Below are 144179 nucleotides of genomic sequence, written 5' to 3'. Positions count from 1 at the left end.
TGTGGAAAAAGCCAACGAGGCATAAGAAAGAACAAAAGGTGGGAAGAGAACAATGGACTGCTCCAGGCAAAAGTTAGGGACAGGCCTGAGAATGGGAGGTAAGGTCAGCAATTACAGCACTACGCATGGTAAGAGGTATGATGGAAGTGAACAGAGAACACTATGGAAAGACAGAAGAAGGACACTTAACCCAGCTGGGGAATGAGGGTGGGAGGAAGAGATGTTAGCAAAGGCTCTTAGAGAAGTTGAATTGTGGAGACTGGGTTAGAATTATGTTATGAGAGCAGGAAAAAAAATGGAAGGTCTTTTAGTAGAGGGAAAGATGTGTAAAGGCACAGAGGCCTAAGATCACTTGGAGATCCATGGACCTGCAATTTCTTCCATGTGGCTGAAGAAACAGAGAAAGGGGACAAAAATAAGTTGGAGGGGAGAGATGGACAATTGTTGATATTTAGCTGCCAGCATTCACTACCTTTCTTATGGCAATATGCATCTGATTTTATTTGGATTCTTGCCATTGAGAGCCATTGGGCAGGACTAATAGGATGCCCTGGTTTCTATTATCCTGCGAACAAAAAGAGTGACAAAAAGACTGAAAATTGCTGAGGTCCTTTTGTTTACAGAAGCATTCCCACATGGAACAATCAAGCAGCTTCTAACTTTGAGCCCTTTTGGAACGGCCTGGTTCTTCCCAGCACCTAACTGGTTCTGCCACCTTATATTTTAACCTGTCAGCGCCACATATCCTTCTAACAAATTTGATTTTTGGTTAAATAAATCATAGTCAGTGTCAGTTGATTGAAATCAAAGAGCCCTAGTTGACATTAGAAGAAAGCCTGATTATCAAAGGCCTTGAATGCCAGCTATGGAATTTCGACTTTATTTTGAAGGCAATGAAGAATTGTAATAAACATGAATGAAATGGCTAAATGACTTGCCAAAATGTCTGGCCACTCTAACTTACCAACTTCCTAAGGATCTGGAACTCTCCATGGAGGTAGTATGTTAACCACACAGCCGTCAGGAAGACAAAGAAAACATGATAGCTGTTATTATTCTTCCTATTACTATTAAAGTCATTGTAGCTTTCCAGTTGATTTAATTTTGCTCATGAAAGAATGAATATTGAGCTCATGGTAGTCTCTGTACTTTCCCTTTTTATATTTGGAACGTGAAATAGTAATTGTTACCTAGATTAAGACATTTATAAATACATAGGAGTAGTACTGTGTATGCTTTCTTCTTTGTGGTTATCATACACTTTTACATGTTCTGTGTGTAAATATTAAAAATAGATTGTCTAAGAATTAGTTAAGTTAGAATAAACTTGTTCATTCTGAAAGCATGTATTTAGTATGATTTATCTGTCCACCTTGACCAAAAATTATTTTTATATGTTTTAAAGAGGAAAGATAATTGTGATATATTTAACTCTTGAACTAGTTTATTCATTCATTTAGCAACTATTAATTAAGGCATTTTAATGCAAGGTGCTATGCTAAGCACATTTTATGATGACCACCCAAGTAGTTCTTAAACATCCAATGAGTGACAAAACAATTGTGTTCCGTGTATTGTTTTATAATCACTCTGACAATTCTAAGGTTAGTCATTTTGAATCAAACCTCTTCAAATCTTTGAAAATATAAATGTTCCAGGGATCTGGCATATCCAGGAAATTATGTGTGATTGTCTGGGGGTGTGTTCGTGTGTTCATCTTTGTGGTTTTTGTAAATATGGAGACCACAAGGTAAAAATGAAACCTTGATGCCCTTATGACTTTATTAGCTATTGTACTCTGAAGACAGCAAGCCTACATGTTCTGAAATTTACAGTTTCCTGGAGCTTTTCCACAAACAGTTTTGACGTAGTATAGAATACTTGATCAACTGTCACCCAAGGCAACTTGAAGGAAATGCAGGAAATGGAAGGGTCTATTTTGAACCTTGAAAATACAAGGCCTTCTCTTTCACCATGATGAGGAAAAATAAACATTTTCCTTCTAGAGAAGATCTATGGAATACTGAGGCTGAAATTCCAAGCTCTGCATTACTAAGATTTCTGGACATCATCACAAAACTGCTAAGGAGCATTTGCCGCTCTTTGCAAAGCTTGCCAGAAGACAAGTTTAGTGAGAACTGGAATTTTATGATCATAGATATTACACCTGACACCATCTCATGGTTAAAAATGAATTTGGAAAGATACAAGGACTCAATTAGCAAAGCAATGATGAACAAGCAGCATTCCAAAAATCCTTCTTCTCTGATACTTTGACATTTATAGCTGTCTGAATTTAAGGAGGATGCATAATCTTATTCAGTCTCAGTCATCTCATCTTTAAACAGAGCTAAGAATACCTACTTCTTAAGATTACTGGGACAATTTCATGAGATAATGTATATAAAGTGCCAAAATGAAATTCCTGGCATATACTAGGAGTTGAATAGATGCTGTGTCTTTTCTGCTCTTGTTAGTGCATTATATGATTTACTCCCAGGAGAAGGTAAGGCTCTTTGAAAAATAGTGTTTATTTTACCAATAGTAGTAATAAGAAAGTTATCTACCAATTATTGAAGACCTACTTTGTTCCAGAGTAATAAGGTCTTATGTCTCTATAGAACAATTACATGAAGTAAACCTTATTATCCTCATTTTGCAGATAAAGAAAATAAAACCCAGAGAAGCTAGATGACTCGAGGAGGAACATATAGCTAGTCAGTAAAGCTGCATGTGATTCTAGGCCTGATTCCAAAGCCCCTACTCTTTCCATTTGTCCACACATATCAGTCAAGAGACTATGATTAAGAAGCTAATCAATCATTTATACAAATGACTATAAGAATGGATACAACATCAAAAGTGTTTAAGGGGCTTCCCTGGTGGCGCAGTGGTTAAGAACCTGCCTGCCAGCACACGGGACACGGGTTCGAGCCCTGGTCCGGGAAGATCCCACATGCTGCAGAGCAGCTAATCCTGTGCACCACAACTACTGAGCCTGCGCTCTAGAGCCCGCGTGCCACAACGACTGAAGCCCGCGTGCCTAGAGCCCGTGCTCCGCAACAAGAGAAGCCACCACAATGAGAAGCCCGCACACTGCAATGCTGCAACTGGAGAAAAGCCCACACGCAGCTACCAAGACCCAGCACAGCCAAAAATAAATAAATAAATAAATTTATTTAAAAAAAAAAAAGTGTTTAAGCATTACAGACATCTTAATAATGTCTGGGCATTTTTCTTATACTTCTGACCTCTATTAATAGTAAGCATTTTATTTCTTAGTTTTCTTAAAATCCCTTGGTTAAAAAAATCAATTTAAGGTTTGATATTTACAAACACGCTCATTTGATAATTTTTAAGGATTAAATTTTCCCATGATGTCTCATTTGTTAATATGTACATTCTGCCCCTATATGCAGAGTACTGTGAGGCTTTCTGGTCTAATAGGAGCAGGCTGGAGGAGGGATTGAAGCTAGTATTTATACCTTAATTCCTTGGGTTGGAGTGTTAATGTATGAATATCACTTGGCCTCAGGGTGCAGTCACATGAGGCATTCTCAGTTAATTTCACTATTTGATAAAGACTCAAGAGTGTCTTATCAGAGGTCCTTCCACAGGGATTTGTCTTCCATTTCATACTGTCAGTAGCCTTTACAAGAAGCCCTGATAAATTCTCACCAATGATTATGGTCCACTGTACTTATATTTTATTGTCAATAATTGCATATGGGAATGTATATGTGGATTGCCCACCTGCACCAAAAGAGAAGGGCTACAGGTTTATTTTCCCACTTAATTTATCTGAATAACTATTTTTCCTCATTGTAGCCATTATGGAGAGCAGTAAGCTTTATTTTTCCCCTGCTGTTCTCTCCTATCCGCTTGGTGAGAATACCATGGTGTGAGTGGGTACCCTCTGTAATCTCAGTGCTAAGCACATTGGTATGTTGTTGTAACTTGCCATTTTCCCCTCTTAAAAGTCTTTCTGTACTATATTATAAATACCAAAAGAATGTTAGTAGAAAAAAATACATAAATGCATGTTATTTTGTTTTTAAAGAATTTATAGGAGAGATTGAATTTTTTGGGGGGAGGTTGGGACAAGGAGAAGTATTGTTTTCACTTTTAATTTCATGTTGACCAATATTTTTACTGTGAGTAAAATTAAAATATACTTTTTCCTGAGTCTTTACCAAGATATATATTTTTAAACATTAGGTATTCTAGGGTATATATCTAACTTCTTCCAAGAGTCAAGCCAATGGATAGATCACTTTTGCTCAAGATATAGTTCTTCCCTCTACCATCCATTAGCACTGGCTTATGATGACAAATTCAAGTTTAGGAATAAATGATTTCTCTTTGCCTTTTTTCCATCTAAGGAGAGAAAGTGAATTTTCTTCTTGAATATCTGAGGACTGTATATGGAAACCAATCATTGGGCCTAGTCTAGTAGGTGATAATGACATAAACCAACTAAAGGAAATGAAATGACTGATGAGACTCTTGAGTATATTGGAGAGACTGACTGAATATATTAATGAATGAAGTCTAATGAGAAATGTGACAGGGTTGGATTCCTACATCAAAGAAGCAAACAAGGTCCCCAACTCATGGCAAACAATTATTTTGTTTCTGATTAGTAATGATAATTATGCCAACCCTAAAATGGAAGTAACATGTGAACACAGTACTGCTAAAGAACTGAAGCCTCGGAATGGTTACTTCTTGAAAGCATGAAATCCCTTTCTTTGAAAAATTCATGAGAAGAAGTTGAACAACAATTTTTTTAGTTGGTTTAGGTACTCTTTAGACCAAAATGTGTTAGTTGATTTATTTTAAGAATATATGAACACACTACACTTATTAAATGATAACATTATAGAGAAGCTAGAGTCCACTTTAATCCCAGAGGTAACCACTATTCTGAGTTTGATGTGTATTCTTCTAATCCTTTTTTGCTTCCTAATCCCACTGATTTGTGCTGTGACTTCTTGACTAAAAGCTTAAGTGTGATTATGGCAATAGCATTGATTTTTTCAGGTATGGCTTGTAGAATTAGTCTCATTACTTTAAAGTTAGATTTTGTATAATTCATTTTTGTAATTCTGTTCAGTGTTTCCCCAGGCCTTCCAATACTTAAACAGAAACACACAACAGGGAAATAACTCCTGAGGCAGCACTCAGATGGCGGGAATTCTACAATCACTTTTTAAATTGGCCTCCTAAATCCTGAGCGGATCTAGTAAAATGGAATTTCAAAGGATGTTACAATGTATTAAATACCACTTTACTTAAAAGAAAACCAAAGTTCAGAAAATTAGAACTAGCAGGGCTCCAGTGGGAAACCTTCTTTTTCTTCCATCTCTCCTCATCTCCCCCTTCTCTTAGTATCTTGCAGAGAAAGGGAAGAAGAACCAAACATCAGACTAAAGAAATTTTCCAAACCTTTGCTCTTGCTTACTGGAATTCAGCCACTCTACTCTTCTATGGTGCTGCTTGGTTAGAGAGTTATTATTAGGATTTATAAGCAGTCCCATGATAGACTTAGATTTTTTAGGTGTTTATAACTGTCATAAAAATTTAGTATGGCATACAAGGTCTCAACCTGGCAGTAAATTTTGCAATAATACTTCTCTGTATTGTAAGAAAGTTGTTTGTCCATCTTCAAGGGGTTGGAAAAATGGTGGAACAGAATAAGAATTTCATCACACCAGGAAAATTTTGACCCTGGGAGGAAGAAGCTGTCTTGTTTTACACAAAGCGTTCTAAGTGCCATGAGGAACGGTGATATATGGCAGAGCACATTAGAACACAGAACAGCTTCTGCACTTACCAGCTAACTCACTTTGGACAAATTATTTAACCTCTCTGTCCCTGAAGTTCTGTATTTGCACAATGAAGATAATAATAGTAACCACCTTATAAGGTTTTGGGGAACATTGAATGAGTTAATATGTGGTAAATGTTTAGAATAGTGCCTGGCATATAAAATAACTATGTGATTGTTATTTAATATTATGTTAGAGAGCTGGCTAAATTCTCTAAATTCTTGTCCAGACAGCTTCACTGATAATTAAGGTGTGTTTTCAGGTACATAGAGATTAACACAAAACATAATTATGATAGTCATTATGCAACATATGTAGTCAGAGAGTGACAGTGAGTAGGATATCTCACTTTTATATTTTTGTTAGACACAGTCTAGGGCCAAGAAGCAGAGCTCTATGAAATGCTATCGTACTCACAGAAAGGGAGACGCAGACAAAGTTGAATCCAAAATGGGTAGAGGGTGCATGTTGGTCTACAAGGTAGCATATCTAGCAAAGGTCATGGTTTTGATCTTGGTTAACTTGAGTCTCAAGCAGGTGTTAGTCTTAGATCTTACTTCCCAAAGGGTCTTATCATTTAGGGTTAGGTGTAGTTGACTCTAAAGACAATCTGAAGTTTCTTCTAAACAACTTTTCCCAAAGATAATCAGTTTAGTGGGTAGACAGGGTACTTTCTCGGTAAACCCTTGGCAGGCTGATGTTTTGTAAGCTGCCCTTTGAGCTCTGTGACTGCTGAATGACAATCTCTTTTCTAAAGATCACTGTGAATCTTTAGCATGACATATAGGAAGAAATGGGGTCAAAGCATAATGCTTCTATTTTCCACATTTAAAAAGTGCCTGCTTCTTTATTTCCCCTCTAAGCCAGTGGGGTGTGTGTGTGTGTGTGTGTGTGTGTGTGTGTGTGTGTGTTTTATGAGTGTGTGAGTGTGTGTGAATTGTTTTTAGATGGCACATTTATCTTTACTATGTCTTAGGCCTATACTGGGGACATGATACATTATCTTTGATCCTCACAATAATCTTGAGAAGTAAATATTCTTATTCCCATTTAAAAGAAGGAAAGCTGAGGTTCAGATAAGATAAGCTTGCAGAGCTAGTGAGAAATGGAACCTGGGTTTGAGCATAGGTCTAACTCCAAGGCACGAGCTCTTGCTATCATAATGAACTCACTTGTGAGGCGTGCCTACCTTTAGGAGTTCCTAAGTTGCTAAATCATGGAAATAGCCATATAGAAGAGATAGGTAGAATTTTTTCTGGCTCTCCTTTCATCCATTTCCTTATCATCATCCTTCCCAGTCATTTACTCTCATATCCATTTTTCTCATTCTGTCCTAAACACAACAAATCCAAGTTTAATACTCTTTTGAAACCTAATTGCCTAAGTCTCAGTTATCAAGACCATGCTTGGTAATTAGAGCTAACCTGATAGACCACTTTATACTAAATCTATTCATTTCAACTTGCAGTGCTGCATTTCTGGCCCTTCCATCCAGCAAACTCTGCTGCTTCCAAACACCATCAGGACACTTTAAGGTGGAGCATACCAGCATGAATTGAAACTGACATAAAGCAGAGACAGAAAGTAGTTCTCATGTATTTTCCACAAACAATTTCCACAATAGGCAGTGTGCTACTATTTCCTCTTCATTTGTCCTGAGCCAATGACAAATTCTTATTTAAAACTTTTTCTTTTTTCTTTTTTCTTTTTGAATTTTATTTATTTTTTTTATACAGCAGGTTCTTATTAGTTACCCATTTTATACATATTAGTGTATATATGTCAATCCCAATCTCCCAATTCATCACACCACCGCCACCCCCAGCCACTTTCCCCCCTTGGTGTCTATACATTTGTTCTCTACATCTGTGTCTGGATTTTTGCCCTGCAAACCGGTTCTGAGGCCAAAGATTGATAACTTCCATGTTCAGCTCGCATTGAGCACTTTTTCCCTCCTCCATTTCCCTAACATACTGTGTGTTATTTGTGCACCTACCTCAATCCTAATAGATAATAGATATCTACTATCTTTTTGCCTATCTAGGGTTTGGTGATTTTATTAACTTTTGAGTCCTCTTCTTCAGCGTTAGTGCCTTCTATAAGTTGCAGTGAAGAAGAGGTTAGAGCCAGGTTAGGGGCATTGCAAGTCCAAATTCTTGCTCTGAATTCAAATTCTTTCTCTGTTATTCATTAACAGTGTGATTATAGGCAGATTGTTAAGCATCAATGAGTCTCAGTTTCCTTATCTGTAAAATGAAAAGAATAATAGAACCTAATGCATAGAGTTGTTGTGAAGATTCAACAAGACAATTCATATAAAACACTTTGTACATTTTGTCAATTATATCTCAATAAAACTGAGGAAGAAAATACTTCATACAGGATCTGGCACATTGTAATTTATCATTGTTACATCTGGCAAAAATTTTTAAATTTTGAAAGCCAGCAGCAGCAGGCCTGTAGGCCTGTGATTTGTAAAGACTGAAGTACAACACTGAGCATCAGAGAGAATGTATATAGTGAAATTAACACTAGTTCTAGCTCGTTCCATTTATAATCTAGGTTTATTCCTTGAAGGAAACATAAAAATCATGTAGATTCTTGATCCAAGTTGATTTGTTATTATTATTTAGTTACATTCTCAAATAACTATTGAATATTTACTATTTACTAATACTAGTTATCAGAGAAAATATGCTGAAAAGGTAGAGGTTAGTAAACATTAACAAAAAAAGGCATTTAAAGGTAAAGTGCTTCATTTATATAAATCTTTCTATCTTTTATTAAAGAAATTTGATGCTATATAAATTGCATTCAGTGAATATAACCTTTTCTTGATCTGATTACAAGATATAAGTTTTCTTGTTAGAAGGCAGAATTAATTTTCAGTCTATAATCAGCTTGGGGATTCCAAAATGATTTTTACTACTTGGGACAACTCTCTTTCATCAATGTGATATAAACTATAGTATATTGTTATATAGATTATAAAATATGCTAACACCCATTGTAACTTACAATGTATGCTGTGAGAACTGAGATTTTTGTATATTCTGTTCACTCCTGAATGCTCAGCACCTGGAACAGTTCCTGATACTTATTGCTAATGATTTGTTTTGCAGCTATATACTAGATTTTGTGCTAGATACTATTAATACTGATAAGAAATGGCTCCTCCTAAAAAGATACTCACCATAAACTAAGAGAGAATATTAGGAAATCAATTAAAATAAAGTAAAAGATATATGCTTGGGGTAGAATAATGGCCATTTGGCCTGCAGAATTTAGAGATGGAAAATTTAGGTTTTCAAGTTAGTAGGAGTTTTCCAGATGAACATAAATTGAAGTTGGAAGACATTCTAAGCCTAAAATGATGGATTTCTGGAAAACCATGTTACCTTTAGTATTTTCAAATAGTTTGGAATGACCAGATCTCATAGTGTGAAAGAAGGGTGTCAAAGAATAGGGCAGGAGAAAAGGACAGCACCCAGGTCATAGAAAGTCTTTGTGACCTTGAGAAGCAAACTCTTTTATTTTGTGGGCAAAGGGGAACCATTCATGCAGAGTTATGAAAATGGAGAGATGTAATGTTTGCCTCCAATAAAGATCAATCCAGCAATAGTATGAGAATTTGTTGGATGGTAACAAGACTGGAGGAAATCAACAGGCAACTCGATCATTTAGGAAGTGATAACAAAAATATTAAATAAGGCAAAGTCAGGGTGGCAACTTGGGGAAATGTTAAGAGGTAGAGTAAAAGGAACCTATGGACAAGAATGAGGCAAGCAAAGAAGGAGAGGCCAAGCTTTCCTACTCGGGTAGAAAGTGGATGGTAGGACCATTAATCAAAAATATAAATTCAGTTTTGAAAAAGTAGGAATTTCATGTGGGTATGTCCAAGAGGTAGTTATTACATACATGGGTTTGTAGCACAGAAGTGAAGTTTGGGCTGGTGGTATATCTGGCATCTTCAGTGTTTATAAAATCATCCAGAAAGATTATTGAAAATTAAAAAAGAAAAGGTATACCTCTAAAAAGAGTTGTCTGAGCAACTGTCGTAAAGCAGAGGTCTCCAGTGGACAAGCCCCATCTACATACACAGAGCTCTCCAAGCAGCTTTTTATATTATGCCCCCATCCTAAAAAGATGAAAGGAAACTTAACATTAAGATCACCAAAAATAATAATAATAATAATGATCCATTGTATAAGATGCTCCATTGAGGTACAAGAAGAAAATACCGCAGCTTCTAAGTATGTTTATTGTCCATATTGAGAATAAGGATGAAATTAACTTATACGAAAATGTAATAACAGATTAAAATGACCCTCACTCAGTCCATGTTTCAGAGGACCATGTGTCATCTAAGGTCATCTAAAGGTCCCTAGAAGAAAGGTAATAATTCTATAAGGTAAAATGCTTAATAGAGTCAACTTCAACTTGTTTATTTTACCCGCATTGTGGTATATTCTAGTTTATGTAGGGCCAGTGATATGAATTCACAGAATATGTTATCAGATTTCAACTCTCCTAAATGAACAAGTGACTCACAAATTTTCCAGCAAAGAAATAATGCTGATTAAAGATAGACCTGTAATGCAAGCACAGATGAATATAGGAAACATATAGAGCTGACATGTCCACTCACAGAATAAACTCTGAGCTAAAAACAATGAGGATTTACTTGGATCCTCCAATATTCTTTAAAATGACTAAAAAAAAAAAAAACATCAAGAAAGCTACTTGAAATATAGATTTATCATCCAGTATCCTAACAATAAGCCTCAAATGGAAAATACATGTTGAGATATTAGTTAATGACCTTTAAAAATAATGTTTGTCTCATTGTTATAAATTTATATTTTGTGAATATATTTTAAGGTATTCAGAGGCTATGACATAATATAACTGATAAATAAAGTACATATATAGAAGGTTGGTTTCTGGTATTTAAAAGTTTTAAAGGTAGGAATGAACAATCAACAAGATTTGGAGAGCAGTGAATGAAGGAGTCAATATGTCTTTTGAGTAGAGTTAAGGAGAGTCAAAAGGGATTGTCATTGCTTACATTCCTTCATCATACCAGGCAAGAAAGGGGTTCCCTTTATTTCTCTGTGTAATACATCCCTGAAAAGAAAGCCACAATCTTCTCATCACACTATTGATCTCATTATTGAAATTAAACCTCTGAGCCATAACAGGGCATAGAAGCAAGAGAAGAAATTTTAGCAATGTGATGACTTTATTAAATGTTTGAAAGCCTTAGTGCCAGAAATTACAAGTGCAATCATTGGTCCTATTTTCACAGACCATTAAGCAAACAACCTGCTTCTGTTTGGACTATTTTATTTGATTCAGGTAACATAAAAGACTTTCATAACAAGAAATCCATGAAGAAAAGTTGACTTATCAATATGCTTCCATTTAATCATGTAAACTTTCATATAAATAATATAGTTATATATTGCAAGCTGTGGCATTTACACTGGGCCATCCTTAAGATTCGTGGATCTTCCCACAGCCCTCAGTTGGTTCTGGGTGATCAGAGAGTGCAATCTTCACTAGAAAACTTAGTTAAAGGTTTATAGGGATAAATCCAAAATGGAAACTGTAGTGTGAACTCCATTTACTTTCAATGCTTGAATTGCTTCGGTGAATTGCAATTCCCAGAAAGTAAAGGGCTAAAGGAAAATAGTAGCAGTACATTCAGTAAAACCAAAGATTAGACTATGAATGAAGATTAGACTTTCAATGATTGTTACTTATGCACACATATTAATGTCTAGGAATTAGATGACTACTGATAAATGAAATGACTAAAAAATTTAAAGAGAAAAATGCAGAATATGATAAATTTGGGTTTCTTTTAAGGAAATAAGTATTCTTCATAACTCTTTTGGGGGAAACAATTAAGAAAACTCTACAAAGCTGGAGATAAAAATAAATAACACCTGCTTGGTAGGTGGCATACTATGAGAACTTGTATTTGGCCTTTAAGTTTCTTAGTGGGTGAGCAAAGGACAGGTAGACCCCAATGTGGAGAAGAATATGGCAGTGATGGGGCTTGTTTGTTGTGGTAGGAGAGGTCAAGAAGCTGGATGATACTTATAAAAAGTACAGTTGTTAGAATGTTAAGAAGCCACCTTTACTGAACCATTCTAATCATCTACCATCAGTGACACATGCAAGTAGTCAGGGGAAAAATTTTATAATCATCACAGGGATTCAGAATTTTACCTAACCATAGTATTTCTTAACTTGCTTCCAAGTTGGCTCAAGAAGTAGAAGTAAACAATCTCTCTAAGTTCTCAAGTTCTCCTCTGAGCAGGTCCACCAGTGAGTAATAAGGATAAGGAGAAATGATCCTTCAGGAAGAACCTTAGCCACTGGACCAAATATGGGATCTATAATTATAAGCTCTTACTCTTTCCAAAGGGAAAAAAAATAGTTTGTTGGATTAAAAACACTTCCAAGAAATGAATGAGGTGATATGGGAGCAAAATAGTAAGAGTAAGAAAACCATGATCTTTCGATTAGGGGAGGGGTTGGGAGGTAAGAGAGAAGTGTTGCCTAAGTCTCATCCAAAGACTGCTCTTAGAGAGGCTCCAGGAACACATCTTTGGCCACTTGTGTTTATTTAAGCAGAAACTCATGTGCATCTTTGAGCAGTTTTGTGTCTACTGTAAAATTTGCATTATGTGCAAATCAATTGTGATCAAATAGTGACCAATTTCATCTTTAAGCTATTTTGAACAATTTCATAGTGATAACTGACTGAGATTTTCTCTGGGTTTAAAAATGAGCTATTTTCCTCCTTATCTTTGTTATTGTATTCTACTTCTGCCAACAGAGCCTACACTGAATGAAACATTAAAAACAAAGCCACCTGCACTTGGTCTTCTTTACTTCATGCTGAGTCACTGACTAGTTCTCCTTTTGCTGGCTTTTGATCCCAGGTGTAACCCCAGCCTCTGATCCCCCTTGGCTATTCTCTTAAAACTAAGCTTTTCATCTTCTTGACATTTATGCCTCCTTTTCTTCTGTCTTCTGTTCTCACCAACATAAAGGATCTTCTGGAAGGTTTTAATTTTCTTGGATTTCCTTCCTCTAATACTTCTCTTGATTCTGCATAGGATACTTCCATGTCCTGGGCCCATTTCATTTGGTCTCTCTTTTAGACAATATAGTTCTAGTTAAAAAAGTTTCCTTACACTAAGATGTCATCAGCCAATTCTTCTTGCACCTCAAATACCAATATCAAACTTTCCTCTAAGACATCACTGAAGCTTCACCTCCGAGCATACTCCAGAATTTATGTCTAAATAACTGCAGGGATTGGCAGACAGTTCTTTTAACTACACATTTCAGAACCTGCCTCCTGTTTGTTGAAAATGGAACATCTCATGCAAGTAGTTTTACAGATGCAGTTGTGGAGAACTCAATATCAGGAAGCAGATGGGTAGAGGAAGGGGAAAAGGGGTATGAAATGTTTGCCTCTCGTAGATGACAAAGAAAAAAAATGAAAAGAAAGACTGCCACCATTCTGAGAGTCATTGTACGGAAGTACAAAAATATCCAATTGGGAAACATTCACTTTCAAGCTCCTCCCAGCTCTGGATATTTTGTCTCTAAATTTGCCACCTCTGCTTGTGATCTTGAAATGGTAGCTAACCATTTCCAAGGTTAGTAGTCGTAAATCATCTAAGAAAGCAAACTACGTATATATTCTACATACCAACAGTGATGAGAGGGAGAAAAAGGAAGCAACAGAATTTTTGGTATAGAATAATAATAACAGCTAATAATAATAGGAGGCAGAGAGTGCCTCTTGAGTGTCAAAGGACTGCTCTTGATGATACGTAGAGCAGTTCCTGGACTTGATGGTAGAGAATACACATCTCTGGGAATCGAAGCAGAACCTAATTATGAATGAAGCCCAGTGGATTTCTCCCTCATGACCTGGTCCCATTATTATTGTTAATGAATGCCTCTTGCTATTCCTTAAGACTTTGGGGAGACAGCTGCATAATAAGAGTTTTGTGAGCTCCAAAAATCATAAGATATTTGGGATCTCTGCACTTACATCTTCTTGTAACAATGTATTTTATTGTTTGGAGAAAGAAGGAGTAAATCTACCCGAAGCAAAAATGATGAAAGCTTTTAGTAATGTTTATGGTTATATGTGAATACACATTTGGCAAATTCCATTGCTGAAAGATTTTTGTGTGTGTGGTAGTAATGGTCTTCCCCTGTTTCTCCTTCTAATACCCACTTTTCTCTTCTTGCTCCTATTAGCAACGTTCCTCTCTTTCCAACCTCTTCACTCCTCTGAAGAATAGAAGATAAACTGAGGTTGACCACTCTGGTCCTTGAGAGGAGAAACGTCTCTTTGGATACAGGTGATTAAACAACAAAAGGACATGCTACCCACTCATTTTCCATTATCTCTGCATATCAATGGCTTTGTTTCAAAGGCGATCTTATAAGAAGCCCCAAAGAGGCAATTTGCCAATGGCAAGCAACTATATCAAACCTGGCCAACCTCAAAAGGATTTTGGATTAGACTATTGAGAAAATATCAAAAACTGAGGCTTCCATTTACTCTCAGCCTTTTACTGCTTCTAGTCGGGGTGAGGTAGTCCACACAATAAAAACCCAGGGCAGCAAGGTTGTTGAAACAAAATCGACAGACCCCCCAAAGCTTCAAGTCCAAGTATGTGCTCTGGAATCAAGTAAAGCACCTGCTGCCTAAAGCTTTCTGGTCATAACAGGTTTAAATGAAGAAGTTATTATTAACCTATGAGTTTTCTGATGGTTGTGGATTGAAAGGCAGGTCCTTGGTGCTGTAATTCTAATAGCAGTGGTGATAATGGTGCAGGTGTTGCCTGTGTGTGTGCGTGTGTGAATATTTATTGCAAACTTATTCTTCACCTAGGAAGTTCTTGGAAGGAATTTAAAATGTAAGGGTTGTAAACTAACGCATGTGCTTTGAACAGTGCCAGGTTTACAGTCAAGAGAGGGCAGTACATGGCACTATTAAGGATAACAAGGAGAAGAATTCTCTGATGGGAACTCTAATAAATGTAGTAGCATGCTGTAATAAAGAGCACTAGAAAATGGATGAGGTATAACAAAATTATTCATAACGAGAAATGGTAAAGGATGTCATGCTGAGTGGTTACATGCAGTTATATAGACACTAACAAGGTTATCACGAGAAGCTGAGTGCTAGGACATTCACATATATTTTCTAACTAGCTCAAAGAGAGACTGTTTTTATCTTGAAGAACAGGAGACCCTGGAGTTAGAGGTGTGCTAAATCTTGCTACTGATTTTTAATAATTCAGAGCCAAATAACAATAATGGTTCATGTAGGTCAGTTTAATGAACAAAGCAACCTCACTTCAGGTTGTTTGATGGAAGGTTCTCTGCCGAGTTGCCAACTGGTATACTTTACGGCTATCTCCAGGGTTCTTTTTGATATGATATTATCCTCCTCACATACTGTGCTTTCTATACACCAAAATATAATGTGATGCCACAAGCTAGGATGAAAACACTAAAAGAATTTTCAAATGAGCCCATGAGCTCTTGCTCTGAAGCTGCAGTAATACTAGAAAAACAGAGGCAGGTGCCCTGCTCACATACCTCTCAAATAAAGTTTTCTGGGAACTACAATAATTCAAAGAGTTGTCTAGGAAGTCTTCTGACAATCCTTGGAACTAAGGAGAGTCTACTCACAATATTTTCATTATCTGATGCTAACCAGCATAATCGGCAACAGATTTAAGTGCTGTTAAACAGACTGATTGTAACCAATTCTGTTAATACATTGATAAGTAATCATTTTACTGGCATGCAGGATATGCAGTATCCTCTATTTCTGCAAATTTCCTTTCATGATAAATTTAAATAGTACAATTATACCAGTGTGTCTTAAATTTAACCCATGAAAAGAAGTTTAACTTATAAATTTGAGGCATTCAGACTTTTTTTAGACCAAGATCATATCAAGAAGGGGCTAGGAGTATTGGTGACAATGTCTCAAGCCAATAAAAATCATTTTTTTTTAACATCTTTATTGGAGTATAATTGCTTTACAGTGGTGTGTTAGTGTCTGATTTACAACAAAGTGAATCAGCTATACATATACATATACCCCCATACCTCCTCCCTCTTGCGTCTCCCTCCCACCCTCCCTATCCCACCCCTCTAGGTGGTCACAAAGCACCAAGCTGATCTCCCTGTGCTATGCAGCTGCTTCCCACTAGCTATCTACTTTACATTTGGTAATAAGTCCGTGCCACTCTCTCACTTCGTCCCAGCTTACCCTTCCTCCTCCCTGTGTCCTCAAGTCCATTCTCTACATCTGCGTCTCTATTCCTGTCCTCTCCCTAGGTTCTTCAGAACCTTTTTTTTTTTTTTTTTAGATTCCATATATATGTGTTAGCATACAGTATTTGTTTTTCTCTCTCTGACTTACTTCACTCTGTATGACAGATTCTAGGTCCATCCACCTCACTACAAGTAATTCAATTTTGTTTATTTTTATGGCTGAGTAATATTCCATTGTATATATGTGCCACATCTTCTTTATCCATTCATCCGATTATGGACACTTAGGTTGCTTCCATGTCCTGGCTATTGTAAATAGAGCTGCAATGAACATTTTGGTACATGACTCTTTTTGAATTATGGTTTTCTCAGGGTATATGCCAAGTAGTGGGGTTGCTGGGTCATATGGTAGTTCTATTTTTAGTTTTTTAAGGAACCTCCATACCATCCTCCATAGTGGCTGTATCAATTTACATTCCCACCAACAGTGCAAGAAGGTTCCCTTTTCTCCACACCCTCTCCAGAATTTACTGTTTATAGATTTTTGGATGATGGCCATTCTCACTGGTGTGAGGTGATACCTCATTGTAGTTTTGATTTGCATTTCTCTAATGATTAGTGATGTTGAGCATTCTTTCATGTGTCTGTTGACAATCTGTATATCTTCTTTGGAGAAATGTCTATTTAGGTCTTCTGCCCATTTTTGGATTGGGTTGTTTGTTTTTTTGATATTGAGGTGTATGAGCTACTTGTAAATTTTGGAGATTAATCCTTTGTCATTTGCTTCATTTGCAAATATTTTCTCCCATTCTGAGGGTTGTCTTTTCGTCTTGTTTATGGTTTCCTTTGCTGTGCAAAAGCTTTAAAGTTTCATTAGGTCCCATTTGTTTATTTTTGTTTTTATTTCCATTTCTCTAGGAGGTGTGTCAAAAAGGATCTTGCTGTGATTTATGTTATAGAGTGTTCTGCCTATGTTTTCCTCTAAGAGTTTTATAGTGTCTGGCCTTACATTTAGGTCTTTAATCCATTTTGAGTTTATTTTTGTGTATGGTGTTAGGGAGTGTTCTAATTTCTTTCTTTTACATGTAGGTGTCCAGTTTTCCCAGCACCACTTATTGAAGAGGCTGTCTTTTCTCCACTGTATATTCTTGCCTCCTTTATCAAAGATAAGGCCACCATAGGTGCGTGGGTTTATCTCTGGGCTTTCTATCCTGTTCCAGTCATCTATATTTCTGTTTTTGTGCCAGTACCATACTGTCTTGATTACTGTAACTTTGTAGTAGAGTCTGAAGTCAAGGAATATGATTCCTCCAGCTCTGTTTTTCTTTCTCATGATTGCTTTGGCTACTCGGGGTCTTTTGTGTTTCCATACAAATTGTGAAATTTTTTTGTTCTAGTTCTGTGAAAAATGCCATTGGTAGTTTGATAGGGATTGCACTGAATCTGTAGATTGCTTTGGGTAGTATAGTCATTTTCACAATATTGATCCTTCCAATTCAAGAACATGGTATAACTCTCCATCTGTTTGTATCATCTTTAATTTCTTTCATCAGTGTCTTATTGTTTTCTGCATACAGGTTTTTTGTCTCCTTAGGTAGGTTTATTCCTAGGTATTTTATTCTTTTTGTTGCAGTGTTAAATGAGAGTGTTTCCTTAATTTCTCTTTCAGATTTTTCATCATTAGTGTATAGGAATGCAAGAGATTTCTGTGCATTAATTTTGTATCCTGCTACTTTACCAAATTCATCAATTAGCTCTAGTAGTTTTCTGGTAGCATCTTTAGGATTCTCTACGTATAGCATCATGTCATCTGCAAACAGTGACAGCTTTACTTCTTCTTTTCCGATTTTGATTCCTTTTATTTCTTAATAAAAATCTTTGAAAGTACTTTCTTACTGAAACTGGCCCTTGGGGATGTTTCTTTGAGATTCCATTTTAATTGAAACTCTGAGTTAATTTTATATGAGGGGAGGCTAGAAAACCCACTAACATGGAATGCCTCACGGAATTCTGCAGCTTTGGCTACACAACCTTCTTGACTAACCTAAGTCTCACAGAATGGAGACTTATTTCAGTTCCTTTCCATTTTAGAAGCCTTGCATGACATTCGGTGTGCTATTTAGCAGTACTCACATAAAGAGTGGGCAATGTGTGTGTTTTTCAGCATATTGACTTTTGGAATATTTCTTCTACTGCTTTCTCTGCTCTCCTATGGCACTTCAAAATGTACACTTACACATTTTGGAAACACTTAGGAAGTAAAGGCACAGGCATGATGAGCGGGCCCCCTTGACAACTAGCTTCACCTAGATGTCACACCTCGCCACATGATATTCAGTTACACTCAGCCTCTCTTGCCAGAGGTTCCTAATGGCTTTGAGGTATGTTCCATCTCTCTCAAGTGCCACTTGTCCTGAATTTATTTAGGGGGGTTACAGGCCTGGAACAGAGGCTGGGTTCTTACTCCTGGGTTATAAATACTATCATTGTGTGTGCACTGGTTCTGCAAGGTAAGCCACCTGCCCTGGGAGGGTTGGGTTTCTCAGAGGGTTTTCACAGTGAAGGTTTGCTGTTGTTAAAGCATTAGTGAATGGAAAGATTGAGGGCAGGGGGCTGGGTGTGGGGTTCAAATTGAAAAACTGGGTACCTGTTTCTTAACTTGGAAAAACACACCATCCTCTGCTCTCCAGGAAGAGCCCTGCACAGTGGGTGGAGCAGGGGACAACCTTCATGCTGAGAGTGAGAGAGGGCTACATTTCTTTCCCAATCACATTAATTAAAACAATGTAGTACGGTTGTAAAACTTATAGTTGGCAAGCAAATTCACCTACTTCACCTAATTTGAGCTTCATAACACTGCAGGCTATGTAATGTCAACCCCATTTTATAGGTGAGAAAAGCAAGGCTTTTAAACTATCAGATTTGCCACCCAGGTGCTAATTGGGAGAGTTGGTATGGGAATTAAGGCCTTCTTTTTCTAAGAAGTCCATTGATTTTTACTTCCAAAAATATCTATAGGTCCTTTGTCAGATATTAGCAAATTTACTTAGTTCTTTTCATAGCTGCTGTGGGAAATAGGAAGCAGAGATCCCATGGATGAAGACATAGGCAGGTAAACTTGGAGCAGGCTGTGTAGATCTTTGCTGTGACATCATGCGTGGATCGATTTCCAGGCCCAGGGAAGCCAGGGCACCAGGGTCTCCGGGAAGGAGCAGATAGTAAAAGTTCCTAATAGAAGAGGAAAAAGGAGCTTGGATAAACTCTCAAGACCAACTTCTCCTTCTCAGGTTTGCCTTGGGGAACAGTACAATGAGAGCTGATTGGTGCATGCCTTAATACTTTGTGGCAAAAGTGAATAACACTTGTTGAGGGGAGACTCATGCAAGCGAAGCTTTCATTTCCAAGGATGAATTAGAATTCTGCTTATGTTTCCTGATTCCTTATCTCCCTGGGTCATATAGGCCAATAGCTAGTACAGTAGAACCCTGGTACAAGTTCTCCTAGAGAGATTGTGTTAAAGAAATGAGCACTACAGAAAAAAGGAAAAATGATAAATACCAGAAAATGTTTCAAAGACACTGTATCATTGTTACAGGGAGGAAATGTCACAGGTAACTTCAGACTAACTGTTTATATGGTAGAAAATCAATTTTGAAAAATGTAAGCAGTGGCTACTGAGGGGCCCTAGCTAGGGTTTGAAACAAACCTCCTTTAATTAGAACATAATTATTTTCTTTGGTTTCTAAAGTATTGGCTATCATAAGCCATAAAAACATTTATTTAATGCAACTGACCCTAACCTGTTTATCAGATATAACCGTAGCCCCGGGCAGGAAATCCTGGCCCTGGCTCACAGGCATGTGGGCGATGCCTGCTGCAGATGGAGGGCATATCTTGCTAAGACACACTGGAGAGGGGGTTATAGTGAGAAGCCTGTGGAAGGCATGTACCATCTCATTCTCCATGCTGAATGCTCACCAGCCTTGCCAGCCACACTGTATCTATGAAGCACGTTTATGGTTCTACAAAGCAGGGCACACTCATCAAATGAATTTATTTTAAATACTGAAGCCAAATTAGACATTTTCTTTGCATCTGTGACTTTTTACAATGAATCTGGATATAGTTTTGTACCCACTTCCAGTCTGGAAAAAGACCTATCTCACTAAGTATTTGGTCTACCCACCTTCCTCTGTGAACCAATGTTAAGGCATCAACTCCCTCACCCAAGGGGGTGTCTCCAAAATCTACAGCTCAGTATGTATGTTCAGAGCCTGAGAATTGGGGTTGCTAAGTCTGTTGTTCTTTACACCCCCTGGACTGTGAGGAATTGTCACATTCTAAAGAATTGTGTGCCCTTTAAACTTACTTTTATATAGTGAGACATAAACAGAGTAGGCACTCAATAAAGCTTTTGGCTATAAATGATTATCTAGGTTTTTCTACCTAGATTACGCTTTGACAACATAAAATGTAGAGATTTTTTTCAATGCATTTTGATAGTGGCAATTAAGAACTAGTTAGTGTAGCCAACAAGTAAGTAATTTAATGTGATTTGAAGCTTAAAAGAAGTTTGGAATTTTTTAAACGTTTCTTTATTATGAAGTATAAGGCATACACGAAAACCCCACAAATCAAAAATGTACAGCTCAGCGATTGTTCATAAAGCAACACCTCTGTGATCACCACCTAGGCCTGAAGATGTAATGCGGGTTAGAGTGTTCCTTATAACGTTCATTAATTAATTTAGCAAATATTTTTTGTGTCCCTACTATGCTAAGCACTGCCCTAGACATCCTTGTAGTCAGTGGGAAAGACAAACCATATGCAAATAAATATATAACACTCTAGGCAGGTATGTGATATAAAGAGAAATAGAGTGGGATAAGGGAGACACAGGGTGAAGGTGCAGGGCCGTTATTTTACATGTAGAGTTACCAGGAGAGCCTTTGAAGGACAGAGATCATGTTTAGTTTTAGTTTGTGTCCCTGGGTATCTCACCAAAAGTATCAATTAATAAATGTTTCTCAGGTAAGTTGGACAATGATGGAATCAAGTATTCATGAGAGAACAAAGCAACCACAAAAACAAACAAACAGAAGACAGCCAAAAAACAATAAAACAATTACAAATTGGTTGGCTTTGGAACAACAAGACTAGGCAAATGTCATTTTGCTTGGGGCAGAAGAAAAAAATGATCATCAAATTTCAGACAATGTGTAGCATTAGGGCAGGAAATGTGATTCATTTTCAGGCACTTCCTTCTGAACTATTGCACTAAGCTAAGATTTTACAATTTCAAGAGAGCTCTAAATGCAGGCACCAGACTATAAAATTTGGACCAAACAGTATTCATCTAAGCATGGCTGTCTTTCACTTTCTAAGATGTTTCCAAAAATCGGTGACTGTGTATTTTAAAACTCCAGTGGAAGATAAAGAAAACAGTAGGCACAAAGTAGTACAAAAGATTAAAAGCTCAAGTATTTAGTTAAATATTCTTCAATTTTAATATTGGCATTGCTAAACAACCCATCAAAGATCACTTTAGGTCTCTGAAGATAAGAGGAACTGACTAGAGAGGGAGAGACTCTTCCTTTAATTTTGAGGGCCCAGGTCAATCAGGAATGTTATTTGGCCAAAGCTGCAGAACCCACATTAGAACTGGCTCAGAGTTTCAATTAAAATGGAATCTAAATGGAAAATTTCAAGGGCCAATTTCAATAGAAAAAGAAATATTTCCAGGGCTGGTTTTTTTTTTTTTGGCTTAGGATATCTAAGGCTGTAGCCTTTAAGGACACTGTAAAAGAAAGAGAAAGAGAAAGGGGGGGCGGGGGAGGCAGGAGAAGGGAGAGAAGAGGAGAGAAGGAAGGAGGGAAGGAAAGAAGGGAGGAAGGGAGAGGAGGAAGGAGGGAGGGATCTTTGATATTGACAATTTGAAGAATGTTAGAAATTTGCAAAAAAACTGAATTGAAATGTCTGGAATTCTTACATGGCTCCTTTATTATGCCAGTTAGAAAATTATCTTCATGTTAAGCTACCTCTGTATTTTGTTTCTTTTTTATGTCCAGTGCAAAATGATGCAGTATTCTAAGCAGTGTGCCCCACATGTAGTAGTCCTTCAATAAATGCACCTGATGACATTGATTTTTACTAAATCTATTTCCCACTTCCTTTTTAATGACTCCTAATAATCCTCATAATTAAGTTAAATCAATAGTAACACAAGTGTGGAATGTGGCATTAAAAAAACTTCATTTAACCAATCATTCCCTCCATCAATAAATATTAATTGCACTTCAGTCAGTGTGCTGGGGTTTTAGCTATAAATAAGGCATATGTGGTCCTTGGTCTAGGGATTATAAAATCTAACCAGAATGATATTTAACAACAATCATTATTATTGCCTTGGTCATCATCGTCTTCTTCTTTTTCTTCATCATCATCATTGCTAACACATTTGAGAATTTCTTCAGTGGCAGGTAGTCTTTTATCATTTTACATGTATTACCTCATTTAACCTTCACAGAGACATATTGAGTAGACAATATTAGCCTCATTTTTCTGATGAAGAAACTCAGGCTCTAAGATATTAAGAAATATGAAGAGTGAATTTCAATGCACTGCTAAAGTTCTTATGAACCATAATGTGATGGTTAAAATGGTACTAAAAGCAGCTATCAACATTGAGAGAAAAAGAAGACCAAGATTCCTTTTCCTCCGTATATCCTCCCTCTGCTTAAAGAAAAACATATCTGAAAGTCTTTAAGTACTTTTATTTTAACGTTTATCTTTTACCTTCCTAAATTTTCAAGGAGAGAAACATTGGTGATAATGGTTAAAGTGTTTTATATACTCGATGCTTTGGAAGTTATGTGTTAAGATAGGGAAGGTAATACAGATTATGTGATGTGATCAAGAGCCTTCCAAAATGAGGGAAAGGGCACGCCAATTGAGATGTAAGCCAAAGCGCTCTCCTTGGGAATTTAGAGCCCTGTGTTTCATTTTCTGACCTCACTACATAGACTTCCACACCAGCCAGGCCTGCCATCGGACAACAACCGTGTCCAACAACCCCTGGGACCCAAATAATTTATCATTTACTCCACTAGAGAGATTCTTGGTTGCTTGCATCCTGTCTTGTGCTGTGAGGTCTAGCGAAGCCAAAGGGTTGCTAATTGCCATGTTAAATTCTTCTGGCCTCAGCTTTCTCTCCCTTGTGTCTCTCAATCTCCCAGTCCAATTGGGGACACTCATAGGAATTTATCTGCACGCCAGGAGCTGAAAAAGCATTTACTGCTAGTTTGTCTGTATCAGCAGAGGGGAAAGGTGGTTTTAGTCAGGGTGGCTATGCTCTGCATTTTATGATGCTATTTCATAATAGGAGTTTGCAATCTTCTGCCTACTATAAGATAAAAGGGAAAGGAATTTACAACAAGTTGTGTTTGGGGAAACATTTTCTTGAATTTAAGGTTATCTATCAAGATAACAGTTATTACTAATGCCCTTATCTGATGTTGTCTAAATAAAGTCCATTAACTGACTTTACATTCCCAGGTCCAGTTGCAATAACTTTATTATAGTTGTCAATACCCTGTTAAAAATAATAATTCTAACATTGTTTCTACTTCTGATTTGCTTAAAGACCCTTTGGCATCTCCACCGAATTTTAAAAAATCTGTGACATTGGGTAAAGGATTTTAAAAGTTATTGTGTGAACGATGTCCCTGGGTGATCTTCCTTATGCAATATTTTAGACAATTTAATTCTGTTCCGCAAAATATAGAATCTGTGACTCAGGGTGATTCTTTTTTCTCCCTCCACTTTTAAGTTTAAAAATATTTTAGACAGCATGAAATGCATTTGCATCATTTTCACAAACATCATATAAACATGGACATGCCTACTGCATCACGGTTAACCAGGCCACCATCCCTGATCTGACCCATACATTTTTAAGTTGACCTAAGAACACAAAAAATTCTTCCTGCAGCTGACTCAGTGTGAAGCACTAACATTTCTTTTAGTGAGACATATATTTGAATGGAAATAGGCTTTTTTTCAAAAATTGGAAAGAAGAACAGTGTTATATACATCACCAACCAAAAGCAAATGAACCACTCTTTCCTCTCTGGGCAAAAGTGGGAGAGGTGGTATGCAGGTGTCAGATATATTTGAATATCATATTACTGACACGTGGCGGAAGACGTGATTGATGCAGGTACCACAGTACAAACCATAGTGAAGGTCTCTTCCAAAGGAACATGAATCTGAAGGACGGTTTTGCTCTTGGCAAGTCCTTTTTGCCTCATTTCTGCTTTGTATGCTTCGTTTTCTTTCCAAACCAGATGGTGGAGACTAATGTCCACAGTCCCTGAGCAAGAAGATTGAAAGATTTGGACTTTATTCCTGGCCCAGCCATCCTTGTTCTCCTCCCTAGATATGCTTTTTTTTTTTTCTCTCTCTCTTTCAGTTAGGACTTAAACCCAGAGTCTTTTTAGAGGTCACCTAACATGGTGGAAAGAACATCAGCTTTAGAGTGAGTGAAACCTGAGTTGTGGTCCTGACTCTGCCACAAATAAGGTGTGAGACCTTAGGCAAATTATTTATTCTTTTGGAGATTCAGAGTCCTTATCTGAAAAATGGAAATAAGATTGCCCACCTTGCGGAACTGTTTGTGAGAATTTAATTAAACATCATAAATATAGTGACCAGCACAGTCTAAGTTACATCGTAGGGACCCAATTATAATAATAATGGAACACAAACAGATAAGTGAAAACATAGTGTATTGTGATCTGGTACCTTTTTTTTCTTTTTTTCAGTGGATGCAATGTCACTTCTGGAGAAATATTCTTTGTCTAGTAAAAGAGGAATTTGTTTTCAGATACTTTCCCCCTTTACTAAATTACAATGAAGTTTATATTATTTCTCTGCTTCTTTGATGCAAGCAATGAGTGGAATAGTGAGGAAATTAAACTGTTAGGTGAGTTCAATTGGAAAGCCTAAAAAATAATTGCTTTATAGCCTGTTTAGGAAATGTAGTGATTTGATTTTAATTTTCTTGTTTAAAGGATAGTTTGAACACCAATCCGCTGTTTGGGCAGTTTGGTCACATTTTCAGCTTCTGTAATATGTGGGGTTAAGTCAGGGTGAGGTCCAAGGTCCCTTCCGTCCCTGAAGGCATTTTGATTCTGTGATACACATATTGGGGGGGATATGATCCTGAGCTCCCTGAACTCAGGAAAGGCCCCTTCTTTTTATACGACTAAGTCATTTCCAGATCGCAGAAATCACCTGTGACGTGGAGGCTCACATACGCTGCCCCCGTCAGCCTCCAAGAAAAGGGCAACCCTCAATTTACCTCCAATAAATTTATTTTGAGGCTTGATGTGAGACAAGGCATGAATCCTAAATTTTCTGCTTAAAAAAAATTATAATATTATTTTACAATTTAACCACCAGTGTTCAATATTAAAACAGATGGCAATATGATGTGCTGAATTTACTCAGAAGTTTTAGTCTTAGGTTTTTTACTGGCTGTAATGTTTCGCAGTGTCTTAACTTCTCCATCCTCTGATCTTTCATCTATAAAAGAAGGGGTTTCAAGTAGGTGGATTTTTCTTCAATAGTAAGTTATCACAGTAAGTATAAAAAGGAAAGGAAGAGCAACTCCCTGGATTAATCAGTCTTATGATTACAGGTGAGACCTTGAAGTTTGCCTGAATTCAAAGAACTGGCTATGTGACCTTGGGCACTTTAATTTCCTCACCTGTGAAATGGGAACACGAATAACATGAACCTCAGAGAGCAGTTGTGAAAGTTAGCTGAATAATATACGTAAGATGTTTGCCACAGCTCAACCATAAATGTCAGCCACTGGCAGCAGTGACGATAGTGGTGGGGACCAGGAATTAGCTCCTTAATTTAATTTTCACATCCTGCAACTTTATAAGTATTAATATCCATATTTTATAGAAGAAGTAACTGAAGGTCAGGGAGGTTAAGTAATTTTTAAAATGTCATATGGCTAGGAAGAGACAGTCAGATTTTGAAACTAGGTCTGTTTAATTTTAACCAGTAGGAAGGATATTTTCTAGCTCTATAATTCTGTGAAAATTCTATTTTGATTAGAATTACAAAACGGCACTTTTGAGTTAGTTGTTCTATATTTTTGCTCCCAAAGCACTTATATATATATATATATATAACTAGCAAAGCATTCATCACGTCCTGTAACTTTGTTCCTTTACTCATCTGACCAACAGCAGACAGTGAGATTTGAGGACAAGAATCTTGGTTTATGAGGCCAAGAGACGTGGATCCTGGCACACAGTAGGCATATAAGAATTGTCTTTTGAATGAAATATATTTTAAGAAAATAAAGCGTCTAGGGTGAAACAAAACAGAAACAATTTCACTGGGTTAATTTGGCTTCATGGAAAAAACAGAAAAATAGAGACTACGGAAATAGGATTTTATCATGGCAGAAGGGTAACAGACGTTGAAGGTAAGATACTATTTAGCCTTGAGGCAGGAAACGGGATTCATTTTCAGGAATTTTTTCCTGAAACAATTGCTCTGAACTAAGATTTGACTGGTTCCTGCAATGAACACCATTAAAATTAATCAAATTTTTTATATCCAGAGTAGTTTTAAACTTAGAGACCCGACTATTAAATTTGGACCAAACAGAGGCACTTCAGTTTCAAAGACATTCTAGGAGAAATTCACTACGGTTGATGTTTCATATTAAAATTTATACCATCCATCATCCTAATAGATTATCCATATGATTTGTCCATCACATTATAAGAAAAAATGCTATCTTACTTCCTTGATACAGTGTCTTAAAAAAAGAAAAAAGAAAAAAAAGAAACATCACACTGTTCCTTTTCGAGTTTTTTTTTTTTTTTTCCTTTGAAGTTGTTCATAGCACACAAGGTCTGGCATGAGGAGTAATTACAGTAAACCATGCAGAAATCCCAAAGGAAGCAGGCAGGTAGGATAATGTTTGCTGCATTAAAAACTTAAGAGAAACTCGGTGTTTTAGAGGACGAGAAGGTGAACAAACCCTAGGACGATTAAATGAGTGAATCAGTCTTACCTGTCTAAATGAGTCTCCTCTTGCCATATTCTGAGATGTAATCATAATTATGGGAAAAGCTTAAGAGGAAATTTTTAATAATTAACAATGCTGTACTACACAATAGGCAGACAAAAGTTTTTGAAGATTATGACCAACAGTATCTGTACACTAGGATCACCTGAGAAGTCAGTTGCCACCCCAGGTCTAAGAAGGCTGAATCTACAATCCCTACAAGATGCATTCCAGCCTCTCCCCAAACAGGTCCCTCGGGAGATTGTAAGGGTCAATCGACAACATGAAGACCCCTGACAGATAGGATCCTTCTAGAGAAAGTCTTTATTTCCTCAAACAGTATTTTAATTTTTTCAGTTAATTTGGTTTGTGTCAAATGCATCCCATGCATAATGCTTCTATATCCCCTTTCCTTATGAAAGCAGAATGAGGCAAAGTATTTAAAAGCAAAAATAGTGTGAAAATAAGGTTTCTGGATTTAGCAAGTAAAAATATTGTAAACATTACATGGAACATACTTATCCTAAACAATTCTTCATTATTTACCAGAAATTCCAATGTAAGTGAATGTCCTATATTTTATCTGGTTACTCTATGCAAAAAGGCATACGTCACAGCCTGGAGACAGCACACTATTTGCAAATGACCTCGCTTGTGAACTGATGCAGAGAAAATTACATTTGTCACCTAAAATAATATAATTAATCTAAATCTTAAAATGTTTCCTTTACTCAGAAAACAAGAATTCAAAACGTAGCCTTAATAATGTAACAGTCTCTGTTACAGACTGGCTTTACTAGGTTCCTTAATTTACCTTAATTCATGCTTTATTGTTGTGGTGATTGTTTTTAAAGAACAAGGTTTTTAATCAGTGAAAATAGTCTGAAAGAAAGTTATCTTCCTCCAGACTCAAGTTGTACTTAATTTTCCACCTAGACAAGTGAAGTGGCTCTTTAAAAAAATTACCAATGCTAAAATGGACATAGCTACCAAGACCTTCAGGAAGTCTGCATAAAGTGGGTGATGATAAGCATCTCTCCTGCTTTGAGATCTGCTTCTGCGTCCTGAACAGGGCAACAGGTGTGGCCACAATTTGAACAGATGTTTCCACATGTGGGAGTTGGGGTTTGAGTCTCTATCTGCTGCCTCTGCCTTTTCCTTTGGGCCATTCATTGCGGCGATGTGTGTTTTCAAGCTGTCGAACTCCTTTGCCTCACTTTCTGCCTCTATTTGGTAGAGCTGTGGGCTGTGGTGTGCTATTTCTTTCTTGCATATTTTTATAGGATTGTTAAGAACTTTTTTTTTTTTTTTTTAATTTTAGTCTTGCTGTTTTGAGACTCCTGAATCAGACTTTCTGGTCACTGTTTTAGGGTATGATTTTAGAGCAGAGAGAGAGAAACAGTAGAGGCATTATTCTTAAGGGGGAAAAAAGCCTCAGCCAAAGGCAGAGATGACCTTGCCCTTGTTCTGCCTTGACACGGGGAAGTTGAACTGCCCCAGGAAGTCATTAACAGACCAATAGTGACTGTTTTGTCAGGTCTTATTGTTTAATTAGATCACAACTTAGATTCCAATTCTAAAATCCTTTTGGCACATGCCATAATTCTCAGTACTTACTATCAAATACTTCCTAGCAGCTGCTTATGTAAGGCAAAAAGCAAGTAAATTCAGTATTTGAGCTAATTTAATTAAAAAAATAACAGACTCTTAGAGTAAGAAGTTTCTAGTGGTCAATCACTCAAGCTTTTTATGGGAGTGATTGCTCCCTGTGGCTCCAAAATGCTCAATTTGGCTACAAGGCTTCCTTTGAATCACATTGTTTTGCACCATGTCTGGAGAATGACGAGTCTTCATCCACCCAAGCATATCCCGGTTTGAAGATGCTTCCTCTGTTTTCATGGACTGGGACCTGAATGTCTCCAGACACAAAGCTGAATCAAAGTTCTAGACCTGGAGAAAGAGATTTGTGGCAGACTTTAAGTATTTGACTCTGATAGCTCTGTCCCATCAGAGCTGGGCTTTCTGGGGGTGCATCACTGAAATAAATTCCATCCAAAAATTAGAAAGAGGAAAGATCTGTAAAAATCCCAGAAATCTCAGTTTATAAAACATTTTTCCTGCTCACCCAGTTTAAGTTTCAAGTGCTAGATATTTTCAGTATAAAATGCTTAAATGTCGGGACTTATTACCCTTTTCCAAGGAGAACAAGCCAGAGACTGATAAATCTGATTCTTGAGATATTTCCCCTAGAGAAGCAGCCTGCATTCCATTTGCTTTTCATTCTTCTGCCACTGGTGATGCTTCTATAAACATCTTCCCTTTTCTTTTTTTCTTTCTTTCTTTTTTAAAATGTGTTAAAGTCCATCAATTATTTCTGTTGCTGGTAACTTCCTCCATAATCTCCATTTTACCAAGCTCATCATGTTGGGTTATGTAAATATTTCCCTTTACACTTCTCTCTGCATTTACTGTGTCTGTAGAGCTGTGACTTTGCTTTTCCAATTTTTATTATTTGTTTTCAATATTCTTACAAAGTGTACTATGTTTTATACAAGTTGTATTAAGAGGATGGTATAGGAAAACTTAGGAGACGCATTCCCTCAAATTGCTGAGGTTCAACGAGGGGTCAGGAGGAAAGTTTCTTGGCTGAGAAAGCATCTCATGTGTAGGACTCAAGAGGAGTGTGAGCAGGGGGGATAAACTAATGAAACTGCAAGTGTGATTTCATATGAAAAGAAAATAAATTGTGAAAGTTGAGCAATAGGTGATATGGCTAAAAAGAAAAGCAAGAATCAAATTGTAAAAGACATTGCACACCCCAATAAGGTTTGGTTTTTATCCTGATGGAAAAGGGAGTAGTAAAGGGTCTTAAGGAGAATGATCAAATTTCTGTTTTTGAAAGATCACTCTGGAAACACGTGGGGAATGGATTAGAGTAGGGAAAAAAATGGAGTAAGAGAGAGTGGTAGGAGGCTATTTTAGTAAACTAAGCAACAAAATAGTGTCAAAAACTCAGGTAGTAATAATGCAAAAAGCTAAGCAGGTGGAATCCATGGTGACTAGCTAAATGATGAAAGTGTGAGTGAGTGACAAGGCAGTGAAGGATGACTCTCAGTTTCCAGGCTTGGAAAAATAAGGGAATTATGGAGATGATTCATTCATTTATTGAGAAAGTAAATACAAAGATGAAAGTTCTAGTCTGGACAGGGATCAATTCCATTTTGGACATGTTGAGTTTGTAGGGTCTACTGTACACTCAGGTGCAGATATCCAGTTGGCTGATTGAGTCATAAATAGAGGATACATCAGTCTGTCTGTAGAGGTAGTGAAGTCTTGAGAATAAATGAGATCACCCAGAGAGCACTTTTGGAGTAAAAGTAGAGTCCAGGACAAGAGGTCAGAATAAATCAAAGAGGGCATTATGTCACCAAAATGGGGAAGAAAGAATTTCAAGAAGTGCTCTGTATTATCAAATAGAGAAGTGGGTCCTGAAAGGTTCATTGCATTCAGTAGCAGGACAGTCACTGGTGACTTTGTCAGAAATGGTTTCATAGGAGTGATTGTTGTAGATCCAATTGCAATGAGATTTATTGATTTATTTTGGTAATTTGTGCCTTCAAACAATTTGAAAATTTAAATTTGTCCATTTAATCTAAGTTGTCATATTTATTGGTACAAAATGTTTCATAATATTTTCTAATTACCGTTTTAATCTCTGTAGGATTCATAACGATGTCCTCTCTTTCAGGATGTTGGTAGTTTGTCTCTTCTCCCCTTTTTTTCTTTTTTTTTTTTTTCTCGTTTTTTCTTGATTAGTCTAGCTAGAAGTTTATAAATTTTGTTGATTTTGTTTCAAATAAACAAGATGTGGTTCACCCAATTCTTTTTTCTACTTCATTAATTTCTTCTCTTCTTTATTATTGCTTTTCTTCTGCTTATTCTTGCTCTTCTTTTCTTAGTTTCTTAATGTGGGAGCTTAGATCATTGAATTTCAAATTTTATCTTTTCCAATGTAAGCAATTAAAGCTATAAAATTTGCTCCAAGTTTTAGCTACATCCATGATTTTGATGTCATGTTTTTAATTTTCTTTCATTTCAAAACCTTTTATAATTTCTCACATGATTTCTTCCATGGGTTATTTAGAAGCATGTTGTTTTATGTCCAAATATTTGAGGATTTTCCAGATAACTTTCCATTACTAGTTTCTAATTTAATTCCTTTAGGGTTAGATAATATATACTATATCATTTCAACTTTCATTTTAAAATTTATTAAAATTTCTTTTTGACAGTCTAGGTGAATGTTTGCATGCACTAGGAAGAACATGTATTCTGCTGATGTTGGTTGAAGTAGTCTATATATATATATGAATTATGTCAAGTTGTTTAGCATAGTTCAACTCTTCTATATTCTTACTGATTTTCTGTCAATTTACTCTATCAATTTTTGTCCTTTGTTCATTCAGATTTTGCTTCGTGTATTTTGAAGCCCTATTATCAAGGGCATGCATATTTAAGATTGTCTTGCTTCCTTGATGTATTGATCCCTTTAACATCATGAAATTCCAGGTAATACACCTTGTTCTAATATTAATTAAAGTCACTCCAGATGTTTTATGCTAAGAGTTTGCATGATGTAGATTTACCTCCTTTTTGTTTTTAACCACGATGCGTTATTACATTAAAATGGATTTCTTAGTAACAGCATAGAATTGGGTCTTTAATTATAAATTTGACAATTTCTTTTAATTAGAAGTTCAGGCCATTTACATTTAATATGATTATTGATATAGTAAAGTTTAAATTATCAACGTGTTATTTTTTTCTATTTGTGACATCTATTTTTTGTTCCTTCTTTACTCTTTTCCTACCTTCTCATGGATTGAGATTTTTAGTATTTTATTTTACCTCTGCATATTAGCTTATTAGCTATATATATATATATATATATATATATATATATATATATATATATATATATTTTTTTTTTTTTAGCAGTTGCTCTAGAGCTTATAAAATGCAGTTTACTTTTTAAAATTGCTTTTCCTTTTTGTATAACTAACCTTTTAACTTAAAGGAAGCACTTTGAGGTTTCTCTTTGGCACATTGGAATTGCCAACATCACTAATCTTGTTCTTTGGGGTTATTATTAAGTAAAATAAAGGTCACTTAAATACAAGCACTGCAATACCAGGAGAGTCGATCTGATAACTGAGAGGCTACTAAGTGACCAATGGGTGGGATACATTGGACAAAGGGATGGTATACTTCCCCAGGATGGATGGACAGCATGAGATTTCACCATGCTACTCAGGACAGGGAGCAATTTGAAACTTATTGTTTATTTCTGGAATTTTCCATTCAATATTTTCAAATTGCAGTTGAGCACAGATAACTAAAGCCAAACTGTGGAAAGTGAAACTGCAAATAAGGGGGGAAAATATTGTATCTTTTTTCCTCTATTTTTAAGATTTTGTCATCATTACTTCCCTCATTATGATTCCACCATGCTGTGTGTGTTTGTGTGTGTATCCTGCTTTGGGTTTACATTAAGCTTCTTAGAATCTAGCTTTATAATGTCCATCAAATTTGGAAAAGTTTTGGCCACTATTTCTTCAAACTTTTCTCTGCTCCCCCTCTAGGATACAATTACACATATTTTAAACCACGTTATAATATTCCATAGGTTACTGAGACTGTTTCTTTTATCAGTCTTTTTTTTCTCTTTTTGCTTTATTCGATTAGTATAACATAAATCATTGATCATTTCATTTCGTCTGCAGTGTCTAATTTGTTATTAACCTCATCAGGTAAAATTTTCACTTTTGGTTTGTATTTTTTTACTTCTAGAAGTTGTAATTGTTTCTCTCTTATATTTCCCACTTCTCTTTTTCTGTTTCCATAGCTAACATAGTATAATAGTTGCTTCAACATCCTTGTTTGCTAGAGGTATCATCTCTGTCATCTCTTAGTCTGTTTCCATTGACTGACTTTCTGGGCTTTGTTTAGCTTCCTTCTCTGTACCCAAGGTCCAGAAATTGACTCCAGGTTGAAATCCAGGGGAATTGCATGTTCATCTCTTTTGTGTCCCCCTTTTCATAATTCACAGTTCTGCACTGCCTGTTGTTAAATGTCTGAAAACTAGTTACTTCATGTATGTTGTCAAACCTTCTAATTATTATGATGGGAAGTTAAGTCTGGCTCATCATAGCAAGAAGCAGATGTCCAGCCACTAAAATTGGGGTTGTTTGTAACCGGAATTATCATGGCAATAATTGAATAATACAAATAAAATTTCTATATGCCATGTTTGTTACTAAGGATATAAAAATGGACAAGAGGTGGTACCTGCCCTCAGGGAGTCAGACATAGATGCTAAGACAATGTGTTCAATGCAAAGATAATAGCATATACAGGATTTTATAGGACCTCTTAACTTGACCTTCAGGAACCATTGTATACTTCTAGGTTGAAATTCAGAGCTGAGTCCTAGAGGTTTAATAAGGGTGATTTTGGATCAAGGGTGATATAGGGAAAGGATATTCTATGCAGAAGAGACAACATGGGCAAAGGCAAAAAAATAAATAGCCGGACATAGTTAGGAAACTCTAAGAAGTTTGGCATTCCTAGAACATAAAGTGGAAAGTAGCAAGTGAGAATCTAATAGGCTAGAGAAGAAGGCAAAGATCGGATCATGAAGGGACTTGTCAGCCACAAGACATAGGCATTATTCTAAGGTTATGGGAAGCCCCTGAAGCATTTTAGGAAAAGGACCAAGGTGTAGACAATAGATAGAGTGGATCAGGGAAGAAATTATAAGACTAAGGCCAGGACTATTTCAATGATCTAGGAAAGAGTCACTGAGTGGCTGAACTGGAAGTCTGATGCCTAGAATGAGGAGGAAAAGACAGATTTGACAAACAATAATAAAATCTCCCACTTTTGGGGTGTTTACTATATTCCAGGCTCAAAGTACTTTGCATAACACTAACACATTTATAACCCTCACAACAACCTTGTAAGGTAAATACTGTTTTTAATCCCAACTTAATGATTAGGAACTGAGCACAGAGGTATTAACTAACCTATGTTACGTAGCCAGTAAGTGGGGAAACTGATACTAATCCCAGGCAGCCTGGCTGCAGAGTCTATATTCTTAATTTTATTGTACTGCTTCAGTATGATTGCTTGGTATTATAATTATCAGCTTGTCTGATTTCTCGTTTTGACTGGAAATCCCAAAATGCAAAGACTATTTCTTGATCTTTGTAATATCCCCAGGAGATACAGCAACAAACTGGGCAAACAACCCACTGCCCTGGAGAGACCACAAATAGAGAAATAAATAAAATGACCATTTTAGAGAGTGCTATGAACAAATGAGATGAAGTAAAGTAGGGTAAGGAATTTCTTGAAACAGGATGTCAGAGAAGTCTTCTCTGAGGAGGCAACACTGAACTTCGGTAACCCGGGTATGAGAGGTTGTCTTGTTCTAGGAAGAGAAGGAAGGCTGTGCTGCAGAAAGAAGTGTGGAAGGGAAAGATGGTGTGAGACAGGATCAAAGAGAGGTATAAAGTTAGATCCATTCCTAGAACACGTCTAGTAAGAAATTTGCATTGTATTTCAAGTGCAAAGAAAAGTCAATGAAGGGTTTTAGTAGGGGTAGGGGGAGGATGATAAGGTCTGATTTGCATTTGAAAGGAGACTTTGGAAAGTAGAAAGGAGGGAGGTGAAAATTAGAGAAGGGAAGCTTAGCATTTGAGGTATGGAAATGGGCATTTCAGTAAAAATGCAATCTTAGGAATGGCTGTGTTTCAAGATCATTGGAGTTAACCAGCAGAAGAAATTCGAGCAGGGTACCATCTGTTTAAATGTTTAACTCTTTGAAAATGATAAATATTGATGATGAAGAGATGTGCAATGTCATCCAGAAAAGGGAAAGTGTATCTAGACTGAAAAACATGTAATAATGACAAAAAGTTTGCATACGCCTATGATGTATCTATATGTTAAAAAAAAAAAAAAAGAGGAGGCTGATGAGTGATGATGATGGGAAAATAGTTGGGCAAATCAGTCAGGTGCTGGTGTGCAGTGAGTAGCATGATGGGCTCTAATGGGTATCCAGAGGATAAAGTTTGGTTTCAGTTAAAGTCAGGAAATGGATTGAGGAAAATGGTGAATCTAGGAGAGCTGCTAATAAGAGAACAGGCATTCCACAGCCCACAATACGAGTATCACAGAGAGGGTGGACAACCCACATAAGAAAGGCTCTCTACCTGCTCCCACTCCTAGGCTGGCCAGGTTCTCGTGTATAACTTCCAGAGTCACCTTGATTTGGAGTAAGCCCATCTGGCAGCTTTGGACAGAGTAAATATTCCCATCCCATTTATAAAAATATAATAGAGGCTGGGATAAGTGGCCCAAAGTGGAGGGGAGGAGGAGAAGACAAAGCATATAAATTAGCTCAGAATAAATGACATTAATGTAGTGCACAGAGTGAGTGGTGGGGAGTGAGAGACAGAGATAAATGCACAAGGGAACAAAAAAGAATGAAATTAGAGAAGGATGATAAAACTTACAAAAAAGGAATAGACCAGGCAGAGAAGCAGGCATAGGATGATGGTTTTTTGCATGCTGAGATATCTAAATATAACTGGATTTCAATGAAAGAACTGAATATATTTCCTTGTCTATTAATTTGGTAATCTGATCAAAAAGCATTTGGGTTTGTGAAAAGATAATAGATAACGGAGCCAAAAGAATTAGGGCAATATTCTTTTTTTTTTTTTTTTAATATCATTTAACTTCTATACATATGAAAAGTAAATGTTTCCACTAGGGAATAAAACACTCAGCAAACCCTGTTTAGCATCTGTGAGTGGGTTTGTCATACGGTTACTAAAATGAGTTATATTCAATCTTCAGTTTGTATGTTCATTCTGTATATCCCTAGGCCTTGACCTTAGGGATGGCACACATCTGCTGGAAGTCACATATACTCTATGAGAATCAGAATTAAAAATTATAGCTGCTTCATCTAATAAGGCAATAGGGAATCTCAGCTATTACAGCCCTGCAGAAAAATTTTTCCCAATAATGTTTCAATCACATTCCGTGGGAAGATATCAGGTGCTATGGTTTAACAAGTGTGTTGGTTCATTGCTTCATAAATGGTGGGCATACTACAGTACCTTGAGGGTGGCATGTTCCCTTAAGCCCCTTGGAGGACTATTAACCCTGAACTCCCAGCCAGACATCCATCAACCAACCATCCTAGAGCTGTCATTATTCCCTAACAAGCCTCTTTGCTCCAACCAAGCCACCCTGCTTACTATTCTCCATCTATGACTTGCTAATTTTAGTACATATTGCTCTGAATCATAGCATGTCAGAGCTGAAAAGGCTCTTAGAGATTTAGATCAGCCCTCCTCAATTTACACCTGAGGAAACATATTTCAGTAGTCCTTCAAACCCTAGCTCAAAACTGAACTTCCCACAGATTGCTTTCCCTGTGAAATTGTAGCCAGCTCTGGGAAACACTCTTTTTCTTTGTACTTCTTTTACTATTATAATTTCTGTTTGTCCAAGAAGGAAGCCTTAGATAAGTCAGTGTACTTCCCCTGGACTTCATTTCTTTTGCTGTAATAGGAAAGGGCAGGATTTGATGACCTCTAAGGTCCTTTTTTTACTATAGCATAGTTTGATTCTACAAATCTATCTTTGGAGTCTTGGATTTTTTTTTTTTTTTTTGGATTCTTTATAATTGTTCTTGGTCATCCATGCAGGCAGTTGTTGCTTTGCATGATACCTTGTTAACTGAAATTGGTACCTACTAGTACCTCTTCCTCACTGCAACATTCCATGGTGTCAGAAGTCAAATGTCAGTTACCACAGAACTGTGCAAAGTGAAGAATCAGTGCCAGTGTGCATGGGTTTCAGCTAGTATTGCACAGTGCAAAGTAAGAACTGCCTGTGTTTTTCTATTCCTTAGTAGTGTTTTGCTTTTTGGAACTCAGATTTTCTTTGAAGAACTAACCTCTCCTTAGTAGGTAAACTGTAATTCAAGGACCTTGTCCTTCCCTTGCCAAGTGTGATAACATGACCAGAACTAGGCCAGTTAAATAGTCTCCCTATAATTTATATCTTGAATCATAGCAATCCAAGGTTTGAAAAGGGCTGGAGTGGAGTCACCTGATGGCATTATTCTGAAGGGACTGTTCACCAGTTCTTCTTTACTACTTCTTGCTAGAACTGATCTGGTTCCTGTACTTTCAAGGTCTAATTCTTTAGCTTTTCTTTTGATTCTGAGAATTACCCTATCTCATTGTACTAATCCTTATTTTGCTTAGGTTATGCAGAATCAATTTGTGTTGTAAACAACAGAAGCACCTCAGCTGATGCAGTGTTTCTGGTTTTACTTGACCCAGCATATTAACTTCTTCCTACAAACTTCACAAACCACCAGCATTCACTGATTGCCTCTCCAATTTCTGAGCACTTTGTTGTTTCTTACCTTTATTCACTGACTCTCACCTCATTTAAACTTCACCTTTGAAAGTTACTTCTTGCTAAATATAAAGCTTTTTTAATTTTTATTTTAATTTCTCAACCTTTTGGATATTTCCTTTGCAGCATCTGACAGTATGGAAATTCCCATCCACCTTTTTGGGTGCCAATTTGGCCCTCACTTCTCTAACTTTTCCATCACACTTTTAAGTCCTCCTTCTTCCTTTCATTTCATAAATATTGACATATATAGTACCCCCTAGCCCTCTGTGTTCTACTGGGGTCTATGTTGCTCAGCCTGGATCCTTCCTCCCCAATCCCAGAGCATATGGTAGTCTGCTGAGAGTAAAGGCAAAGGTTACATAGGGCACATCTCCTTAGATTATAAATTTTACTTGACACTGGGGAGCAGAAAACATGATTTTTATATTAATTCAATATTAGGATGGATTTTTAAGATAAGACAGTTCTTCTTCCAGTGTGTTCCTTGACAGATACCTATCCACTCCCTAACATCCAACCCTTTTCACTCAGGCACAAAGAGATAGACTAGCATTCTTCTTGGCCACAAGGTACATTCTGGAAACAACCTTTGAGAAGCAATGCGCAGGATGATTATATTTTCTCTCACAACAGTTTAACAAAGTGATTAAGAGTATGGACTCTGAAATGCAAAGGGCATGGCTCCACACTCCACCACTTACTAGATATGTGACCTTGAGCAAGTTATTTAAGCTTTCTGAGCCTAACTTCTCATCTATGAAATGGGAAAAGAATATCTACTTTATAGGGTTGGTGTAAGAATTAAATGAGTTAAGTCCTGTAAAATAAAACTTGTCCAGTGAAAGCTAATTGCTGCAGAGAATTGGTCTTCATCTGTATAAATAATAGTCAAATCTTTATCTCTAGCCTTAGGCATCCTCTCAAGCTCTAGTCCATAAATTACAATGATCATTTAGTTGTCTTGCTTGTTCCTTAAATTCCATTTGTCTAAACTGAGGTTATCTCTCTCTTAAAACAAAGTATTACCTTTGGACTTCACTATTTTTACCAATGGCACCACCATTCTGTCTAGCATTAAGGCATAAAGCTCTGACTCTTTCATCTAAATCACCACCACATGTCCAATCTCTTGGACGAGAATAAAACTCAGCATCTTGCTTCTGCAATGTCACACTTAAATCCCTTTCTCCTCCTCCCCCCCTTTTTTTTTGGTTACCATTGATGAACCTACACTGATACATCACTATCACCTAAAGTCTATAGTTTACATTAGGGTTCACTCTTGGGGTTGTATATTCTATGGATTTTGACAAATGTTTGATGACATGTATTCACCATAGTATCATACAACAGAGTTTTACCGCTCTACCTATTCAGACCTTCCTCCCTGCAAACACCTTGAGAGGTGTCTTTTGGGTCTCTTGTTCATTTTTTATTGGTTTGCTTGTTTTCATATTGTTGAATTTTAAGAGTTCTTTGTACATTTTGGCTAACAGTCTTTTATTGATTATGTCTTTGCAAATATTTTCTCCCTGTCTTTGGACTGTCTTCTCATTCTCTTGACTGTCTTTCACAGAGCAGAAATTTTAAATTTTAAGTCCAGCTTATCAATTATTTCTTTCATGGACCATGCCTTTGGTGTTCTATCTAAAAAGTCATTTCCATGCCCTCGGTCATCTAGAGTTTTCCCTATGTTATCTTACAGGAATTTTATAGTTTTGTGTTTTACATTTAGGTCTATGATGCATTTTGAATTAATTTTTGTGAAAGGTATAAGGTTTGGGTCTAGATTCATTTTTTTTTTTTTTTTGCATGTAGATGTCCAGTTGTTATGGCTCCATTTGTTGAAAAGGCAATCTTTTCTCTATTGTATTGCCTTTGCTCCTTTGTCAAAGACCAGTTGACTAGAATTAGAATCCTTTCTTCTTTAGTCCCACAGCCACTGCTTTAAGTTCTGTATTAACTCTTACGTGGACTATTAAAATAATTTCTTACCTGGTTTCTCCCCAAACCACTCTCTCCTCTTTTGCTTCTGTGATGACCTAGACCTGGATTAATCTTCCTAAATCATAGCTATCATTGAACTACCACTGACTGACTTCACGTTAATATTAAGCTTTAGAAGTTGTAAAACCTTAAAGTCATCACTTATGAAGTTGGAACAAACTGAAATATTAGTCTAACTTGCTTCCAATTCATAGTCACCAAGTTCAATATCTCAGAGAGGCAATCATGAAATCTTTACTTTTGGCATTCCCAGTGATAGGAATTTCTGTGTCTCAAGAGGAAGTCCGTGTCATTTTTGAAGAGTTCCAAGCATTAATGGTTATTCTAATATTGAACTAAAAATTTGTCATCATCTGCAAAGGCAAGATGATTGAAGTTCTTCCTGCCAGAACTTGTGGGATGAGATCAGTCTGTCTAGAGGAGACTTAGGACTACAGGCTCTAAAGCCAGATATCAAGTGTTCAAACACCAACTCCATAACTTAGGTACTGTGTAATTTTTAACAATTAACTGAACCACAGACAATAATGAAAATTGCCTCATAGAGTTGTAAAGATTAAATGAGTTAATATTTGTAAAGGAGCTTAAAACACCTCTTGGCATGTACAAGCTCTAAATATATGTTAGCTATCATGATTAGCTATTTTCTAAAGTGATGACTCTTTCAAGTATTTGGAGATAATTATAATCTCTCTCTTTACCTCTTTTCTATTTTTCTCCTTCAAGCTTACCATATCCAGTTTCTTCATTATACATGAACATGAATTCCTGCGTCAGAAAGATTTGGGTTTGAATATCAGGTTTGCTACTTCCTGGATATATAAATGTGGGCACATTACTTAACCCACTGAAGCTTTTTTGTCATATATGAAAAGAGAGAACTGTACTAGGCTGGATAGTTGTCCCCACTGAAAATGGGATCCTAATTCCTGAAACCTGTGAACATTATTTTATATTGCAAAAGACACATTTACATTGTCTTGGATGGAGAGATTGTTCTGGATTATTCAGGCAGATCCTAAACTGTAATCACATGTGTCCTTATAAGAGAGAGGCAAAAGGAGAGATTTGACTACAAAAGAGGAGAAGGCAACGTGACAATGAAGCAGAGGATAGACACAGGCACCCACAAACCAAGAACCTCTGATAGCCAAGAACAGTGTTTTCATAGCTGGAAGAGGTAAGGAATGGATTATTCCCTGTAGCCTCCAGAAGGAAACAGCCCCATCAACTGACACCTTGATTTTAGCCCCATAGACTCATTTCAGACTTTGGGCCTCTAGAGCTGAAAAAGAATAAATTTCTGTTTGTTGAGCAGGAAAATCCAGTCCCAGGTGAGGATTTCCACCTCATGGAAGGTGGCAAAGAGTGTAATGCTACCAACCATCAGAAGTAGGAGTTCACAGATACCAGCCCAAGGAGAACGCCACTCATGAGGTGCTTATAAGAACACTTTAATTACAAAAAGAAGAAAGGGTCCAGCAAGATTAGTGTCTGTAGTATGTTCCTGTCTCCCATGGCCAACAGGATAGCCTCCACAGGGTGATGGACTGCACAGACACCTCTTGTCCTGTGGGTGAAAACACTGTTCCCTTCCCTCAGAGGAGAAATACTAGTGGACTAGCCAGATGCTATGTGATACACCACTGAAGCAGTACAAGGAAGTTCACTATGTACTCAGAACAGGGAAAGATTTCCCCTAATAAGGAAGGAGAATCTGAGCTATTGCTCAGCACTGGCCGTAAGGTGACTTTCCAGGCTCAAGGTACCTATTGGGCAATCTCAGGGACTGGTGATAAGTTGCTATTGTGTTTTTGTTGTTGTTGTTGTTGTTTTTAATTTTTATTGGAGTATGGTTGATTTACAATGTTGTGTTACTTTCTGCTGTACAGCAAAGTGAATCAGTTATACATATACATATATCCACTCTTTTTTAGATTCTTTTCTCATATAGATCATTACAGAGTATTGAGTAGAGTTCCCTGTGCTATACAGTAAGTCCTTATTAGTTATCCATTTTATATATGGTTGTGAGTATATGTCAATCCCAATCTCCCAGTGTATCCCTCCCCCCCTTTCTCCCCTGGTAACCATAGGATTTTTTTCTACATCTATAACTCTATTTCTGTTTTGTAAATAAGTTCATTTGTACCATTTTTTAAGATTCCACATATAAGCTATATCATACAATGTTTGTCCTTCTTTGTCTGACTTACTTCACTCAGTATGACGATCTCTAGATCTACCCATGTTACTGCAGATGGCATTATTTCACTCTTTTTTATAGGTTGCTATTGTTTAAGTCACTAAATTCATCATGTTTTTACAGAAATGAGAAAATGAATACAATTATATTTATGAAATTGGGTTTTTAAGATGATCAAATAAAAAAAATATATATATATATATATAGAGAGAGAGAGAGAGACAGTACCTACCACAGTGCCTGGCATAGCGCCTTATACAAATTAAGTATACCACGTCCAGAACCTTTAAAAAATGACCCAGACCACAGAGAGGCAAATGGATTGTAAATAAGATGTGTAGGCAGCAATTACATGTTTATTGCACATTCTATATAAGAAATGAAGGTGACAGCAGGCTAGAAAGAAATAGAAAGATTTCAAGTATTTTTAGAGGGTAGAGAAAACTTGGCCATAGATTACATGGAGAGGAGGAGAGGTGAAGAAAACTTAAGAGTCAAGATTGACTTCCAGCTTCCTGGCCTGAACAATCTAACCATCTACTCTTTCCTTTTCTCTTTGGAGACCTAAGGTTCACATTTGCTAAAGGTGAAGTTGTTAGGTTGTGGCAATGGAACAAAATACTGGCCCACTTTTCCACTGGCCTAATATTAACTTGTCCCAGACAATATCACAACCTGCAAATAATCAGAGCCATGGTTCACATATGATTTTTTTTTTAATTCAGCCTTTATTTCCTTAACATAAACACTATGGCACTTGCAACCTTGTTCTCTAACCTCAGAATGGCCTAAAGTCTGGCACAATGACAGTAATCTCAGGACCTTCCAAAATACTGTGCTCCATAGAACTATTCCCTGGAAGAAAACAGTCAGAAATCAAGGACCTGATTCAGGAAACAAGGTACACCTTCCAGAAACATTTGGCAACAGTTTAGCTGTTCTACCTTGCTCCTGGATAATTTAATCAAGTGACAGATGTGTCCAATGGGTCTCCATTTAGTATGTGGGGTGGCCAGGAAAAAAAGAGATGAGAAGAAAAAAGCCATACAGCAATTTTGTTTGTCTTGGTCCACAGTTTATACGATGGTATTAGATACAGAATTCTTTCTCTTCTGATACAATCAATTACACTGACAAATTTTTTTCTAATCTCAGACCTGTACATACCTGCACATTGCAATGTTTCCAGAAGACTCATTATAATCATCACTGAATATTTATTGAGAACCTACTGGGCAGAGAGAACTGTACTAGGCATGTGATCAAGAGAGAGCCTATTTCCAGCCAAGTTCTTTTGTTTCCATCCTGTTCTGGGAGTAATAACATACCTAAGGAAAGTGGAATTCTACACATAATCAAACTTATTTTCTGATTTGATCATTATTTTGATTGCTACTTATGATTTATGATAGAGGTTGTTATTTTATTGCATACTTTCTGTATATAATTAAGTTACTTTAAATGAAGACTTTCATTCAGCTCTAGTTAGTAAGAATAATGTATTTCTGATTTTCTCATCATCAACTGAAGAAAAATTGAGCCACAAAAAGAAGGTATTATACTATTGAACAGTTATATTTTTCAAAAATTTAGAATTCATTGTATAAATAGGAAGATTGATGGCATTTAGTATGAGATAAATGTCATTGTTTAAAAAAATTATCAGAAGTATGTCAAGGAAACTAAGTTTCTAGTGTTCCATGTGGGGCTTGAATTCTCTGATCAAATTACAAGTTTCAAGTTTTAACAGCAAAAAAGATCACATTGTTACAGTTGCACATATATTTTGTAAAAGACAAAGGGCCAAACTGATAAAGGAAAAAAGAAAAATGAGTGCATTTCAAAACAGAATTTCATGGTTTTCATTGTTAGTGAGTTGGTTTATGTGTCAGGTGAACTTCGATCTTAAAATATCTTTCACAGGCATGGTTTCCTCCAGAGACCATTTTCTGTCTTGATATCCTCATAAGAGAAACAAGAATAAATATTTTGTTCCATAAAATATTCCTCCCATGACTATTCATATGTCTCAAACTTGTCTTTATGTGAAGGAAGTTGTAGCCAATTTTGGGGAGATATATTTAGCTTTTCAGAAAGCTTCTCTCTTTCTTAAATAGGAATCATTTTCTAATATCCTAAAAATTGGGATGGAGGGGGAAAATATTCCCATATCGCATCACCTTAATTTATTATCCAATGCCCAGAGCAAATTTCGTCTTGGTTTCTATCCCTTTATTTCTCTACTCTCTGCTCTAATCTTTCCCTTCCTCTCTCCCTGTGCCCTCCCTCTCCTTCTCTTAACAGGATGCCTGTGTCAGTGCAGAAAGTGAGAGAATGTTAGCAGTTGCACGTTGTTCCTTTCAGCTCTGATCTGGCAAATGAAGGCGCCTCACCCTTCTGTCCGAGCCATTCAGTACCAAAGCCGTTTAGGTACATTCTGTGCACCCCGTCAGACAACAAGTTTTCCTTACTGTGCCAAAATCTTCTTGGAAACCCAAGCCAGATGAATTAGTCAAAAGTACATTCTCTATGATCACAAAAAATAATCTGGACTGCGTTTGGGCTATATTTAAACTGAATTTAAAATGATAAGGTCTGCCTGTGTTTCCCTCTCCAGCAGAAGAGAGGTAATTGACTTTCCCAATGGCTCCTATTTTTGTTATCAGAATTTTTGAGTTAGTCATGTCCTAATTAATTCATTCATCAATGTAAATTTGGATATTTTTGCATTCAGAGCTCTTCCTTAACTCATTTGCAGTGTTTATGAAGATGTCATGACTAACAAAGGGAGATAATCAGCTTTGCTAGGAACCCCTTAACATATCCCCCCCAGGGAGTCCAGCTCATCTTCCCATTACTGAGAATTCCACTGCACACGTGGAGTCCTGGCTTCCATCTAGGACCATACTCTCTCATTTCATCAAAGAATTCATTTCTTATAGTCCGCCCAAAAGAAAGTCAATAAACTTTTGTTTACTAGTTTTGTAAAGGGTTTATTATAAAGAACAGGGCCACCACACAGGAAAAGCTTATGATTCCTTCTTAAAGGTTATGTATGCCAACCCTGATGGTGATGTCTACCCCTTTTATTGTAGTATTTAAAGGTAGTGTGACTTTTCTCATAGAAAGTTCCAAACCTGTGAACTTGGGACTTGGTAATAACCTGAGACTATGAATAAGCAGTGGCAGTGATAATAGCCAAAACTTTGCTCTCCCTGCACCTTCCTCCCACTACCACCCACCATCCACTCCATCCCTGCTGAGATAATGAACTGGGCTTTGCTTCAAATGTCTGAGTGCCAGACCCAAAGTATTACCTCTCTTATGCCAGCATAGGCAGATAAGTTATCACTGGTCTGGATTTATCTCACCCAACTTCAGAGTTCTCTCTCCACTTCCAAGAGATCCTCTGATCAGGGATTTCTACTCCTCTGATTGGAATAGAGATGTAGATTATTGCCCATTTTTCAAATTAAAAGTTAATTTATTAGAGAAATGCATATTTTATTTTTACCATGGTGACTGTCCAAAAGAAATAGTCTACAGGCAGTATCTGATTGGTCAGTAGTACTAATATGTGCTTACACCCTATTTCTAAGTCAAATGTTTAGACTTTACCATAGAAACAGCATGATTACTCATGGCTTGTTTCCCCCCACACACACATACACACACAAAAAGCTATTTTACTCTGGAATATATTTAGTCCGGAATACAGTACTAGTGGCATCAGTTCATTTACGTTCAAGTACCATATATCACATAGAGTCCATGAGAAAACACAGCTATGTTTACCTGGAACACATACCCCTCTTATTTTGTGTTAGAACATGACAAGAAAAGGTAGATACTCTGGGGGTACCAGCTAGACGTTTATTGGTTCCTCAAATGACTCTTGCAATCAATCAGCTCTTCACCTATTCAAAATGAAGAGTTGAGGACAGAAAGCTTATGAGGACAGAGGCACCAGACTCAATCAACCTTTGGATTGACCACATCAAGACAAAGGACAGAGAATAGGCTGTGCAGCCAGAAAAAGTAGACTTTAGCTCTTGGCTCCACTGCTTATTGGCTGTTACCCTTTTTAAATTTTGATTTTTATAGGCAAAATGAGAATAATAATAATATTACCACATTAGACTTCTTTGGGATTTTTTGAGATGGTATGTGAAAAGCACTTAGCACAATGCTTAACCAAGAGAATGCTAGTTGTGGTTACACAAGGCACTTTTTGCTAATTACCTCACAAGATTTCCCCTTCTCAAGGAATTGCCCCCCCCACCTCCAAGTTTCCACTAGTGAGCCTCAGAAGCAGTGCCAGTAACACGTGACTCTGTTCGCTTAACCATCGCTAGTTGGGAATGCACATGACTCAAGCTGGGCTAATTCTGGGTTGTGAATCAAGCACCTTAGACTGGGAGCTGGAAGCTATTTCACTTTAGTGGCAGCAATCATTTGACAAGGTTCAAAAACTCTTGCAGTTGAGGTTCCAAAACTTCAAGTCTCCTACTTCTTATATTTCTCAAGGCTGATTGTCAATCTCTTCCTTAGATTCCATGAGATATTCTAGATTCTTCCAGTAGATCCTCATCCCCCCCCCTCCATTTTCTAAGTTAAACTAGCTGCAATTGGTTTTTTTTTTTTTTAATTTTATTTATTTATTTTATTTATGGCTGTGTTGGGTCTTCGTTTCTGTGCGAGGGCTTTCTCTAGTTGTGGCAAGCGGGGGCCACTCTTCATCGCGGTGCGCGGGCCTCTCATTATCGCGGCCTTTCTTGTTGCGGAGCACGGGCTCCAGACGCGCAGGCTCAGTAGTTGTGGCTCACGGGCCCAGTTGCTCCGCGGCATGTGGGATCCTCCCAGACCAGGGCTCGAACCCGTGTCCCCTGCATTGGCAGGCAGACTCTCAACCACTGCACCACCAGGGAAGCCCTGCAATTGGTTTTTGAAGCTTACAAAATAAAAATTTTAAACTGTAATTAGTAGTAGTCATTGTAATAGTAAAAGTGGCACCATTACTAGGAGTAGCAGGGGTAGTGTAATCCAAACTCTTTGGTTTTTTTTGTTTTTTTTGTTTTTTTTAATCCAAACTCTTTGCCTTCTCATTCAATGTGTTACACCATTTGGCTCCAACCTTTATGTTTATTTCATCTTTATGTTTTATTTACATCCATGAAGATAGGGACTAGAGATTACTCTTGAATCTGTGGCTCCATGGAACCTATATGATATTGCACAGAGAAGTCACTCATTAAATATTTGTTGAATAAATGGAAGAACTTGTGAAGGAAATAAAGTTAGATTAGTTATGTAAGAATCTAGAGTATGTAGTGGAAAAAAATGAATTTTTTGGAAAGTACTTTAAAGCAAGGCATTTTAATGGGCAGGGGTAAAAATGTGTACATCTCATGGTGACACTGAGTTACAGAATAAACCTGGACTAATTAATAAATCATTTTCTTTCTGTAAGCTAAATACTAGTTAGTAGAAGTTGAAAGGATAAAAGTTTTTTAAAAGTTTTAAAAAGACCCTAAAATAGATCGGTCGTTAACAAACAGATCTCTCTCTACTTGCCAAAACACAACCACTCTCTTGAACCTCCATAACACCTTTTCTGTTATAAGGGTCATATATCACAGTGACTTTTGAAGGTAGTTTTTTGTTTGAGAATCTGAGGTAAATAGCTGTTGAGTGCAGCTTTTGAGTTGAGCTGGCTTTTGGAACTTGGACATTTACCTAGGAGGGATTGGTTACTTTGATGAGGAATCTGATTTTGGATATTAGTTACTTGAAAAGTCAAAATATTATAATGATGAGACATTGGAAAAACACCTGTGGAAACAACCTTTTTAAAAAATCTTTCTTGTCAAAAAATTGGAAGCTCCGTGAGGAGGTATGGATATAAATACCCAACAGACTACTGTCCTCGTGGACTTTCTACATGAACTATCTGGCAGAAACTTAACCTGGTCCTGCTCCTGTTCCATTGTTTTCAAAGGGCAGAAGTTCTTTTATAAGAAAGTGGGAGGAGAATGAAAATGTATTTTAATTTATTTTTATGATAAATATCATTAAATCAAAATTTAAAGCTATGTATTTTTATTTTCAGTTTGATGCCCATAATGCAAGAAGGAGTCATTTAATAAGAGATTGAAATGAGCATTTGCTAACAATGAAGTCATTATTTTAATGAAACCTGATCAACTTTCCTGAATAATTTGGGATTTTTTTTAAACAACATATTTCAAGGCAGAAAGAAAAGGAAAAGACCATACGTTTGGCAGAAACGAAAAATGGTTTCTATGGTAGCTTGATTTGGACATGGAAAACCTGTTTCAAGCTATTCATAAACCCAACTCTTGCAAACTATTTATTATGTACAATAAATTATATGAAACATGTAATGAAAAAATGAGAGTGACTTGTTTTAGAACTCGGAGAGTTAACGAAAACTATTTGAGAAGGAAGGACTGGGTAAGATGTGGATCCTGGTTTTCCCCGCTGAACTAGCTTAATGAATTTGTATCCATACCAAAAGGACCCCCCCCCCACTCTTCACCAGTTGACACAAATATCACATTCTTTAAGGAAGAAAAAAATGCGGAATGTCCCCCAACCACATGAAGCACACCATTTTCACAATTCCAGCACAATTAATTTAGCCTCTATTCTTCATGCCTGAGTGGACATCCCTCGTTACACACCCAAGGCAAAACTTGGAGACAGTGATGGGGAGAGATGCATTGCCAGCCCTCATAGGCTGAGCTGCTTGTTCTACATGAGGGCTTAAAAAATATATATATGATTATATTTTCTAAGTGGAGCATGTATGTTCTCGTGAGGCCTGAAAAGTTGGCAAATCTGTATCAAAAATATGTATTTCTGCATATGCATGACATAAGATGAAGAACTGATTTCTGATCTCAGAGTCATTATCAACACAAAATTTACATTCTCAAAATAAGTATCTTTAGAAGCAATACTCAATCAAGTGTTTCATAGTCGTATCTGGATAATAAATGCTTTGCAATAGGACAAACCAGTTTGGGTAGGAATAAGAACAGGTGTCATACTGCTGTATCTATTTCAAAATCTGAAGATTTGTGTTTTGTAGAATGGAATCAGCTCAGAAAAGAAGTGAAGAATAGAGAGGCAAAGAGGTTTTAAAACCGGAGTCTGGTGGGCAGGACAGTTTGTGCTAATGAAAGCAGTGCTTAGTATGTGTTAAAGTATTATCTTATAAAAAGGCAATAAAGATTCCAACCTGCATGCAAAAATCTATTCAAGAAATGTGGGCGGTAAGAAAATGAAAGTAAAATCCTATAGTACAGTCACTGAATCTGTGAAGTAGTCAAAATAAACTCTCTTTTTAAGCAAGATTAAACAGAGCTGTATCCCTGAAGCCAGACCACCTGGGTTGAAATCCAAGCTTTGCATTTATAAAACTGCATCACTCTCTGTGCCTCAATTTCTTCATATGTAAGATGGGTATGAATAATGCCATACCCAGGGAATAGAATTATCACAGGGACTAAATAAGTCAATATTTGTAAATATTTGTAGAATAGTACCTAGCACAGACTAAGCAATTTATCAGTAGTAATTAAGCTAAAATTTTGAATTTGAAAAATTATTTGCCTAGTTTCTTAACGCTCTAAAATATCTCTCATCAAGTAAATTTTATTTTATTTTATTTTTTTTAAATTTGTGTCATTGTTAGACTTTTTTTTTTTTTTAATTTATTTATATTTATTTTTGGCTGTGTTGGGTCTTCGTTTCTGTGCGAGGGCTTTCTCCAGCTGTGGCGAGCGGGGGCCACTCCTCATCGCGGCGCGCGGGCCTCTCACTGTCGCGGCCTCTCCCGTTGCGGAGCACAGGCTCCAGACGCGAAGGCTCAGTAGTTGTGGCTCACGGGCTTAGTTGCTCCGCGGCATGTGGGATCCTCCCAGACCAGGGCTCGAACCCGTGTCCCCTGCATTGGCAGGCAGATTCTTAACCACTGCACCACCAGGGAAGCCCCAAGTAAATTTTAGAATTAACATCCTTTTACATTTTTAATTTAATGTAATCTGTAATAGCTGTATCTAGCTATAACTGACATACAATAAACTGCACATATTTAAAGTATGAAATGTGACCAATTTTGACATATATATCACAGATATATGTATATATCTGTGAAACCACCTCCACAGTCAAGATAGTAAACATATCTAACACCCTCAAAGATTTCCTCCTGCCTCAATGCAATCTCTCGCAATCCACTTTGTTCCTCACCATTGTGTCCCCAGGCAACCATTTAAATGCTTTCCCCACTGTACATTAGTTTGTATTTTCTACAGTTTTATACAAATGGAAATATACAATATCTATTCATTTGTTGGTGGGGGGGGTGGCCTGGTTTCTTTAGTACAGCATAATTGTGTTGATATTAATCCATTTTTTTCATGCACAGTTCATTTTTGTTATTTTTTTTTTAATGTATTTTATTTTAGGCTGCATTGGGTCTTCATTGCTGCACACAGGCTTTCTCAAGCTGTGGTGAGAGGGGGTTACTCTTCGTTGTGGTGCACGGGCTTCTCATCGTGGTGGCCTCTCCTGTTGTGGAGCACGGACTCTAGGTGCGTGGGCTTCAGTCATTGTGGCGTGCAAGCTCAGTAGTTGTGGAGCACGGGCTTAGTTGCTCCGCGGCACGTGGGATCTTCCCGGAACAGGGCTCGAACCCGTGTCCCCTGCATTGGCAGGCAGATTCTTAACCACTGCACCACTAGGGAAGCCCCTGTTATTCATTTTTATTGCTAAGTATTCTTTAGCAATACAACTTGTTTGGAAATACCACAATTTGTATATTCATTCACCTGCTGATGGACATTTGGATTGTTTCCAGTTTTTAGCTATTACAAATAAAACTGCTATGAACATTTATGCATGAATTTTACAAGGCCACATGCTTTTATCTATCTTGGGTAAATATATAGAAGTAGAATGGCTGGGGCATGTATTAGTGTGTCCAATTTTTTAAGAAACAACTAAACTGCTCTTTAAAGTTGTAGTATTTTATCTTCCCACTAGTAGTGTTCTATTCTTTCACATGCTCACCAACACTAGGTAGATCAATATTTTAATTTTAGACATTCTAAAAGGTATTTAGAGGTATATCATTTTGATTCTAATCTTTATTACTCTAATGATTAATAATGTTAAGCATACTTCATATGCTTCTTTGCTATCCACATATTTTCTTGGGTGAAATAGCTATCTAAATCTTTTGCTTATATTTTACTGTATTGTTTCCTCATTATTGAGTTTCATTTCCTCCCAGTCTGTCTTATTTTTCATTCTCTTTCAAATAAAGTTTTAAATTTTGATTAAGTCCAACTTATCAATTTTTATTTTATGGATTTTGCATTTAATGTAGCTAAGAAATCTTTGTATAACCCAAAAGCATGAAGATTTTTCTACTATGTTTTCTCCTAGAACTTTTATAGTTTGGGATTGTATAGTAAATCTAAGGCTCATTTTCAGTTAATGTTTCCATAATGTGAGGTATAAATTGAAGTTTAGTTTTTTGACATAGAGATATCCAATTTCAGTTCTATTTGTTGAAAAGATTATCTTTTCTACACTGAATTACCTTGCACCTTTGTCAAAAATTGATTGACCATGTATATGTAGGTTTATTTCTGAATTCTATTTTGTTCCATTGATGTATTTGTCTATGTCTTGATCATTATGTCTTTATAAAAACCTTGAAACTGGGTAGTATAAATTGTCCAACTTTATTTTGCTTCAAAGTTGTTCTGGCTTTTCTAGGTTTACTGTGTTTCCATATGAATTTTAGAATCAGCTTGTTAATGTTAACATTAAAAATTTTTCCTGGAATTCTGATTAGGATTGTTTTAGATCTCTGGGTCAATTTGAGGGATAATGGATATCTTAACAATATTGAGTATTCTGATCTATGAATCCATATTTCTTCATTTATTTATATAATCTTCAACAATGTTTTCTAGTTTTCAATATGAATGTCCTTTACATATTTTTGTATATGTATGTATTCCTAAATATTTTGTACTTTTATGCTTTGTGAATTATATTGATTTTCAATTCAATTGCTTAATGCTAGCATATAAAAGTACACTGATTTTGTATGTTGATCTTGTATCCTGCAACTTTGATAAATTAACTCATTGTTCCATAAGATTTTATACATAAACAGTTGTGTCATATGTGAATAAGGAGCGTTTTACTATTTCCTATCTGATCTAGAAACCTTTTTTTTCTTGTCTTATTTTGCTATCTAGAGTGTCCAGTACAATTTTGAATCAAAGTTATAATAATATACATTCTTTCCTTGTTCCTGATCTTATAGGGGAATGCATTCAATCTTTCATGATTATGAATGATTTTGATGTTAAATGTATGTTATTCATAGGTGTCATTTAACAATTTGAGTAAGTTCCCATATATTCCTAGTGCGTAGATGTTTTTTATGAGAAATGAATGTTGGATATTTGTCCAATGTTTTCTTCTGTATACTGAGATGATTATAAGATTTTCATTTTTAGTCTGCTAATATGATGAATTGCATTGATTGATTTCAAATGTTAAACCAATCTTGTATCCCTGGCATAAATCTCACTTGGTCATGATGTATTTGCTTTTTATATATTGTTGGATTAAATTTTTGCATATATGTTTATGAGGGCTATTGGTCTGTAGTTGTTTTTTTGTTTGTTTGCTTGTTTTGTTTTATTTCCAGAGTTTGTATTGAATTGGTGTTATTCCTTCTTTAAATGCTCCAATGAAGCCATTTGGGCTTGTAGTTTTCTTTGTGGGAAGGTTTTTTTTTTAACTACATAACAATTTCTTTACTATATATAGGATCATTTATGTTATCTGTTTCTTTTTGAGTAAGCTTTCGTAGTTTGTGACTTGGAAGAAACTTATCTATTATATTTTCCTAAGTTGTCAGATTTATTGATACTAAGATGCCATAATATTCCCTTATGATCCTTTTAGTATCTGTGGAATCTGTAGAGATGTCTCCTCTCTCATTCATGATATTACCAGTTTGAATCTTCTCTCTTTTTTTTTTTCTGATCATCTTGTTAGGGTTCTTTCAATTTTAGTGATCTGCTCAAACCACCAGCTTTTGGATTCATTAATTTTATCTATATATATTTTTAAACTTTTTATTGATTTCTGCTCTGATCTTCATTATTTCCTTTATTCTGCTTTCTTTGGTTTAATATTTTTTTTCTAATTCCTTAAGCTGAGGTTGCTGATTTAGACCTTTATTTCTAATGTAGGTTTTTAGTGATATAAATTTAGTTCTACATTTCTACAAGCAATGCATCCCACAGATTTCGATATGTTGTGTTTTCATGTTCATTGATTTCAAAACACTTTCTAATTTCCATTTTGATTACTTACTTGACCCACTGGTTATTTAGACATATGTTAATTAGTTCCAAATATTTGGGGATTTCCCAGAGAGCTTCCTCTTATTGACTTCTACTTACATTGCACTGCAACTACATTGTAGTCAGAAAGTATGTATTTTTCAAGTTTATTGAGACTTGTTTTATTGCCTAAAACATGACATTTTTGTAAATGCCCTGTGTGTATTCTGCTGTTTTGGGATAGGGTGTTTTTAAAATATCAGCTAGGTCTAGATGGTCGATGTGTTGTCCAAATACATATCTTCACTGGTTTCTCCTTATCTGTTCTTCAATTATTGAGAGAGGAGTGTTAAAAATCTCTATTTTAAAATTAAATATGTGTTTATTTCTCCTTGCAGCTCTATGGATTTTGTGTTTTATATTTTGAAGTTCTGTTATTAAATGTATAAACATTTAGGGTCATTATGTCCTCTTGATGATTTCACACATATCTCATTATAAGATATACTTCTTTATCCACGGTAATATTCTTTGCTCTAAAACCTACTTTATATGATATTAATTTGGCTACTCCAAATTTCTGTTAATTGGTACTAGGATAGTATATATACCTTTTCTATCCTTTCCTTTTATTTGTCTGTGTCTTTATATTTAAAGTGTGTTTCTTGCAAGCAAGATCTTGCTCTTTTATCCAATTTGAAAATCCTTTTAAAATACCTTTTAGTTGGGGCATTTAAAATATTTACCTTTGAATGTAATTGTTGATGTTGTTGGGTTAAAATCTACCATGTTTCTACTAGTTTCTAATTACCCCATGTTCTTTATTTTCCATTTTTTAAATTTCTCTACTTTTATAGTAATTGGTTCTTTTGGCTTATTATCCATAACTATGTTTTGTGTTTTATTAGTTTATAGTATGCATCATTTACTTATTACAGTCTATTTTCAAGTGATTTTATGCTATTTCATGTATAAGAAACTTACAATGGTATATTTTAATTTATCCCAACCCAGCCTATGTGCTATTATTTTCATACATTTTACTTTTGCATATGTTATAGATCTCACAGTACACAGTACACTGTTTTTTATTTTTTAATTTTTCTTTAAATAGTCAACTATCTTTTAAAGTGATTTAAATAACAAGAAAATATACATATTTTAGATTTACCTATATAATTACTATTTTAGGAGTTCTTCATTCCTGAATGCAGTGTTTATTCTGGTATAATTTTCCTTTTGCTTGAAGAACTTCCTTTAACCATTCTTATAGTGCAGGCGAGCCAGTAATGACTTCTTTCTTCTTTTGTGTGGCTTAAAAGCCTTACTTTTCCTTCATTTTTGAAAGATATCTTACCTGGGTATAAAATTCTAGGTAGATTTTCTTTTTTCTTGCAATACTTTAAAGATGTTGTTTCTTTGTCTTCTGGCCTGCTTTCTTTTTACCCCAGAAAGAAGTCTGAATAAATCTTATCTTTGTTCCTATGCATATAATTTGCTGTTTTTTTTCCTCTGACTGTATTTAAGATTTTCTGTATATCACTGGTTCTAAGCAATTTATTACGAGTGTTGGTGGAGTTTTCTTCAAGTTTCTTATGCTTGGGGTTCACTGAGTTTCTTGGATTTGTAGTTCTGGAGATTTAAGTACATTTGAAAATATTTTAGCCATTTCTTCAAATATTTTTTTTCTTATCCCCCCTGCCTTTTCTCCTCCCCTTCCTTCTGAGACTCCTATTACATATGTCAGACTGTTTAAAGTAGTTCTGTAAGTCACTAATGCTTGATTATGTTTTTGTGCTTATTTTTATCCTCTTTTATTTCTGAGTTTTATGTAGTTTCTGTTTCTATATTTTCAAGTTCATTATCTTTTCTTCTGAAATGTCTAATATGCAATTAATCCAATCCAGTGTTGTTATTGTTGCTTTTCATCTCAGCATTGTACTTTCTACCTGAGAAGTTCTATTTGGGCCTTTCTCATATCTTCTTTTTCTCTACTTAACATGCTCAGCTTCCCCCTAAGCCTCTTGAACATATAGAGTACAGTTACAATAACTTTTTGTTAAATTAATTAATTATCTATTTATTTTTGGCTGCATTGGGTCTTTGTTGCTGTGCGTGGGCTTTTCTCTAGTTGCAGCGAGAGGGGGTTACTCTTCGTTGCGGTGCGCGGGCTTCTCATTGCGGTGGCTTCTCTTGTTGCAGAGCACAGGCTCTAGGCGCACGGGCTTCAGTTATTGCAGCAAGCAGGCTCAGTAGTTGTAGCTCGCGGGCTTAGTTGCTCCGCGGCATGTGGGATCTTCCTGGGCCAGGGCTTGAACCCATGTCTCCTGCATTGGCAGGTGCATTCTTAATCACTGTGCCACCAGGGAAGCCCTACAATAACTTTTAATGTCCTTGTTCTATTAGATGCATCATCTGTAATTTCTTGATTAATTTATTTTTCTCCTCATTAGGAATTGTGTTTTCCTGTTTCTTAGCGTGATTTGGTAATGTTTGATTGTGTGCCAGGCATTGCAAATTTTGCCTTGTTGAGTGCTGGATTTCCTTGTATCCCTATAAATATTCTTCAGCTATGATCTAGGGTGCAGTTAAGTTATTTGGAAAAAGTTGGTTCCTTTTGAGTCTTACTTTTAAGCTTTCTCAGATGGGACCAGAACAGTGTTCAGTCTAGATTTAATTTTGCCCTATTACTGAGGCAAAAATCCCTGTGAGTGCTGTATCTGATATCCCATTAGTTATGAGGTTTTTCTACTCTGCCTGGTGGGAACAGAAACTATTTTTTTCTGTGTGAGCTTTGGGCATTGTTCCTTCGAACTTCTTCTGGTGGTTCCAGCTGCAGATAGTTTCCTCATACATTTGTACCTGTCAGTACTCAGCTGAACATTGAGGGGGGCCCTCTAGAGATCTCTGGAACTTCCTCTCTATGCAGATCTCTCCCCTCTGTTACTCTCTTCTGGAAACTCCTACTTCCTTGGCTTCTCAAAACTCCAGTTTTGTTTTCTCAACTTATGGAGACCATTGGGCTTTATCTAGGTTTCCCCTCCCTGTGCTACAACCTGGCAACTCTCTCCAGAGAGTAAGCCAGGGCAAAGAATCTCTGTCAAGAATCCTCGGGCTTCTCTGGTGGCACAGTGGTTGAGAGTCTGCCTGCCAATGCACGGGACACGGCCTCGAGCCCTGGTCTGGGAGGATCCCACATGCCGCGGAGCAACTAGGCCCGTGAGCCACAACTACTGAGCCTGCGCGTCTGAAGCCTGTGCTCCGCAACAAGAGAGCCCATGATAGTGAGAGGCCCGCGCACCGCGATGAAGAGTGGCCCCCACTCGCTGCAACTAGAGAAAGCCCTCGCACAGAAACGAAGACCCAACACAGCCAAAAATAAAAATAAATTAATAATAAATAAATTTTAAAAAAAATGCTGGGAGTTATCACCATCATTAAAAAAAAAAAAAGAATCTTCATCTTTCATTATTAATGTTAAATATCTTGCAAGATTTTATTTCATGAATTCTATCCAGTTTTTCAGTTGTTTCACATAGAAATATAATTCTTGGCTGAAGTAACCACCTCTTTGAAAGTATATCTTTCTTTTTATTTTCTCAATTTACTTCTTTACTTACTTCATTTTTATCTCTTTTCTTCCTCTGATATTCCATGGGCAGTGGGCTATGGGCTCTTCTTTTAATATATCCAGAATACAACCACATCTTTCCATCTCTTTCACAAATAAACTCATGAAAGCCATCATCATGTCTTTCCTGAATTATTGCAGGATTTTTTCCAGGCCTTTCCTGGATTATTTTTAACTGTTCTCCTTAATTTGTCCTTTAATCACCTACAGGCTATTCGAAATCCAGTAATCAGAATAATCTAATTGCTATGAAAAATCAAACAAACAAACAAAAAGACACACTCTTCTGCTAAAAACCCTGCAGTGACCTCACATTGTAACCATAATAAAAGTTAATATCTTATAATGGCCTTAGGCACTGTATAATCTTGCTTCTGGCTATCACTTTAACATCATCACCAAGTACACTCCAAGCTGGTTACTCCTTTTTAGTTATCAGGTCTCCTTCCTGTTCTTTGAACTACCCAGACACATATGCCTTGGAGCCTTTCCACTCGCTATTCTTTTTGCCTGGAAGACTGTTACCTCCAGAACCTGTAAGGCTTGCTCCTTTGCCAACTTTCTCAAGTGTGTCATCTTACCTATTTAAAGTTGCACCTCAATACCACCCGCCACCTCATCCCAGACACTGCTAATACCTTTTTTGCACTTGACCTTTGTCCTTAGCCCTCATTACCATCTGACGGAATTTTTCTGTTCCAGTCTCTGGGACTCCTTTCTATTTCATGAAAACAACAGGTCCTTTCTGGTCTCCTTTTGTATTTACTATTCCCTCTTCTTGAAAGAGCCTTCCAACAAAATATATCAGTGGTTCTCTCCTTTAAGCTTTTCTTCATATGTCATCTTTTCCATGGCCTTTATTAACCATTGTATTTTAAATTGAATCTCTCTGCTGACTCCCTGGCTTCATATATCCCCTCTCCTAGTTTATTTTTCTCAAGGACATATAAAATGATGCACTACATATTTTATTATCTATGTGTTTTATTTTCTATCTCTCCCACTAAACTGGAAGCTATATGTGGACAGAGATTTTATCTTTTTTTTTTCTCTCTCTCTGAGATAAATCCAAAACTTAGAAATATAACTAGTATGTGGTAGGGCTTTGGTAAGTATAGTTGATCACATCTTAAAAATAATATTTTTCTAAAAATTACCAAGTTCATAACCTAGAAGAGAATAATTATACAGATTTAAAACATTTTCCATATTATGTATGGATTTCAAAATACCCAAGTTGCATTTTTTTCCTCCAGAACTCTATTTTATGGAGGCAGCATTCTTCTTACATAGTTAAGAGTTAAGAAGTAGCTAGTATATCTAAGCATCCAATATCAATGTCACAAAGTCTATATGGAATAAAACTAAGAGTACTGGTATCTTACCCCCCAAAAAACTCATTAATCTGAATTTGCATGTAAGTCTTTCAACTCTACCACCCAGCTTCCAGTTCCACAACAGAATAAAAATTGCAAAATGCATTTTTATTAGTAAGCACCCTGATAGGGAACAGGAATTAACATTGGTTTATTTTTCACTACACTTAAGACCCATTATTTAATGCTTATTACATCTCTATTAGGTGAGTTGCTGTGATCATTTTACAGATAAAGAAACTGGATTAAAAGTGTAATTGGCACCCAAATCAAGAGCTTGAATCTAAACATAGCTTTCTTTTCCTTCTAAGCCTACCTCTTTGTACCTACCTGTGCTGCTTTACTGTCAGCAGTGAGAATGGCAACTAGGGGTCTACCAGTAAAGGAAGAATATAACCTAGATGCAAATATTCATAAAGACTAATAGGACCACAGGCCATCCTGCATACCACAATCAGTGTCTAGGACGTCATCTCTGGATAGCACAGCACAGTCATTAATGTTCATAATGATAAAACCAAGTCATCAAAAAAAGATTAATTACATTCCATCCACTCTGTTTAAGAAGGCAGGGAAGTGTGAAATCCATTTTAGAAAGATTTCCATCAAAAATGATTAAAATTTTCAGCTATCCAGAATGATTCATTCCCTGAGGTTTCTACATAGCCAAATATGTAAATGAAAAAGCACAAATATTGCCCATTTCCCACAAAACAAAACAGACAAGCAAACCACAAAAAGGTGCAGAAAAGACTCAATCGAATTGAGGATTGGATATCCTTACAGTGTATATACCAAGGCGTGTACCTAAGCTGGTAGGCATCCATTTTTTTATATATACTATATCTGTTCTCATTGGTTAGGTGTCCATTTGAATGGTTGGTACCTTTGCTTGGAAGGTTTTAATTATTTTGATTATTTCTTCTGCAGTACGATATTGTAGGTGGGGTAAAGGTATTTCCCATACTCCTGGGCACATAGCTGGAATGATTGAGTCTGCCTTACCCACACCTTCTTCAAAAACCTAACTTTGTTTCAAATACAAAAGAGGATAACTTGATACTAAAAGTAAAGCTGAACACTACTTAATTCATATTTTGGTTATAAAAACAAAAACAAATGTACTCCTCATCTCAGTGTAGTGCCTTTGGTATCCGATAGCTATTTAACAAACGTTGGTTAAAAGAATTTTAGCTGTCCATTAGTAGAAGAATGATTAAATGAGTTGTGTGAAATTATGGAACATCTATATGATGGAATTATGTATACTTATTTCAAATAATGACCTGACAGATGTTGTATCCCCATCTCCTAAAAGAATTCTTGGCATCTAATAAGCAACCAATAAATACTGGTTTCAAGAATGAATGAATAGATAAAACATAGAATAAATGAACAAGTGGTAAAACTCTGATTAATGATATAATGATATGACTAATCTGATATAATTTCAGGGAGGGGTATATACATTTAGCTGAATCAAGAAATAATCTGGAATGCCACACCGTAGTTACTCTGGTAAATGTAGGGGTACTTAAGAAAGACTCTCACTTTTTACTTTATTTATACATTATTTAAATGTTCACAACACATATATACTACTTTCACAGTTAAAATGGTTTATGCTATAGCTATCTCAAAAAATGATTTATTACGTCAGACAGTCTGGAACTTAAGTGTTCATTATAGAAATACAAAAATGAGATGATATTAGCTGCCTATAGTATAGAACACTAAACAGAATAAATGCTGATAGACCCAGAAACAATCTTTAAGCATTAAAAAGCCTTAACTGGGCAGGGAGTAAGAGATGTGAAAAGTTAAACAGAAAAGAAACTATTAAAAATATTCTCAAAGTAGAGGGTTGATGGGAGAAACTGCCTAATGGATATGAGGTTTCTTTTTGGGTTTATAAAAATGTTTTGGAACTAGATAGAGGTGCTGGTTGCACATTATGAATGTACTAAATGTCACTGAATTGTTCACCTTAAAATGGTTAATTTTATGTTATGTGAATTTCACCTCAGTTTAAAAAGAATATAACTGGGACTAATTTTCAAAATAAAGGGGCAAGGATTGGTTCTAATCACTAGAGCCCAATTCTTAGAAAAGTAAATCCTAGTATCTATTCTTGTGACAGGAACTTCCCAATTGAATTATCTTCCAGAAGAATGTAATAGAGGAAAAATAATCAAATCCTGACACCAGGAAAGGTCAACCATTGTCAGCTAGGTAGACCACAGGATGCTGTGTCTAGCAATGAGCTCTTTACCAGGAGAGACCACATGTACTTATTCTTTGTGTACTCAGCACATGGAGTAGTGCCTGACCCAGTAAATGATGGATGTTGAACGAGTCATAGTTTACAAGGGGAGTAACAATGGAGGGAAATGTCCCTCAAGTCCCGTTTGATGTTGACAAATGGAGGACTGAATTTAGGAGCTCACATGGCCAATTTCAAGCCAAAACAAGCAAATAAAAGGGCTATTCCTTCCCAGTAGGGCCTTCTACCCACTCAGACATCCAAGAATCAGTTAAGAAGTTAGTGAAAAATGTATATTCAGGGCTCCACCTCCAGATATCCTGGTTCAGAAGGTGTCAGGTGGGGCTTGGAAATCTACATTTCAAAAGAAGTTCTCAGGTGGTTTCATGCAGGTAGTCTGTGGACCACACTTTTAGAAAAATAGAAACCCAGGATTGGGAATGGCCAATGCATTTTTTACATAAGAAAGTTCAGAATTAGTAGCCACTGCTTTCTTTTGACTTGTTTTCATTTAATATAAGGACTTTAAAACAACCAAAACTGTCCAGAAAATGAAAAAGCCTTGTGGAGTCATGAGCTCTAGAAACATTCATATGGTTGAAAAAAGCCTCTCTCAGGGGTGTTATGATAAATTCCTTTGCACTAAGCAGGATTTCAATTGGTTGGCTCCTAGGGTTCCTTCCAGCTTAGATTCTCTGATTCTATAATCAAATCAGGTTGAGGGAGAAGAGACAGATGATTTATATAAATGTAACTGCTTGAAAAAATGTGGATTACTATAAAAATGTGAAATACTATTTTTATTATTCATGATTTGGGGGCAGAAGTCTAACACTATTTTTTGAAAGTTTCTGAACTTCATTTCTATTTTTATGAAAATATTTAATAGAATATTGTTTACAAACAGGTGAATTTGGGGAAACTTGAATTTTATTTGTAAACTATAACAGATATGATGTTTTCAGGACTTATTTTGTCTTCCGTGTTAATCATTTTACTTTTTTTCTGATTTTAAAACTAATGAACTTTCATGGTAGAAAATTTGTAAAATTCAGAAAAGTTAAAGAAGAAAATTTTACCACTGAGAGATAAACTCTATTAGCATTTTGGACTATTTCTCTCCCCCTCCCAAATACACACACACTAACAAAAACTTTCATGGTGAGCATTTTCTGTTGTCTTATATATCCTTTGAAAATGTTCTTAATCAACAACATACTACATCATTAACAAATGGATTAATCCTGGAATGAAATGGCCCCTTAGGTCAAGTTTGATGTAGGCAAGTGGAGAATTGAATTCAGGAGCTCATATTGCCATCTTTAAACTGGGCAAGCAAAAAGAGTTCTATATTGATTTAATCAGTTTCTTATCTTTGGACATTTCCATTTTTCCCTTATAATAAATATTCAGTGAAAGTGCTTGCACATGATTCCCTGACATACCTCTATATCTTTAGGTTAAATTCTCAGGTATGGAGATTGTGGTTCAAACTCTATGAACATTTGTAGACATTCCATACATGTTTTCAAAGTGATTTACAGAAAGATTGCACCAAACTGTGCTTCCACCAACTGTGGATGAGAGTTTGTCTCTTACTGTCCAGTGGCAAGTATGAGTATTAATAATAAAACAAAACAGACAACTTTCTGCCAAATTTAGTGGGCAACAATTTGAAATCTTGTTTTTACTTCTTCTCCTTTGATTACATTAAGTTAATTATGTTTGTATATCCATATTACACATTTGTATCCTCTTTTAATGTTTCCATTTTCACTTTTATAACATTTCTTCACCTAAGGCACAACTGTGGGAAATTTAATCTTCAAAATTCTTCTTAGTGTTTTTTTTTGAAAAAAAAACCCCCCAAAAAAATGGATTGGGAGGGAGAATATAAGAAGATACAACTATCAAGTTATTTTAAAATTTTTATTATAAAATTTGTGGTATTTGCTGAGCTATGCAATGGTAACTCTTCAGAAAAATAATATAACAATAAATATGAATGACTTTTTCAAGAGCATTGGAAAGCACCATGCAATAGTAAATATATGTCTTCCAAGTAACTATACCAAAATTTTGTTTTTAATAAACTAACAGTTTTCAGCCAGAAAGAAAAAGTTCCATGCAGCTTTATTTTTATATTTAAAAAAACCCAAATTTCAATTGACAAGGTTTCTTCAACTTCTATGATAATCTCAATATCGTATACAGATTACTTGTAAAATTGTGTCTTTATTAATGTGGTATCTGTTGCCACCTAACAGCTTTGGGACTCTTCCCTGAAACTGCATCTCCTGTCTGGGTATCTGCCAACAGGTTATTGATGATGTCTGGCTTATGAATATGAGCCCATTCTATATGGCACTGTACAGTCATAAATTTCTGTATTTCATATAGTATATGTTTTCCCTCAATTAAGCTTTTTCTTATAAAATAAAACATCTCTTAAAATAAGTAATAGATACATTGCTACATTTTAACATTTCCATAGTCTATCAAAAGAAGGACACAATTTAAGAGCAAGATTTAAATAAACACAACTTTCTAGATACTATATATACCTTTATTAATAAACTTTAATTTATTTTATTTAATCATAGTTTGTTTGTTTTAGAAAAGAAGGTTTTTCCCTTCATTTGTAATGCTTCAGATGTTGAAAATGTGGATTGTGCTCAGTTTCCTAGCAGTAACACTAGTCTTAATAGCTTAATCCTGTGATGTGAGATTGTGCCTTGCTTTACCATTACTATTCAGATCTCACTACGTAGACTACTTTCTTGTACAAAGAAAAAATTGTCTTCAGTTATTTTCTTTATCTACTTTTGACTGTAAATGAAAAATGGCAGCAAAATATTGTGGCAACATAAAAAATGGTTTGAAGAAAACCATGTTTTTCAACATTTTTGTTACTCTCCTATTAGTTTATGTATTAAAATTTGTAGTCTGTGATTCAAAATGTGCAAAAAGAAATGTTGCCATTCATTTGCCATGACTAATCTAAATGTTCAAGCTCTCCATCCTGTTGGGTATCAGTGAATACAAACTTAAACTTGGTAAATAAAAGAATCCCAGACTCGTGCATTTAAACAAAGTCTTGGGGTAAATATTCAGTTAATTTAAAGGCAAGCTTTTTCTTAGTGGTATTTCTCTTCTTTCTGTCCTTTTTCTCAAGATGGCGTCTAGGTTCATGGAGAAGCTTCTGTATCCACCTTGCAAAAAGGAAGAAGGTCTTCATGTTGTCCTTCATATCTTTGCTGGTCTATAATGTGACAAAGCCAGTCTGGTCTCTTTAGTCACTAGCCATCTGACACTAGTGTCCACTGAATTGTTGTTAATACTGCTTTTTTTGTTTTTTGGGTTTTTTTGGAGGGTGGTGGTGGAGGGGGGATGAGCATAATGCCACTGCTGAAATTCATGGTTTGTAAATTTCAAAGATATATCCATCTCAGCTTTCACTGGCCTATCAGCCTTACCTCAGCTCTCATTGATTCTACAGTACCTCTGGTCAGTTTCCTTTTATCTGCTCCTAGTCCCACCATGGTGGTCTCATTGAACATCTGTTGCTTCTCAATTTAACTACCTTCTTGTACCTCCTATTGTACTTTCTTAAGGGAACATCTAGATCTCTTCCCTACTATCCCTTCCTCTCTGCCTCAGTATGCCATGCAGCCCTTTCTCCTCTATAGAGGTTACCCCGATGTTGATGTGAGCCACCCTGTGAAGGTCCTTCTCAAGACTTTCCTCTGATTAAATACTTCTAGGACAGCAATTTTTAAAGGACATCCTAGAAACATCTTAGATGGCATCTTGTGGCCATGATCATTCTGACCTGAGGTATTTTCTTCAGAGGTCTGTAATTTTCCTGAGCTATATCTGAAACATCATGTACAGACAATTTTTTCAATCCTTCCCTCTTACTTCTTGCAACTTCCTCAGGGGAAAGCCAGGACACATAACTAGGATTCTTGCCTCCTCTCCTTAAATTCTCTCAGAATCACTATCAGGACTATATCTTTTGCTTTCTTTTGCTGAAGTTGAGCTTTCCCTACATTAAGTTTTCTTTTTCTCTATATACTAAAACATATTTTCATACCTCCAAGATTTAACTTGTATAGGTGAATAGCTCTTGGAATTTAGAAAGCCCCTTTCTTTTGCCACAAATTCTTATTTATAAATTTTGTCTCACTACACACTGATAAAAAATAAAAACAACAACCTTCCTAGAACACTGACTTTTTCTTTCCTCTTTGTATTCCTGCTTTAATAATCCAAATCCTGCCTCAAATAATGTATGCCTCTGGCTGAATAGGGGGAGGGTCAATTAATTTATTTCAAAAAGTCTTTTCCCTGTTACAGTTGAATTGATGATATTGATAAATTACTTTTATCTTCCAGTTGTTCCCAAATTCATTTCTTAGAAGAACCATTCCTTTCCTCCAGAACCTACTGTTAAAAACAGTGTTTTAAATAAATATACACTATAGTTTATCTTCAGCTATACAAGAGTTTCTATCTTGTACTACACATAAAGATTTCAATGAAAATTTTTTTTTTGTTTTTAAAATTTCAATCCAATTCAACAAGCATCAGGTAATAGTTTTTTAACCAGCCTATAACTGTGCCTTATATAAAAAAAAGTTTACAAAAGGAAAATATAAGATCCTAACTTTTCAAATGTAAGTAACCAGATGCATACATAAAATAATCAGAATACTGTACAAGACTTGGAATAACTGTGTCAACACGTGCGCACTGCTTGTAATAAGTACTTAATAGATATTTATTGTTCTTTATTATGCATTGCATAGACAACACAGTGTAGTTTATCTGAGCATCTTGAAAATATTGAGTTAGAGAAGACATTAAGGAGGAAGTAGGATGGGCTATACTTACTCTTTTGCGTAGAATCTGGAAATGGGGTAATGAGGAAATCATCTATTCCAGGCAAGAAGAAAACAACGTGGGGAGCAACTTGGAAAATAATAAGAATTGTGGGCTCAGAAGACAGTTTTGTTATGTTAAGCTTTAAACTGGCTGAACAACACAAGTCATTCTAGAAAAATGTATTTTTTCAGATATTTGTTCTTGGCATTGTCTCCCTCATTCTCCCCACCCCCATATTTTCCCTAAACCAAATGCTTTGTCATATTCATCCTCTTCATGCGATTCATGTTGGTTCATTCCACTGTTTCTGTTTGCTTGGTCACAGCTGCCCATGAGAGTCTCTTTTCTCCCAAATGGTCTGACTAAGCGAGGCTCATAGCAAATAATGGGCAGCCCTAGGGTCAGCCCCATTGGGGCTCACAAGCTTTTAACTTTGGACTAAAGCCATTTTTGCTACTCATGAGGCTTATGAGAGTTTGTTTTTCTTCTAATGTTGCAGCTAAATTTCCATTAAAATAATAATAACTCAAAAAAATTAAAAATGCTACCATTTCATCTTTTCTCATTCCTTTCACTGTCAAACATATTAAGAGAATGAGAAGATATACACTGCAGAAACTCTCTCTCAACCCACAGCTCTGCTGAAACTGCATCCTCCAGGGTCCCAGTGGCCTAAAGAGACTTGTCTCGAAGACTTTTATTTCAGTTTAATTATCCTTGACCTCCCTCCCACCCTTGGCACTTTAGCCAAGCCCTCTTAAGATGTGTTTCTTGGTTTCTAGCACTCATGGTTTCTAGCACTCTTCTGATTTGCCTCCTACCTCTCCAGACTATTCTTTTCCTGCCTCCCCTTGCTCCCCCAATACAGATATTTTCTAAGATTCTGTCATTATTTCTATTTTTTGTCTCCCTGAATTCTCTACCTAGGTAATCTTATTTACCTTTAATATCATTTATATATATGGCTGATTTCGCCACGGGACTACAATCCAGCATTTCCAACTGCTTGCTGAATATTGCCATTTAGATACTCCCAGTAATTCCTGCAATTCAATGTGTCCGAAGTTGAAGTTCCCAGCTCCCTTTTTGGATCTCCTCATCTTCATTCCTCTGTGTCCATAACTGGCAGCCATGTGTTAGAGCTGGCTCTTACTAGCATATGAGGGTTCACTGTGTACATCTCTTCCCAACTCTGAGGTTGGCCATGGTGGAAGCATTTACACCACAGATAATGGCAAATGCTACAAATCAGGGCTTTGTTTTCTTCTTCTTCTCCTTCCTCTTCCCCTTCCTTTTCTTCTCCTTCTTCCTCTCCTCCTTCTCCTCCTCATCCTTCTTCTTCTTCCTCCCTTCCTCCCTTCCTTCCTTCCTCCTTCCCTCTCTCTTCTCTCCTTCTTTCTTCCTTTCTTTCTTTCTTCCTTCCTTTCTTTCTTTCTTTCTCTTGTTCAAGCAGATTGTTGAACATTTTCTAGCACACCACTGATTGTTACACTCCCTCAGTAAACTGAGCTTGAAACATGGGGGTGGTTTTAGATTATTTTCTTTTCCTCACCACCTAAGTAATTCAACTACTCAGTCTTCTAATATTTAGATCACTCCAAACCTTCCCATTTCCATTTCTCCTAACCTATTTCTTACTAGGCCTTGCCTTATCTCTTACCAACTCGGCAAAATGCTGAGAAATTAATCTTCCCAAGGAAGAGCTGTGATCACAGTAAAAAGTCCAGTGATTATCTTTGCTTACCAAAGTGAAGCGTCACTAATTTTCAGTCAAGATCAGCCATAATCTGGCTCCCAGTCCCACTGCAGCCTGTCTCTCAGTGTTCCTGTCACATAGCTCAGGATCCTGAGCTTCTAGCTTATGTCTAGATCATAAGTACCTGGGAAAGCCTGGAGGATAGATTGTCTAACTGACCAAATGTGAGGGCCTTTTTGATTCTGTGCCTAGTTTTTTTCCTCCTGAGCTCTCTCTTTGCCATTTTCACAAACCTACATCTTACCTATATGTCAAGGTTCAGCCTACTGACCACTTCTCCAGTCAAAATGGTCTTTTTCCATCATCTGAGAGCCCAATCTCATTTTCCTTCTATAGTCACATGATCATTATCATTCTCTGCCTTTTATGAAGATTCCTAGTGAGTATACTTTATTCTACTGTTTTAAGTGAGCAGGACCATGATGAGTTTCTTCTTGAGTCTCATGAGCATACAACCAAACTGTGTTGAATAAATTGATATAAATGAGAACATCTAGGATTTATATAACATGTTTTCTCTCAAAGATTATCTAGTATTTTTTTCATTTTTCATAACATGTGATAATGCAGGAAGAAATCAGAAATTTTATCTCATGTGTAATATTACTCATTAGGAAACTGAGGGCTACAACTGAGATGAAGTTTACATGCGAGACTTCAGATTTCCTACTTTTGCAGCATTATTTTCTACCATGCACACCTTTGCTCTTTACATTCTAGGCAGGGTTTATATGGTTGGATGATTGTTTGGTTAATATCTATCTTCCCTGAATGTATAAAGAAGGATAAGAAGGATATTAGGGATATTAAGGGATAATATAGTGGACCACAAGCTCTATGAGGACACAGACCAAGTCCATTTTATTCTCCAAAATAACACCAGCACCCAGTTTGGTTCAACATTATTCTGTTAAATTAACAAACCTTATTGCCTATGTTTTTTTAACAACTTAGGTAGAAAGATAAATATATGTTTTCTAGTATTATTCTGCAAAAGTTTATTTTGCAAAGTTTTTCTTTTCAAGCTACAAAATCACTGTGTTGTAGATTAAGGATTTTTCCTCAAGGACTTTATTGGTTTATTTATTTACAGAGTTTGACTATAGCTTGGCAGATAGTATCGGTAACTGAGCACAGAGGAAGAGTAATTGGGCATTGTTTTAAAATTTACTGATAGCCTCTTATGGTTGTAATACTTTAACACGGGCAGTGTGAGTAACATCTCTAAATATTTTTTACCCTTTTTATCTGTTAGATGGTGGCCGACATCCTTAAGTGCATAAGGTTATAGCTAATGATCATTGAGCATATTCATCTTGTTCTAATATACTTACCTTGTTCTAATTCTGGAGAGTTTTTTGTTTATTTGTTTTTGTTTTTTTATTTCTTAACATGTAACTGAGAGATTTCCCCTTTGTTTTACTTTCTGATCTGTAAATGGCTCCACTAGCAAAAGCTAAATATCCCTTCAAAATGTATGCACACGGACTGGTTGACAATACAAATTGGTAAACCATATGAGTAGATATTGCAATCTAAAGAATATCACTATAGGCCAAGATCCAAAATGAGAAAAAGACTATGCTGAATCCTATGAAGGTAATAGATAACATGTCAGGCTTAAACAAAATTGGTGACTCAGCTATTAATATTCTATGTATACTAGTGCATCTTATTTTGCTTCCCCATATCTTTCTCTCAATACAGCACATGTTTTTGTAACATTAATATTTTATCTGCAGTTGATTGCTTTAATTTTTTTATACCATACTCTTCATAGCAATATTTATGATGGAATCCCTGGTCTAGTACACATACTTCTCTCATGGAAGGTTTTAATGTTCTTCGTGCCTCTTGTGTAACTAACAACTATTAGATTTGGGCTTATGGAAGCCTATTTCAACATGCAGATTCCATAAACTTTTTTTTTTTTTTTTTGGTATTTAGTGTTAAAATGAAATAGTAAGGACCATTAACCCGTCTGACAACCTATTTTAAGATATCATGATTCTGAAATATGAATGTGAAAAGAAAAAGCATTATCTTAACCTAGTCCCTTCCATTTCTGTCTCTGTGTAATATTTTCTAAGTTTAGTGTAGTTGGTAGACTGTTGTTTAAACTAGTCAATGCAAATTAACCTTGTAATTTCCCTTGTAATAAAAGTCTGTTCTCACTCACCTAATCTGTAGTTGAGTATTATTCAGGTTGTTGCTTTGAGCTCCTATTAAGGACAGAGGAATCAGGAGAGTGGTAGATATAATCCACTATCATCTACTTCAAATATGGGTTTTAAATTATTCTTTCTTCTTCACATTAGCTTTTCTTAAATTTTATAAAACACTGGCTGTCATTTTGAAAGAGCTATACTCTGCATTTTTTAAATAAAGTTCTTAGAAAATAGTAAATAATCAAAACTTCCAACACATATCATGGCCAATGACCAAACACTAGCTAATGTCCACACCAAAACAGGAGAAATGTGTAAATTTATAAATGATATGAATTATATTTTCATTGCAGGGAAAGTGGTTTTAAATTAAATCCTTTGGCCTTCTTAAAGATGATAATAATAACGGCCATAATAACAGACATCATTTATTGAGTGCTACCTATCTGCCAAATTCTTAATATAAATTAACATTAATCCTCACAACAACTCTGAATATATTATTCTTACTTTGCAGGTGAGGAAATCAAAGCTAAGAAAGGTTATATAACTGGCTCAATGCTTCATGTTGGAAAACTACAGAGTTGGAATGTAGGACCATGTCTTTCTTGTTTCAGTGTCCATCCTCTTTGAATATCTTACTCTCCACACCCAAACCCCATATAACTAGTTCCAACTATCTGGAAAATGTAAACTTCCTAATAGGGTTTATACACTCCTTAAAGGACTTAATTAATTCATAACATTTTTCTATGAGCAAGTTTCTTTCTTATCAATATTTGTAAATAGAACTCTAAATACTGATTTTTATTAATTTTATTTCGATCTTCCACATTACATAAAAGTATACTTTGACTTCTGATCCATCCCTCAACTCCCATAGTCAACACTGATGACCTTCTCAGTTGTCCAGTTGTTACCTCTGTCTTTGGTTGGAAGGACAAATGCAGCCCTGAACACCTCCTGCTGAGCCGAAAGCTTGTCTTCCTTATTTCTTATCTTCAGCATCTCTCACAACATCTGGCACTAAATAAATGGAAGTTTTTTAGTTAGTTGTTTCTTTACATAAACCGAGAGCTCCTTGACTGTTAGGACCACATCTAAGCCTTCTAAGGTGACTGCCTCAGTGTCTGGAGTGGTAGAGGCAGGGCCCACACCCACATGGTAAAATGTGCTGAAGGGATGAATTCATCATTCAATCAATTGATCAACTTCTTGAGCAGAAATAGAGAGGCAAAGCAGAATAGCACCCTCCTGAAAAAGAATTAGAACAGTAAATAGCCTTGCCACTGGCTGTTTTTTTTAATGGAATTATTTGCATAATAATACATTTAATACCAATAATAAAAATAGCTATCACTCACGGTCCCATTATATTCCAGAATCAGTGTCAGATTCTTTTTTTTTTTTTTTTTTTAAAAGACTTCTACAGACAAGTTTATTGACCTAGATGGAACATTTTAGAAAAACATTTTCTAAATGTTTACTGTAATGTATATTTAAATTTCCAAATGATAGTTAACCCAGGATTTTACAACTAAGCCTAGAATTTTGTTACCAAATGTAATAAAAAGCTTTTAAAACCCTTTAACAATCAATGGTATAAGTTTCACATTCTCCTGAATACATAAATTTGGTATACTTCACTTCTACTGATAACATTTGTATTGTTTCTAAGAGACCTTAACTTTTAATTTTCTGGAACATATTATCGTTAAGTCACAAATAGTCTTTTTTTTTTTGGTGATAAGAATGAATAGCAGGAGCATTTGTTAAACCAAATCTAATATGAAACTGACTCTTTCTTGTGAGTAAATTTGAATTTTGAAACAGTAAAACAATAAGGTTTAATATAAAGCAAAATAATTTTTTATGTTTATGATCTGCCAATTTCCCAGAAAAAGTTTTGTGGTGACTTCAGTTATATACCAGATATATTAAAATCACCAATGGACAACACATATTTTATTCAGGTGCCATCTGAAAGTTTTAAAAATTTGTTGACATAATATCACTGAACTGTCCACTTTAAAATGGTTGGAATGATAAATTTTCTGTTTTGTGTATTTTACCACAAGTTTTTAAAAATGTGTTATTTCAAGATTTTTAGGTTTTATAAAGGTATTGTATTAGCATAACAATGAAAAATTTAAAAGACCATCTCTAATCTCATTATCCTATCAACCATTGTTTACATTTTTTTCACACACACACTGTATTTTATTTTTACAAGAGATGAATAGACTGACACCAAGCATTGTAAATGGATGACCACAACAAAAGCAACAACGATTGCAATTACCAAACACGAAACACACTCATACTATGTCATAATATTGAGTGTCAGATTCTTTATACATAAGTATTATCTCATTTAATTCTTAGAAAATATGGGTAATCTCTTTCTGTTTTAGAGGCAAAGAACTTGAAATTCAAAGAAGTCACTGCTATAAAGTCCAAAGCTACAATTTGAACAGAGGTTTGTTTTCCTTTAGTTCACATGCTTTTTAAAAAAAATACCAAATCTGGAATTTGTCCAGCAAAATAAGAGGTTCCTGCATCTTTAAAAATACCACTGATTCTTTGTGTAAGTACATATTTACAGCAGTTCAATGAGCTTTCATAAACTATTTATATAGTTGAAAACATACTCTGCATCAAAGTTGTTTTCATGAAATTATCGTGTCCATCCAAGAATTGGAAGCCAAATAAGGTGACCATTGGCCACATTGTTACTGTTAGGTTTGTTTTATGGAGGAGTGTTTGTGTGTGTGTATGTGTGTGTGTGTGTGTGTGCGTGTGTGTGTGTGTATTACCCACAATATTAAAAGAACTCAATTCCTGAGATTGATGATTATTTTCCATTTATCTCCAGGGTTAAATAAAGAAGAAAGTCCTCAAAATAACATCATTTATATTGTAAGCTACCTTATGCCCTGTCTGATGAAAGACAAATTGAGAAACATTTGCAATGTTATATGCAGACATCAATTTTGGGTGCTGTATATTAGAACTGCGTGTATTATGCTATTATCCAAATAAAAAATGGGCATAGAGAGGAAGAATAAAGTACTAAGCATAGCTTGCTCTTTACCTAAGTTCACCCTGGAAGATGTTTCTTTCTACTTCTTATTACGAACACTTAGTTTATGTTTATGTAATTATTTGTCTATTTCAGAAAGAAATTTACCAGTACAATGACTAATTTTTAAGAAGAAACCAAATATATTTCAGAGACTCTGCCAGTGTGTAATGTCTTCTAACACTGGCCAAAAATAGCAGTAGACGAATTTTGAAATGACTGTTTTCTCTGCAGAATTCTCAATGCTGTTCTCATTTGCCCTCCTTTCTTGAATCCCTCACCTTCAAACTCCCACCCCGGAAAAAAAGAAAAACAGATTACAGTAAATTTTGGCAAGGAATTCAATTTGCATCATTTTCTTAGAAGTCACGTGCTTTGGATTTCCTCTTGTTTATGATATATTAAAATGCCTTCCAGATGTTTTTAATTACAAAAAAAAGTTTTCAAGAAAGCAGAGTAATCCATAATAAAATTTCCTCTTTTTTTAATGGCCAATAAATTAGTATATTCCAGCTTATCAAACTGCCCCATAATTCTGAGGATGACCTTTTTAAAGAAGGTCAGGCATTGAGTTAGACAGCTACATTTGGGCAGATACAGAATTTTACCAAGAACACTTTCAGTTCCTGTTTCCAATTGAGGCTGCTCCCTGCCTGGGGCCTAGCCCGATGTAAAAGCCCATTGGCTGGAATTGCTTAAATGTCCCACACAAATATAAACACCTCCACAGTGTTGAGAAGATGAAAGGAACAGCTTATTGATATTGTATATGCTAACGTTTGGATGTGGGACAGGAAAGACAGCATTCAACTGCTGGTATGCAATGCTGAAGCTGGGCTGCATGAAGAGGTTTTCATTTACTGATGTTGGATGTGTGCCCAGATTGCCATAGTAGAATTTAGGAAGAAACACAGTAAGGAGAAGAACCACAGAATAGTTTTGGGGAACATCTACGTGGGTAGAAGAACAAATACATCTGAAGACTGTGTTTCCAGAAAGGGAAGGACTAACCACTGGGGAACAGTTATGAGCCCCCCAGATCCCAACTGGTCGTCTACTTGAAGGTAACTGTTCATCGTAATCTTCATTCAGAGTAATAGTAAGACTATAATTCAGCTGAAAGAGAAAGAGAGGCACTGCAGAGCAGGAAGAAACCTTAGCTTTCTTTGCCTGTTGTTTTAAGCTTAGCAAGGAAAATAAATGTGTTTTTCTTTTACTAATGTTACCAAAAGAGAAAGAGCTTTGTGGATTAGAGACATGGTGGCTTTTTTAAATGTATCTGCTAAATATCTATCATGTGGGACAGACCAGGAAACTTTTAGGAAGTAGAGATTTTGTGACTCACAATGTGAATTTAAATTTGAATGGGACATTTATTGACCTCACTTCATAGAATATTTTCTGATAACTCATCAGTCTACTCCACCTCATCTCTTTGTTTGTAGCTTTAGTATATTTGCCAAATATGAGTAAGTGTATAAATGATGATCACTTTGGAAAGGTAGTTCTTCAAAATAGGTGTCTGCAAGAAAGTGGTGCTTGAGGAAATGTTAAATAAAGAAAATCAGACAGTGTGACACATACAAACTAGTCACTAGTCACACAATCCATATTTATTGAGCTCCCACGTTGTACAGAGAAAAAAAAGGATCCTATAGAAGGGAAAAATTGAAAGAATTTTCACTGGATAAGAGTGAATGCGCCAACAGAGGGAAGTTATGGGATTACTGTGGAGACCTTCAGGCTCAAAGATTAGGAGATTGGAATTTACAGGAAAGAACATGAGGACTGAATGTGTGTCTTGAAGGCAGAAAAAAAGATCACCAATGGGTCAAGGACAGTTACCTTGCTACAGGCATTCAAGACTTGGATTTTGCAGTCACAAACAAAATAAATGGGGTCAGATGGGGTCAAAATGTTATTATTTGTTTCTGCGGTCAAAATGTGCCTATTGGTGATGAGCAGAAGATGCCAGGACAGATGAATACAGTGTGGGGTTATCTATTAACAGCAGCAGCGTCTGTAGACATAACACTGTATAAGGAAGGAACTGGATGAAAGAAATTATCACTAGGGACCATTCATGATAACCACTTGATGCAATTTGAGTTAAAAATTTGGAAGAATCTCTGGAGCAATGTCACGTCTGGGAGAAGAACAGGTCAACAAACGGTATCATGTGAAATAGGGCAATTTCCATCCTTATTGAATTGATGAGGCTTTTGTAGTTACCAAATAACATCAACCCAATGAATGGAAGTAAAGATTGAGGGGCTCAAGAACTCAGTTTAGCAAACATTTACTTCTAATTTGTTATGATTTAGGCAGAATTACGGGTACTGTTAAAGAAATAAGGACTACCGGTGACTGTGGAGCAAGAATCCTCTTAGCTATTCTAGACAGATAATGCACTGGCTGATGTGGCTTCAGCAAAAGGTCATCTCTCTCAGATGTAGGAAACGCACTCTAATCATTCAAACTTTCATCTTTAGGAGGAAACCAACTGGAGCAGTGAAAGAACAATTCCCAGCCCTTCCTCCTGCTAAATCAGAGCTGTAATCTACAGAGAGATAAATGCCCCAGCCAGATCAATCTCACATTCAAACACTGTTGCCCGTATTCCCCAGTTCATGGTCCTTGCCAGAGAGGAGTTTACTGTTTTGCATTCCAAGTATGATCTACTCAGAAATAACCTGAATGTGGGCCCAAGCTATCTCTTTCTTCTCTTCTCCCTTCCTCTCCACTTTGCTCTCTCACTTCTGGGCACACTGGCTTTCTTACCACTCATGGAACACAACAATCATACTCTGTTATTTTTAGGGTCCCTTTGCCTGTATATTCTTACCCTAGATATCTGCGTGGCTCGCACTCTTCTTCGGGTGTCCGTTAAATTGGGACTTTATCAAAGTGGCCTTCCCTGACCACCTACTGAAGGATACCTCCACTCCCTACCCCCACCCTCCATCTTCTTTATTCTGCTTTATTTGTCTTCAGAAAATTTATCACCACCAGACAAACTATATACTTTTTAGGTCATTTCTTTGTTTCTGCCACTTGAATGTAAACTCCATGAAAGCAGGATCTTTGTCCATTTTGTTCATTACTAGTCTCCCAAGCCTAGAACAGTGGCTGGCTCTTAGTAGGTGCTCAATAAATAGTTGTTGAATATATGAATTAGTGCCCAAGGAAAAGCACAAATTGTATTTGGAAAAAAGATGAAAGAGTGATTCTAGTTGGAAGAATCATGAAGGGCTTTGGGAAGATGATGTGTATCAACTAAGTGCCCAGGAAGTGGTGGTGAAAGGCTGTATCAGATGACTCATAATTAAGTATCTTTCAAACTGGGTTATTGTGCACGCACACACACACACACATGCACAAAATAGTGTTTTAATTATTATAAATCATTCAGCTAGTTTCTAAAATAGAGGGCACCCCGTTAAATTTGAAGTTTAGATAAGCAATGAATATTTTTATTATAAGTAGATCTCATGCAATATTTAGGGAAAACTTATACCAACTATTTCTTTATTGTTTATCCAAAATTTAAATTTAACTGGGCATCCTATGTTTTATCTGGCAAGCTTATGATATAGGGAACAACATAATGAAGGAAAGGTGTGTGTGATTCTCCAGAATTCAGAATTTACATAATTAATGTAAGAAATACAAAGCAGGGGCATGGCATGCCAGAATTCATTCATATATCTCTGGCCTTCATAGCTTTGGGGAAGATTAAGGGTATCTTACAGCCACACCACATGGTGAGGCTTTTTTTTTTTTTTCCATTTAAAAATCATTCTTGACTGGATTATTTTACAGTTTTTGAGAATACTAAAATGTATTTAATGTTAACGTTGCTTTTTTTGTTCACCATACTCTCTCCAAAATTTCACAGAGGACTTTGTCCTAAATGATTCAAGGTACATCATGGTGGCTATTTGGCTTTCTTGATATCTTCTTATCAAATCTAACTTCCAATTCAAAGTTATTTATCTGATGCATATTTCTTTAATACTAATTATTAGTATTAATGTTGACAAATGATTAGATTCACTTTTAATAGATTGTAATTTTAAAATGATAATTATATTGAAATTAAAATAACCACAAAATAGTTACCAAAATGACTTATGAAAAGTTTATTTCAGATAAATAGAAGCATGGCTCACATGATACTGACAGAAGAAGAATATTTCTGTTTAGCAGCTAAAGAGATGCTTTTATGAGGCTAAAACCTAAAACTTTGAAGTTGTAAGATTCTTGATGACTTTTTAAAATTACAAATTAATTTTTAAATAATTATTTCAAACTTTGTGCATAGGTGTTATTAATATTTTAAGTTGCACTATTTCAAATTGCCTATTTTAAATATTCACACGAGGTGCAGTGGCTTTGTATAGGACAGTCTCTGACCTCAAAGTCTTAGAAGTACTTTGGAAAGTAAAACGAGCAGAAGTCAAACAATTACGAGAAAAGGTATTCAGTGTGCTGTCAAGTTCTAAAACCAAAAATTCAAATAATGGAGAAATCATCACAGGATGGAACAGTTGGGAAAGCTTCACTGAGAAATAGGTGCTTAATTTGTGCCTTGTAGGATGGACTGGGAAGTATTTCCACAGGAGGAAAGGTGGGTGAATGTAGGGCCAAGGAAGAAGCAGTATGCGCGAAACTTTGGAGAGGAAAATAGGAATAAGAGTTGGAAGAGCCAGAGATGATGTAGAAAGGGAGGAAAAAGTAGAACTATTTCCGTTTGGATTTGCTGAGACTTGATCATGAATGAGAAGCCCAGTCGTATTAATCAGGATCTTAAAGGCCACACCGCAGAATTTAGACTTCATGTTGCAGACTATAGCGCCACCATATATGCCTACCTGACAAACGAGCAGCACGAGACGGGTGTTCATTGCGAAGTCAGCTCAGCAAATCTGGCTCAGGACATGTGTATACTCTCCCACCCAAACTCGGGGGACAGCAGCTGGCATTTTTATTTTTTTACGAGCATTTCTTTACGGAAAGTCATTTTCCTTTAAGGAAAGTCATCTTCCTTATAAGCTCGAAAATCTGCAGATTTTCGAGCTTATAAGGTTACTTCTACTCAGAATGAAGCCCCACAAACTTCTGTCTGGGGATACAAATCAATACTTAGGTCTCTGAGAATTTCAAGTGGGTTGGTGGCTTTGTGACCAGAAGGTGAGAGTCTAGCTTGATTCCCGTGTCCTCGCCACAGGCAGGTCCCCCACTGACAGCCACAGGGGTTTGGCCGATGTCAAGGCTCTCAGATCAGGCACTAAGATTACTTTCCAAACATTAATCTCTTTGAGATCAGCTACACTGTTCAAAGAGATGTCACTTCCGTGCCATTCTCCCCAACAAAAGACGAAGGCATTTTTGTGAGATATACTTTTGCCAAGTCATCCATCAGAGAATATTTATTTGTTCATTAATTTGTTTTATGAACATTGTACAAGTTACACAGTACAGTACCTTCTGATCATTTATTGCCCAGATTTACACTCCGTGACTTGATGGAAAGTGCAGCTCCAGAATGGAGCGCTCTCACCCTGTGTAAACAGTTGGGCTGCGATTTACAGGATAAAGACATTCTTTTTAGACACTGTAATTAACACTTGTCTTATTTATACATCTCCTTTAACATTGTGTCCCCTTTAAAAATATTTTTATTTAAAATGGCTTGCAAGGAAATAGCTCGGCATGCGTAAGGAAAAAAGAAGAAACAACAAACCGCTGATAAATTCTTCTGTTAAAAACCACAGCACCCAAATTAAAAGAGTTAAGTGAACATTATATGTCTTAATCTCCTAGCACCATTGTTCATGCTTACTGTTTCTTGCAGAATATTCAAATGGTATTTTTTCCAGTAGACCAGATCCTTTTAGTTCACACCCTGGAAATGCTTTGCTTGTTTCAAATAGGTGCATCCTGCTCTCAGCCAGCTACATATTGCGTAGGTCCAGCCTTAGTAAAGTGACTGGTCCATACGGTTTTCCTCGTCTATTATTTGTTTAGTCTCCTCCAATTTCCCTTTCAAACAATTCATAGTTACCAAAAGATTTATTAAATTCCTCACCGAAGTTTCCCTACTAAATGCAAACTGTGATTCTGCCTCTAGCAGAGCAAGATGCAGTAACTCAACAGTCCGAAGATTTCTTTTCTTAATTCTTAAATGTTTCCCTTCCTCCATCCCTTGTGAGATAGGTGAGAAAAGCAATTGCCCCCACTGCTTAATGCATCACAACTCAGAAACTCACTCCAGCCTTGTAATTTTGAATCCCAGCCCAGCTGGTGGTTCCTGGATTTCAGACTCTGAATATGAGTTCAGCACTTTTAAATCAATCACTCTGAACAGTATTTCTGTCAAATGGAAACCTTTTCTTCTTTGGCAGAAAGGCTTTCCTGATTTCAGCAGCAGCCCTGGAGAACCGAACAGTTTCATAAATGAAACCAGGATGTAGGAGAAAAATTAAACTAGATATAATTTTCTAACGTTGTCATTGGAAGAGTCTTGTTCCATTTACTATTCAGGAAGATGAAGGCACCTCTGTACCCTATAAGATTTTTCAAACAGTTCTCCATTCCCGGCAAATGGGTTACTGCAGTTTGACTAGCAAGGGGTTACATGGGTTAGGTGGAAATAGAAGGAGGAATGAAATACTCCTTGGTTTCTATTCCCCTAACTTAAAATTCTCCCTCCAATTATTAAAATGCTTTTAGAATTAGGTTACTTCATAAATTGTGCTTGGTATTGCTCTTAGCAGGTTACGTCCTCCTCTGAAAGCCCCCCTGTTGGTGGTGGGATTGATGGGACAGTACTGAGGTCTCTTGGCTTAACCACATGTGACACAGTAGCTGCAAAAATAACACCTCTTCCTCCATTTTCCTAGGACAAGTTTAAATCTCAAGTCTTAAAAATAAAGAAATAATGTCAAAGCCCTGAAAATTATATAAAAGCCCAAATCTCTTTGGGGCCTTAAATAATAATAACAAAAGAAAGTTTATAAATTTTATTATTTATAGAGCACTGTTCTTGACTCTTCACATGCACCTTCTGTGACCACCATACATGATCCATTGTGCCCAAACATCACGGTAACACAGAAATTAATGCTTCCTATATTCTCAACCTTCTACTTACAGTCTTTATATCATATATACGTCAGTCTCCTATTTCATAAAATGATATAAAATATATACAGAAATAGAGACTGTAAGATTTATTAAGAAAAGCCCATGGAGAGGTGCTAATTTTCTCTACCAGATTGCACTGAAGGAAATTTATAAGTGTCATTTCCTGCCAGTTTTTATACAATGACTGTGTTTCCTGTATGTTGATTTCTTCACAATGCCCTAAATATTCCACATAATCCCTTAGATACCTTGAAATTATTTTATCTATAGACAACCATTGATTTATGGACATTAAACATGAGATTTTTGAGCTCTAAGTTACATTGGAATTGGTAATTACAGGGAAATGTGAATAGTGAGGAGGAAAGATTTAAACATATATAGAGTTGAACCTAGCTGACAAATTTATGGAAATAATTTTGAAATAAGTACATTCATTCATTCAATATTTATTCAACACCTATTTATTGAGTGTTTACTATTATTGAGTATTGAATGCCAGGCACTATGTTAGCTATTGAAATTCAGCAGTAAGAGAAACAGACATGGTCCCTGACTTTATGAGTTCAGGACATTGGCCTCTGAAGCAGGAAGACCAAGTTCTTGAATTCTTTAAAGAAACATTGCTGGACTCAATTACTGTAGAATTCTGAAAGTCTAATCTAAATGTGCAGCAATAAGCAAGGAGCACTAAGGAAGGGCCATATAAGAGGTGTGTTTCAAATGAATGGCTAAGAAAATTATACAAAGTTTGAGCTAAAAAGCACCTTGAAGATCAAACATCTCAGCCTCCTCATTAACCCAAATGAAATTCCTGTTTATATTCACACCAGTGGTTAATGGCTGAATGGAGTTCAGAACCCATATCTCTTGACATCCAGGAAAGTACCTATTAAATGAGTGCTCTTTGAATATTTTTATAATAAAATTCCACTCCTGAACGTACAAGAAAAAAGGCGTTATGCATTGAATTGTGCCCCCACTCCAATTCATATGTTGACATCTTAACCTCCTCCAGTACCTTAGAATGTGACCTATTTTTGGAAATAGACATTGCAGATATAATTAGTTAAATTAAGATGAAGTCATGCTGGTATAGGGTGGGCCCCTAATCCAATATGGCGGGTGTCCTTGGATAAGGAAAAAAATTTGGAATCTGACATGTATACACACACAGGAAGAATGTCATGTAAAAACAGGAGTTACACTGTCAAAAGCCAAGGAACTACCAGAAGCAAAGAAAGAGGCCTGAGCCAGATACTTCCCTAGTGCCTTCAGAGGAAGCACGAATTTGCTGACACTTTGATCTCAGATTTATAGCCTCCAAAACTGAGACAACAAATTTTTGTTGGTTAAGTCATAGTTTGTAATGCTTCCTTACATAAATTCGAGGAAACTAATATACAGGGCAATTCCATTCGAGGTTTACTCAGTTTGCTTTCTCATTCATTTACTTATTCATCAAATAAATATTTATTGAGCATCTGCTTTGTGCCAAGCACTGCACAAAACATTGGGCATACAAAGATGAATAAGACCTAATCGTTATCCTCAAAAAGACAGATGAATATTCCAAAGTGTTAAATAATTATATTGTTGGGTTCCTCCCATCCCAATCTGGGATCCACTTCCATCTGTGTTGTTCTTTCCCAATAAGTATGATTGATTCCTCCAGTTGACACTGAAAGACTAGATTCCACTTCTATCTTGGGCTCAGCCTCTTCCCTGGAAATATATGAAACTGTTGCTTCCCAGGAGTAGTAACTCTCTCCAATCAGTGAGTCATGGCCTGGGGGTGGAATCCAGGCCAGTGACAGTCCCTTAGCGTGCTGTTAAACCAAGCATCTCAAATCCACCCACCAGAGGAGCGCAGAGAGGCCAGTGCTGAGTCCCTGTCATGCTTTATCAGGGCTATAAAGTAAGTATTTAAAATTTTAATGTTTTCAAATGAAATATACAAAAGTGGATTATTTAGCAGTTTATCAGCTTTACTCTTCTGTGGCAAAGGAAACAGACAATAAAATTGTTCAAAGGAGGCTTCAAAACTGCGTTCTGCCATTTGATTGCAACTTTAAAGAGGACTACAAACAAGGCCCCCAGTAGGCGCCTGGCCGGCTCTGTGCTGCCACTCCTGAGAGCACGTGTGGATTCCTGCGGCTGATGTTTGTTGCTGGACTCGAGCCCTCCTCACCCTCGCTGGGACCACACGGCTGTGTCTGTGACAACCAGAGCCAGAGGAATTTCTGGAGCTCTGGCCGCAGAACCAACAGTGGTGCAAGTCATCCTGCAGTTGTCCCTGTTTCAGTTACCTGTCGCCTGTCTCCATTTTCCAGTAACCATCTGCCTGAAGTCTTCCTGTCCCCACTGACACAGCGGCCACTTTCAGGCAGAGGACAGTAAGAATGAATTTAAGAGGAATAAAAGATTAGGCAAAGGTTAGAGTCACCCTTCAGTCCTTTCTCTTTCTGAGGTCTTTAGGAGTCCCACATATGCGCTACAGGAAAGGAGGGAAACAAATCCTGCTTCTCCTAAATTGTAAGGAGCATCCACACTCTATATGTTTCTAGAAATCCCACTAGAAAAAAGCCTGAAAGATGAACTTTTAAGTGAATTTATGAGGATCTAATTGTCCATGGTTTTTAGTACAGTTGCTATTTTTTACTCGAGGCCAACTCCCTTTAAATCTCACCTTTTTCTCTAGAAAAATAAAATATAGGCTCATCAGGTCCAGAGTAAACCTTTTAGATGGCAGCGAATGAGCCAAGAGGTCTAATGCACCCAAGATCTCTTTAGGGCCTCTTGGCCCTTTTGCATTTTTGTATTATTATCTCTTCTCAGATGCAAGAGAACACAATGGGAAGCTGAAATACTTCCCCCCATGGGTTTATATAGGACTTCCTGGAATTAAGCCTCTGCCACGGTGGGTACCATCCTCTCACCTGCTAGTCTACGTGTGGCACTGGGAGCATCTACAACTGCACCTAGAGAGTAGGTGACCCTAAGCGAAATACAGAGAAAAATCCAATTTCCAGCAAATGGCTGAGATCACAGAGAGAGAAGAAAATTAAGGAAAAGATTATTATTAGAGTTATGTATTCATTCACTTATTTATTTATTCAAAAGTATTTATTGGAAAAAAAAGTGTTTATTGAGCACCTACTACGTGTTGGGTTTACATTACTCTGGGGATGATGTAATGTTGCAAAAAAACAGACATATTTATCATCCCCACAGAGCTCACAGTTTGATGAGAAGGAGGCATCCATCAAATAATGATGTAAATTAATTAATTAAAAGTACAAGTGTAACTGCTGTAAAGGATAATTATTAGTGCTATGTGGGCATAACATGAGCCAGTTTCACCTAGTCTGGGGTGGAAGTAGTGGAGAGAGGGTCTCAAAGAAGGCTTGCCTGAAAAAGTAATTATTGAACTAAGATTTAAAGAAACGGTAGGAATCAATTAAACAGCTAGATTGGAGGTGGGGATGGGAATGGGGTAGGGAGCATTCCAAGCAGAGGGTAGAAAGAGGTCAAACATCCCTTGTCAAAGGAAGAAGGGCACATTTAAGGAACTTACCTGAACCCCTGGAGAGAAAGGTGTGAAATGGAGCTGGGGTGGTTGGTAGGAGGCAGCCAGCCCATGCAGGGCTTGGCAGATCCTATTAAAGCTTTGGAAGTGACCCAAAGAGCAAGGCAGAGCCACTGAAAGGTTTAAAGCAGGGAGAGTAACATGAGGAGAGAACCATTGTCCCTGCTAAAATCAGGTGGAATTAGCTGCAACCTACGAAAACTTCGTGCTACCTCCTTACTCCACTCCCAGCCCAGAGCCACATATCCTAGAAACCCCAAATAGTCCCAGTTTCCCATGGGATTCCTAAAGCTCAAACCAATTTTATCTTCTTGCACATTGAATAGACAACTTCATATTCCCCAACAAAAGGTATGACAAATCGCTATTTAAAAATGCAGCAGTTTGGATTGCACACCTAGCAAAGATTAGCAACTCATAATAGATTTAGAAAACAAAATGCTCCATTTGGAATGTCTCAGCAGAGCCACCTACTAAGAGAACACGTAAAACTTTTTCAATATATTTCTGTATTACCTTTAATTTGCTTCAATATCTATCCCCAGCTTCTAACACAGTATATACTCTAGGCTCTCAAAAATTATCAAAAGTGATCGTAATATAATTTAAGTTGTTTACTTTCAGAAATAATGAGCTGATTCATAACAACAGAGCAATAACCACACTTCTATGTTACTGGCCAAGAAAACCTGGCTATTACCCAAATTTGGGTAAATCACACCACAAAACACATGTTAATTTTGGCTGCCCCTCCTTACTTAACAAAATGTTTATTTCAAATTATCTGAGCTCCCTGCATCATTTTCTCTGCTCTTCAATACATTGTGGATGGAGGGTTCTTTTCAAAACTTGAATTTGCTCGCGCCACTTTGCCTGCTTCAAAGCCTTCACTGGCTTTCCATTGTTCTAGGGCTGAAGGCCAGACTCTGAAACACAGCCACGTACAAGGCCCTGTGTAGCTCAGAGCGCCGTAGTCTGCAGCCTCGCCTAATGCCATGCTCCTGATCACCTTCTGTGCCTGGCACTCCATTTGAGGAGAAACAGTGCTGTGAACAAGATTCAGCCCCTGTCCTCAAGATGAGTATGGTCCGGTGAGAGAAGTTAAATTACAATACATGGATTCCATTAATGCTATGTAAATGGGCAACTTTTTACAGAGTAAATGCAGGATGCTAGCAGAACACACGTGACCAACACTTAAGCCAGGCTCGTAGAATCTGGGAAGTTTTTCTGGATTCGGCCTCATCTAACATGTACCTTCAGAAGTGAAGACCAACACTACGTAAAACTTCATTATATGCACTCTTTTTTTTTTCTCTCTCTCTCTTCTATGGTGTAATCTTGTTTCCCAAATTATATTGCGAACTCCTTAAAGGCAAAGACCATGACACTTACATATCCTGAACATTGTCCGTATAGGGCTGACCACATGGTATGTGCTTGTAAATGCATGTTGACCAGTTAATAGGACAGTAAATCCTTACAGCGTGTGGGGCAAGGGAAGGAGTGGTAAAAGTGCTGGATCCACCAAGTCAACTAGGAGTGAAAAGCATGGCTATGTGGAACAGGCTGGCACAAAGACAAAGCTTTATTGGTACTTAAATTTTTTTTTCAATTAAACAGTGATAATGATACAATGACTATATGATTTACTTGGCAGGTAGGAGCCAGAAAAAGACCTCGCTAACTCACACTAATGAGAGGGAGGCCCATTGCAGTCTGACTGAGGTTGCTCTTAGTAATTGCTTTTCTATTTTTAAAATATGTGCTTAGCTCGCTTTCGCCAACATACACACAAGTTGACTGCAACACAGAATACGCTTTGTTCTTTCATTTTGTCATGTAGTTGCATTTTAATTATTTATGATAATACTTAATAGTATATTCGTAAGTGTCCTGTAGTGTGGCATGTAAAAATAATGAAGTCTTAGTAATATGAGAACATGATAGAGCTCTCAGCTATTAAATCTTTGCTGAGAAGTGAAGTGAAACTGCAGGGTTCTTTGTGAGAACTGGGGGTTTGCAGATTAAGGAAGTGAAAATTAGCAAAGTTTTTCTAAATTACATTTATGAAGTATATGTATGGTGATATTTTAAAATGCATTGAATATGACTAATATGTTTGAATAGGACAAATATGTTAAGATACACGTTTCATGTGGGCTACTTAGTAGATATTAAAACTTAAAAAAAAAAAATAGGCCTCAGCTGGTTTTCTACTTGGTGGCATACTTTTATATACTTTATTGTTATTTCTGACTCCCACAAAACACATTTTATCTTGATTATTAAGAATAATTTGAGCATGTGAAGGTTTTTTAAATTTCAAATTAATCTTTCTTATGGTTATGGATGGAATTATAATCATTTCCTGAGGAAAAAATAAGATTAATGTTTTAAAAGTTTATAAGACTTGAGTTCATATTTTTGCTATTGGTATATTTTACATAGTTTTTTACTTAAATATTCTGTTACATCTAACTTTCCAATTCTAAATTCCAGAAATAAATTTTACAAGATTCAGTTGAATAAACGTCTGCCAGAAGACTCCACTAAATTCTAACTCCAAATACTCCCCCTACCCCCGCCAAAAAAGGCCCTCATTCTCTGCAGCAGGGTCTTTGTTCTTTTTTTTTTTTTAATTTATTTATTTATTTATTTAATTTATTTGGCTGTGTAGGGTCTTCGTTGCTGCCCGCGGGCTTTCTCTGGTTGTGGTGAGCAGGGGTTACTCTTTGTTGCGGTGCGTGGGCTTCTCATTGAGGTGGTTTCTCTTGTTGCGGAGCACGGGCTCTAGGTGCACAGGCTTCAGTAGTTGTGGCTCACAGGCTCTAGAGTGCAGGCTCAGTAGTTGTGGCACACGGGCTTAGTTGCTCCGAGGCATGTGGGACCTTCCTGGACCAGGGATTGAATCCCCTGCATTGGCAGGTAGATTCTTAACCACTGCGCCACCAGGGAAGTCCCAGGGTCTTCATTCTTTTCTACCATTTTAGAAGTGTTTGCCCAGTTCCTTTGTCCTGGTAATTGAAAATGTTTCCCAATCCTTTTAGGCCTTTCTTTTCAGACCATCTCTTCCCTTTCTTTGAATAGCTCCTCTTCATTTCCTTCCAGTTTTGTCCTCATTCCCCTGATCTCTCACAACTCATCCCTCATTCTCTTTAAAACCCTTGTTGGCACCAAGTTCTTATTCTAGTTGGCCCTATTCCCTCACCCACCAATTTTATGAGTTCTTTTTTTCTCACCTGGTACCACACTCACAGAAGACTGAAATAAGGGTTTTGTCCTATTACTAAAATATTGAGAATATCTGTATCGGGCTTGTACACCCCAAGTGGCCAATTTTTATTGTAGAGTTGCATAGTTACTTTAAGTTTATTGGTGAGAGAATAAGAATTGAATGCTCATAATAAGAACAATCATGGAAAATATGTTCTATTATATTATTATAAAAATGAAAGTTCAGAGATAAAGGAGTTCATCTCTATTTTAAGGACTAATAGCTAAGGCAAGCTTGCAAATAAATATCCAAATTATTAGCCTGAAAGAATATTTTGGCAGCTCATCTTCTATTTACATATTTTGTTTATAAAATGAAGAGAATATATATAAATATATTTATATTTACAAATAGTTGATAATGACATATCAAGTAGTTGAAATGACTTATCTGAAAAGTTGGTTGTAAGCATTTATGATACCTCTCATGAACAGGGAAAAGATATTCAAGGCATGATGTCTAAAGAACATGGCTAGACATAGACAACTTAGAAAATATGACATATCAGGTTTCTCAAGGAGAGTCTCAGGGCCCCTGGTCAATGGGTAACTCTTATAGGTAGAGAATCCAAGGTGATCCATACTTGGGAGGGTTTTCAAGAAGTTTGGTGATGGTTGTAGTACCTCTATCATCATACCTGCAATCGGGACAGGTGTTCTGTGCCCAGGGAAAGACACTGGCCAGAATAAAGTAGAGCAGATGCAGATTCAGAGCTAAGCTAACTCAGAATAGGAATTTTCAAGACAGTGAGCAGAAACTAATAAAGAAGTCAGTTGAAGAACTTAGGCACATGAGGAAAAGCATTAAAGCATTAGCTCAGGAGTGGTCATTATAGGAGCACTGGATCCTTAGTCTAATTAGTAGCACACAAAACATAGTGGCACAGTTGTTAGGGCTGGAATGATCAGATTCTACTGCACTGGGGCTGTGAGAGAAAAAAATATTGCCAACTCTGAATCCAGGCTGCTTTGAGAAGCATGGTGAGTGCCACCCCTCAGGAAAAGTAATTAAGAAACACAGCTGGATAAGAGAATCAGAAGCTGAACAGCAGTGATTTCCAAAGCGAAATATCTATGTCTATGTATGTATCCATTTATGTACACAAATAAATATGCATTTTTTTAACATCTTTATTGGAGTATAATTGCTTTACAATGGTGTGTTAGTTTCTGCTTTATAACAAAGTGAATCAGCTATATATATCCCCATATCTCCTCCCTCTTGTGATTCCTTCCCACCCTCCCTATCCCACCCCTCTAGGTGGTCACAAAGGACTGAGCTGATCTCCAAAGAATGCTCAACATCACTAATCATTAGAGAAATGCAAATCAAAACTACAATGAGGTATCACCTCACACCAGTCAGAATGGCCAGCATTTTTGGATAAGTATGCACGTATACCAGTACAACACAGCTACTCTCCATCTCGCATCAGAGAAATTTGTGACATAAAAGGTCTAGGCTAATGTGTAGAAATATGACTCCTTTATTTACTCCAAATGCACCCAGACACCTGTGATAATTGACATACTCCACAGTCTAGTGCTGTCCAATTTCAAAGCACACTAAGTACATACTACAGCACAAAGGGAGGAAATGCTTTTTTGAAGACTTCCATTTCTAGCAATGACAGACTAGCTAGCTTGAAAACTCTCCCAGCAATGAAACATCCAGAAATTTTAGAAAAAAATATATCACACATTTTTTAATGCATAGGCCAGATCACAAGGAAGTAAGGGAAAACCGCATGGTTCAAAAATAGATAGGAAACTGACCATCAGTGCAGGGAGCTGGAGCTGATACTTCAATGCTAGTAGGAAGGGGTACTAGTCTCAGCAACCAAGGAATAAAGAGAAATACCTAGAAGCCCTAATAAGGGCCAGAGTCATAACTCAGACCCCATTTATAAATCTGGAACCAGACAGCATAAATTTTAAAATCCTGCCCACTGATATAGGAAAATGACAGATATGCTTTTCTGTATAAATGTAAACTCTTATGTGGTAAAAGTACATATTATACTTTAGACTTTTAACCTAATGCTTTTCTTCAGGCAGAGGTGCTTTCAAATTTATACTATCAATGTGAGCAAGGACCCCTTCACAATAAGAAATTTACATGTCATAGACCAGATCTGGGATTCTATGTACAAGCAAACACAAAAACATTTATGGAGGGATAGACCCGCAACATGCTGAATATAATTCTCATAGATAAATTTCTATTCAAAATGAGCTCACAATTTAGAATTTACAAAGAATTTCACATTAGAAAACAATTCACCATAAATAATAGTGATCACACATAGGAAACAGGATTATACAGTCTACCTTCACATAAGAAATGTAGATACTGTAAAATAATTGTGTTTAAAATAACTAAATATTTTAAAAGGCAATGAAAACATGATGAATACAATACTATAATAAAGACTAGTCAGCTATTGAAAGGAAAGAAATAGAACATATAACAAATTTAAATATAATCATTTAAAATATAAAACTAATGATGTAGTTAAATGAAAGATTAGATCTAGCTAAAGAGAGAATTAGGAAACAGGAAGATAGATCTTTGGAAATTATAATGTAGCATAGAAAGATAAAGAGAAGGATAATATGGAGGAGAGTTTAAGAGACACAGAGGATCAAATTTAAAAAGTCAAACATGTATTCCAAAGGAGTTCAGAAGAAAAGAACAGAGGGAATGGAGAAGAGACAATATGATGAAATAAACTATGAAATAATTGAGAAATTCTTCCAAAATTGATATGAATGTGAATTGTCAGATTCAAGAAGTACTAGTAGTCTCAAAAATGATAAATATAATTCAGTCCACACTTAGACCCATCATAGTGAAATTTCAGAACACCAAATTTTTTTAAAAAGCTTCTGAAATCAGCCAAAGAGAAGGAAAACACTGAAAGAATAAAATTATAATAACAGCAGAATTATCAATAGCAACACTAAAAATCAAAAGATGATGGAGTAATGCCTTCAGTATGTTAAAACCAAACAGCCATCAACTAGAACTGTATGCTTTTGTAATCACCCCACAGAGATGGATGGGCTCTCCCCTCAAAATTTAGCTCAGATATCATGACTGGTGGTGCCATACATACACCAAAAGGGTATGAAAAGTTTTATTAATCATAGAATGAGGCTTTATGGAGAAAGCAGACTCCCAAACGACTCTGAAAATGTCTTGAGAGAGGAGGGTAAGGTGACTGTCTTATGATGGTTATGTAGTTAGAGGGTGAGGTGTGGATTTCCTTGCATGATCCCAGGCTTGCATGGTTTGAACTTTCTGCCACCACCAAAGAAGAGTGCCTAGGTAACCAGGTAAATGTGTATTGTGTCCCTTTGAAAGTGAAGGCAAACTGTGACTGAGAGCCTGTTGAAACAGGTACAGAATAGACTTAGCTGAATCCGTGACTGAAAAGGACTTATCAGTCGCTGATTGTGTAGAGTCAGTAATTTCAATAATATTGAATATGAGGACCACAGCATTAAATTGCAGTAATCCAAAATAAGGTGCTATTCATTCTTTCCAGGTTAAAAACAGACTAAGTTGGCTTTTTAAATAGAAAAACTGTGGCAATAATCGCCCTTTCTCTAAATAGGGCTTGTGTAATAGGTTTCAATCCTTGAAAGCCCTATTTTAATTTATATTGAGTGTGTTAACTGTTTTAATCAGGGGCAGGAAGGTGAGGATGTCCCTTAGGTCTTTTTGTAAAGCCAACTGAAAGTACCAAAGACTTAATTATAATTTATTATCATTGAGTCAGATTATTTGTGCCCATTATGGGATATTTTAGGGCAATAAGTGATATGACTATGGGAGATTTAGGCAACGCAATAGTTCCAGTGGTTAAGATATGACATACAAGTTAGTTCTCTCTTTTATGTTCAATAAATCCTCTAAGATTAAAGGTGGTATTGTGTTTAAATTTAGTGGAATATCCAAGTATAGCTAATTTGAGCCCCAGTAGTGATTTAGGCCATGAAAATTTGCCAATTGATATATCTCGGTAGATGTTAAAGTTAATTCAGAACCTATACTACAGAGGCGCAAAAACCAATCTTTTGTCTTTTGGTTGCATAATTTCTTTTAGTAAATTTGGATTTCTAAATGGGTCAACATATGGGACTTTGTGTCAGTTTTTTGTTTCTGTACCGTATATTCAGGATTTTTAAATGTATTTATTTGTTTTGTGGCTACTATATATACTCTGTGGAGGCCCTCTCCATCCTGCTCATATTGATGAGTTTCTTCCTCCGGAGAGTTTTATGTTAGTACCAGCAGGGTTCAGGTTTTCCCTCACGGTAACAGTTGAATTAACCATTTGGCTGTGCCACAGTGTGGTCATAGGTGTTATCCCTATAACCCTGAGCATCAGGATATTTTTTGATGACTGAGGCGTAGTTAGCAGCAGTGGCAAAGGCATTTTTTTTTAATGTTTTTTTTATAGCTACTTTATTTATTTATTTATTTATTTTTGGCTGTGTTGGGTCTTCGGTTCGTGCGAGGGCTTTCTCTAGTTACGGCAAGTGGGGGCCACTCTTCATCGCGGTGCAGGGACCGCTCTTCATCGCGGTGCGCGGGCCTTTCACTATCGCGGCCCCTCCCGTTGCGGGGCACAGGCTCCAGACGCGCAGGCTCAGTAGTTGTGGCTCACGGGCCCAGCTGCTCCGTGGCATGTGGGATCTTCCCAGACCAGGGCTCGAACCTGTGTCCCCTGCATTAGCAGGCAGATTCTCAACCACTGTGCCACCAGGGAAGCCCGCAAAGGCATTTTTTAGGGTCTTAGTGAAACATCTGTTCTTAGGAGCGTGGACCTCAACATGGTACATGGTGAATATTCTTCCTCCCTACAAGTGGTTACCCAATGGGCCTGTGTACTGCACAGGGCATCAGTCTTTCCCTTGAGAGCTCTCTAGAATGTAAGCCAATACCTGGTTGAGACACAAACCCCAAAGTCACAAGGTAAGAGTTGTTCCCATTATCCTAGCATCAGTCATGGCTTATACTGGAATCAAGACAGACAATTCAACCTGAGACATTCAGATAGGCCCCTGCTAAGCACACAACCCAGTGCCACTTTATGGAAGGCCCCAACCCCATATGCCTGTCCTTAAATGCCAGTTATCAAAACTTTCAACTTAGGTATAGGAGAACTCAGCAAATGCAGTACAAAGAAGCACAGTTCAAAGTGCAAGCTTGCCAGCAAGCAGCTTCACAGCTAAAGGGATGTTCTAGTCAGAAGGCAGCAGTGACGTTTAGCAAGAAAAGAAAAACCCCTGGTGGTGGAAGTCATTGCCTAGATACCCTGCTTACTGCACTGATTGTTGTGTCACTCCTCAAAGACAGAATGGATCCACTCCCACCTTAAATTGAGTTCAGATGTTGAAACTAATAATGTCACACATACACCAAGAGGATAAGGAATGCTTTATTACTCACATAATGAGGCTTTCTGGAGAAAGCAGGGCAGGTTCCCAAGCTGGTCCAAACGTGGCTTGAGAGCAGGGAGTGGTAAATGGCTTGGGGTTTATGGTGGTTACGGCCTTGATTTGGCATCAGAGTTCTCTTGCATGGAGCTCGTTTGCATGGTTTGAGCTTCTTATTGGCTCCAAAAGAGGGAGCACCCAGGTTTTCTTATTAGCTCTCCCAGATGTGTAGCAGAAAGAAAGGGGCAAGTGGTGGGGCTTGAAAGGGGTCAGTAGTCAAGCGTCAAATATGGACCCAAACTCTTTATTACACATGCTTACTTAACTATTATTTAAGAGTGGAGGTAAAGTAAAATATTCTTATGAAACAAAAGCTGAGTTTATCTTAAGTAGAATCTCACTGTAGGAATGACTGAAGGATATACTTCAAATCAAACATAAGGAAGGTCAGAAGTAAGGTCTGAGATATATGATGGAATGGTGAGTCAAAAAAAAAAAAAAAAAAAAGGGGTAATGGCAGAATCTATGATGACAGCCAGCTCTTTCCCAGTCCACTGAAGTTGTTTAAACTCATTAAGTTATAACATTTACAGAGCACTATTTTAATTGCTGACATTGTAACAGTGTACAAGGTAAAGAGTGTCCCAGACCTCATGGACTTTACCTTCTCCTGGAGAAAAGAAGGCTAAGTTCACACAGCTGGCCGCTCCTGCCGCTTCTGAAAGTTCTTGTGGTCCCAGCACCACATTCTGTTGGTTCCTGTTCTTTGATCTCACAGGCTGTTCACCTCGGGTGCTGGTACACATCTACTACTCTGCTACTTCTCACAAAACAAAGTGTGCTGCGGATTAAGTTCACAGAGCCTGAGGCTTTTTACCCTGAACCAGAAAGGTGAGAGAGCACCTCAGGTCCTGAAACAACCACCTTAAGCTGACATTCAAGACTCTTGGTAATATCTTGAAGGCATTGAAACATCTATGGATCAACAAGCAACTTCCTAATGAAACAATTTAAAATTAACTATTTCTCATTTTGTTCTCCCAAAGAACTTTCTCCTAACTCTCTTTTAGCCTTTTTTCCAATCTATTGGAATTATTATTCATTGTATCCTTGGCCAGCCACTAAATCATAATCCTAAAGAACATGATTCCTGAGTTTAGAAGATCTAAACTTGATTCCTGGACTGCTTCTTTATTGTCTATAAAGACAACAGTAACTTTGCTCTTAGGCAAAGTTACTTAATTTTTCTGAGCCTCAGATTCCTTATCTACAAAATGGGAACACTAATGGTACTTAATCACTTAGTGTAGGGAGGATTAAAAGTGGCACAGCCTGTTTGAGTTTCACTCAAAGCTTGGCACAAATGACAAAAGTAATGGAAGCAAATATTATTGATCTGTTTCCTCCACTAAAATGTCAGCCTTTTAAGGTGAAAGAATGTCTCACGATCTGCCTGTTAAGTCAACATCACCTAGCATTGTGCTGTGTATGTGCCCATATATATGGCTCAATCAAATTAACATTTATTTTTAAATTCATTAAATTTAAGTTCAAATCGAATCCTACCACTGACTGGATTTATTTTCTCTCTGCTTCACATGCCCTTTTCGCTTTATCTCAATTTTTGTCTCTTCCAGTTTCTTTACCTTTTTGTCTTCTCAATCTCAAACGTCACGAAAGTCCCAAGAGACAGGTGAGAAAAATAAGATATAAAAAAACCTTTTCATAAGGCAAAGCACTCATGGAATATAAATGAAATTTAATTTCAGAACCACACTGGAATAAGGATGGCTAAGGCATCAACTCATAACTCCTAGAAGTGCAACCACAGGGCAGGTTTCTCCACCAGCTGTCCAGAGGTGGGTGGGCTAGCGTGGAGGCGGGTCGTAGTGGAAAGGTTGTGAATTGTGGCACTCGCTCTCCGGTGAATATAGCAGTCCTTGTGTGACTGTTCTCCCAGGGTCTTGCAATGGTATCCGGAAGTACTGTCTCCCTGCTGATTTCTTGAGTATAAAACTAAAACTTCCAACTCCATCACAGTGACTACCATTAACTGATGAAATCAATTAAGCCAGCAGCACTACCTGCTGAAAACTGGCTTAGCAAAGACACAGAGGAAGGAATGGCAGTGTAGAACAGATGAAACAGAAAGATAGGGGACTGGGTTTTCTTTTCATTCTGTTTTTAGAAGTGTAAGTTCCATCAATGTGTCCTTTTACTCTGCTCTGAACCACTGCTTCCCCAGCAACTGTGAACAGCCCCCTGCTGGGCCTCATTCCTTAACCTCACTAAGTGATTACTGTTAATACTGTGGTTAATGGTTTCTGGAAAGACGATATCTATCAACATCTGAGTGTACACATTTGGGCCTAAATATTGAGAAATCGTAGGTATGTAATGCAAAGCCTGGGTGTGCCTGACTGTAGAAAGGAGTTCATTAGGATTAATCTTTTACCGAGTGACTAATGCAAAGGGAACGAGGCCCTTTCCTCTCTGACTCGGCAGAGGTTTTGTCCAGGCTTTCAAACAGGTCTCTTTGGAATGCGCTGGTCACTTGTGAAGACTCTACTTAAGCATATGGAACTTAAAAATCTTGATTTTTTTTTTTTTTTTAACATTTGTATACTCTAGCAAGTTCCTGAAAATCAAATGGCAGAACCTAAGCAGAAGACTGACTGCCAAAACACATGCCCAGTTGGGGAAAAGTGCATGGGGAATCATCCAGCACGCTTCGAGAACTTCCAGCCCAGCCTGGTAGAACTCTGTGTTACCTTCTGTTCTGATGCCTGAGCTCTGCCAGACTTTTGTGTGAAAAAGCATCTTTGTGAAGCAGTACATTTGTTGTGTTGTACCTGTGAATCCTTTCCTTTCACCTTGGTTGCTGCTTTTAACTTGAGTGGCATAACTTCCTCTCTTGAGCTACACTTACAGGAGAGACCAAAAGGGTACAAGGCAGGTGAGGATACCGGGCAAACCTTCTTAGGGGGGATATTTTTTTCTGCTAAAATTAGCATAAGACAATAGAAATTTTTTGTTCAAGTGCTGTAGTCAGCTAATAGAAGTCAAATTCTTTTTCAGGGTAATGTACTTGTTAGCCCCGTTAAAAAGGGGAGAAAAGTGCTGCTTTATCAATAAAAGCATACTGAGCTGAATACCTACACAAAGAAATTTTCAGTATAATTTATGGCATTTCATCTTGTTGAACTGCATTTCAAGTAATTCACCCTGGCAGTTTTACTCTCAAAATGGAAATCTTTGTACTTTTCTTGACTTCATTACACAAAATGAGTTTGTGTTCAACTGTAGTCCATATACTTGATAATTTGTCTGACTGGGTAAGGTTATTAGCAATTTAAGAAATAAACCCATTTGGATTTTCAGAGAGAGTTAACAGAAACAGGAGATTGCTATGATGATCTCTTAAAAATTACAGTGTAACACACAAAAGTGAGATTTAAGTAGCAAGATTTTCCATACACCAATAACACCAGGGAAATTCAAATTCAAATTCCCTCCATTAATTTCCAGGGATTAAGTGGTCAGTATTGAAGTCAATGGAAGATACATTTAAAAAGCTGAGAGGTCAATTCAATTCAGAAAAGCAGACCAAATGGCACACTATCTTTAGAGTTTCTGAGGCTAAAATGCATCCAGATCAATTGGGTGAAAGATTTTGTAAGATTCTCCAGTCTGGTCAGAGTAAAGTGAATAGTGGTGGTCACAGCCAAAGGATCCTGAAGGTTTCATGGATAGAATGTCAGACCTCTAAGGCATTTGGAGATTCCTTAGTAAAACCTCATAGTTTTAAAAGGAGGAAATTGAGGCTTGAGGAGATTAACTAGGCCTCAGCTGGTCTGTATAGGTACCCACTCTCTACTTTTCAGATAGAGATCTTTTTAACTCTCTCATCAAAGTCTTTCAGGAATTAATGATTTTCTTGAGTTGATTTCTTTTGATTTTATATTTTGTGATGGGGATGATAATAATTCTTGGGTAAAATACTGATACAGAGAATTTTCAAAATTGGTACTATTTTTAACTTTCATTTAGCCTCTTGTGACATTGCACAGAAGGCAGATAGCATTCATTTTATATTTGGATTCAACTTTTCAATTGACAAAACACTTGAATATCTAAAACTTGCCAATAATATAAGCTGCTTACTGTTTAACCCATTTACAGATAAGTTATTAGGATGAGCAAGATTAAATGACTTTACCAAGATCACATAACCAGGCAATAAAGAATTAGGAACTTGAACCCAGGACTTTTTATTGTTTACACCACAGAAGTTGTGGATGGATAACTAAGGTAAAGGGATCAACTCATAAAGTTCTTACTGAGGAGAAACTGAAGTGTTCATTTGCTATCTTCTTGGAAGAATTTCACTCGAAGGCTAAGAGCATGAGATTTAGACTCAAACAGAAATCCCACCTCTATGTTAAACTAGTCTGGGGACATTGATTAAGTGATCTCTTTAAGTCCCGATTTTCTCATATGTTTAATCGTGATAATAATAACCATAGGTTTTATATAACTATTAAGTGGATAATATATGTAAAAACAGTGTGTCTCATTGTTTGGCATACAATAAGCACTGTATGCTGTTTATTCCATACTATTATTCTGAGTTATAATATCAGCAAAACATAGGTGATGTTTCTTTATTGTCATTAATATATGAAGATTGATATATATAATTTATTTATATATGTTTATATATAGATATAGAGCTAGAGAGAGTTAAGTTTATATGAGCTTCAGTAAACGCTGTCAGTAATTATCCTTTATGTCTTTTAGAATGCAAGCCCCTTAAGAGCAAAGATAGGTGTTCTGTCTTTTTTTTTTTTTTTTTTAATTATTTATTTATTTATTTATTTATTTATGGCTGTGTTGGGTCTTGGTTTCTGTGCGAGGGCTTTCTCTAGTTGTGGCAAGTGGGGGCCACTCTTCATCGCGGTGCGCGGGCCTCTCACTGTCGCGGCCTCTCTTGTTGTGGAGCACAGGCTCCAGACGCGCATGCTCAGTAATTGTGGCTCACGGGCCCAGCTGCTCCGCGGCATGTGGGATCTTCCCAGACCAGGGCTCGAACCCGTGTCCCCCTGCATTGGCAGGCAGATTCTCAACCATTTCGCCACCAGGGAAGCCGGTGTTCTGTCTTTGATGTAGAATATCAGCAATGACAAGGTATGTCCAGCCATATATCCCCAGAACCCAGTGTGTTTCTCGAAGAGGATAGGTATTCAATAAACAGTTTTTATTGTTGAAGTAGAGTTTAATATTGATTTTGAAAATAATACCTACCCTGGGCTGACTGGCTGATTGTCTTGCTTATATTTATTTATTTATGTACTTCCTTATGTGTCTGGAGAGTGAGAAGAGATGTGTGAATTTGCTCTTCTGTCTTAAGGTCTCAGTTCCCACATGCTGCTCATATGGTGAACATCTTCCTCTGCAGTTGTTCCTGTGGTGTTAAGTTATAGTATGTGAATCTTATAGCACGGTTTCTAGCTACTTGTCTAACAAGCTAACTATATTATCTGAAGCTCAGCGAAAGAAACTACCTAGTCCAGTGGCAAAGAAAAAATTGGCTGAGTTGAACATACTGAGAAATGGTACCATACTTACAGTGCTTTTTGAAATTTAAGGGTTTTGATGATACACAATTTTTAAATGGCAAGAGGTAAGAGTCTATATACATTCGTGGGCTGTGGCCAATGGTTTGGCTGGATTGTTAGACCCTTGGAAGGAACATGATTGGAAAATTAGCAACAAGGAAGTTTGGGGAAGAGGTATGTGGGTAGGCTTCTCTGAATGGACAAAAAATGTGAAGATATTTTTGTCCCATGTGAATATTCACCAAAGGGTGACTTTAGTAGAAGAGAATTTTATTAACCAAGTGGATAGGATAACCCATCCTGTGAATACCAATAAGTCTCTTTCCCCAGCCACCCCTGTCATTGCCCAAGGGACTCATGAACCAAGTGGCCATGGAGACAGTGGTTATACATGGGCTCAGCAACATAGACTTCCATTCACCAACACTGACCTGGGTTCAGCCACTGTTAAGTGCCTAGTATGCCAGCATTAGATACCAATACAGAGTCCCTGATATGGTACCATTCTCTAGGGTTATCAGCCAGCTACCTGGTTGATGGCATTGGAACTGCTTTAATCATGGATGAGGCAATGCTTTGTTCTTACTGAAATGGACACTTATTCTGAGTATGGGTTTGCCTTCCCTGCACACAAAGTTTCTGTCAAAACTGCCATATGTGGATGTATAGAATGCTTTATCTACTGTCATGGTATTCCATACAGCATTGCTTCTTATCAAGGAACTAACTTCATAGTAAATGAACATGACCAGGGAATCCTAGGCAAGGTGGAAAGCATATGCAAAGACCAAGAGTGTATTCAAAAGCACAGAGACAGGAAAGGCCATGATATATTTGGTGATTGCCAAATACTAAGGCCTGTTTGTGATGTAGATGCTTATTGGGGAGTGATGGGGATTGAGGCTGACTACAAGTTTGGTAGTCAGGGGTGGGGCAGAAAGGGACATACATTCCATGCCAAGGCAAGTGGACTTTATCAATTGTTCACTGGCGATCCACTGAAAGTTCTGAAGTCAGAGGATGAAAACATCGGATTTACATTGAAAGCATTCAACTCTAGCAGAAGCAGAGATGAAATGAGACAGCAATTTCCAGGCCATAACAGCCTGAAAGTAAAAATAGCTTTGCAGGAACAGTCACAGGGCATTATTTCCCTGATTATTCACAAATGACACCCACTAATTTTTTTCTCCTAAATAGATGTGAGAGTCTTCAAAGGTGTCTCCTACAAGGTTAACCCCTTTGGTTATCCTGTAATATTCACTGTTTCCTCCCTCCTTGTTTAAGTGTATAGGATCTGGAGCAAGACTGCCTGGAACTAAGTTCTGCCTTCTCCACTTACTAGCCGAGTGAAAGCAGTAAAATTACGAGGACTAAATAAGTTCATATATGTAAAGTACTTAGAATCATACCTAGCACATAGTAAATGCTCAATAAATATTAGATATCACAGTTGAAATCCCTATTAGAAAAGTGTTTTTCATAGTATGGGTCAGAATCCATTATTGGTCCATACATCAATTTGGTAGAACAAACTATCATATTTTTTAAAATAAAAGAATATAAGATACAATCTAATAGAAAATATCAATTGAAAATAGAAAATATCAGAGTGATTTCATGGCAGGAGTTAACCTTGCTTCATGAAACGTTGTTTCATTATGTATAAATGTGTGTGCATACTCAGTTGGGATGGAAAATATATTTATAACATATATATTTATAATATATATAATATATTTATAAAATATAATATATAACAAAGGTAGATATGTTGTTTTTAATGCAATATTCATAACCCCTAGTTCTTGGAATATAGTAGGTACTCAATAAATATTGGTTAGAATCAGTGAATGGATGCATGAGAACACTGGCTTTCTGTGGTCATGTCCCCCACAGTTGTCAATGTCCAAAAGGCTGTTTTGTAGCTAATGCACAGTTAAGGGGCAAAGGCTGCTGTTCCTATGGCCACCTATGGAGATCTCCACCAAGACTACCGATGGAACTGTGGTTTCTGCAAGGACACCTCTTCCCCTGGCTGCAGAAGGTGTTGAAATCAATGTCACCAAATGCTTCCAATGTCCTGTCGAGACTGAGATGAAATTAACTTATGTTTTCCACCTACAGCCACCCAAAACTCAGACAAAAGTCTAAGAGGCTGGCAGGAGGACACTCTGAGTACAGATATGCTGTCATCTTCAGAATCACCTCTTTCTTCTGACATTAGCCCATCTCTCTTAAACCAAAACTTTTTTTTTGGTTTCTATCTTCCCTGAATCTTTTTTAATTTTTCTTGAATGTTCTATATTTATCATAATAATAGAGCCTTGTTGGGCAGACTTACCTACCTGGGCCTGTCTCAGCATGCCTATATCCTATAGTGAACCCAACTGATCTCATGCCCTATCAGGGCCTATTGTAATAGTCTTTGCAAAATATGACAAGGGCCTGAACCAAGTCAATGGCAGTGTTAATTGAGAGGTAGTAACATTAACCTGGGGATTCAGGATACTAATCACCATGCATCCATTCATGGGTAATATTCAAAATATGTAAAAATCGGTTTGGCAAGAACACTGACCAACAAAGTTGATGCCACAAACAATCTGAAGCGACTCCAAACATAAACAACACTGTAGCTGTGAGCCATTGTGCACTGGCTGAATCTCAGCTTTGACTTCTGTGATTGTTTCGGGTCATATTTTCAAAAGTTCAAGTTAAAAGAGATTTCTGAGCAATTGCATGGAGGTTAGAGGATAAGAAGGGAAGTTTGGCGGCTTCCCTGGTGGCGCAGTGGTTGAGAATCTGCCTGCCAATGCAGAGGACACGGGTTCGAGCCCTGGTCTGGGAAGATCCCACATGCCGCGGAGCAGCTAGGCCCGTGAGCCACAACTACTGAGCCTGCGCGTCTGGAGCCTGTGCTCCGCAACAAGAGAGGCCGCGATAGTGAGAGGCCCGCGCACCGCGATGAAGAGTGGCCCCCGCTTGCCGCAACTAGAGAAAGCCCTCGCACAGAAACGAAAACCCAACACAGCCATAAGTAAATAAATAAATAAATAAATTCATTAAAAAAAAAAAAAAAAAAGAAGGGAAGTTTGATTGTTAAAGTGCCCTGGCAGAGGACAGGTAGCTAATAGAATCATCAGTGATTGTGCTGCTATGGGCTGGCCTAAATGAATGGGTAGCTGTGTTTAATGACCACAGCTTAAGAACCTCTGGAGGATACCCACCCTTGAGAACTCACCAGAAAGTAACTCCCTATATCATACAAAGAGGTTAGACTTCTGCTTTCACAATCATACAAAGCTATACAGTACACAGACATGTCATCTATTGATCTGACTTTCCTGTGGACTTAGAGAAGGCAAGACTTTTTACAATTCATGAAATTAAAACATCATTCTTAAGGTGATGATAAGCTTGCTAACTCTTCATTCTTACTTGGCCCAGAAACAACCTACACATTTCACAGTGCTAGACCTTTCAAACTGAAAGATTATTTTTGATATGGAAAAACGTTGCATTCTTATTGCATTTGATCTTTGAAATGGTCAAATTCCTGATTATTTGAGGCTGTAAACTTTTCCTCTTTAATTCACCAACCTTGCAAGTTTTATCAGTAATACAGAGAACAAATAACTCACCTGATCAATGCCAGCATCTCCTTTAGATTTTCCTAAGTATTAAAACATAACTTTAATATTTACATTGGTTGGAGTTGTATGTTTTTCATTTTGTCTGAGTTAAACATTACCTATTTTTACCCTACCCTATTTTGTTATCACATACAGATACAAAATTATACTTGTTTGTTGACAGAGAGAGAAAGAAAAAAAATGTTAATGACAGAAAGCATTTTTTAGGTGTTTTGAGAGCCTAAAGAGGAAACAGGAATGTTGTTTGCAATTTTTCTGTATCTTATCTATGTCCTCCCTAATATTCTTTTCTCTAGATTCTCTAACACATTTTAAAATGTCCAGTTCCTCTTTGTTCCTCATAAAGGAGACGTGGAATGGGGATTCCAACTTCGTCAGACGTGCTCTGACAAGAACAATTCTAGCAACACAAAAAGCACAAGCCTGTTAAGGATTTCACCTTTTAAGAAATGACAGAATAATTACAGGACAACATGTCCTTCATGAGTAAAAACAACCAAACTAAAGTGCTTTCAAGGCTGGCATGGCCTACTTCTCTCCTGGCAAGCTGCATAAATCATCAAGTGTGAAGGGACTGGTTCACAGCACATGGAACACGTGTGCGTGTGTGTGCGCGCGCGTGTGCATGAACGTGCGTGTTGGGATGCACGTGGACACATCATGGGTTAATGACCTCGGTTTCAGGTTAGTTGAAACTCTGGTAATAAACCCCCAGTACATTTTACCTCCATCTCTCGTCCCCTTAATCTTTAAACCTCAGGCTGCTTTAAAGGGAAAATTTAATCCATATATATCTGCCTCATTTTCATTTAAATCGTCAAAAAAGTTGTTTTAAAAGAGTTCTTTGATGTCCTACACTCCCTTGAGCCTTTTCTTAGCCTATTTTCTTAAAAACAGGGATTAACCTTTTCCCGGGTTTAAAGGGGCTCTAACTCTTCCTCCCCAAATACAAGCCCCACTGCTCCCAGCCCAGGTCTCAGCTGAAAAAAAGAAAAAAGCTTTGGAGTTACTGAGGGAGTGCTGGTAGAGAAAACAGCTTAACTGAGGGTCAAAAAGCATTTACAAATATGAACTCTTAATGCGGGGCCCAACATTGAGGTTAATCATTAACATTTCTGCTCTTTGGGGACCTCTTTCTACCCTGAGGATCTGCCCAGGGAAGTATTGGATCTCCCCACCCTTGACTGGTGCCTGCATTCTGGAGAATTCAGAGGCGTGGATCTTAATGCAAGCAGCTTTTTTTTGCCTGATCATCTTTTTGATAGAACTACAGATATGCCCATGTTGGAACCCGTAGTTTTTGCCTTCCAGGTGGTACTTTACTTCTTTGCTTTGCGCCTAATGTGTATCATTTCATTCTGGTTTTCACATTCAGGACAGAATTTCTTAATCGTTTTTATATACACAAAAGTAGGCATATTCCATCTTACTGTGCACAGTATTATCCAAAGAGTAATCTGTGTTTGGCTAAAACGGAAGGGTTCCCACAGTGAAATCCTAATTTTAATCAATGGAGAAATCTCAGAAAATTGTTTAGAAGAAAAGCACAGTTAGAGAAAGAGAGAAAATATCATAGTCCCAGAATTCTTACTTTTTGGAAGACTTTTAAATTAAAAGAGTTATATTTCAAATATTCTTTCTTTCTGTTTGCTTACTTCTACTGAAGCTTCCCATTTCAGATTACATTCAGTTAATACCTGAGGGGCTGAATCTGTGATCGTGGCTTCTATGAATCACCCTGAAGAATTCATAGTCATCATGTATCAAGTGGCAAATCCCTTGGAAATCCGGATATAAGATTCCAGTTCTGGAAGCTCAGAATCAATGGGGTGTCTCTATATTGTTTTTGGAATGCAAAGTTGATCATGACACCCCATTTAAAATCCTCAGTGGCTGCTCATTGAATTCAGAATAAAGAATAAAATTCAGGATAGAGTCAGCCAAGCTCTGCAGGACCACACTGCGCTGAGGCTCTGCTCCATCTCCAGGTATGCGGTATCAGAGCCATAGAGGGAGGTCCCCTCTCTTCTTCACTGACAGGTGCTTCCATATCTCTGTGCCTTTGTGGATGCTGATGCCTGTCCTAAAAATGCTCCCTACTTTTTGTGCCTGCTGGAGTGTCCCCTCATTCTTCAAGGCCTACTTCAAAAGATATCCCCTCTGCATAGCTTTCCTTAACCCCTTCAGGCAAGGTTATTATGATTTGTCTCGTTATCGCTTCGTCTTTCCCATGACAACTTAAGCTTTTGGAGGGAAGGCACTGTATGGTATTAGTTGTTACATCACCAGCACCTGGCATAATACCTGGCAGAATGATGTCCTGGGGAGAGTGATCTGCACACATCACCCACTCCCATCCAGAGCTATAAGCCTCAAACGCTGCCAAGCCACCCAAGCTGAGCTCCGGGTCCTCCAGGGCAATTCAATCAGAGCAGCCTTGCTTTCATCTGTTGACATTCTGGGCTTCCACGGTAGCATGCATTAGGCACATTTAGATGCTTTTTAAATAGATGGATGGACACATAGATGGATGGATGGATGGATGGATGGTTGATTAGGGTGCAAAATCTTAGAATTCAAGCCAGTTGAACAAATCCACAAATGTTTATTAAGCACTTACATACAGTGTCTCAGTGAGATCTAAAGAGGTCTCTAAAAGGAAGTAAATAATTCAATGACCCCTTGAAGGAGTTTGGGATTAGGTAGTGAGTCAAGATACATTACAAAATAAGTTACATTACAAGTAACATTTTAAAATACCCGGAATTCCAGAGCCAAACAACAATACAAGTCCCACAGACAACTTTTGAGGCTGAAGCAGTAGATGCAATTCTAAACTGAAGTTAGGAGGGCTAGTGGCTTTTTAAATAATGCTTTAAATAATGTACTATTTTTAACTTGCCAAGTACTTTTCCATAGGTAACCTTCTCTAAAATTTACTATTGCCATGCCTTGAAAGTATTGTTATCAATGCTTTAAGGGAACATGAAGTAAAATTATTATTATTATCATCATCATCATTATTATTATTACAACAACAGCAATAAATAGATAAGTTAAGTGATGAGCCCAGGTTTTCATAGCTAGAGAGCAGCAGAGCCAAGAAAGAGGAATTCACTTCTGTCTACCAGAGGCAGGTCCAGGTTTCATGGGGGCTAAAGCATATACAGTTGGGGTAGAGGAGTTTCTTGAAAACAAGAAAACATTATTAGAAATAGAAAATTAGAAAGTATTTATTTAGAATGAGAAAGAAATCACAACATAATTTTTTTTTCACAACATAATTTTTTTTATTAGTTGCTTGACATACATTGATGATGCTTTTCTTCCCTATACTTTCTTGGCCCTGTACTTTGTTCAGATTTCCAGCCCTGGTATTAGGCCTGTATTCATCTGTCAGGATCAAAGTTATGGCAACCAGTTAGCTTAGCATAGTTCGAAACTAAGCCACTAAGACTGGAATAAGAATTGGCCTCCACTTAAGCTGTGTGCAAGTTCAGAACACCCTGCAATATTCACTTATGACCTCACCTATTCCCTCCCTTAAGTGCAGTCAGGTATGAGCACATTTTAAAACTGAAAAAAGTTTTTGTTTGAAGAGTCATTAAATGGTCCTTGAGATAATCAGAAAGTCCGCAGTGCTGGGGTGATGGGGGAGGGGTCATCTTTTTCAGATCCGCCTCACTCCTCAATTAATGTTAACCAAAACAGTTTCTCCTTACTATCAGTTACCATGTTATGTCCAGCTCTAAACAAGTCCATGGCATGCAGACAGCACATCAGCCATATCCGGTGAGAGAATGAATGAAAGAATCGTAAAACAATGTTTCATATTAAGGAATATCATCCAGAGTGGTTATGCTGAAGCACCCATTCCTGTGGTCCAGAGAGACAATATTGAGGAGGATTCCCTAATAGAGAGCTGCTGGGAAGAGGTCCCCCACCATTCCTTAAGAAGTAGGACAGTTAATACAGAGGACAGAAGCAGCGGGGAGGTAACAGGGTCAGTCAGTAAAAGAGCAGGAGTTTCTGGGACTTCTACGCAATTCTCTTAGCTGTACCCTAGAAAAATTCTTCTTTTCATGGCATAGGAAAATGAGTCTTTGCTAAGTGGCCAGATATTGTTTTGATTTCACTGTAAATTTTTTGTTGATCTTATAATAGGAACTGCTCTGGTTGGCTTTCTGTGCCCCCATTTTACTTTCCAGCTTTCATACCTGTTTGTCAATTGATGGCATTTTTTCATTAGCCCTGAAGAGTTGGTAATGTCGCTAACAGTCCTGTATATATATCCACAAAAGAAAAAGGCATTTTGTAAGGCTAGGAGACAGAGGAGCTCTCTCTTTTTTCACCGCTGGTACTTACTGCAGTTACGCACTTTGGATGCTTAGTGTCAGCCCAGGTCTCTTGGTTAGTGTTTGCACATGTACGGCATCTCCTGCTGACTTGGGTAATCACCTCCCACATGTAAACAGATTGGTTCTAATGCCTGTATAACTCGTTGAGTTTTTGGTCTTACATCTATCTTTTCTTCCAGCCACGTCACTGCAGCTCTTCTGGGGCTCAGGACGAGGAACACCACTTTATGCCCCACATTCTTCTCTTTCCATAGAGTCCAGTTACGAACCCTGCTCCATACCAAGACTTTTTAATCTTGGTTACCCTCTTGTGCACTTTTTAATTCTTCTCCAGTATATATTTCCTGTAATATGATATTTGTGTGGGAGCCTAACTCTGGGGTTGATATGCACTGACCTTTGGTGTTCAAATCATTTGTGAAATCTGCTGCCTGGCCTTTTCACTTTCAGTTTTCCATCATTACTTCCTTCCGTTATTTTGCTTCATTCACATCTGTGTTTGCTTATTGTGCACCCAAATATGTCAGATATTTCAATGGCAAAAAAATACAGACACACTATCATCTTCTTTTCTGAGTTATCATAGGGTATGATCCCTAAACAGACTTCAGCATACTCTGCAGAAGATGGTTATAAAAATAGAACAATCCCGTCTTGCCACTAGGTTCTTCATGACCTTTATTTTCCCTTAGATTCCATATATGGGATAGGGAGGGTGGGAAGGAGGGAGACGCAAGAGGGAAGAGATATGGGAACATATGTATATGTATAACTGATTCACTTTGTTATAAAGCAGAAACTAACACACCATTGTAAAGCAATTATACTCCAATAAAGATGTTTAAAAAAAAAAATAGAACAATCAAATATGGTAGAAACTCAATGAACTTCTTAATGAACTAGACTGGCCTGAACCCAAGGAGAGAAAAGGCATTATTAAAATCTTTTTTTGACATTTTCCATGCAGTGCTCTTATCATTTATCTCCCTGATCTTTGCTGGACAATGTGTACTAGTCCTTCAGGTTTCAGATACTAAAGCACTTTGCAGAGCTTTGAAACACTCTTCAAACTTTATAGTTATTGGTCTGTGTCTATCTCTCCTCCAAAAAACTATGGATGCCACAAGGAGGACAAGGAGTTTATCTGCTTGTTTACTGTTGTACCCCAGTTCTAGAAAGATAGTAGACCCTCAATGCATATTTGCTGGAGGTATAATGAATGAATCTCACCTTATTCTTTTCAGTGGTCATTAATCTTCAATATGGACCTTTAATGTTTTACATATGTTTTATTCTAGCAAGTTTTCTTGTCTCTTCATTCTTAAACTTGTAGTGCTTTCTGACCTTCACTTCAATCTTGTCTTGTCTTTTATGTTCTTTTCCTTTTGTGTTGGCTTTCAACTTCAGAGGCATCATAACGTATTTTCCTCCCACTACTGTCTGCCTCTCTATGGCTTTCGAACAGCTTGCTTTCCACAGTGAAGTGGATCTGGGTCTTTTGGGGCCTGGAATAGAATTAGGGGTGCCACCTTGAGACAAATAATGCAATATTATAAGCAGACTCCTGGGGATGGAGAGTTCGCCTCTGCCCACTGAACACCTTTCTGTCTGTTTCCCATAGAAGTGGCAGATGATGTTGTCTATTGAAGATACAGAATAATTCTGAAAGCAAAACAAATTTAATTTAAAAATAAGTTAACAGAATAAGAAGATAAAAGTGGTGCATAGGTAAAAGAGATTGTGATGAGAGTTAAGCAGAAGTAGGAATGAAAGGATGAATTTGAGAGTCGGAAATTTGTAAGCTAACATCACTGTGGCTCATGAAAATCAATTATAGCATAGTGGGTAACAGCTTTCGATTTATAAAGGCTTGGATTTCATGCACTAGCTGTGTGACCTCAGGTAAATTACATAACCTCTCTGTGCCACTGTTTATTTGTAAAATACTTACCACACGGGGTCTCTGTAATGTTTAAATTGGAGGATGCATGGTAAAGTATTTTGTGCAGTGCTCAATAAATAGCAGTTAGATATGGTTTGTTCGAACCGTAAGAAAAGCCTTTGTTTAGGAATTGCAAAAGGAAAGAGAAAAGCAGGAGGGAAAAAAGCAGTATTGACTAAACCAGCTTCCAGTTTCCTTGGCACTATTCTACCTTCCACATTATCCAGCCACCACTATCAGCCAGGAAGCATGAAACCCGTAGAATGTCTAGCTCTTGAAGGCCCCATTTCAATGAATAAAGTGAAATGCTTGCATTCAGAAGCTGACTATTGTCCCTGGTCAGTTCAAATGAGTCACAGCAGATCAGCTGGAAACGAAACATTGACAACACAAAACATGTCTTTCTCAAAACAGTATCACCAAAATGATGAGGGTTCATATTGCCCAGGCCATGATGAGTTTGCTTTGGGGGTCTTTCACTATTGGACACTTGGTTATTGATGGTCTGACCGGAAAGCTCAAGGAAAAGCCCTGGTTTGTTTTTGTGGTTCCTCTGGGGGAGAATGGAGAAGCTGGAGAGGCCCATTTTTCTAAGGCAGTTTGCCTCCAAGCTACAGGCTATATCATGATGGTAAAATGATAAACACTGATGGTTACCACCCCACATTTGCCTCTATATTCATGAAGCAGAATGCATTCTATGTAGCAAATCCAGCACCTTTGTTTATGATTTCTTTGTGCAACTTGAAACAGGGATCTGAACAAATAATCTTCCCCTAATGTTTAATGTTTAGGCAAGGCTCTTGTTTTTTGCTTTTAGACATGTTCAAAATGTTCAAAAGGCCTGCTAAACACTACTTCTTGTCCTTGAAATACAATATGTTGAACTCTATTATTACACCTTCATCTGCTCCCCATGTAATCTCATAGTGTGGAGTAATTTAAAAGAAATATTGTTCCTCTGTGGCTTTCTTGTTCTAACTTAAGACCAAATTCTGGGCTATTGTAAAGTTTTAAAAAAACTACCTCAAAAATCTGAATACTTAGCTGTATTCACCACAAAGATTTTGTAACATTTTTTTCAAGTACTAAACCCTAGGTAGCCCATCCCATCCATTTCTGTAAACACTGGCTCCACAATTCAAAGGTTATTTTAAATGGCCAAGATGAAGCATGATTACATGAAGCATTTCTCCCTATTTTGCTCAAACCCTGGAGGCTGGTTTGTTCTGGTTCGGCTCTGGAAAATCAGTTTCAAGGAGGTCGGAGCAGGCATGGAAGTCTTCCAGGTAAAGATCTCACCCACACATGGACAGTGTGTGCTCAGGCTGGTCCAGAATTCTCTGACCTCTCCACGAGCAGTTTGGTATTGAATTTCTGATGTCGTCCTGGGATACACTAGGTATGTTATGCTTTGGTTTGTAGTAAGCCTAGATATTATAGGACTTCTACATATTGGAGTGGAATTTCTGAGCCTATTCTAGGCCTACTCTAGAACTAAACTCATTTTATAACATGGCAGGTTATGGCAATAGACCAATAATAACTCATCTCCTTATTTATTGTTACCATCACTTCAGGAGGAGGGATTTCTTGCAGGTTTCATTTAATGTTCCCATTTTTTTTGCCTCTTCCATCTGTATTATCCTCTATGAATCTTAAATTACAGCACGTCTTCAACATGTTTCTGTCATCAATGTGTATCTGCTTTTAATACATAACATAGAAAATTATATAGAGCTGTGGACGTCACTTATCTGATAATCAAAGAGTGAAAGGGATAAAAGGAAGTGTAGCTTGGCCAGACATGACACAGGATGAAGCATCGTTAGGTTGTTCTTGTTTTTTGAGGGTGGGAGTCCTTTTTCAGCAGGGTAGGAGAAGCTGTCTTTAACATGCGTGGCCAGCCACCAAGGCAAAGCATGATGGATGCCATTTAAATGGAGATTGTATCTCTGCAACCGCCAGTAAACTTTTTTTTGGAAAGAAGTGTTCATCGAGGACTTAGCATCAACTTTGTATGTAAATGTGTACTAAAAATAAACCATGCATTATGGATGATAGGTACATGGATGCGTCTCAAGGATTTTGCAGACTAGTTGGAAAGCAAGCTCCTTACCTACAAAACATTCCATCCAAATGTCCATTTTCACTTCCAACCAATGTGTTGTGCTGGTTTTTTTTCCCTACAAGAGCCTCCAGATTAGCTGTCGGGGTGACAGACACTCTGCCTTATCACTAGCTCCATGTAGACCAACATATGGAAAAGTAAAAAAAGGATCTGTAGCCCAAACAATGTGCTTCTGTTGCTTGTTTCAGAATGCTCTGTTGGGCTGGTGCTCTCGCTGTCCCACTGATAATGTTTTCTGGTCCTAAAAATGATGAAACCAAACATAAGTTAGAAAAGTATCCAAGAAGAACAAAGGAAAATGTGGAAAATATCTGTTGTCTCAAATGATATGTTTTCACTTGATTTCATTGAAAATGTTTGCAGATCTACAATATTTGAAATATATGGCTCTCCGTTGAAAAATTTAACTTTCAATATCGGTACGTTCCCCAGTAAAGAACTATAGTGGTATCAGTGGTTGACAAGTTAACACAAAGTGACTGTTTTTGAGAATGTACTCCCAGCATTTTCAATGTTTGGCACATAGAGTCGCTTCTATGTTTTTCCTCTCTTTCTGCATGTTTGACCTCTGCCTCTGCATTCAGTACGTAGATCAGTCCTTCCATGTAGCCTTGGACCCAAACTAGGAACCCCTAGTTCTGAGCTGAAAAGATGTTCTCCATCCCAATGTTTGGCTCTCCATCTTGAGGTTTGGGCCATGTCCTATGTGTTTGGCAGAGGACAGGCTCCACTCACAGACAGTTCCTCAGAAAGGTATAGAGGTTGACTGCCCTCATGAACATTTTAATTTGATTCTTTAAGATTCCATCCTGTAAGGTCAGCTCACTGTCTGCGGTCTGCATTGCACTTTTTTGAGCACTGTTTAGGTAAGTGGAGACTCTTTGTCTGGCAAAGAAATTCTGACCCCATCCTTTACCGCATTAGCTGAAAACATTGGCACAGGCAAGAGAGGCTCTGAGCACAGATGAGCAGCTTTTGAGAAATCCAAGGGGGGCCAAGATGACAGCCTCTGACATGGGCAGGCATGGCAGAAGAGTATTAATTATCCATAACTACAAGCATTTCCATGCACACACTTTCCACCTGCCAGGCCTAACTCTATGACACTCTGACTTTCCCCACTGTGGGAATCTCTAAAAGGTAGCATCCTTAAGAACATTGAGTACTTGCAATGTGAGAACATTATGAGAGGTGCTGGACACCAAAAGGAGAAAAGACAGATCTCCCAGGCTCTAGAGACTCACAGTCTAGGGGAGAAAGAATTGAACCAAAAAGCCAAGATACAAAGAACACTGTGTTTAGTACCATTTCAATGATGAAAATAATATGCATCATGTGATTTTAGAAAAAGAAGTAGTACTTTGGTCTGGGAATGTGGCTCTACACAGATGTGGATGTCTTGGAATAGGCCATTAAGTTCCTGAGGACAAGGACTGTGGTCCAATGCAATGGACCCTGGTGGAGTGAGATTTCAATAAGCTAAAAACAATAAAGTTTTTAAGTAGTGGATTGCATGCCAGTTGGAGTTGCATGCACTTTCTCACAGAAGTAAGAAACTAGAATATAGAGGCAATCAGCCCTGTCTCTAAGTGTGTTGAGTCATGTAGATGAAGCTGCTGCGGCCCTTGTTTGCACAGGAAAGCCTTGATAGATAAGAAAAAACACTGAGACTGCAGGCTCCTGCTTTGAACTGTGCAGATGTGAGATGTGCAAAGAATGTTACAAGCCCCCTGCTTTGACACAGATAAAAGAAACATAGAGAAGATAGAGCCCTGGGTCGGAAGGCTGAGAGCCTCGAGAAAAGGCAATGCCCATGCATTTCAACCAGTGAAGGCTTCCAGCAACCAGAATGTGAGAGAGTCGGGGAGAGGAAGGATTCCAGTTAGAACTGTAGTTTCAGACAAAGGAGAGGGATACATACTGGCATAGGAAAAAAACAGGAACCTTGAGAATCAACTGGTCTTCTAGAAGAATCCTTTTTGCCTGGAGACCTCATATCCACAAAGAGAATGTAAACTATGAACTTTCCAAACCACTTTCTATATCTCCAGCTGTTTGCATTCTGGCTGCAGCCTAATAAACTCGTAAGCCATGGTGCCTGATTGACCTGTGGGTTCTTAATAAAATTTGATTGCATTGAAATTGAGTTGCTAATCCCCCAGAAATTGACCCAGGGTTGACTCCACTCCTTCAGATTGTATAAAAGAATTCAGGGTCCCCAGAATCACACACATTTCCAGGTGAACCCAGGGGCCAGGGCATGTTGGTGTTTTGTGTCAGTTTGGGGAAGACATTCTAGGAGATATAAATTCTTCAAGCATTAAGTTTGTCTTGTTCTATCCCAAGCACGATAGCGGAGTCTTCAGTAAATTTTTAACTTGTCATTAAAAATGCCTTTCATATCAGAATTTTCAAAAGCACTGATAGCTGAACAAAAAGAAAAGGCAAGCGTAAGAATTATAAAAATAAGCAATCATTCATTTTGAATACAAAAGGAAAATGCACCTCTTTCAGGGTGTTTCAAAAAATAGAAAAGTGCATTTTTGCTGATAGATTGCTATTAAGGACACCTCTAAACTATCAGCCATAAGAGGATTGCTTTGCCACTCTTTTTGTAAAGAAGGAAAATGAATGAAGTTGGAAAATGTAAAACCTACAATGTGTTTTCAATTGTAGATCATGGCACTTTCATCCCGAAATTTGGGGAAGATAACTTTTAATTACAGTAATAAGAACCACATGGGCAATGATTGATGTGAACCTGATGTGTGCTATTCCTTTATTAATCTTTTTAATTAGAGGCAAAAGAATGTTTTATCTGACGGGAAGGAGATGAGCTGGGCCATGATGTTCTGCTGCACTTTAGGATGGAGAACCTGATTGCTCACCGAGGGTCCCTGTTAACCTGGGGCAGGAGGTGAGGGACCCAAAGCTGAGATCACTTGTTTCCAGCTGGGAACAGCTTTGCTTGTACCTCTTGCTGCAAATCATCTGCATGAACAGCCTTTTATTTTTTTTCTTTCTTTCTATTGGATTGGTTTTCTTGGCATTGTTAAAACTGGTGAGTTAGGGAGAGAATTTAAATTGTTGCCACACCAGTGTTGGGAGTTCCCATCTGCCGTGAAAGTGAGGGTGCGGAATTGCAATGGCGGACGTCAGGGCATCTGGAAAGGGAGCCTGGCTCCGAAAAGAGTGTGTCAGGAAGTGGACTGAGGCCACAGAAACAAAAATAATGAAGTTAACACTAATTGGGATTGCTGGCTGATGACAGAATTGACAAAATAGAAAAGCAGGGTTGGGAAGAATAAGAAAGCTAAGTAAATGATCAACAGTTACAAAACATGATATAACACCCACTCGAACTTGAAAGGCTGATACAAGTTAGTTCTTTGGGCCCTATGGTGTAGAATAATATATTCAGTCAATAGATTTTTATTGAAGTCTCACTATGCATCAAACTATGCCAGGCCCCGGGGATGCTATTATTGGGAAGATAACCTGGAAGAGTCATAATCTCGTGAATAATATAGGTACATATGTAAATATGGAGACACAATAAATTATCTAATTACCTAGTGGTGGGGAAGTCAGGGTAAAGCTGGACAAGGTAAGTGGCCCATGAGCTGACTGTTGAAGAATAGGAATTTTCTGGGTGTGTATGGAGAAAAGTTGTTTTGGTAGAAAGAATAGCCTCTCAAAGCTATGGAGCTATGAAACAGCATTTCCTATTCAGAAAACTACACGAAGTTGGGTGTGGGTCTGGATTGGGTGAATGGTGCACAGTGAGGCTTGAGAGGCAGGTGGAAGCCAAGTTAAAAAGGGACTTCATCCTTTGTGTGATGGGAATCCACCAATGGAGCTTATATTAGAAGGCATTAGAATGTGGAAGATAAGAGCACAAGCTATAGCGTCAGAGAGACTCTGGATAATAGATTCACCCTTTACTAGGTGCCCAGATTGTGGCAGCAGGAATGACACAGGCCTGCGTCTGAATCCTCCTAACTCCACTTACCATGCACTCCCAGCCTCTGTGTTCTTGTCCCTAAAGAGGGAATGATACCTCCCCTCAGAGCTTAACTGAAGAGACAATGATGAGGTATGTAAATGGGTCTGGCAGGTAGTAAATGCTCAGTAAATGTGACTTTCGGTTGCTTAACTCCTCAACAGAGATTTGTTGCAGAGAACTTCAATTTTTGAAGTGCATGCTATTTTTTCATAAGTCAGGGTGCTAGCCCCACTCAGGGAAAAATTGACAGAGGTTCAATTCTAGATTTTCTAATGAGCTTAAGCAGTTCCCAAACAGCTAAGTCTTTCATAGCCCACGTATCACAGGTACTGCATTCAAAATAGGTCGGCCCGATAAATACTTAAAAGAGAAGGAAGGCCTGGGGAGAAGAGTGAATTGTTAGGAGCTGTACTGAGGGGAGAGCGTTCATAAAAGACTTTGGATGATGACAACATCTATTCAAATAGACCCCATCCTGCTTCTTCTCCTTCAAACCTAGTTTGGAACCATCTAGATAAGCCTTTCTTTATGCAGGACATGTATGTGGTACAAGGTGAAGGGTAGGAAGAAGAGCAGGGCACAGTGGGTTTGCTGAGACTGAAGACAAGGTCAGGCCAGAGCAGAGGAAGGCTGAGCAACACTGAGGAAGGAGTAAAACGGCTCACGTGTGGCGTGGAAGAATTCAACGTGGAGGGACAACCTTACACCCGCCTCCCCCAGAGAAAGGAGGGCAAGACCAGAGCTAGGGACCGGAAGATGGCTTTTTGACCATATCAGCGCACATGTTTCCTGATAGTGTTTCTCTAGCCTTCTCATTCTCCAACTCTGATGTGTTTTACTTGTTTTATGATCCAGTTCGTGTTCTTGGACTTTGATCAGATGGGACACAGAGCTCAAACAGATAAATTTTGGCTTTTCTTTTTCAAAAAATTAAAGAGCTTTTAAGTCAGTGCTCCTGAACATGACCCGCCCTTGGGTCATTTTGCATTTGGCATGCTGTTCTGTGTATGCGTGTGGGAGAGGACCCACCGAGGGTGTGTTCCAATCCCTTCAAATACATTATCGTCCACAGCAGACATTAAATTTTCTTGGCTTTCTTCGTGTATCAAATGACCTGGAGGAGTCAAACTGTGGGGCTCTGGAAGAGAAAGGAAATGCAGGAAGAGCAAAAACAGCATAGGTTGCCCTTAGGGAAAGGGACCTATCATTAAATAATCTTTTTCCAGATAGCACATGATCAGTTTCTTCATAGTCCACTACTGTCTTTAGTGGGATTTGTTGTCAACACACCCCCGAGAGCCAGCAGGTCTCCCTAATTTTTCTTTTTTTTTCTTTTTTTTTTGGGGGGGACAAACAGGTGTTGGATTGCTGAATTAAAAAGCACAGAATAAGGGCTTGGTCCCAGGTTGTGTGCTGTCTCCCAGGGGTATCGGCAATGTCATTCACCAAGAGTGCTTGTTATAAAAACAGTGAAATTATACACTAAGTGACATTCATGATAGCAGCTGCTGGCTAACTTGTGCCCTACTCTACTCCCTTATCAATGCTCTTGACAACCCCTTCTTGTGCTTCTTAATCGAGCAAACCAACCTCTGTCTCTACGCACACACATGTTACTTGCTGGCTCTTGGAGGTATGTTAACATGCCCATTGGAGTAGTGAAGATTCTGAGATGACATGCAACAAAAACTTGATCTAACCCAGCATTTCTTGTTAAACTGAGTAAGCTCTGACTTTGTGGGACCTAGGATGGGAATTGCTGATTAGGTATTCTGATAATCTGATTCTTCATGCTTGAGTAAGAAAGACTGGTGGAAGAGATGCTTTTGGAGTATCTCAAGGGTTTTTGACACCTAAACCACACCACGCTGGACGCCATCTACTCATTCAATGGTCAGGCCTGTCCTCACGGTTTACCCATGACAGCTGTGTGCATGACAAGTACATATGCATTTGTCAGTTGCTGCCCTCTTCATCTTGCATTTTTACCTCTGCATTTTCTCCACATCTTGCTTCCTCCAACTCTTCATCAGATGTTGAATATTTTCTTATTTGTCTGAGATTTAAGCTTTAACTCTAGACCATTTAGGTTCTTTTGAGTTGTAGCCAGCAGAGAACTGCTCCAAAACTAGCTTCATCTCTTAAAGATTACTGACTTGATGGAAAGTTGGAAGCCTAAAGGGAACTGTAGAAAATGTTTTGACTTGTATTTTTCCAACTATCTTAGTTCTGCCAACTGAAGATCAGTGGGAAGAAAGATAAAAGCAAATCCCTGGTTAATTTAATCCCAGCCAATTTATCTATCCCAGGGTCTCATTAATTAATAAATCATGTTATTCAACAAACTTACTGAGCACTTACAATAGACTAAGTAACATCCAGGAAGTTAAGGATAGGAAACTTGGTAAGGTGCGGTCCCTAGTTGATCAATAGATGTTGGTTGAGAGTTTTGGATCTACATTTTTAACAATCAGGGAATTCTGACTTCGGTGGTCTAAAGACTAAATTTCATGAAAGGCTGGTCAGCAATGGTTCAATATTCTAAAACCTAAATTTATTTTTAAAGTAGATGCAATTAGAGAATGTTAAATGCCCTTTAATTCTGATGTCTAGTCCTGTTTGCAACATAGATCTTGAGTCCAATCAGTAAAGATTTTGATAAACAGAGCATATGTTGGCAGTATCTCAATTGCTATTAATGACCCCAACTGAATCATCTGTTAGTGATAAGAATTGTCCAGCTTAACCTCCTGGTGTCACAAATCTCTTCCTCTATATGTTACCCATACATATCCGTTGGTTTTCCAAAATTAGTTTAAATGGTGCTAACCCAAATGTTAAGGGGAGCAGAGAGAAGGGTGATGCTCTCATTTGCCTTAAATGCCTCAACATTAGTTATAAAGCAGAAACTAACACACCATTGTAAAGCAATTATACTCCAATAAAGATGGTAAAAAAAAAAAATTAGTGAAGGCAGAGCAGATTTGAGCAGTTTATATAACTCTCTTTGTTCATGAAAAGAAGCAGCTCTCTCCATTCATTTTTGGCATTGGTTTCTAATGTTCTTTCCTCTTGCCTGTAATTAGAGCATTGATTTAAGTCCTAACAAAGTACTTAAAAAGGTACAGGACACTCTGGACCTACGGAGGGAAAACAGAAGGCTCTGCTCTTCTAAACTAGTGTCTCTTGGACTGGACATGGAGAACCCCAGGTCAGGGTTGTGAACATGCCCCAAGCAAAACAGCGTCTGCATTTTGGACGCTGGAACAGCTATTTGATGAGGGCATCAGTTCAACCCAATAACCTGCTCAGATCAAGATATAATAGTGGTAGTGTGTTCGTGGGGTATCGTATTCTAAGTGTTACCGTAGAACTCTATAATCACTTAAGTATGTATGATTAAGCAAGAGAGCTTTGACATTTGAGAACCTAACACTTAAGATTATGGCTTTTTATAAGCAAATGACCCAAAGAGTCAGGCCTCTAATTTATGGAGCTGATATTCAGCCTGAACCCATCAGTTTATCTTGACTCGTTGTTCACGGCTGACATCTATTCTGATTGGCTGGATGTTCATTCTGATCAGTTGCTAAACATTTACTGGTCTTTACAAATTTTTGTTATCATCCCTGTGATTTGTAGTTTTGTGAAAATGTGCTCTTGACTCCCACTTATTGTGAGTCAATGGACCCAGCTGGATCACTCTCATCAGGTCTGAAGGGGGCTTTTATGGTTTTCAAATAGACTTCACAGAACAATATGTTTTATTGATGTCCACAAAAATAAGGATATTCAAAGTTTTAAGATATATTTATCAAGAACGTGAAGAATCTGTGAAATTGCAGGTCAAATCAGGCAAACACAAGCTGTTTACATATTTTTAAACCTAAGTACTCTATCGTTATTTTCAATGTTCTCCCATCAGACTTAGGTTTATGAAGAGATTCTGTTGACCCTCCCTTTATTTAAAAATTGTGATTTCAACAACCTACTGGACTAGCACTGGGGATACAGTGAAGAAGACAGACACAGTCACTGCTCTCATAGAGTTTACATTCTGATTGAATCACAATATGTACCTACATTTATAACACATTTCTATCACGCCCCCAAAGTGTCACGTGACTACCACTGTAGTCACTGCTGATACTTTACTTCTCTCACCACTCTTGTTTACCAGACCCCTTACTATTTTTCTCACCCTCTCAGAAACACTGTAGTCTATTTGTATGCTTCTCTGGATTGATCAAGCAATTATTATGTTACCGGCATTATTTTAATCATTTTATATCTGTTATTTAATATAACCTACCCAAGAGCACTGTGAGAGGGGTACTGCTACCAAACCCATTTTGCAGATTAGTAAGCTCAGTTTCATAGAACTTAAATAACTTGTTCAAGGATACAAAATTCACAATGATAAAGCCTGAATTCAAATTCAAGCAGTCTTACTCCAGAGCCAGTGAAGACATAATGATTATTCAAATTGAGTACACAGTGAGTAAATCAATTTTAAATATTAAGGAACTGAACTTAGTGTATGCTATGTGGTTTCCCTTGTTTAACCGCTGAGAGTCTGGGTGAAAGTCACTGACTATCCTAGTTAAAAGGGATCTTAGAGCTCTCAGAGAGGAAGCAAGAAATAGTTCTTTCAGCATATCTCTGACTGAGGATCATTCAACTTGAGGCCAACAATGGGGTGTATATTGTATAAGGTTCTCCAGAGAAACAACCAATAGGATATATATATATATATATATATATATATATATATATATATATATACACACACACACACACGCACACATATACATACATATATATATAGACATATATATGTACTATTTGAGGAGATTTATTATGGTCATTGGCTTACATAATTATGGAGGCTGAGAAGTCGCACAATTTTCTGTCTGCAAGCTTGAGAACCAGGAAAACTGGTGATGTAATTCAGCACGAAGTTGGAAGGCCTGAGAATCCAGGGCCAATTATATAAATTCCAGTTTGAGTCTGAAAACTCAAGAACCAGGAGGCCAGTGTCAAGGGCAGGAGAAGATGGCTGAAGCAGACGGAACTAATTCACCTTGCTCTGTCATTTTGTTCCATTCAGTCCCTCACAGGATTGGGTGATGCTCCCCTGGCCTGGTGAGTGTGATCTTATCTCAGTCTGCTGATTCAGTGCTAATCTCTTCCAGACACACCCTCACAGACACACCAAGAAATAATGTTTTACCAGCTATCTGGGTATCCCTTAGTCCAGTCAAGTCATCTCATAAAATTAGCCATCACAGGGTGCTTGTCACTTCATGAGCCAAACCATTTTACTCATAGAAATTTCACTTTGAAGACTGTTTTTTCTCCTGAGGCACTGATATATTCCTTTTAGTAACTTTCATTCATTGGGCTATTTCTCTCTTCTAGACTGATCCAGAATATGTCTGCTCTACTAGGCCCTCTTTCATGTCTCCAGCTCTGAATTTCCTCTTTTATCGTCCATTTTTCAGAGATGTCATGGATGCCTATGGCCATATTTGTCTCACGGATGTGATTTACTACACTGACACAACATTGGTCTTCACAGAAGTGTTTTTCTCTTTAATTACAATATAGCTAATATTTAAAAGTTGGGAGATTTTTATGTAAAATGGTGGATCCCCATCTTTCCTTAATAACGATACTCTATCAATCGCGTTCCAAGTAACCACTATTCCACGAGACACGGAGTCTCCTCTATTCAGGTCCCTCTCAATGACTCAGCATCCTGCTTGTGCTTTTATTTTTCTTAAGAAAAGAGGTAATATTTCTTGGACCCATTTTGCTATTAAAGGATAGGTGGAGAAAGAAGTACTGAAGTCTGCATTTTTAAGAAAAATAGGAACAAGAATAATTCCTTTAAGGAGGTGAAAACTGTCCATTATACCTGGCCTGCTTTGTTCACATTTATTACTCGCTTGTCTCCTAGAAGGCTTTTCAGTTCATGATCTGGGCTTTCATTTTTTTTTTTTTTTTTCCTATAAGATGTTTGCTAAGCTTCTTACCATTGTTCTCACCCTCTCAAAAACACTGTAGTCTGAGTGCTTCTCCAGATGTATTTCAACCAGCGTGGAAAGCGTGGGTCTTTGACCTAGAATGACAGTTTGTGCCTTCAACGTCTACTTGCACTTCCTCTGCTTTTCCCCACCATAATCTTTTTTATCTACTTACTACATGTTAAAGTTAAGACAAAGAGGTAGCATTCGTTCAGGTAAATTTTCTTTAAGGTTTATAGAAAAGCGATAAGGAGACAAATCTTCACGATGTGACATGGCAAGACCAGGCCAGGATCAGGTCTTAAAACACAGAATGCAGAATTTCCCTGTTGGCTTTCTCAACCAAGGTGTCAGGATGTCATGAACAAAGTTGGAGTCTCAGTAGAGCATCTTCAGGCATTTTATTTTTAGGAAAAAAAGAAGTAGTCTTTAATAACTATAACTGGGCAACAGCTCATCTTTATAGCCCATTATATTGATAGAAAGAGCAACTAATGACCGCTCATTAAAATCTAAAGACTCCAATTATTTTATTATTGTTATTTAATATCTATTGAGTTCTAGCTTTAATTTTACCCAGTTGGGCCTATGGATGTAATGTCTCAGTTGGTGTGGAATTAATTTTGGCTTCTTTATGGACCAATATTCAGAACCTCTTTTCAACTTTGGTAATTTTCTACTCCTCCCAACACACACATATACACACCCACTCAATACACACAAATCTGTTCCTATCCTTTGTGCACTTTATTTTCTCTATAATTTCTGTAGCAGAAAGAATGGAGGGAACTTGTTAGAAGAAGCAAAAGGAAACATGACTTTATTCTAATCAGTTGTTGAAATAGGATTCTATACATACAGAATTTGTACTCTATGGTATTTGTTCAAAAGTAAGTCAAATTTTGTCCTCTCATTCCCTGAACTTTACTCCAATTGATCAGTGACTGAATAACGTATTTCAGGAAAAAGAAACCGAGGCAGGAACATTTTGCTGTCCAACTGAAGAGACTGACCAATGTGCCCATAGCCCACTGTCACTTTTGGGTGGTGTAAGAAAGGTCTGTCTCATCTTGAGACTTTATCTTCAGAAGCAGCATCTATATTTCTATCCCAGCCCCTGCCCCAAACAACCATAATGTACTTTCTATCTGTATACATTTTCCTTCTCTGGATATTTGACATAAATGGAATTATATAATATGTGCCTTCCAGTGTTGGCTTCTTTCACTAAGCATAATGTTTTTCAGATTTGTCACTGTCAGAGCATATATCAGTAGTTTGTTCCTTTTTACCACTAAGTAATACCTCATTGTATAAATATATCACATTTTGTCTGTCCATTCACCAGTTGATGGACATTTAGGTTGTTTCCAATTTTTTACTATTGTGAGCAATGTTGCTAAGATAGCAAGTATTGTGCAAGTCTGGGTGGGTGTATATTTTCATTTCTCTTAAGTAGATACCTGGGAGTAGAATACCAGTGTTACATGAGACAGTGAATTATAATGGGGGGCGGCGGAGGAAAGTCTTCGAATTCAAGCAGATTTCAGTTTTAGCTACAACTCTTACATTATACTGTGTCTTTCTCAATCAGTCTCTAAATGTTTTTCATCTGTAAAATGGAGATACAGTAACTATCACGTTGGTTTCTTGTGAGATGCAAATGATGAAACATAGGTTAAATTCCCAGACTAGAGCCAGGCATGTAAAAGTTACTCTGTATTTGGTAGCTATTATTAAGCATTATAATCAGGAAGGAAGAATTTAAGATTATAATCCTTCTAAAATTATCAGAGCACAAAGTAACCATGTGTCAGGCCAGGCTAAACCATTTACTCATTGTGGTCATGAGCAGATACTCAACTGTTTTGCTAATCTGTGTAATCCACCTTTCAGGGTGACTTGAAGGATTTGGTGGAATCATATGGATGAAAGAAACTAGCATAGATCTTGTTCACTTTTGATCTTTAGTAAATGGTACCCATTGAAATTATTTTGGGGAACTTTCTTTCATATGTTTCTTTTTCTACAACCCGATTCCTCAAATGTATTAACCTTTCTAGAAGCCCAGGCAGGAAGGTGGTCATTTACATAGACCTTCTTTCATAGATTAGGAAAACTGAATTTCAGAATAATTAACATCATATTTAAAATGATAGCTAATATTTATTGAGCATTCATTAATATGTGAGGCACTAAGATGAGCATTTTATGTAGCTATCAGGTGGAATTTTCACACTATCTCTATTAGTAACTAGAGATCCAGATTGGTAGACTCTCCTTTTTTATAAGTCAAGACACTTTAGTTTATAGAGATTGAGGAGATAAGAGGCAGAACCAGGACCAGGCTGTCGGCCTCCAAAACCATAACCTTAACCTTCAGCTCTGACGTCCTGTGTTCTACAACAAGGAATGAGCTCAACCCACCTGACTCCCAGCCCACTTGGGCTCTGTAAGACACATGTGCTCTGTGAAAGGTGATTTCTAGAATCAGATTAAATCTAACTCTTGCCCCTCTTCCCTACCACCTTGCCCACTCAGTAGAGTTGATGGGAAATCAACCTCAGTTAATTTTCTAGGGTCCTTCTCTGAATTGGCATTGCATGAGAATCCTGGAGTTTATGCAATCCAAGAACTTAAGAAATTGTGGAAGTCTTTTATCCTCTTGCTTTCAGTGCATCATGATCACTGCTGAGATGCATAATATCCATGAGAGTCCAAGACTAGCAAATCCTTTGCTCATGACATCCACGTCTTCTTTTCTTACACCCTGTCCCTGGAGACTCCCCCGTGACCTCTAAGGCCTCTGTACTTACTGTTCCTGTCCCATCTTCAATCTTCATACCCTGAGCATGACAGAATCTCTGTGTTTGGTCTACTCTTCTCCTTCTCTTTTCAAACAAACTCTCATAGTCTTAGTTTTGCAAAGTAAAGACCTCTCAACTATTCCCTGAGGAAAGGGAGGCTAAAATCACCAAACTCTAAAGCCTTGGCTGCCCTCTTTAAAAAGTGTTGGAAAAAAGCTTCCCAGTATTTCATGGTAAACCCGTACGGCACAGTTAATTTTCAGTGTGGTTATTCTGCCACATTAACCTTTCGATAAATCATTGTGCTACAAGTGTGCTGGGTATTTGAAAAAGCAGATTAGAGCGTAAGTTGACACGCTGCTGATATTTCACACACTCTAAAAGGGGTCTAGCATTTCCCTAAATCTTTGATTCCTAATATACAAAAGGATGACATTGTAACAGGAGGTGTATATCTGAAGCACTGCTGGTCCCTGGAGTTACTGTTAGGAATAGTTTGCTGGCACAAGCATAGTATAAGTAGTGCAATTTTTTTAAATGTTTTTCCCCTTATTTTTCCATTTTCCTTTTCCTAGGTGTATTTCTTTGTTTTCCCAATTATATTTAGAAACACAATTAAAAAGTGGCAAAATAGGTGCCAAAGTTGCTAAATATATAATTATAAGAGTACAAAGCAGCCATGTAAAGGGTGGTAAAAAAAAAAAAAGAAAAACCTCACTCATTCCAATTAGGAAATAATGAAAAGTCCTGCACCCAGGCTCCCACTATTCTCTGTCACACATTCCCCTTTAGAGGGCATCGTCACCCAGTTATTGGTATTTTCAGGACATGGTCACAAGGTCACTGGGCTCAGTGTGAAAGGCTGATGTGTTTGTCTCACCTTAGGTCTTGAGTGAGTGTCAGGAAGCCGGGGGTAGGTTGTCCTGGGGAAGGGACTCCATACTTTCAAACAGAAACTCTAAACCCTTTTTGAGACCATTTCCTCTGATCCCAATTACCTGTACAGCTCTATAAATTGTATATGGTATTGGGCCAATCCTAGAGATAAATCTGCTCAGCACCACTTTCATCACAAATGTGTCTCTTTAACTGAAAGAGTTTGAAAATAGGTGTTTTAACCATTTTTTAGGAAGTATAGGTCAGAGCAGGTGATATCTTTCCCCAAAATGTTATCTTCCGTCAGCACAGAAAAGTTGGTTAACGTTGGAGGAGTTGCATTTAATAGATTCATTTAGCCCTCATTAAAGATCAGGAAATACTGCCTGCCTTCCTTGGTCCTTCTTTCCCCCTTCTTTTCTCTCCCTTTTTTCCCCCTTCTCCTTTATTCAAATGCTTTTCTTATAAATTAAAAATGCTCTAATTAAATATGACACACAGAATATTTGTAATATATGGGTGAGTTTTAAAAACTAAAAATAAAACAAACACCCATGTAACTACCACACTGCTGAATGAACAGAACACGTAAGTTTTGAAGCTCCTCTATACTCCTCCTGTTTCCCTAGAGTTAATCGCAAACCTAAATGATTTTATGTTCTATATTTCCCTATTTATTTCTGTATTTTTCTTCATAGGTTCCTACACATGTATTTCTCCCTAAACAATATATTATATAATATAATAATTGTATTGTTTAGGTCCAGTAATTTATACTATATGTATGATTTGCTTTTCTCACCTAACATCATGTTTCTGAAGCCTATCCATATTAGTACCAATAGATAAATTTTCACCATATATATTATATATATTATTGTGCATATCTCCTAATTTATACTTGTAAAAGGTTTTAGTGCAGCAATTATCAAACTTTCTGGTCTCACAACCCCTTTTCACTCTGGACAATTGTTGAGGACTCCTAAGAGCTTTTGTTTATATAGATTATACCTTTATCTATACATTTTCATAGTACTAGAAATTAAAATTCAGAAATGTTTAAATTTTTCTTAATTTACTTAAAACTAATAATAATCCCATTACATGTTAATTCTAGTAACATTTTTGCAGAGAATAACTATTTTTTAAAACAAACAAAAATTAATGAAAAGAGTGACATTATCCTAAATTTTTGAAAATCTTTTAGTGTCTGGCTTTAAGGAAAACAACTAAATTCTCATATCTACTCTGCATTCAATCTGCTGGGTTTGTAGTTTTGCCTGAAGTACCTAAGAAATACCTAGTCTTGCACAACTATATAGTTGGAGAAAAGAGGACCTTGCAGACTTCCCGAAAAAATTTTCAGATCACACTTTGAGAACCACTGCCTAGGAGTTGAATTGCTTTCCAAAATAGTCTCAAATTGTTTTTAATAATGGTTGTATCAATTTATATTCTATTAGCAGTGTATTCTTATTGCCCATGCCCTTGAAGATATTTAATATTGTATGGCTTTTATATCCTTCAGAAATCTGTTGTATAGGAAATGGTATCATATAATGGTGTTAATTTTCATTTATCTAATGACTAATGAGTTGAATATCTTAGGGCTATGCATGTTTCCTCTTACATACAGTGCTAGTCAAATCTTTTGATCACTTTATTATTGACTTATGTATTCTTTATTGATTTGTTCTTCTTATATTCTGGATATCATTCCTTTGTCATTTATACACATATTGCAAATATATTCTCCCATTTTGTGGTTTCCTTTTTTATTCTCTTTATGCTAACATTTCTTTTTTAATTTTTTTTAATCAGGTAAATAGCATGGATATAATACCATTATCTAATCTACACTCCTTATTCATATTTTGCCAATTGTCCCAATAGTCTTTGATAGCAAATAAAATAAAATAAAAATCTGGATCTGGGTCCATTCCAAGATAACAGATTGCAATGAGTTGTCATTCCCTTTGGTTTCTTTTGACCTTGAGCAAATTCTCAGCCTGTGTTTGCCTTTTGTGACCCTAGTGTTTTTTTTTTTTTAATTTAATTTTATTTTATTTTTATACAGCAGGTCCTTATTAGTCATCAGTTTTATACACATCAGTGTATACATGTCAATCCCAATCGTCCAATTCATCACACCACCACCACCTCCCCCACTGCTTTCCCTCCTTGGTGTCCATACATTTGTTCTCTACTTCTGTGTCTCAATTTCTTCCCTGCAAACCAGTTCATCTGTACCATTTTTCTAGGTTCCACATATATGCACTAACATACGATATTTGTTTTTCTCTTTCTGACTTACTTCACTCTGTATGACAGTCTCTAGATCCATCCACGTCTCTACAAATGACCCAATTTCGTTCCTTTTTATGGCTGAGTAATATTCCATTGCATATATGTACCACATCTTCTTTATCCATTCGTCTGTCAATGTGCGTTTAGGTTGCTTCCATGACTTGGCTATTGGAAATAGTGCTGCAATGAACATTGGGGTGCATGTGTCTTTTTAAATTATGGTTTTCTCTGGGTATATGCCCAGTAGTAGGATTGCTGGATCATATGGTAATTCAATTTTTAGTTTTTTAAGGAACCTCCATACTGTTCTCCATAGTGGCTGTATCAATTTACATTCCCACCAACAGTGCAAGAGGGTTCCCTTTTCTCCACACCCTCTCCAGCATTTGTTGTTTGTAGATTTTCTGATGATGCCCACTCTAACTGGTATGAGGTGATACCTCACTGTAGTTTTGATTTGCATTTCTCTAATAATTAGTGATGTTGAGCAGCTTTTCATGTGCTTCTTGGCCATCTGTATGTCTTCTTTGGAGAAATGTCTGTTTAGATCTTCTGCCCATTTTTGGATTGGGTTGTTTGTTTTTTTAATATTGAGCTGCATGAGCTGTTTATATATTTTGGAGAATAATCCTTTGTCTGTTGATTCGTTTGCAAATATTTTCTCCCATTCTGAGGGTTGTTTTTTCTTCTTGCTAATGGTTTCCTTTGCTGTGCAAAAGCTTTGAGGTTTCATTAGGTCCCATTTGTTTATTTTTGTTTTTATTTCCATTACTCTAGAGGTGGATCAAAAAAGATCTTGCTGTGATTTGTGTCAAAGAGTGTTCTTCCTATGTTTTCCTCTAAGAGTTTTATAGTGTCCGGTCTTACATTTAGGTCTCGAATCCATTTTGAGTTTATTTTTGTGTATGGTGTTAGGGAGTGTTCTAATTTCATTCTTTTACATGTAGCTGTCCAGTTTTCCCAGCACCACTTATTGAAGAGACTGTCTTTTCTGCATTGTATATCCTTGCCTCCTTTGTCATAGATTAGTTGACCATAGGTGCGTGGGTTTATCTCTGGGCTTTCTATCTTGTTCCATTGATCTATGTTTCTGTTTTTCTGCCAGTGCCATATTGTCTCAATTACTGTAGCTTGGCAGTATAGTCTGAAGTCAGGGAGTCTGATTCCTCCAGCTCCATTTTTTTCCCTCAAGACTGCTTTGGCTATTCGGGGTCTTTTGTGTCTCCAAACAAATTTTAAGATTTTTTGTTCTACTTCTGTAAAAAATGCCGTTGGTAATTTGATAGGGATTGCATTGAATCTGTAGATTGCTTTGGGTAGTATAGTCATTTTCACAATATTGATGCTTCCAATCCAAGAACATGGTATAACTCTCCTTCTGTTTGTATCATCTTTAATTTCTTTCATCAGTGTCTTATAGTTCTCTGCATACAGGTCTTTTGTCTCCCTAGGTAGGTTTATTCCTAAGTATTTTATTCTTTTTGTTGCAATGATAAATGGGAGTGTTTCCTTAATTTCTCTTTCAGATTTTTCATCATTAGTGTATAGGTGTGCAAGAGATTTCTGTGCATTAATTTTGCATCCTGCAACTTTACCAAATTCATTGATTAGCTCTAGTAGTTTTCTGGTGGCATTTTTAGGATTCTCTATGTATAGTATCATGTCATCTGCTAACAGTGACAGTTTTACTTCTTCTTTTCCAATTTGTGTTCTTTTTATTTCTTTTTCTTCTCTGATTGCTGTGGCTAGGACTTCCAAAACTATGTGGAATAATAGTGGTGAGAGTGGACTTCCTTGTCTTTTTCCTGATCTTAGAGGAAATGCTTTCAGTTTTTCACCATTGAGAATGATGTTTGCTGTGGGTTTGTCATATATGGCCTTTATTATGTTGAGGTAGGTTCCCTCTATGCCCACTTTCTGGAGAGTTTTTATCATAAATGGGTGTTGAATTTTGTCAAAAGCTTTTTCTGCATCTATTTAGATGATCATATGGTTTTTATTCTTCAGTTTGTTAATATGGTGTATCACATTGATTGATTTGTGTATATTGAAGAATCCTTGCATCCCTGGGATAAATCCCACTTGATCATGGTGTATGATCCTTTTAATGTGTTGTTGGATTCTGTTTGCTAGTATTTTGTTGAGGATTTTTGCATCTATATTCATCAGTGATATTGGTCTTTAATTTTCTTTTTTTGTAGTAACTTTGTCTGGTTTTGGTATCAGGATGATGGTGGCCTCATAGAATGAGTTTGGGAATGTTCCTTACTCCACAATTTTTGGGAAGAGTTTGAGAAGGATGGGTATTAGCTCGTCTCTAAATGTTTGATAGAATTCACCTGTGAAGCCTTCTGGTCCTGGACTTTTGTTTGCTGGAAGATATTTAATCAGTTTCAATTTCATTACTTGTGATTGGTCTGTTCATATTTTCTATTTCTTCCAGGTTCAGTCTTGGAAGGTTATACCTTTCTAAGAATTTGTCCATTTCTTCCAGGTTGTCCATTTTATTGGCATAGAGTTGCTTGTAGTAGTCTCTTAGGATGCTTTGTATTTCTGCGGTGTCTGTTGTAACTTCCCCTTTTTCATTTCTAATTTTATTGATTTGAGTCCTCTCCCTCTTTTGCTTGATGAGTCTGGCTAATGGTTTATCAATTTTGTTTATCTTCTCAAAGAACGAGCTTTTAGTTTTATTGATCCTAGCTATTGTTTTCTTTGTTTCTATTTCATTTATTTCTGCTCTGATCTTTATGATTTCTTTCCTTCTGCTTTGTATAGCTATAAGCTTCCCTCTTAGAACTGCTTTTGCTGCATCCCATAGATTTTGGATCGTATTGTTTGTATTGTTATTTGTTTCTAGGTATTTTTTGATTTCCTCTTTGATTTCTTCAGTGATCTCTTGGTTATTTAGTAACGTATTGTTTAGCCTCCATGTGTTTGTGTTTTTTATGTTTTTTTCCCTGTAATTCATTTGTAATTTTATAGAGTTGTGGTCAGAAAAGATGCTTGATATGATTTCAATTTTCTTAAATTTACTGAGGCTTGATTTGTGACCCAAGATGTGATCTATCTTGGAGAATATTCCATGCACACTTGAGAAGAAAGTGTAATCTGCTGTTTCTGGATGGAATGTCCTATAAATATCAATTAAATCTATCTGGTCTACTGCATCTTTTAAAGCTTCTGTTTCCTTATTTATTTTCATTTTGAATGATCTGTCCATTGGTGTAAGTGAGGTGTTAAAGTCCCCCACTGTTATTGTGTTACTGTCGATTTCCTCTTTTATAGCTGTTAGCAGCTGCCTTATGTATTGAGGTGCTCCTCTGTTGGGTGCATATATATTTATAATTGTTATATCTTCTTCTTGGATTGATCTCTTGATCATTATGTAGTGTCCTTCCTTGTCTTTTGTAACATTCTTTATTTTCAAGTCTATTTTATCTGATATGAGTATTGCTACTCCAGCTTTCTTTTGATTTCCATTTGCATGGAATATCTTTTTCCATCCCCTCACTTTCAGTCTGTATGTGTCCCTAGGTCTGAAGTGGGTCTCTTATAGACAGCATATAGATGGGTCTTGTTTTTGTATCCATTCAGCAAGCCTGTGTCTTTTGGTTGGAGCATTTAATCCATTCACGTTTAAGGTAATTATTGATATGTATGTTCCTATCACCATTTTCTTAATTGTTCCGGGTTTGTTTTTGTAGGTTTTTCTTCTCTTGTGTTTCCCACTTAGAGAAGTTCCTTTAGCATTTGTTTTAGAGCTGGTTTGGTGGTGCTGAATTCTCCTAGCTTTTGCTTGTCTGTAAAGCTTTTGATTTCTCCATCGAATCTGAATGAGATCCTTGCCAGGTAGAGTAATCTTGGTTGTAGGTTCTTCCCTTTCATCACTTTAAGTATATCATGCCACTCCCTTCTGGCTTGTAGAGTTTCTGCTGAGAAATCAGCTCTTAACCTTATGGGAGTTCCCTTGTATATTATTTATCGTTTTTCCCTTGCTGCTTTCAATAATTTTTCATTGTCTTTAAATTTTGCCAGTTTGATTACTATGTGTCTCAGCATGTTTCTCCTTGGGTTTATCCTGTATGGGACTCTCTGTGCTTCCTGGACTTGGGTGGCTATTTCCTTTCCCATGTTAGGGAAGTTTTCGACTATAATGTCTTCAAATATTTTCTCAGGTTCTTTCTCTCTCTCTTCTCCTTCTGGGACCCCTATAATGTGAATGTTGGTGCATTTAATGTTGTCCCAGAGGCCTCTTAGGCTGTCTTCATTTCTTTTCATTCTTTTCTCTTTAGTCTGTTCCGCAGCAGTGAATTCCACCATTCTGTCTTCCTGGTCACTTATCTGTTCTTCTGCCTCAGTTATTCTGCTATTGATTCCTTCTAGTGTAGTTTTCATTTCAGTTATTGTATTGTTCATCTCTGTTTGTTTGTTCTTTAATTCTTCTAGGTCTTTGTTAAACATTTCTTGCATCTTCTCGATCTTTGCCTCCATTCTTTTTCCGAGGTCCTGGGTCATCTTCACTACCATTATTCTGAATTCTTTTTCTGGAAGGTTGTCTATCTCCACTTTGTTTAGTTGTTTTTCTGGGGTTTTATCTTGTTCCTTCATCTGGTACATAGCCCTCTGCCTTTTCATCTTGTCTATCTTTCTGCAAATGTGGTTTTTGTTCCACAGGCTGCAGGATTGTGGTTCTTCTTGCTTCTGCTGTCTGCCATCTGGTGGATGAGGCTATCTAAGAGGCTTGTGCAAATTCCCTGATGGGAGGGACTGGTGGTGGGTAGAGCTGGGTGTTGCTCTGTTGGGCAGAGCTCAGTAAAACTTTAATCCGCTTGACTGCTGATGGGTGGGGCTGGGTTCCCTCCCTCTTGGTTTTTTGGCCTGAGGCAACCCAACACTGGAGCCCACCTGGGTTCCTCAGTGTCTTTATGCTAGCTTTTGATGAAAGATTTTAAATTTTAATGAAGAGAAATTTATCAGCGTTTACCTTTATGATCTGTCCTTTTGAGGGTCTAGTTTACGAAAGCCTTTCCTATACCTAGGTCATAAAAATGTTCTCCTAAACTTTCTTCCAAAAGCTTTTATGTTTTCTTTCCACATTTAAGACATTAGGCCACAAAGAATTGTGTATGTTGTGAGGTTGGATTTTTGCATATGTATAACCATTAGTCCCATACTAATTTATTGAATTGCCTGTGCTTTTCCCACTGGATTGCACTGTCAATTTTTTATGCATCAAATTTCATATACATTTGGGTCTGTATCTGGGCTCTCTATTGAATACACTTGTCTATTTGTCTATTCTGACCAATACCATAACATTTTCATTACTTTAGTTCTAATAAGTCTTGATATATGATAATGCTAATTATTCCAACTTCTTCAGGAATATCTAGGATGGTTTCTGTTGTCTTATTTTCCTATATGTATTTCGGAATCACATTACTCACCCTCTACACATGAGGAAAACGAAAACTTTGGAAATTTGGTTGGCCTTGCACTGAATCTATAGCTCAAATTGGGGAAGGTAGATGTCTTCATGAAACTGAGTCTTCCTATCCTTGAATATAGTATACCTCTAGATTTTTTTGGTCTTCATTAGTATCTCTTGAATAAATATAAAATTTTGTTCCATAAAGTTCTTGCATGTATTTTGCTAGATTTGTTCCTGGATCCCTTACATTTTGTGCTGTTATTATAAATAATATTCTTTTAAAATTTTATATTTTTAATTATTACTGACATAAAGAGATGTGACTAACTCTTTTTATAGCTGGCATTTAATAAATCTTCTTATTAATTCTAATAATTTGTGAATAGTTTTCTGGGAATATTCTTTTAGATCTTTGTATACTGCTATGTTCTCAGTATATTATACTCTTCTTTCTTCTTTTCTAATCCTTGTCTTTTTTTTTTTTTTTTTTTGTCTTACTACACTGATAAGAGCCTCAGCTATAATGATAAATGGAAGTGTTGCTAGCTGGCATTTTTCAGATAAGTGATTTTAAAGAAAGCATTTTTAAGTTTTACCATTAAGTATCATAACTGTAATAGAATTTTTTTGCAGATACCCTGTATCATTTTAAGAAAAATCCCTTCTCTCTTTACATTGTTTAGGACTTTTTTCATAAATAAAGTTTGAATATTATAAAAAGCTTCTGCATCTTGAGAAAATTTGGGGTTTTTTTTCTTTAATCTGCTAAATATGATAAAGTATGTGTTAATGGAATTTCTAATGTTGAATCACATTTGCATTTCTGTGATAAACACACAATGGATTTAATATAGTTTCTTTTTTATACATGGTGGGATTCCATTTGTTAGTTTTGTTTTGGGATTTTTGCATCTTTGCACATATGTGAGATTGGCTAGTGATTTGCCTTGCTTTGTCCTTGTCTGGTGTTGATTTTCAGTTTACACTAAAAATCTTATTAAATGACTTGGGGCATGTTCTTTCTTCTTCTAGTCTCTGCCAGATTTTTTGTACAGAAATTATTTGTTCCTTGAATGTTCAGTAAAACCATTTTGTAAAATTACTTGAAATGTCATAGTTTTTTTGGTGGGGAATTTTTAACCTCTGTTTTAATTTCTTTAAGAGTTAAAGGACAGTATATATTCCCTTTCTTTTGTTTTCCTTGACTCAGATTTGGTTGTATTTTCCTAGGAATATATCTCTTTCATAGATGTTCTCAAATGTATTGCCAGAGAGTGGTTCATGCTACTTTTATATTCTTTCAAATATCAATAGCTTTTGTTTTGGTGAGCCCTTTTACTTTTAAATATTGAAAATTTTTGCAAGTATCTGGTCAATCTTGTCTGAGTTTTATAAATTTCATTAATCCTTTTGAACAGCAAATCTTAGATATCATTGATTTTCTCTGTTTTCTATTTCATTTATTTCTGCTTTATCTATCTCTTTTTTATTATTTCATTTTCTTAGGGTGTGTTCTGTATTTTTTCTGAACTCTAAAACTTAGATTTATAGTTCATTAATTTTGAACCTTTCTGTTTTTTTAATGTTACCATTTTAAGGCTACAATTTTGCCTCTAAGGACCATTTTAGCTACATTTCTCAAATTTTGATATCTATTACATTTAGTACTTTTATTATTATTCTGTACTAATTTCTAATTTCTATAATGATTTATTCATTGACTCATTATTTATTTAAAATTATTCTGAATTTTGTTGAGACATGAATAATGGTCTAGTGGGTTGTCAGTTTTCAAATTCAACTGTTAGATGTTTATGTTTTATACAAATATTTTAGATAAAGTTTGCTGTGTGTGGTTTTCAAATCTATATTCTTATTCATTTTTGTCTGCTTAATCTAGCAACTACTGAAAAAGTTGTGCTAAAATATCCCCCAATTAAAGCATATTTATCAGTTTCTTCATGCAGTTCTTCCCATTTTTAATTTCTATATTTTTAGACTGTGTTGATAGCAATAAACATATTTAGAACTTTCCATCTTCCAGATATAAATCTTTTTTAATTACATAATGATACTTTTCAATACCTAGTAATGCTTTTAATATTGAAGTCTATTTTGAATTATTTTAATTATTTTGTTATTACAATATACAATCCTTTTTGGTTAGTATTTTTTCTTTTTTATCCTTTTATTTTAAGCATTTTTTAGTCTTATCTTTTAGATTTTTCTTTGTAAATATCATGCATATGGATTTTTTTAAATCTCCATCATCCAATATTTGTCTTTTATTTAACTGGACTGCTTAGTCCATTTCAATGTATTGTGGCCATCAATATATACCGATGAATTTCTCTATTATATTTTGTGCTACTTCATTCAATTCTATGTTTGATCAACTTTGTCTGGGTAAATGCCTTGAAACCTAGTTTCATGGGGCTTTCCTCTATAAAGGATATTTGTTACTTCTAATTTGGAACTTCCAAACCAAATATCTCTTAAAATAATTTCTGAATTTGACTTTTTTGGCCAAAACAAGTAGTGTGAATATGTATGAGCTATAAACTTGAGTGAGGGCTGGCTTATGAATTAACAGGAGAAAATTTTTTTCTACCTATACATAAATTTCTCTGCTATTCCTATGTAAAACAAGTTTTCTTCTTTACCCATTCTCTATGGGTGAAGACCTTTGTGGTCTTGGCTTTATGTGATGTTATCCTGTCAGATTCCCCAGGTTAGGTGTTCTCTAAGATTTGCCTCCTGTCTTTGTCACTCAAATTCAAAACTGAACAGATCCCCAAGGAATAGCAGTTGCCTCTCAGTTATTTCAGCTTTGTTTGGTTTTATTTTGGGCTTCAAAGCCTTTACTACTCTAGATTCTTGCTCTCACTCATGTTTGGCCCCTGAGAATTTTCTCTACCTCTGGCCTACTCAGTTAAACATTTTATTTTATTTTATTATTTTATTTCATTTTACTTTAAAGTGAATTTTAAGTAACTTTTTAAAATTTATTTATTTTATTTATTTTATTTTTGGCTGTGTTGGGTCTTCATTGCTGCACATGGGCTTTGCTCTGGTTGCAGCGAGTGGGGGCTACTCTTCAATGCGGTGTACGGGCTTCTCATTGTGGTGGCTTCTCTTGTTGTGGAGCACGGGCTCTAGGCATGCAGGCTTCAGTAGTTGTGGCTCGCGGGCTCTAGAGCACAGGCTCAGTAGTTGTGGCACATGGGCTTAGTTGCTCCACGGCATGTGGGATCTTCCCGGACCAGGGTCCAAACCCATGTCCCCTGCATTGGCAGGTGAATTCTTAACCACTGTGCCACCAGGGAAGCCCAAATATTTTAAAAATTTAGTATATATTTATATAGAATTTTTATAGCAGGATAATTGTTTAAGATAGCTTGTCTCTTGCATTGCTAAATCTGGAGGTTCTTTCTCATGCTTTTCTTAAACAGTTATATCATATTTGAACATTGAAAAGATATAGAGTTCATCAAATCATAAAATTTTACTTCTAATTCATTACAGAGCTATGCAAGGGGGTAGTATATGTGGGAGGTTCATGGACTGTGAGATTAAAAAGAATCTGTTGTATGTTTGTTAGTCTGCATACACACAGTGTTAGAAGAGTGAAACACTAGTTAACCTGGGAAATGAAGGTAGAAGCCAGATATCCATCCATATATTCATCCAGTGAGTAGATAGGCATTCTGCACTTGCTCTAGATCAGAAACAGTGCTGCGTGCTAAGGGTAAAGCTGGGAATAAGACAGTATCCTTGCCCTCACACAGCTTACTGTCTGTCTGAAAGTAAGTTGATGGTGCATACAACAACTAAAGGGGCCAGAATGGAGAAAAGCCAAAGTATGCCCAAGAGCTGGTGGAAACAAACAGGAAAGCCATAGGCTACAAAAGAAGAGACTGTTCAAGTAAAAGACAGTTAAGGAAATAATTTAGGAAATACCAGTCTTGCACACAGCAGTGACCTTCCAGGAATAGACATACATTCTTCAGAGGCAAATAGGATCTCTTAAATAGACTGTGATATCTAGATAAGGATGAGCATTTAGGGAAATGCCTTTAGCAGTTCTTCAGAGTTTTTAAATATCTGTAAAGGATTTTTGCATCTGTTGTGTATCCCAAATTACAGTAGATAAATTATTGTTAAATAGTAATGAATGAATTAGAACTAAGATCCCAAGTGTTACTTTTGTTTTAGGTAGACAAGAAGCCTTGCACTGAACTTGAATCTTAAGTAGATGTTACAGATTTCTGATCAATGGTCACTTTTTGGATGTCAGAAATGTCCCTTTTTTTCACATTTTATGCTGCCAGAACTGTAATCCAATAACAATTTTCCCAATAAGTGCTTCTCATGTGCCACTAGGGACCAATTTCTTTGCTACACTGCACTTAAAAGGAGTTTAAACTAAAAAGACACAAATTTCACTTTCTTATCTGCTGTGGTTGTGAATATGCTAAAAAAAATATTTAAATTACTGAATTTGCACTCCTATGAGACATCAACATAATTGCATAGAGGGCACCTTTAATTTTTTTATATACTTATTTATTAATAAAGAAGAACTTCCTATTCATACACCAAAAGAATGGTCCAGTAGAACACAACAATAATGCAACAGAACCTCTAGTTCATTAAATTGGAATGCCAAGATTGAATTACGAAGTTATGTTGTTTTTAATTTCATGTTATAAATTATACTATTTTAAAATATAGGAGGAAACTGTTGCCTTGGAGTCTGCTTACCTCCAACTCTGACTAGAAAAGTTTTGTCCCTGGGGAACTGGGAAGTAGGGGGATTCACTGAAAAATTGCAGTTTCACAGGAGCATACCATGAAACATTCATAGACATGTTCCTGCATTACAGGAGGCTTAATAAACACAGCCAATCACTTAAAAATACACACAGCCATCTCAGGCTTTTGAAAGGCAGCTTCCTAAAGAAAAAGGTGGATTTTAGAAATCTGATTTCAGAGGTGTCACAGATACGTTTGCCAGAAAGCTCACCCTGAGTTGAGGGTAGTGAACAGTTGATGTGGGATCAGTACTTTGCAAAGGAGGGAAGGGAAGGAGGCAGTACTGAGAGGCTGGGCTGTAGTGCAGTCTCTAATAAGGCCTCAGCCAAGCTCCTGGGAACTCTGGAACTGGGCTGACCATCAGAGTTGGATGAGACAACCACCCTTTTACCTCTGGGTGGACCAGCCATGAGATGAAGATCGACCATGCTCATGGGAATGAGCATGGCGTGGGGTGAGGTGAATCTCTGCATAGCAGGGCCACAGCTGAGGGCTGTCTGCTGGCGGTGCTGGCCGCACTCACAGCAGAAAGGAAAACAAATCTTTCACTCCTAAAGATAGATTTGGGGAGATCTGCACCTGCAGATCTGGGATATATCTACATCATATGATCGATCCACTATTAAAAATAATTTAAACAAAATCAGACACATTTGTCCAAAATTAACAAAGGGCAAATATCTGACTTGGGAGATTTTAGTCCGTTAAACATTATCTTCACTCACTTAGCAGCCATGCCTTCAGTAGTTCTTATTTTGTGCAGACATGTTACCAGATGTTGTGGAAACACTGTGGAGATGAATCCATCACAGGAAGACCATGAATACTGAGCATCCAGAGCCCAAGAATTTTATATAGATTTTTTTATCCAATCCTCATAGAATGCATGTGTGGTATCAATTCTGATGAGGAAATCAAGAATTTATGAGTGTTAAAATTTTTTCCAAGATCTCATATTAAGTAGGTGGTGGAGCAAAGATATAGTCTATTCCGCCTGAGCCCAAAGCATTCAGTCATGTTACAAAGAAGGAAGTCAGGAAGGGAGGAAGGGAAGGAGGAAAGAAGAAAAGGAAGGAAGGACGGACAGAGGGAAGAAGGTGATTGTTCAGGTGGATAAAGAGAGAATTGAGAATTATATCTGGCAATTCAAATTTATAAAATATCTCCTGTTAAGTTTACTAACAGCTTTTGGCTGAAAAAAAGAGAAAAAGAAGTTTAGGCCATTCTAATTTCAGAATGCTAAAATGTGCTTCTTAGACTAGAAGATGTTTGGTAATAATTTTGAGAAGGAAAACTAAAAAGTTTTAATATCTTCAGTCCTTTGTAACATCTGTACTGCTATGGTCTTGACATTTGCTATCTTAGCTCTATTGGAGTTTCCCTAATAAAAATCAGATTTTTTTAAGGGTTTTTGTTTTGTTTTGTTTTGTTGGATTTTTTTTTTACTTTCTTTGTCATTCAAATCAACCCTCTTCCCCACAGTTTTATAATTTTTCAATTATAAAAGTATTATATGCTTATTATAGAAATTTTAGAAACTACAAAAATATGTAAAGAATAAAACTCACCTCAAATGCTCTTACAAAGAGATTTACAAGTATTTCTCCATCTTCTCCTTCTCCTTCTTCTTCTTTATAACACAATTAAGCTATATATTCAATTTTACATTATGCCGTTTTTCTCCACAAAGCAAATATAAAATTCTCCCCAAGTCATCAAAAATTCCTCAAAGTAGGATTTTTAGATGGAGTGAAGTATTTAATTATATGAGCACATCTTATTCCGCCTAATTCCATTGTTCTTGGACATTTAGGTTCCATTTTTTCAATGAATTATAACTAAAATATAAATTAGCATTGAGTCAATAATAGCTGGGAAGTGCCTCATATTTGGAATGATGACTTTAGTTATACCAGCCTCCTCTATTTGAGCTACAATTATTTTGGCTACTATTAATTTTTAAAACCTCAGTTTACTAGCCTGAAACCAAATGCCACTTAAGGAAACTGTGAGACTCATCTGGTATCCCTTAGAAGAATAAAAAGTTGTCCACATTTATTTTTATTCATTCACCACACATTATTAATTTCTGTTCTATGGTTTAAGTCTAAGAACTATATGGGTCTTCAGAAAGAAGGTTTCTGAGAGCTTATGGTTTTCTTTGACAAGCAGTCATGCACACAGATAACACTGATGGAAGACCATGGGCTCAAAGCCATGAGAATTCAGGTAATTAATATTATAGAATTTCTGGAGGGAGAGATCTTTTCTACTGGGGTGCTATAGAAGGTCCTAAGGTCATTATAACATTCTAGAATAACTTGTTTGTCATTTGTTTATGTGTGCATATATGTATGTAGAGATGTTACAGGTAAAATATTGTTTTTGTTCAAAATTCTTAATTAGCCAATTTAAAAGCCATAATTAATAATTAGCAGTAATAGTCATTCAAAAATACTGTTCAAAAAATAAATTTTAGTTCTCAAAGATCATCAGAAAAATAAATTGTAAAAGCAATTGTGACTTGAAGATACCTATAAGAAAAACAGATACGAGATATATAATGGTTTGTAGTATTAAAGTTTATTTCTCTACCATTTGTAATTTCTGAGAAAAACTGTTAGGTTTTAAAAAGTGTGTGATGATTCAAACTTCTCCAATAAGCTGTAGAGGGAACATTTCTCCAAAAAGAAAAATCATATTCTCCTATTATTGCAAATGTTTGTAGTTGACCTGCATTCATTGAAGCCTCCTATATGTAGCTTACTTTGGAGGTGCCCTTTATCTGTCTTTATCTCTGGTGGGAGCTCCTTTTTTTATTTGCCTTAAAGCCCACTTCATTGTAAGATTGCAGAGTTAGAAAGAAGTGTCAGTTCCTGTACATTCCTCCTCCAAGCAGGCCTTGGCTTTATTTTTGGAGGTCATGCTCCTGGAACACACTAATTTGCCTCTCATGTTATGACTATTTCTTTAAAAAGCCACCCATGCTGTATGATATATAGTTCCTTTTCAGGATGATAGTCTAACACCATGAACCTTGAATATTTCTGAAGGTTCAAAGAGCATCCCGAGTCTGAGCACCACTGTGAACTCATTGTCTTAGGTGTTTTCAAGGATTACCTTTTCATGCCCTGTTGGCTAGAAGATTCTTAAAGATTGTTTCCATAAAATGACATGCCCTGTTGGCTAGAAGATTCTTAAAGATTGTTTCCATAAAATGACAAACATAAATGAAAAGAAGATGTCAATTATCAAATCTGAATCGGATTTTTCAATAATACAGTGTACACTTTTCATTACCCTTTTTGCTCTGTTATTTTCATCTTCTGCTTATATGGGAAAAAGCAGGATGGACGCTAATGTGTCTTATATTTATCTTTCTGGCACATATAATTTTGAAAGTAGTCTTCTTACTGAAAACAAATTCCTCTAATAGGATTCTGTTCAGGAAGGGTGACCAAGATGAAGAGTCATAGCTCTGAGGTAAGAGACACAGCTGCTCTTCTTGCCATGATTTGTTCAAAGATGAGTGCCATTAATGGAAAACAAATGACTTATAATCCATGAGTTCACATGTGAAAGGGATTGTCCTCTGAGTAAGTAATTGGCTGTAGGTCCAGGATAGCTCATGTGTGAGGATAGCTCATATATGAGCATTGTTTCAGTCCTAATACTCAGCGCCATCCTCAAGCAGATAGCCAGTCACAGTCAGACACAGCCACTTCTGTCTCTTGTTGGTTGTACCAAAGAATGTATTTTAAGATTGTTCTATCCTTCACCTCTGTTTCTTTTCTACAGCCATAAATTCCACCAAATACTGTTTCTTAGTTTTACTATTTTCTTATACTTTTCTAGTTGAGTGTTATCAACAGCTGAGAGTTAGTAGTATAATTGCTCTCACCAGGTCCCATCGGAACTCTGAATAGATTCATCCTCATCCACTTGTGGCATCCAAGAAATTGTGATGCATCTGGGAGACAGCTTACAGTGAATGACAGACTCTCAACACAGCCTGGATGGGTGTTCCACAGCAATATCCTGGTTTTCTGCACAAAGAACTATCCCTGTGTTGGACTTTCAGAAGTAAAAGAACTGCTCGCAGATAACTGTAATAATTATTCCTAAGCATACAAATTTCCTCATAGGTAGATTAATCTTATTTAACATTTATTAAAATCACGGAGATTTACATGGAATTTACAAAATACATGGTGGCCATTTTAGTCATTTACGTATACATGGCACAATACAACCAAAATATTCGTAAGAAAAATGTATTTACATCTGATTTTGACAGGAGGAAATGATGTTGGTTTAGTGTTTCCTGGGGTGAAAAGGGTTTTTTTTTTTTTTGGAATTTGCTTTCAAACTTGTAAGTCACCTCTGTACACCCACTGTTCTACTCACAAAAGTGGAAATAGCTTTTCCTGAAGAGGTTTTGAGGAGTAAGTTAAATAAAATAACAGGTTATTGCAGGTTTATAGAAAGGCATGGTATGCCCCCAGCCTCTTGCATTTGATTTAAACCTAGATTCTGCTTCCTTTTCATTGACTGATTGCATTTGTACCTGGATAAAACAATGTCATTTATTCTCGTGTGAGCCCTGCTTCTCCCTCATATGAAAAACTAATGGGTCAGCCCCTGTCCCAAATACCAGAGACGTTAACACAGATATACCTTTAGAGGAAATTTGACATGAAATGTTATTGAAAGGGCTACGTTCTCTTTCAGGATGTAGTGGTGGGTTCCACAAAATTTACAATTTGAAAACCTAAGGAGATACTCAATTATAATTACATAAAGAAACATTATTTTTGATAAAAGAACTCTGAAATCTGCAGTTTTCTTCATTGGCACTCTTCCTTACGCTGTGCTGTACCGAACATGTGCAGTACTATTCTGAGTTTTCCGGAAGTGAAACAACTTTATGGAAATCATATGCAAAATGTTTCTCAAGTTTTTTTGCAGTTTACTTTTTTATGAGTCTGTTAAAAATTTAAGAGAAGGCTTGTTGACATTTTATATGCTTATTTTTCTTTCAAAGGAAAATTGGAGGATTTTTAAATTTTCATATCTATGATGATAAAAGGTGAAATAACATCATAATTCTTATCTTGTTCAATTTGATATTTGGTTGTTTTATTTTCTTTTATGAGTTTTATTCATCTTGTAACCAGTCTTGTATGTCTCATAAAAAGAAAAAAGGTTTATTTTAATTTTTCAGTTTTCAGGAATTTTCCATAGAGCTAAAGTATCTAGGTAGAAACCCTGATTAAAAGATCTAAATTCTTAAAAGGCTACCTCTGAAACATATTAATAAATAATGTAAATATTTTAAATAATATCATTTCAATATTTTAAGTACCTCAACAAATGATTTTGGTGGAACTTTGTCCTCTGAGAAAACCAAAGAAATGAACATATGTTGTCCTGAATATATTTGAATATCACAATCATATTGTTTCCTTCCCAATGTGTTTATGAAATGGAATACTTTCAGTGAAAGGATATGGCTACAGCCATTTATTACCTTCTATAATGTTTAATTCATCCAACTGAACACTAAGATTTTTATAGTTCTCCAAAAAGTTCACAGATCCCAGTGCTTCTTTGGCCATAGATGTCCCTTTGTAATCTCTTAAGAGAGAAATGTTATGACATTTGTAGATACAACAATTCATTAGGTTTAACACAACTATTAGTTCTTTAATTAAATATTGACTTGAACCTCCAGGTTCTACTCCAGGTGAAAGAGTGATCTTTTTGCTGAAAATGGTTGTGCTGATTCATTGCTTTTACTTAACCAACATTTATTGAGTGCCTCCCATGTGGAAAGCGATGTTTAGGCACTGTGTGTATGCATGATGGTGTGCCGGGAGATGGATATAAAGATGGAGTCCTCATCTTTTATGTATTTTTATTATTTTTGCAAAAAGATAAGAATTAGAAAGCTATTGAAAAAGGCTGCTGAGTGCTTTCTAAATAGGCAAGCATGTAGCAGCTGTGGGAGGCGGAGACTGAATGGTGGCATTTTTCAAAATGGACACTTGGTATTTCAGATTGATGCACGAAAAAATAAAAACAAGGATAAACTATTGAGTCAACAAATTATTATTATAGCTATTTTTATGGGATGATCTTGTTCTGCATTTGGATTAAACTGCAAATTTCAGTCGCTCATTAGCATTCTTTCTTTGAAATGACTTTAATATGGTTGTATATTAATTCAATTGCTACGAGTTTCCTGAAATAGAAGATTGACTTCACCCGTGGCCGGTGCTAGAGAGATCACATCCTGTGTCACATCAGCAAATTAGCACTGAGTTTAACCCTTATGTAGTAAAGCCCAGCATGGGCAAAACAACATCATTGCTATTTTTCTAACTTCCAGCACTTCATTAACTATGGTACCACATAGGGGTTATATAACTGTGAGAATAACTTTGTAAAGTTTATAAACATAACAGAGAACGTTCTCACGGGTGTCCTAGGCCAGGCCGCATGCGTCGCTCCTTGAGGTCACCCAGAGTTCCTTCTCCAGACGCAACTCGCCCTTCAGTTGCAAGGGGAGGCGGCCTGCCCGCATTGGCTGTCCCAGCGCTAACCCATCCAGGGATCGGACTCAGCAGCCCTGTACTCCTGCCAGCATGTCGCCAGAGGAAGATTGATTGCTTCTTAATAATGTTTCTCGTAAGTTTGACCAATCTGGGTTTTTTTTCCAGTCCCTGGGTTCTTAGCACTTGACCCCCATAATGTGGCATTCCCTGGGACTCTGGCCTGACAAGACCATGGAGTCCCTCAGAGAATCGGATTTTTAGTCACTGCAGCAGTAAGAATCTAGGACTGCGAGGTCTAGAACACCCACTGAACACAGGCAATGCAGGTACTGCAGCCTTGTTCCCAGCCTCAGGTGAGGCTGAGAAAATTCCCGCAAAGTCCCCCAGGCCTCGCCACTGGGCAGAGCTAAGGTTAATTATGACTCTCCTAGCTCTTAACCTCCTTCACCAAGTGAACATATACATACAGAATTTTAAGGCCATAAGAAGTAGAGGTCACCAGGGAATTTTTCTCAGGGATCATCAATCCCAGAGCCTTGATGTTAAAAGTTCACATCTTAGATGGCAGTCTTGACCCCAGCAATTTTTGGACATTGTTATCACATGGTCCTAAAATATCAAATATTAAAGTGTAACAGATGAATGCATGTGTGTGTCTGTGGATGTATGCCCTGATGGGAAGAAAGCCCTAGCCGTTTATAAATATAAGGCTATTGGACAGGACCACGACCCACCTTATAGGATAATTGTGTCACATTAGGCTGTTACTCTTTGGTGTTATATTTCAAAGTCATTATTTGAACCACAGTAGGTTCAAATGGCAACAACAACTTGTGCTTTACGGAACTTGACTGGGTTCCCTCCTTACTGCATCCTTTCAATTCTTGGATCATTAAGAGTGGCTTTTTTTTCCCCTCAATTTCTATGTTATGTTATAGAACATATAAAATTATGTTTCCCTTTCAAATCTTTTTTTCCCCCTCTTAGTGTGATTTTGGAGACCATTTTTAAACCCACACATGCACAAATAAATACATGTACACAAATCATTCTCTCTACCTCTGCTTGTCCAAATCTAACCGGGTTGCAGATAGCCATATTTGATTGGAGGGAGATGGCTTATTCTTCTGCCAGCCTTCACCCAGCCTTCAAAATGGGGAAATTTCTTAATTAAGAACTCACCCTGTCTGAGATTCTGTGGGAAAATTTCTTCCAAAAAAGAATGTGGGATCCTAGGAGTCAAGGCTTTTGGTAGCAGTCAGACTGAAGTTTAAATCCTGGATCTGGCATTTAATTACTAGGTGGCCCTAGGCAAGTTAGTTACTTAATCCTTCGTGCTTTAATTTCCTCATCAATAAAATGCAGGTCATAAGAATTACTTGACTTAAGGATTTAGCAAATTAAGATATGTCTAATATACCTAGTAGTGGCTGGCATGCAATAAATGCTTAATAAGTAGTAGTGAGGGTTTGAAGGGCCATTCCTGAGATAAAAAAGCTCCCCAGACTTTATTTCCTATACAGTGATATTTACTTCAGTGCCTAAGTTATTTTATTTTTTTTACAACAAAAATACCTTTTCTAACTTACCACTATTTACCCTCTTTCCTGTGCCCATCTCCGCAGTCCAG

This window comes from Balaenoptera musculus, chromosome 1 (genome assembly GCF_009873245.2).
Source record: "Balaenoptera musculus isolate JJ_BM4_2016_0621 chromosome 1, mBalMus1.pri.v3, whole genome shotgun sequence".
Classification (NCBI taxonomy): domain Eukaryota; kingdom Metazoa; phylum Chordata; class Mammalia; order Artiodactyla; family Balaenopteridae; genus Balaenoptera; species Balaenoptera musculus.
The sequence above is the reverse complement of the archived record's forward strand: the minus strand, read 5'-3'. Positions refer to the sequence as shown.